The sequence below is a fragment of the Monodelphis domestica genome, chromosome 4, assembly GCF_027887165.1.
Source record: "Monodelphis domestica isolate mMonDom1 chromosome 4, mMonDom1.pri, whole genome shotgun sequence".
NCBI lineage: Eukaryota > Metazoa > Chordata > Mammalia > Didelphimorphia > Didelphidae > Monodelphis > Monodelphis domestica.
In genome coordinates, this window is record NC_077230.1 from 357,345,260 (window position 1) to 357,488,881 (window position 143,622).

General features: G+C 42.1%; 5 protein-coding genes across 15 annotated transcripts; 3 read left to right on the top strand and 2 right to left on the bottom strand.

Moving 5' to 3' along the window:
- The first annotated feature begins 38,930 nt into the window (after positions 1-38,930).
- On the top strand, positions 38,931-45,982 carry C4H11orf42 (chromosome 4 C11orf42 homolog). Of its 6 annotated transcripts, XM_056795101.1 has the most exons (4): positions 38,931-39,195; positions 39,382-39,541; positions 40,495-41,356; positions 41,911-42,137. In XM_056795101.1, exons 2-4 carry the CDS (start codon positions 39,449-39,451, stop codon positions 42,039-42,041), a joined length of 1,086 nt encoding a protein of 361 aa, XP_056651079.1. In that variant the 5' UTR covers positions 38,931-39,195; positions 39,382-39,448; the 3' UTR covers positions 42,042-42,137. The 6 variants fall into 6 exon arrangements, with proteins under 6 accessions (XP_056651079.1, XP_056651080.1, XP_056651081.1 ...); XM_056795102.1 differs by having other exon boundaries at positions 38,931-39,541; XM_056795103.1 differs by lacking the exons at positions 38,931-39,195; positions 39,382-39,541; positions 41,911-42,137 and adding exons at positions 40,036-40,387; positions 45,847-45,982.
- On the bottom strand, positions 42,368-63,955 carry FHIP1B (FHF complex subunit HOOK interacting protein 1B). Of its 4 annotated transcripts, none has more exons than XM_016422476.2 (12): positions 63,822-63,955; positions 58,349-58,633; positions 57,682-57,960; positions 56,929-57,087; positions 56,581-56,667; positions 56,141-56,308; positions 51,570-51,649; positions 51,063-51,226; positions 49,835-50,656; positions 45,841-46,019; positions 45,308-45,470; positions 42,368-42,921 (listed from the first exon to the last, which is right to left on the bottom strand). In XM_016422476.2, exons 2-12 carry the CDS (start codon positions 58,580-58,582, stop codon positions 42,551-42,553), a joined length of 2,706 nt encoding a protein of 901 aa, XP_016277962.2. In that variant the 5' UTR covers positions 58,583-58,633; positions 63,822-63,955; the 3' UTR covers positions 42,368-42,550. The 4 variants fall into 4 exon arrangements, with proteins under 4 accessions (XP_016277962.2, XP_001380233.3, XP_016277960.2 ...); XM_001380196.4 differs by having other exon boundaries at positions 57,322-57,960; XM_016422474.2 differs by lacking the exon at positions 63,822-63,955 and adding an exon at positions 63,567-63,668 and having other exon boundaries at positions 57,322-57,960.
- Positions 63,882-88,090, top strand: CNGA4 (cyclic nucleotide gated channel subunit alpha 4). 2 transcript variants are annotated; one of them, XM_007492732.3, is made up of 7 exons: positions 63,882-63,981; positions 67,650-67,726; positions 67,969-68,070; positions 68,257-68,363; positions 68,981-69,626; positions 72,890-73,239; positions 74,190-88,090. In XM_007492732.3, exons 2-7 carry the CDS (start codon positions 67,665-67,667, stop codon positions 74,600-74,602), a joined length of 1,680 nt encoding a protein of 559 aa, XP_007492794.1. In that variant the 5' UTR covers positions 63,882-63,981; positions 67,650-67,664; the 3' UTR covers positions 74,603-88,090. The 2 variants fall into 2 exon arrangements, with proteins under 2 accessions (XP_007492794.1, XP_001380239.2); XM_001380202.5 differs by lacking the exon at positions 63,882-63,981 and adding an exon at positions 64,054-64,821.
- A 114-nt stretch (positions 88,091-88,204) lies between these two features.
- CCKBR (cholecystokinin B receptor) lies at positions 88,205-107,913 on the top strand. The gene is made up of 5 exons (XM_007492735.3): positions 88,205-88,953; positions 99,392-99,643; positions 99,850-100,099; positions 100,699-100,886; positions 101,259-107,913. The coding sequence occupies exons 1-5, from the start codon at positions 88,803-88,805 to the stop codon at positions 101,822-101,824; spliced, it is 1,407 nt and encodes a 468-aa protein (XP_007492797.2). The 5' UTR covers positions 88,205-88,802; the 3' UTR covers positions 101,825-107,913.
- Positions 107,914-127,910: 19,997 nt separating this feature from the next.
- CAVIN3 (caveolae associated protein 3) lies at positions 127,911-131,149 on the bottom strand. 2 transcript variants are annotated; one of them, XM_056795106.1, is made up of 3 exons: positions 130,521-131,149; positions 129,631-130,134; positions 127,911-128,600 (listed from the first exon to the last, which is right to left on the bottom strand). In XM_056795106.1, exons 1-3 carry the CDS (start codon positions 130,548-130,550, stop codon positions 128,181-128,183), a joined length of 954 nt encoding a protein of 317 aa, XP_056651084.1. In that variant the 5' UTR covers positions 130,551-131,149; the 3' UTR covers positions 127,911-128,180. The 2 variants fall into 2 exon arrangements, with proteins under 2 accessions (XP_056651084.1, XP_001380247.3); XM_001380210.5 differs by lacking the exon at positions 130,521-131,149 and having other exon boundaries at positions 129,631-130,475.
- Between the last annotated feature and the right edge of the window lie 12,473 nt (positions 131,150-143,622).

The following is a 143,622-nucleotide window of genomic DNA, read 5'->3' on the forward strand; positions in this document are numbered from 1 at the left end:
CTGATATGGGGTTGTTTAGGTAATCTATTTCTTCTTCTGTTAGTCTAAGCAATTTATATTTTTGTAAGTAATCATCCATATCACCTACATTGCCATATTTGTTGCCATATAATTGGGCATAATAGTTTTTAATGATTGCCTTAATTTCCTCTTCTTTAGAGGTAAGGTTTCCCTTTTCATCTTGGATACTGTCAATTTGGTTTTCTTCTTTCCTTTTTTTAATTAGACTGACCAGTACTTTGTCTGTTTTATTTGTTTTTTCAAAGTACCAACTTCTAGTCTTATTTCTTAAATCAATAGTTCTTTGACTTTCAATTTTATTAATTTCTCCTTTTATTAGTTTAGGATCTCTAATTTAGTCTTCATCTGAGGATTTTTAATTTGTTCACTTTCTAGTTTTTTTTTTAATTTGCATGCCCAATTCATTGACCTCTGCTCTCCCTAATTTGTTAATATATGAACTCAAGAATATAAATTTCCCCCTGAGTACTGCTTTGGCTGAATACCATAGATTTTGAAAGGGTGTCTCATCATTGTCATTTTCTTCAATGAAATTGTTAATTGTTTCTATGATTTGTTCTTTGACTAACTGGTTTTGGAGAATTGCATTGTTTAATTTCCAATTAATGTTTTATTTACCTCTCCATGTACCCTTACTAATTATTATTTTCATTGCATTGTGATATGAGAAGGTTGCATTTATTATTTCTGCTCTGTTGTACTTTTTTGCAATGTTTTTATGCCCTAATACATGGTCAATCTTTGTGAATGTACCATGTGCTGCTGAAAAGAAGGTGTATTCTTTTTGTCCCTGTTTATTTTTCTCCACATATCTACTAACTCTAATTTTTCTAAGATTTCATTCACTTCTCTTACCTCTTTCTTATTTGTTTTTTTGGGGGGGTAGGGGGGTTGATTTATCTAGTTCTGATAGAGGAAGGTTCAGGTCTCCCACTGGTATAGTTTTTCTATCTATTTCATCCTTGAGCTCCACTAGTTTCTCCTTTAGAAATTTGGATGCTATGCCACTTGGTGCATACATGTTGAGTACTGATATTTCCTCATTGTCTATGCTGCCTTTTATCAGGATGTAATTACCTTCCCTATCTCTTTTAACTAGATTTATTTTTACTTTGGCTTTGTCAGATATGATGATTGAAACTCCTGCCTTCTTTTTATCAGTTGATGCCCAATAGATTTGGCTCCATCCTCTTACTTTCACCCTATGTGTATCTACCTTCCTCATGTGTGTTTCTTGTAGACAGCATATGGTAGGGTTTGGGATTCTACTCCATTCTGCTATTCACTTGTGTTTTATGGGTGAGTTCATTCCATTCACATTCAGAGTTATGATTACCAGTAGTGTATTTCTCAGCATTTTGATTTCTACTCCTAGTCCTGCCTTTTCTTCTTTCACTAGTTCCTTCTACACCAGTGTTTGTTTTTAATCAGTCCCCCTAATTCCCTCCCTTATTTTACTTCCCTTTCTACCCCCTCCCTTCTTATCCCCCCCTTATTTTCTTTGCAGTCTTTTTAAAACTACCCCTCCACCCTTTCCCTCCTTTATACCTCTTCCCTCCCCACCAGTCCATTTGTTACCCTTCTACTCCCCTATAAGGCACAAATCTATTCTCTGCCCCAATGGATTGGATTGTTCTCCCCTCTTTGAGTCAATTTCAATGCACATAAGAGTTGAGTATTTCCTGTCTCCAATTTCTTTACCCTTCCTGTGTATTGATGTTCTCCCCCCTCCTGCCATGAACTACTTTGTGACATATAAATTTACCCCCTTTTGTTTCTTTTCCCATTTCTTTTAGTATTAACCTCTTTTTTAGCTCTAGTTGTACATATATATGTATATATATATATATATATATATATATACACACACATGTATATGTATTTATCCATGCATATATCTATATACCTATTTATGTCTTGTCCTTTCATCCTATACAGTTTGTCTCTCTTCCCTCTAAGTGTAATTCTTCTAGCTGCCCAAGTGATAACAACAGTTTTTACAAGTTACCAATGACCTCTTTTCTTATAGGGATACATATCATTTTAACTCATTGAGTCTCTTTAAAAAAGTGTTTTTTTTGTTTTGTTTTGTTTTTCTTTTTCCCTCTTTTTTAATTACCTTTTGATGGTTCTCTTGAGTTCTGTGCTTGGACATCAAATTTTCTGTTCAGGTCTGGTCTTTTCTTTACAAATTCTTAGAATTCTTCTATTTTGTTGAATAACCATACTTTTCCCTATAAGAATACAGTCAGTTTTGCTGGGAGTTGATTCTTGGTTGTAGACCTAGTTCCCTTGCTTTCCAGAATATCATATTCCATGCCTTTTGGGCCTTCAGTGTGGATGCAGGCAGATCCTGTGTTGTCCTCACTGTGGTTCCATGGTATCTAAATGACTTTTTTCTTGGCAGCTTGTAATATTTTTTCTTTGGTCTGATAGTTCTTGAAGTTGGCTATAACATTCCTGGGTGTTGTCAGTTGGGGATCAAGTCCAGGAGGTGATCTGTTGATTCTTTCAATCTCTACTTTTCCCTCTTGTTCTAGAATATCAGGGCAGTTTTCTTGAATAATTTCCTGTAGTATTATGTCTAGGCCTTTTCTTTTGTCATGGTCTTCTGGTAGAACAATGATTCTTAAATTGTCTCTCCTCAAACGATTTTCTAAATCTTCTGTTTTATGAATGATATGCTTCATATTTTCCTCAATTTTTTCATTCTTTGATTTTGTTTTATAGTGTCCTTCTGCATTGTGAGGTCACTTAATTCTAGTTGTTGTATTCTGGTTCTTAAAGACTAGATTTCATCCCTGGCTTTTTGGTCATCTTTCTCCTTCTGGTCTGATTTTCTTTGGAGGTCATCTTTCATCTTCTTTGCCTCCCCTTTCATCTCCTTTGCCTCATTTTCAAGCTGGTTGATTTTGGCTTTCAAGACACTATTTTCTGTTTCCAAATGACTTATCTTAGTTTCAAATTTCTTTTCCCAATTATCTTCAGCCTCTCTTAATTGTGTTTTGAATTGCATTTTGAGTTCTTCCAAAGCCTGTATCCAATTCACTGGGATTTCTGATTTTTCCTTTGCTTATCCCTCCCCCTATGTTTCATTTGCTCTTTGCTCATTTCCTGTACAGAAGCTGTCTGTTGTAATTTCTTCTTTTTCTGTTGTTTGCTCATATTTACCCCCTTCTTAGCTCCCCGTATTTGTCTGTGCTCTTGCTCCTCTCATTGTTTTGGTTTTGGGGGTTTCTGTCAGTCTCCCCTAGTGGAGCTTTGACAGAAGGTCTCTCCCTGCAGTCTGTGGAGGAGGGGTGTTGTAGTTTGAACTTCCCTGTCCTTTGGAGGCTTTTATTGGATTAAATTAAAGTCCAGAAGTCTGTGAGGGAGGGTTGTTGGAGTTTGGGCTTCCCTGACCTCTGAAGACTTTTGATGGGATTAAGTTCAACTGGGTTGGACTGGATGTGCCTTAAGGCCAAAACCTCCTGGAAGGCTAGAGCAATATGAAAGGTCTTCATAGCTCTGTCCCGGCTGCCAGCTCTGCTCTCCCTCTCTAGCTCCTTTCCTGCCACCTTTGTTTGATACTCTAAGCCTGGCACAGCCCTGCCCACAAGGTACACCCTCCAGAGCAGTACCTTCAGAGCAGTACCTTTGCCCACCCAGAGGTTCCTGCTGCCACTGGAGGCTTAGCACTCTAGATGGGGGGGGGGGGTCCTGGGACCTTCCTTCTGCCTTCCCCTTAAACCCAAGTGTTCTCAGATTCTGGCTTTTGGGAGGCGTACCTTTTGGGTTTGAGTCCAGCAGAAGGTTTCCTTGGCTCTGTCTTGTTAGGTTTGATTTTCAGTCTCCTAGGAGCAGTCAGTTTATGATTGGTAAGGAAGGGTTTTCAGAGGTCTGAACTTCTGCTGCTTCTAAGCAACCATCTTGACTCCACCCCCCAAAAGATGATTATTTTTAAAAATATAGATTTCTAATTTTGACAGAAGAGGAAATTGAAAACTTAAACAATCCCATCTCAGAAAAAGAAATTGAATAATCCATCAATGAATTACCTAAGAAAAATAGTCCCCAGCACCAAATGGATTCACAAGTGAACGTTACCAAACATTTAAAGAACAACTAATTCCAATACTATATAAACTAGTAGCAGAAAATGGATGAAGAAGGAATTCTACCAAGTTCCTTTTGTGACAAAATACAATATCCATTCCTATTAAAAACAATAGAGCACATTGGAATAAAGGGAGATTTCCTTAAAATGATAAATAGCGCCTTTCTAAAATCTTTAACAAGAATTACCTATAATAGAGATAAGCTAGAAGCCTTCACAATAAAACCAAGAATGAAGCAAAGTTGGCTATTATCATCACTACAACTTAATATTGTACTAGTGTTACAACTAAAATTATCTTAAGAGGCCAATTTTGGGGTAATATCAGCTTATTGATTATGCCCATGTATTGGTTAGGACAAAATCATAACTGATAAAGTAATACAGATCTATGATCCTCTCAAATGACCACAGACCTCAAACCTAAGTGAGGCAGTTCAATAAATAGACTTTTAAAAGCTCATTATTAAGTTTGTCTCTTGAACATCCCAAGACATCTCTAATTGGCAAACAGCTAATTAAAAGGTGGTCTATCAAACCATCCACCCCTTCCCACCCCCAAATGATAGGGAACCCATCCACAGAAAAAGAATCCTTGTCTTCTTTATTTATCATCTACATTCTGTTAAAAGGGAAGGCATGCTTTGGGATTTCTAAGGACAAAGAAAATGCAGAAAACAGTAGGTTAGATGGAATTTCTAAAGCAGATCCCAGATACAAGAATATATAATAGTTCTCCCTAACATATAGAAACTGAGGTCTTTCTACTCCAGAGCACTGATATAAGAGTTTATATAGTATATGAAAAATAAATTCTCATACTAGAAATGCTAGCTATAGCAATAAGAGAAGGAAAAAATGAGGAAACAAAGTGATCAAGCTTTGTGGAAGATATGACAGCATATTTGGAGAATCCTAGAAGATCACCCAAAAAATAATCAAAACAATCAACTCTAGCAAAGTTACAGGATATAAAATAATCCCATATAAACCATCAGGACTTCTATATACTACCAAGAAAGTTGAACAACAAGACATAGAAAAAGAAATACCATTAAATAACCATAGACTGTATAAAATACCTGGGGGTTTACCTGCCAAGACAAACCTGGGAGCTATATGAACACAATTATAAAACACTTTTCACACAAATAAAAGCAGATCTAAACAACTGGGGAAATGTATAATTGCACATGGGTAGGCCAAGCCAATAAAATAAAAATGACAATTCTTCCTCAATTAATTTACCTGTGCAGTACCATACCAGTCAAACTACCCAAAAATTTATTTCACAGAATTAGAAAAAATAACAACAAAATTCATGTGGAAGAACAAAGGGTCAAGAATATCAAAGAAATTAATGAAAAAAATTTGAAGGACAATGGCCTTCCTGTACCAGATATCAAAACTATATTATAAACTGTTAATCATCAAAATAATCTGGCTCTGAAATAGAGCATTGGATCAATAGAACAAATTACTCAACACACAGTAATAAATGTCCATAGTATCCTAGTGTTTGAAAGGGGAAGAACTCATTATTTGACAAAAACTTCTGAGAAAACTAGAAAACAATATGACAGAAACTAGGAATAGACCAATAACTTATACCATATACCAATATAAAATCAAAATGGATATATGATTTAGAAATAAAAGGTGATACCATAAGAAAATTAGGGGAACATGGAATAATTTACCTGTTAGACTTATGAAAACATGAGATGCAAAACATATGTTTAATTACATTAAATTTAAAAGGGTTTGCAGAGACAAAATCAATGCTACCAAGATTAGGAAGGGAAACATCAAGCCTGGTGGGAGGGTGGGAATTACAGCAAATATCTCTGATAAAGACTTCATTTCTCAAATATAGAGAACTGAATCTAATTTATAAGAAAACAAGTCATTCTCCAATTGATAAATGTCCAAAGGACATAAAAAGGCAGTTTTCAGATGAAGAAATTAAAATTTTCTAGCCATATTAAAAAAATGCTCCAAATCACTATTGATTAGAGAAATGCACATTAAAACAGTTCTGAGGTACACCTCACAACTATCAGATTGGCTAAGATGACAAAAAAGGGAAAATGATAAATGTTGAAAGGGATGGTAATGTGGGAAAGTAGAACATGAATACAACCATTCTGAAGAACAATTTGGAGCCATGTCCAAAGGGCCATAAAACTGTGCATACCCATTACTAGGTCCATATTCCAAAAATATCAAAGAAAGGGGAAAGCAACCTATGTGTAAAAAATGTATTAGGTCTTTTTGTGGTGGCAAAGAATTGGAAACTGAGGAGATGACTATCAATTGGGGAATGGCAGAAAATGATTATAATGGAATATTATTGTGCCATAAGAAATGACAAACAGTATGATTTCAGGAAAATCTGGAAAGACTTATATGAACTGATGCAAAGTGAAGTGAGCAGAACCAGAAGAGCATTGTACATGGTAACATCAATATTGTATGACAATCAACTGTGGATGACTTAACTATTATCAACAATGCAAGAATCTAAGACAACATCAAGACACTCATTATGAAAAAGGCTATGCATCAGCATAGAAGGGACTGATGAAGTCTGAATGTTGATTGAAACATTTCATTTTCTACTTTATTTCCTTTATGAATTTTTTCCTGAATGTGTGATATGTATCTTCTTTCACAACATTGTGAATATGGAAATATTTATTGCATTACAATACACATATAACATATTGCTTGCTGCCTTGAGGTGGGAAAGGAGAGAGAAAGAAAATTACAAAATGGCAAGAAATGAATGTTAAAAATTGTTTCTGTGTGCAATCAGGAAAAATATACAATTTTTTAAAAAGAATTTTGAAAGGATTCAAATTAGTTCTAACTGGTGCTAATATTTCTGTGAGTGTTTAAGGGTCTAGATGTATCACAGCCATAATATCTTCTTTTCTGCTGATATTAATATCTTCCTTAGGAAATTTAAATTTCACCTAAATGTACTGCAGATTACGAATAGGTTTTTATCACTCAAGCCCAAACCCTGTCATAGTCTTTAAAGTTATTTTACCCAAATATTTGTCATAAAATTTTTGGAAACTAATGGAAACTTAAAAACCACTGCATTGCAGCCCACATTCTCAGTCTTTACCATCACCTCTGCATATGGTCCTATGTGTATAGGTGGAACAGACCCATTAGGAATGAATGAAGAGAACAATATGATTATCCTTGAGGGTCAAAATCATCTCTCTTCCCTGGTCCAACTCCAGTTTCCTGAAGTTAAATCATTAGATTTTCATTTCGTCATGACTAAGGTTGCATTCCCTTTTCTAGAAACTCCAACATAAGTGGGGACATTTAATCCACAATTATAGCAAACTGTAGATCTGTTATTCTGATGATTACCTGATGGAGGTGAGCTTATATCAAGCTTTCCACTCCTCCATTCCCTTGATCCTCTCCAGGGAGAAGAAGATTTTGCATTGCTAGATCTCTCACCTAATCATTTTAAGTTCTAAATTCGTGCAGCTCAACACTGATTATGCCACTGTCTGTATTTACCTCTGTAGCCCAAATCTGATAAGACCCAGAGCCTGCTGCGGCTAAGCTCTGTGAATTATTTTGATTCTGGGAGCTCAGGAGTACTGTTCTCAGACAACTCAGACATGGTTGACAGTCCTTTCTGTGTCTTCATAAATCTGATCACATCGGATGCAGAAGGATCTTGTACCAAGTCCTGGAACAATGTCTGCAATTTAATTTTTTCTTCCTTCTCTGGACTGACAGTGCCCATCAGTATCATTCTCTCCACCCTGAAGAATTCAAAAAGCTTTTCTCCTTTGCCCTGAATAGTATTAGAGGCAACATTAGCATAGAGCCTTCTGATCCACCCCTTTCAAACATCTCAGTTAAAGTTTGTCTACATTCATGCCAGGTAACATCAACTTTGCCTCTGAGTTATTCCCTGTTGTTGTAGCTCTCCCTTAGACTCTCTGTCATTCTATCACTTTGTCTGGCTCAGAAACCTTCCAACGTCCCCAGCTCCCTCTTGCCTATCCAACCAGTCTCCCAGATTTGTTCTCCTGGGGACATGGCTAATGTCTAAAGAAAATGTCTATTTTAGTCCTATGGTATCTGTTTACTATGATCTCAGGCTTACTCATAGATGAACTGGAATTCCTGAATTTAATTGTGACATTCAGTCCCTCTGTAAGACTGCCTCCTTTTATTAGCATGACTCTCACTTCTTAAAGCAATTCCCCAATCTCGGAGGGTGAACTAGTGTGGAATTCCCAGAAATAACTCAATTCCTCAGGCGTATGTCCATGTTCAAAATTCTCAGGCAAGACTAAAAAACTTGCTGATTTATCTCACCTGTCTTACCATCAACAAGCAGCTTTAACAGTATACCCTTCTAACCTTTCACTTTTCTGCCCAGTATGCTGAAAACATCTCATTGTTAGTAAGGTCTGGGTCTATTTCTTTTTTTTTTAAACCCTTACCTTCCATCTTGGAGTCAATACTGTATATTGGCTCCAAGGCAGAAGAGTGGTAAGGGCTAGGCAATGGGGGTCAAGTGACTTGCCCAGGGTCACACAGCTGGGAAGTGTCTGAGGCCAGATTTGAACCTCGGACTTCCAGTCTCTAGACCTAGCTCTCAATCCACTGAGCTACCCAGCTGCCCCCTGGGTCTATTTCTAATATTCGGAAGCCTTGATACTTTTTTTGACAGCAAAAGCAAGAAAGTTAATTCAGTTACCTTAGCTACTATATTTTCTACAGATTATTTCACATGGGCCCACCTTAATGTACAACTCAATGCAATTAAGAAAAATATGGTCTTGTAGCAATAATGGTCTATTGGATTAACATAATAATTAGATTAATAATAAGTAATTAATGTTGCTTAATGTGATAGTGAAAAAATGTTCCCTTGTCTTTTTGTGTCCCCTTCTGAACACATTTCTGTTCTCTTCTGTGTTGTTGCTCAGTCATTTTTGATCATGTCTGAATCTTCCTTATTCCATTTAGGATTGTCTTGGCAGAGATACTGGAATGGTTTGTTGTTTCCTTCTCTAGTTCATTTTGCAGATGAGGAAACTGAGACAGTTATATAACTTGCAAAGTGTCACACAGTTAGTAATTTTTTGAAGTTAGATTTCAGCTAAGGAAGATGAGTCTTCCTCACTTCAGGTCCTGCAGCTCTCATTCTGTTTGTACCACTGTTTTCTTCTAAGGATTTTTGTCTTTTTCTTTCTTCCTCCCTTCTTTCTTTCCTTCTTTCTTTCTTTTCCTTTTCTTTCTTTTCTTTGTCCTTTCTTTTTCTTACTACCTTTTCCTTTCCTTTCCTTCTTCTTCCTTCTTTCTCTTCCTTTTATTTCTTTTCTTTTTCCTTTATTTCTTTTTTCCTTCCTTTTTTCTTACTACCTTTTCCCTTCCTTCTTTCTTTTCCTTTTGTTTCTTTTCTCCTTTCTTTTCTTTTTCTTTCTTTCCTTTTTTCTTATGTTTTTCTTACTATCTTTTCCCTTCCTTCTTCCTTCCTTCTTTCTTTTCCTTTTATTTCTTTTCTCCTTCCTTTCTTTTCTTTTTCCTTCTTTTTTTCTTACTACCTTTTCCTTTCCTTCTTCCTTCCTTCTTACAATCCTATAAAGCTCAGGAGGGACCAGTCAGCTATCCATCTCCATTCTCACTGTTCTGGTCTCCCTAAAAGGACTAGTCATCTCAAGACCCAGGCAGATCCCACAGACCAAAGTCATGGATTCTCCAGGACTGAAACTAAACCTTCATCCACATCTGGAGTCTCAATCCAACATCTCTCCTCTGGTTTTCTTTTTAGTTCTTCTAACCTCAGCCTCCAGCCACAATTAGGGATGATAAAGCAGCCCCTGCCATCCACACTGCCTTCCCCTACCCAGATTCCTTCTTATTGATGAGCACCTTAGGACTGGGCATCACGAACACCGTGTTCTCTCCCTCTTCTATTCACTTTGCATTATTTTTGGAGATACATTTTCATGGCTCAGAGCTCCTGAAGCTTAGTTTAGTGCAATATACAAATCAGCCAACAGATGGCACCCTACTTGAGCTAACAGCCACCTCAATCAGTCTAGTATATTAGCAAGGGAAACCTACTTTCTACTGGTCTGGTATTCCTCTTGGTACAGAGGAGAGTACTCGATATTGCAAATGCATTGGGCAGCTTTTCTCTCACATCTACCATGGTACTGATTCCTTCATCATTTGACTCAAAAGTGACCTTTCTGTTAACCCTTCACTGGTCCCATTCCACTGAGTCTGGTAGAATTAATTATTAATTAAATTAATTAATTAGCTGGGCAGCTAGGTAGTGCTGTCTGGCACCAAGACTTGAGTTCCAAACCAGCCTCAGATTAACCCAAGTCGCTTAACCCTGTTTACCTCAATTTCCTCCTCTGTACAATGAGCTGGAAAAAAGAAATAGTAGGAGGCAGTTGGGTGGCAGTGGGAAAGCCAGTACTAGAGATGGGAGGTCCTAGGTTCCAATCTGGCCTCAGACACTTCCCAGCTGTGTGACCCTGGGCAAGTCACTTGACCCCCATTGCCTAGCCCTTACCACTCTTCTGCCTTAGAACCAATACACAGTATTGATTCTAAGACAAAAGGTAAGGGTTAAAAAAAAAAAAGATATAGCAAACCATTCCAGAATTTTTGCCAAGAAAACCCAAAATAGGGTCACAAAAAGTCAGACATAACTGAAACAATTTAATAAAAGTAATATACTTAATAGAATATTGATCAAAACATTAAAATATGAAACCCACTGTTTATATTTGACCCAATCCTCACCCACCATCTTCCCTTATCTCAGATCATTTCTCACTAAATTCAGGAATTCAGATATATTGTACTACTTAAGTATGTAATTAAGTGCAAAAGAAATATCTAAACCCTCTCCACCAAGCCCATAATGAAATGGAAATGCCTAAAGGGGAGTTGGAAGAGGTAAAATTTAAGGTCAGGAGAGAGTGTAGGATTGGATAAATAGATCTCAGTCATCTGTATCAAGATGATAATTAAGGCCATAGGAGTTAATGAGATCACCTAGTAAAATAGCATAGAGGGATAAGAGAAGACAGCCTCAGACAGAGCCTACAAGCACCCTCAGGGTTAATAAATGCAATGTGGATGAAGATCTAGCAAAAGAGACAAAAATAATTGTCAGACAGATAAGAGGAAAATTAGGTCAGAAAGGTATCCTAAAAACCTAGAGTGAAGAGAATATTAAGAAAAAGAAGGTGATCCATAGTGTCAAAGGCTCCAGAGAGATTAAGAAGGAAGAGGATTGAACAAAGGCCAGATGAAGGCTGAAACATAATCATTTTTCTAATCCAAGATCTTCAGAGATCTCTCTCTCTCTCTCTCTCTCTCTCTCTTTTCCTAGACTATAGAAAATCCATGGAAATTTTTAAGAAGAAAAGAAGAAAAAAAATCTACTTGTCTATGTATGTACATGTTAAATCCCCACTCTTGGGTTACGTCAGTTCCTTGAGGTAAAAAAAAAAATATATGTTTTGTTTTCATCTTTATATTTCTGACACCTAACAGAATGCTTTATAGATGTAATGCCTCCTCATAGCTCATATGATGGAACTGTCCTGACTTTTGTTGTTCAGTTGTTTTCAGTCATCTCTGACTCTTCTTGACCCCATTTGTGCTTTTCTTGGCAGAGATATTGGAGTGGTTTGTCACTTCCTTCTTCAGCTTTTTTTATAGATGAGGAAACTGAGGCAAACAGAGATTAAATGCCCGAGATCACACAGCTAATAAGTGTTATAATTATATTTTATAATTATAATTTTTCTTTTTTATTTATATTATATACATGTATATAATATACTATTTAATAATATAATTATAATAATACTGATGATGATAAATCTGAAGCTGGATTTGAATTTAGGAAGATGAGTCTTCCTGACTCCAATTCCAGCACTCTATCCACTCTACCACCTAATTTCCCCCTCCTCATTGTAGTAGTAGTAGTCTCTCGGTAACCGAGGATGACAACTGTCTTTGTGCACTTTCATCTGTGATGTAGATGAGTGTGCACAAAGACACTTGTGCTTGAAGGAGATTTAAGTGGAAGAGTCGATGCACAGAGACAGTCCCACTCTCTTGGCGTTGGAAGCCTGGGTCCAGTGGCACGAAAAATCATTACACCTGGAGACTTCCTCAGCTGCATTGGATGGCCATGTTGTCCTTTGTGCTCCAACACGCCCTAAGCACTCCACAGTGCTTTGCTGCGTCGCCCTCTCAGCCGTTGAACCTTCTTATTGGTTTCTTCCATCTGTTCAGCCGAAGCAGTCTTCACATGCTGGGTGAGCAAAGCCCTGGTTCACCAGGGGTTGACGACCCGATGGCTACCCTCACAAGGTTTAGCCGGCCTATCGAAGCTGTTGCCCGGGGTGTGGCCGCTGCCACATGCTAGCAGCTACTGGGAGCCACAAGTGAGAGCTGGGTGTCAGGTGGGGGTCAGAGGCTGGAGAGCTGCCCTAAGAGGGCACAACAAGCCCTCCATACGGGAGATACTACCCCTCCCTGAACACCCCATACACCCCCTCCTCATTGTAGTAGATTATTTAATTCTCCATGTCTGTTGGCAATAGCAATCAGAAAAAGAAAGATCCTGATCTGGGTGGTTTCCATCTTCAAGAAAGAAGACACAAGATTTGTGCACACTTAAATTTTGGTACTTGTAGGCCCTGGAACTGGACCCTCTCAATTCAAAGCTAGTGGGCAGAATGATATTTAACCACTTGCATCCAAATTTAACCCAATTCAAATCTACAACCACTTGTAGATCTACTATATGCAAGGTTCTGTGCATGATCACTGGAATACAAAGAAATAACTGAATAGTTCCTATCTTTATTTGCTTTCTTTTTTTAAACCTTTACCTTCTTAGAATTGATATTGTAGAACAAATGGAAAAACATTAACTGCTCATGGATAGGACGAGCCAATATAATAAAAATGACCATCCTACCCAAACTTATTTATCTATTTAGTGCCATACCGATTGAACTACCAAAATACTTCTTCACTGATTTAGAAAAAACCATAACAAAGTTCATTTGGAAGAACAAAAGATCAAGGATATCCAGGGAAATAATGAAAAAAAACACATATGATGGGGGCCTTGCAGTCCCTGACCTTAAACTATATTACAAAGCAGCAGTCATCAAAACAATTTGGTACTGGCTAAGAGACAGAAAGGGAGATCAGTGTAATAGACTGGGGGAAAGCGACCTCAGCAAGACAGTATACGATAAACCCAAAGATTCCAGCTTTTGGGACAAAAATCCACTATTCGATAAAAACTGCTGGGAAAATTGGAAGACAGTGTGGGAGAGACTAGGAATAGATCAACACCTCACACCGTACACCAAGATAAATTCAAAATGGGTGAGTGACTTAAACATAAAGAAGGAAACCATAAGTAAATTGGGTAAACACAGAATAGTATACATGTCAGACCTTTGGGAGGGGAAAGGCTTTAAAACCAAGCAAGATATAGAAAGAATCACAAAATGTAAAATAAATAATTTTGACTACATCAAACTAAAAAGCTTTTGTACAAACAAAACCAATATAACTAAAATCAGAAGGAAAACAACAAATTGGGAAAAAATCTTCATAGAAACCTCTGACAAAGGTTTAATTACTCATATTTATAATGAGCTAAATCAATTGTACAAAAAATCAAGCCATTCTCCAATTGATAAATGGGCAAGGGAAATGGATAGGCAGTTCTCAGATAAAGAAATCAAAACTATTAACAAGCACATGAAGAAGTGCTCCACATCTCTTATAATCAGAGATATGCAAATCAAAACAACTCTGAGGTATCACCTCACACCTAGCAGATTGGCTAACATGACAGCAAAGGAAAGTAATGAATGCTGGAGGGGATGTGGCAAAGTAGGGACATTAATTCATTGCTGGTGGAGTTGTGAATTGATCCAACCATTCTGGAGGGCAATTTGGAACTATGCCCAAAGGGCGACAAAAGAATATCTACCCTTTGACCCAGCCATAGCACTGCTGGGTCTGTACCCCAAAGAGATAATGGACACAAAGACTTGTACAAGAATATTCATAGCTGCGCTCTTTGTGGTGGCCCAAAACTGGAAAACGAGGGGATGCCCATCAATTGGGGAATGGCTGAACAAACTGTGGTATATGTTGGTGATGGAATACTATTGTGCTAAAAGGAATAATAAAGTGGAGAAGTTCCATGGAGACTGGAACAACCTCCAGGAAGTGATGCAGAGCGAGAGGAGCAGAACCAGGAGAACATTGTACACAGAGACTAATACACTGTGGTATAATCGAACGTAATGGACTTCTCTGTTAGTGGCGGTGTAATGTCCCTGAACAACTTGCAGGGATCCAGGAGAAAAAAACACCATTCATAAGCAAAGGATAAACTATGGGAGTGGAAACACCGAGAAAAAGCAACTGCCTGAATACAGAGGTTGAGGGGACATGACAGAGGATAGACTTTAAATGAACACTCTAATGCAAATACTATCAACAAAGCAATGGGTTCAAATCAAGAAAACATCTAATGCCCAGTGGACTTACATGTCGGCTATGGGGGGTGGGGGGGAGGAAAAGAAAATGATCTATGTCTTTAACGAATAATGCTTGGAAATGATCAAATAAAATATATAAAAAAAAAAACAAATAAAAGGAATAATAAAGTGGAGGAGTTCCATGGAGACTGGAACAACCTCCAGGAAGTGATGCAGAGCGAGAGGAGCAGAACCAGGAGAACATTGTACACAGAGACTAATACACTGTGGTATAATCGAACGTAATGGACTTCTCCATTAGTGACGGTGCAATGTCCCTGAACAACTTGCAGGGATCCAGGAGAAAAAAACACCATTCATAAGCAAAGGATAAACTATGGGAGTGGAAACACCGAGAAAAAGCAACTGCCTGAATACAGAGGTTGAGGGGACATGACAGAGGATAGACTCTAAATGAACACTCTAATGCAAATACTATCAACAAAGCAATGGGTTCAAATCAAGAAAACATCTAATGCCCAGTGGACTTACGCGTCGGCTATGGGGGGTGGGGGGGGAGGAAAAGAAAATGATCTATGTCTTTAACGAATAATGCTTGGAAATGATCAAATAAAATATATTAAAAAAAATAAAAATTTAAAAATTTAAAAAAAATTTAAAAAAAAAGAATTGATATTGTATAATTAAATTTTGCCCCCCAGGACTCTAAATCCCAACTTCTCATATTTCTTCTCACATTACATGCTAAAGAAGTTCTGTGGAGCTCCGCCCTCACTCTTTTCCCCTGATTGGGGCTGGGAAAGCTAGCTTTATGCCAGGCAGAAGAATCTACACACTTGGGTTTAATTTTTATTAGATAATTAGGTTTGAACTTCTAGTTCTTTTAGTTTATTTTCTTTCTACTTCAAGTGATTATTAATAAACTTCATAGAATATAATACTTGGAGTCATTGGATATTAATTTAAATCTTACAATACTAAATCTCATTTCCAAGGTAGAGGAAGGTTAAGGGCTAGGCAGTTGGGGTTAAGTGACTTGCCCAGGGTCACACAGCTAGGAAGTATCTGAGACCACATTTGAACACATAGCCTCCAGTCTCCAAGCCTGGCTGTCTATCCACTGAACCACCTGGCTAACCCACTTATTTATTTCCTAATGGAAATTTAAGGGGGGGCGGGGAACAATACAGGACCATTTATGTGTTACTTTAGGATTTGCAAAGCACTTTATGTATACTATGTCATTTGAACAACTTTCTGAGAGATAAGTATTAGAGGCATTATTATCCCTATTTTACAAGTAAAGAAACTGAGGACCAGAGAAATTAAATCATTTGTCATTGGTCATACAGTAGGTAATTGATAGAATGAGGATTTGAACCAAGATCTAGTCTGACTCCAGGGCACTGTCCACTAAACCATACTGCCTCTCACAATCCCTCCCAACGATGACTTTAAATGTTGGCACAGAGCACTCAACAATTTACAAAAGTCTCCTCACAAAAACCCTTTTTATAAGCGACGTTTTAGGGAATCGCTAAAATAGGCTCATGGTCTGATGAGGCAGATTCACAAGGTCCCAAGTTTGGAATAATTCTGTCCTTGGAAGTGTGGTTATGAGATATACGAAAGACTTGTCAGGAAGACCCAGTTAGAGAATGTGGAATGCTTTTGCCAGGTCCTTCTCCAGCTCATTTTACAGAAGAGGAAACTGAGGCAAACAAAGGTAAGCGACTTGCCCACGGTCAGCTAGCTAATTAAGTGTCTAATAAAGTTAAGATCTAATAAGGGAGGAGGCAGGGAGGAATTCCAGCCCTCATTTAAGAAAGGTCACCCTCTCCTGTGTAACTCACAGAGTTGTCCCATGCCTTCATGCCTCAAAAGGATACAAGAAGTTGCAAGTATGGGATCAACCACAGATTTTTATGAGAAATGAAATTAAATCAATCAGATGCAGTCTTTAACAAAATAAAATGCAATACACAGAAAGGGATCTAGCTACAACTGCACTATTCCATCTAAGTGGGCTAAGGGAAAGCCCACTACTTCCTTCTTATCTGACTTCTCTCCTCTCTCCCTTAAAAGATCTTTAAAACTCACATGTAGGAAAGACCAGGTAGTTAGATGGCACAGCAGGTAGAGTGCTGAGCCTAGAGTCAGGAAGACCCGATTTTAAATCTGGCCTCAGACATTTAACTAGCTGTTTGACTCTGGGCAAGTCACTTAACTTTGTTTGCCTCAGTTTCCTCATCTGTAAAATGAGCTAGAGAAAGAAATGGCAAAACCACTCCACAGTCTCTACCAAGAAAATCCCAAATGAGGTCATGAAGAATCAGATAGTCTGAAACAACCAAGCAGCAACAAAAGGGAAGAGATGCTTCCCTCTAGTCCTGATCTTGCCAGCTTCCTCCTTTCTCATACTGGGAAGAAATACAACTCTCAAGGTTTTAATTACTTGGGTCCCCTTCAAGGCTAGACCAAGTCTTGCCAGAAGAGCTGTTACATGAAAGTAGCAAGTGTTAACTTTTTTACATAGGAGTAAACTGAGGTGAAAACTAATGAAGTAAGCTGTAAAACATAAATAGCAAGTCTGAGCAAATGACTCAGACCCAAATCTCCCAGCTGCAAGTCCTGTGCATCTAAATTAACCCAGCTTTATTCAATATCCATTCAACAGCTTTTTATTAATGGACAATGAATAAATGAAGGGGAACATGATAGCTGTCTTCAAGTTTTTGAAAGGCTGCCATGATGGAAGAATCAGCCTTGTTCTGCTTACTCCCACAGGATAGAGATAAGGCAAAGGCTGGTCAGACCCTCAAGGTCAGCTAAATGGCATCCAGGGGACTGGAAAAAAAAAGAGATAACTAATTACTAAGCCATTCTCATCTTTTAAAGATCATAGAAAATGGAAAAAGAGCTTTAGAACAGAAAAGGGAGAGGAGAGGAGAGGGAAGAAGGGAAGGGAAGGGAAGTGAAGAGGAGAGAAGAGAAGAGGAGAGGGAAGAAGGGAAGGGAAGGGGAGGGGAGGAAAGAAGAGAAGGGGAGGGGAGGGAAGAAGGGAAAGGAAGGGGAGAGAAGAGGAGAGAAGAGGTTACAATGAAAGGCTATACATATATTGACATAAATTTTAGCAATCCTTAATCTTAAAAAGTCTATAATGATTGCCTCTAATATTCTTATGACAATGATGTGAAATAGAATGCCATGTAGATATACAGATTTGTAACTGGTTGAATGATAGAAATGATATAAGAAAAATTGTTTAAGAAGCAACATGGAAGAAGATCTCTTGTGGACTACCACAGGAATTTGTTCTTGCTCTGTGTTGTTTAATAGTTTAATCAATATAATAAAATGTTAAATAAACAATGACAATAATAGCTAGCATTTGTATAGCACTTTAAGATTTGGAAAGTACTTTACAAATTTTTATCTCATTTTATCCTCACAACAGCCCTGGGAGGAGGATGCTATTATTAGCTCCATTTAGCAGATGAAAAAACTGAGGCACACAGACGTTAAACGGCTTGAGCAAGGTAATTTTGTGTCTGAGGGCAGATTTGAACTGGGTCTTCCTGATTTCAAAGACTTGAATAAAGGCATGGAGAGCATGAGAATGGGTTTTCAGGTGGCACAACATTGAGAATAGCTCATCATTGAATGCCAAATTCAGATTCTAAAGGGATTCAACAGGCTAGAAAGTTGGACCAAATTTGATAAGATTAAACTTGATAGAGTCTAATGTCATCTTATACTTGATGCAGAAATTTACCTTAACAAGCACATGCTGGAGAGGCATGGCTAGCTGGTGGCTCATCTGAAAAACAATGGGCTATTTTAAAGGATTGCAAATTCATTGCAAACATACTTTAAAAGGGCAGCCAGAAAAGTGAATGTGAAGTAAAGGCTGCACTGAGAGAAGCACAGAGTCTAGGAAGAGAGTGGAAATAGGCGCACTGAATTTTACCCTGCTCAGACTGCATCTAGAGGGCTTGGGACCCGCCTCCATCTGTCATTTTAGGAAGGACATTGATAAAGCATGCTGAAGAGGGTCACCAGGCTGGAGAACAGTCTCAAATTAATGCTGTAAAATGCCACTAGGTGGTGCAATCCATAAAGTGCTGGACTTTGAGACAAGGAAATCAGTGCATCCAGCTTCAGACACTTATCAGCTGTGCCGCTCTAGACAAGTCATTTAACCTCTTTGAGCCCAAGTTTCCCCATCTGTAAAATGGGGATTGGTAATAATATCTACCTCCAGTAAAATAACATATGTAAAGCGCTTTGCAAACCTTAGTAGCTAACAGTTAGCTCTTGATCAACTGAAGGAAAGGCCAGTGAGAGCCAGGACTAAAGACCAGAGGCCCCGGATTCAAATCTAGCCTCTGAAACTTCCCAGATGTATGACCCTGGGCAAGTCATTGCCTAGCCCTTACCACTCTTTTGCCTTAGAACCAAGACACCATATTGATTTTAAGACAAAAGGTGAGACAGAGACAGAGACAGAGACAGAGACAGAGACAGAGACAGAGACAGAGACAGACAGATAGGCAGACAGAAACTAGAACTATTTAGCCTGGAGAAGAAAAGACTTAAGAGGAATGACTATCTTCAAGTATTTGAAGGGCAAAGGTGTAGCAAAGAGATTAGTTAGACTTTTTCTGCTTGGCCCTGAAAAGAAACACTAGAAACAATGGGCAGAAAGTACAGAGAGTCAGATTTAAGCTCAATGCAAGGGGAAACTAAGCTGATGGGTGGCTCGGTGGATATATAGTACAGCTTGGGGTCAAGAAGACCAGAGTTCAATTCTAACCTCAGATACTTACTAGCTGTGTGATTCTGGGCAAGTCGCTTTTCCCAATTTGCCTCAATTTCCTCATCTGTAAAACGAACTGGGGAAGGAAATGGCAAACCACTCTGGGACCCAAGAAAATACCTAACAATAGGATTACAATGAGTTGGACATAACTGAAAAATGACTGAACAAAAAAGAGAAATACCTAACAAAAAAAAAGGTTATCTAGAAGTGAAATAGGCCAACTCACAAAGAAGATTCTCCCATATTAGAGGTCTTCAAGCACAAACTAGAAGACAACTTGTTAAATATTTTGTAGTAGGATTTCTTGTTCAGGTACAAGCAGGACTATAAGACCTTTGAAGTCCTTTCCAGTTCTAAGGTTCTGTGAATCCTTGATACTATGTAAAATGTCCTGTACTAGGCACTGGGATTCAAGGGAATATGAAAATAACTAAGACAAGAAAGATCCTAACCCTTGAACTTAGAACTCCATCCGATTAACTAAGAATCAAAGACTTCCGGTCAAGATGGCGGCTTAGAGAAAGCTAAAGTTCAGATCTCCGGAAAACCCTTCCTGACCGATCTCAAACTATAAGCTCCTAAGGCGCTGAAATTCAAACCGAGAAACAGCACAGACCCTGGTAATCCTCCTCCTGGACCTGGACCTGGATCAAAAGGTATGGCCCCCCTCAAAAGCCAGAACCCAAGATCACTTGGACCTAAGGGGTAGGAGCACAGAGTCCAAGGCTCCAGGAAGCCGCAGCCCCGCCCCCCTCAGAGAGCAGGGTCTTCTGAAACAACAGCAACCCTCAGGGCGGGCAAGACAGCCCCACCAGCTGGATCCTGCTATCCAAGTCTCAGTGAAAGTCACTGCCCTCGGAGCTCCGGCCCCTTACCCAGCACAGAACAGGGTCGTCTGAAACAACAGCAACCCTCAGGGCCAACAAGACAGCCTCACAGCCAGCTATTCTGAAGGCAACTTCCGGAAAGCAACCCGACCCAGTGGAGGGGGCACCTTAGCAGCAGGGAAACAGAGAGAACCGGGGGAGAGTGTGGCCCCCTGGTCCGACCCTTCCATTCCAGTTCCAGTGAAAGTCATTGCCTTAAGGCATACTCAATTAACCCAGGGAAAGCTCATAGAACTGACAATCTGCCCAGGACTAAAGCCTCTGAACACCAGACAGAGATAAGAAAAGCTAATCCTCCCCATTCAGAGATGGCAAACTCCACAGAAGCACAGAAGCCCCAATATCCCAAGAAAAATAAGAAGAAAGGGGCGACTTTGGACACATTCTATGGAGCCAAAATACAAAATACAGAGGAGATAGAATACGATACACAAGAAAATGCTCCGAAACTTTCCAAAGGAAAGGGAAACTCTCCACAAACCCATGAAGAATTTGAATCAGAAATGACCAAAAAGATGGAAGCCTTCTGGGAGGAAAAGTGGGAAATAATTCAAAAGAAATTCACGCATCTACAAAACCGGTGTGACCAAACTGAAAAGGAAAACCAGGCTTTAAAGGCCAGAATCAGGCAGCTGGAAGACAACGATCATGTAAAAGAGCAAGAATTAATAAAGCAAAGCCAATATACCAAGAAATTAGAAGAGAACATAAAATATCTCACCAACAAGGTGACAGATCTGGAAAATAGAGGGAGAAGAGATAATTTAAGAATAATTGGACTTCCAGAAAAGCCAGAAATAAACACCAAACTCGACATCATGATACAAGATATAATCAAAGAAAATTGCCCAGAGATTCTAGAACAAGGGGGTAATACAGCCACTGACAGAGTTCACAGAACACCTTCTACACTAAACCCCCAAAAGACAACTCCCAGGAATGTAATTGCCAAATTCCAAAGCTCTCAAACAAAAGAAAAAATCCTACAGGAAGCCAGAAAAAGACACTTAGATATAAAGGAATGCCAATTAGGGTCACACAAGACCTTGCAAGTTCTACTCTGAATGATCATAAGGCATGGAACATGATCTTCAGAAAGGCAAGAGAGCTGGGTCTTCAACCAAGAATCAGCTACCCAGCAAAACTGACTATATACTTCCAAGGGAAAGTATGGGCATTCAACAAAATAGAAGATTTCCAACTTTTTGCAAAGAAAAGACCAGAGCTCTGTGGAAAGTTTGATACCGAAAAACAAAGAGCAAGGAATACCTGAAAAGGTAAATATCAAGGAAAGGGGGAAAATGTTATCTTCTTCCTTTATTCAAACTCTCTTCTATAAGGACTACATTTATATCAATCTATGTATACTAACATGTGGGGGAAAAGTAATGTATAAATAGGGGGTAAAGAAAGACCAAATAGAATAATCTTTCTCACACAAAGATTCACATGGGAAGGGGAGGGGAAGAAAACTCCTATAAGAAGGAGAGGAAGAGAGGGTTTTTTACTTAAACCTTACTCTCAGGGAAATCAACTCTGAGAGGGAAAAACATCCAGATCCATTGGGATCTTGAATTCTATCTTACCCAACAAGGGTAGGGAGAAGGGAAAACCAAGGGGGGGGGGAGGGAAAACAAAAAGGGAGGGAAAGAGGGGGGAGGGGGAGGGAACAAAAAGGGAGGGACTAAAAAGGGAAACATCAAGGGAGGGGACAAGGGGGATTGATTCAAAGTAAATCACTGGACTAAAAGGTAGAGCCGAAGAAGAAAAGGTTAGAATTAGGGAAGGATATCAAAATGCCAGGGAGTCCACAAATGACAATCATAACTTTGAACGTGAATGGGATGAACTCACCCATAAAACGTAGACGAATAGCAGAATGGATTAGAATCCAAAACCCTACCATATGTTGTCTTCAAGAAACACACATGAGGCGGGTTGACACCCACAAGGTCAGAATTAAAGGATGGAGTAAGACCTTCTGGGCCTCAACTGACAGAAAGAAGGCAGGAGTGGTAATCATGATATCTGATAAAGACAAAGCAAAAATAGACCTGATCAAAAGGGATAGGGAAGGCAATTATATTTTGTTAAAAGGGACTTTAGACAATGAGGAAATATCATTAATCAACATGTATGCACCAAATAATATAGCACCCAAATTTCTAATGGAGAAACTAGGAGAATTGAAGGAAGAAATAGTAAAACCATATTAGTGGGAGACTTAAACCAACCATTATCAAATTTAGATAAATCAAAGCAAAAAATAAATAAGAAAGAGGTAAAAGAAGTGAATGAAATCTTAGAAAAATTAGAATTAATAGACATATGGAGAAAAATAAATAGGGATAAAAAGGAACACACCTTCTTCTCAGCACCACATGGCACATTCACAAAAATTGACCATACATTAGGTCACAGAAACATAGCACACAAATGCAGAAAAGCAGAAATAATGAATGCAGCCTTCTCAGATCACAAGGCAATAAAAATAATGATTAGTAATGGCACATGGAAAACCAAATCTAAAACCAATTGAAAATTAAACAATATGATACTCCAAAATCGTTTAGTTAAAGAAGAAATCATAGAAACAATTAATAATTTCATCGAGGAAAATGACAATGGCGAGACATCCTTTCAAACCTTTTGGGATGCAGCCAAAGTGGTAATCAGAGGTAAATTCATATCCCTGAATGCTTATATTAACAAACAAGGGAGAGCAGAGATCAATCAATTGGAAATGCAAATGAAAAAACTCAAAAGCGATCAAATTAATACCCCCCAGCAGAAAACCAAACTAGAAATCCTAAAAATTAAGGGAGAAATTAATAAAATCGAAAGTGATAGAACTATTGATTTAATAAATAAGACAAGAAGCTGGTACTTTGAAAAAACAAACAAAATAGACAAAGTACTGGTCAATCTAATTAAAAAAAGGAAGGAAGAAAAGCAAATTAACAGCATTAAAGATGAAAAGGGGGACAGCACCTCCGATGAAGAGGAAATTAAGGCAATCATTAGAAATTACTTTGCCCAATTATATGGCAATAAATACACCAATTTAGGGGATATGGATGAATATATACAAAAATACAAACTGCCCAGACTAACAGTAGAGGAAATAGAATTCTTAAATAATCCCATATCAGAAAATGAAATACAACAAGCCATCAAAGAACTTCCTAAGAAAAAATCCCCAGGGCCTAATGGATTCACCAGTGAATTCTATCAAACATTCAGAGAACAGTTAATCCCAATACTATACAAACTATTTGACATAATAAGCAAAGAGGGAGTTCTACCAAACTCCTTTTACGACACAAACATGGTACTGATTCCGATTAACTAAGAATCGGTGTGTGAAATATATTAGATGGGATACTAAGGAAGATTCAAACTATTAAATATGTCAGATCCTGCTCTCATAGAATTTACACGCTAGAAGGGAGGTATAAAACATACACAAATGTAATATGAAAGGAATCATGGTATGTGATTTAGAAAGATGCAAACCAGATGTTTCTCCAAGGGAGAAAATTTGGTTTGGTTCCTCCAAGGGAATGTCTTGACTAAGATGATCAGAAAAATCTTCATGGAAAAGATGGTGATTAAACTGGGCTTTCAAAAATGAAGGATAAACAACAGCATTATTATTTAAAGTTTGAACAGTGTGAGCTCAAATAGTTTATAAGGAACTCTTTATTTTTCAGATTACCTGGAGGTACCATTTTTAATCATTGTTTTCTGACATTTTGTGATTCATATTTTCTCCTTCCCCCTTTCCTCTTCCCTGAGATGGCTGGCAATATGATATAAGATATACATATACTATCATACAATATATGTTTCCATGTTTGTCATGTTGTGAGAATAAATATTCCTTATATTAGAAAAAACTCACAAAGGAAATGGAGTGAGAAATGTAAACTGAATTTTAACAAAGGGGTTGGAATGGGGGGAGTGGAGAGAATTCATTGAATCCCAGGGAAGAGTAGGAGCAAAGACAAGAATGGGAGAGTGTTGGATATGTACGGGCACAGCAAGCAATCCAATTTGGTTGCAACCTAAAAGGGATTAATGTAAGTCTAGACAGATGACATGAGATTTTGAAGAGCCTTGAGTATCAGACTAAGGAGACAAAACTATATGCAAAAGGAAATCTAGCTAGTGTGTAAAGTCTGGAGTGCAAAAGAAAGGAGGTGAAGGTGGGAAGATTTTTTAGGATGCTATTTCAATAGTCTAAGCAAGTGAGAGTGAACATTTAAAACAGGGTAGAGATATTAAGGGTAGAGAAATTTGGGCAGCCAGGTGGCACAGTGTTCAGAGCATCAGACCTAGAGCCAGGAAGATCTGAGTTCAAATGTGGCCTCAGACACATCCTAGCTGGGTCACTTAATCCCAGTCACTTAGCATCTCTCTCTCTTCTGCCATAGAATAAAAAATAACAGAAGGTAAGGGTTTGTTTGGGTTTTTTAATTAGGGTCACAAAGAGTCAAACAGGACTAAAACAACTCAACACTACCACCAATGTTTCTGAAATGGGAGACTATATTCACTGGTTGTAACCCATACAAAATAACAAAGTGAGATTTTTTTTTGGAGGGGGGAGGGTGGATAAACAAAGCTCTGCTTTACTTTGGCACCACTAGACCTGTGTTTTATCTATGAATAGTATTTGCCTATTATCTCAAGGTAGAAGGGTGCTATATCTGGGCATAACACCAGGTGGTGATTCAGGCAAAAACTGCCCTAACACAACAAAGCTGAGCGTTTTTTGCCTGAATCAACTGAACCAAAGTAATCATCTGATAAAATGCTGTATAGAGTTAAGCCCTTATATCCCTGTGTAGTTCCCAAATTTTGAGTTACACACCCTCATTCCTAGAGCCTATGGGGAAATCTGAGATATCTAAAGCTATGAAGAGATCCTTGAACAATAACACTGTTGTTGTTGTTTTGTAGTTTTCAGTAATGTGTGACTCTTCAGAACCCCTTTTGGGGTTTTCTTGACAAAAATAACTGGAACCATTTGCCATTTCCTTCTCTGGCTCATTTTGCAAATGAGGAAACTGAGGCAAATAGGGTTAAGTGACTTGCCCAGGTCTGAGGCCAGATTTGAACTCAGGAAGCATCCTTACTTTACAGCAAGGCAGCTCAGGGAATAGAGTGACAGGTCTGATGGTAAGACAAGGAATGAACAACAATTCATCATTTACTATAAGTCTCAATCTCTATCCTGTTGAGATACTAATCTTCCCAGTTTCCCATGACTCAAAAGGATGAATAATCATCGGCATGAGGACTAAGTAGATGCTTTGCTGTTGTTGAATCATTTCAGATTCTTCATGGCCCCATGTGGGTTGGTTTGTTTGGTTTTTGGCAAAGGTCATAGAGTGGTTTGCCATTTCCATCTCCAGCTCATTTTTTAGTTGAGGGAACTGAGGCAAAAAGGATGTTCAAAAAGGACTTGTTCAAGGTCACACAACTAAGAATGTATGAGGTCCAATTTGAGCTCAGGACCTCCTGACTCTAGAGCCAGAGCTCTAGCTACTTTTGATGAGGCAGAAAACAAAATCAATAATGTTGGTTTTAAAACTCTGAGCAGCCAATCCAAATTGAGAGAAAGAACTATGGGACTAGAAACGCAAAAGCAGAACATATGATATGACTTATCACTTGTATATGTGGAGATGTGCTTTGGGTCTAAGCTCTATAGCAAAAATGAATAACATGGAAATAGGTATCAAGTGATATTGCACAACCCAGTTTGCTTGTCGGCTCTGGGAGGGGGGAGAGAAGAGGGGAGGAAAAGAAAATGAATCATGTAAACATGGAAAAATATTTTAAAATATAAAATAACTTTTTTAAATAAATAAAAAGAAGTTTTTTTTTAAAAATATACCTCTGAGCAATCTAAGATTCCTAGGAAAACTGAAATTTCAGATTGCCCAACTCTGTTAGGTAAAGATTGTGCACGGGTAGAGGCACCCAAAGACTAGATTAATAGGGATTTGCTCCTAACAAGGATTTTAATCTCAGAAAAAAAAAGCTACAGAGAAGTCTTTGTCTTGACTCACCAAGTTTTCCCCAAATTCTGGCTCAACTTATCTCTTGAAGTCCTTCAGGAGTTCAATGTAGGATACTATCATCAGCTGCTCTGCTTAGTTTTGACTCTATATCACCATTATACCCCCTCCCACTACCATAAACTGATCACTAGGAAATTCATCATCATCATCACTTCAGCTTTGGTCCTCATACCTCATCAGAACCCTCAGATGCTTCCACCCCTCTGACTGGAAGGCTAGAAGGCAAAGCAAAAACTCCTCCAAGAGCCTCACTTTAGAGGGCTCAGAAGTCCCTTCATTGCTACCATCTGCTCTGATGGCTTTGCCCACCACCATCATTATTACACCCTTCCCATCCCATGAGGTACCTTCTGTTGCCCACTCTCCACCCCACACTTTTCAGCATTCAGCTTCCTTTTATGTATTGTTCCTCCATGAGATTGTGAATTCCCTTGAAGATAACTCTCTTTCTTTTTCTTAGCACAGTATCTGAGAGGTAGGTACTTCATAAATGTTTATTGTATATGTAAAACTAAATAAACCACTGCTGGATATGGCCTCAACTTGTCAACAAAGGATAGGAACCCAGAATGTTTCCCGATCATTCTCCTCTGATTTCTTCTGCCATTTTACTTCTAAAGCAGGGATATAGTCTGTTTTTTAATGCCCTCTCTTCAATGAGAATATAGAATACTTTAAGCAACTAGTTTTGCTTAAAATGACCAAGATAATTAAAAAACCCTTCCACAGGAATGTGATTATAAATATTAAACAACTGACTCCCCTCCTATAAAAATGGCACCTGCACACTTTTAAATTTATTCCACATTGTTAACATTTTATCCAAAACGTAAGACTAGATGATTAATTTTTAAAAATCAAAAACCAAGCCTTCTTCTGCATTATTTCTAAAGTATAAATGCTCATGACAAAAATTTAACAATTATTCACATAAAATGGTGTAAGCTGGCTCCAGCACACCCCTGTGGCTTCCCACTTTTCTTTGGTACCTCCAGATGACAGAAAAAGGCAGAGGGAGTGGGGAAGCCAAACGGAGGTTACATTCACTAGACTCTGGATATTTTGAAATGGAAATATGATGATGGAAGTTAGTGTTAGAGTCAAATGTTGACTTACAAAGTCAACATTACCAAGCCTTTTGTTGCCAGAAAGAGACTAAAGATATGCACCTGAAGGGATGAGAGTCTCCAGCTGTGTTCAGCTGCTGATTCTACCCCATTTAGGAAATATCAGAAAATGTTCTCATCAGGAGTATTTTTGAAAGGAAAGGTGTTGGCAGGAGAAACTAGTCTGGGTGTGATGAAGGAAAGAGCATGGAATGAAAGCTAACATTGTAATGAGTAATTGAGTAGGTGCAGGAATGCTAGCTCCAAGGGGAGATGGTTTAGAATGTATAATGAGTGTCAAGTAGCCTGAGTGTGCTGGTTTAATGGAATAGGAACAATAGAGCCTGCAACCAGATGAGAGAGTGAGTGGATATGTTGAATACACTCTGAGACCATGAGAGAGAAACTGAAGGAGAATAAATATACCAAAAATGCCCAATGAAGACTTAGAGGCTTAAAAAGAGGTTGATATTTTTATGCATTGAAATGAATTTCTTTAAATGTAAATAGATAAGCAATGACAGCTGTTGGTATTGATTTTTTAAGTTAAATACCTAATCAAATATTTACTTCTTTAAAACTTGGATTCTTCAATCTAGAGAAATCTATTTGAGTGGGAATTTTATAGCAGTAAATTGTTCTGCGTTATATATACTAATATATGACCACAGAAGGCAGAGTGGAGGAGGAAAAGAGAAGTCACTTAACTCCTACTTGCCTTGGTTTCCTCATTTGCACAATTAAGACAGTAATAGCACTTCACTTCCCAGAGTTGTTTTAAGAATCAAATGAGATGATATTTGTTAAGAGTTTTGCCAACTTTAAAGCACTCTTCAATAAATTAATCCACCCTCTGAATGGGTATCAAGTTAATATTCCTGACAAATCATTCTCCTTACCTGGAGTGCAAAGCCGACCCCTCTGCCCAAATTCCCTAAGGTACCACCATGTCCTTCTAGCCACCCAGGTTCCTAACCTTAGAAACATCTCAACTGTATATTCTCCTTCATGCAATAGCTCCAATTAACTGCCAAATCTCACCACCTGCACCTCCATGATGTCTCTAATATTCCTACTCGGCCACTACTCTAGACTATTGCAGTCGCCTCCTATTGATCCTCCTGCCTCTAGTCTCCTTCCTCACTAATCCACCCTCTGCATGGGTATCAAATTAATATTTCTGACCAAATCATTCTCCTGCCCAAGAAGTATCAACTACTCCTAATGACTTCTAACACACACACACACACACACACACACACACACACACACACACACACAAGACCAAATTCTTCCATTTGGCCTTTAAAGCCCTTCATGATATTTGTCAAACCCAACTTTCCAGACTCATTTCACATCACTCTCCCCCATACTTCAACTTTCAATCCAACTTGGCTGACTTACTGTTCTCCATACAAAACATTCCATTCCCGCCCCTGTAACTGTGTAAAGGCTGCCCCCCATGGCTGGAATGTTCTCCCTCTCTTCAAGGTTCAGTTCATGTCCTATGACATCCTATAGGAAGAATTCCTGATGCTCCAAATTGTTGTTCTCTCTCCTGCCTCCTCAAAATTTTATCTACATATATTATCTATCCACACATGTACTGTAAATGTATATGGACACATATATACACTAAGAAGACCAAAATGGCATCACTGGTAGTGTTTTTTGACTCATACATAAAATGGATCTAAGTGAGGCAGAGTTGCACGGAGTGGTCAGCTTCAGTCTCCCTTCCAGAGTCATCCAAGTCCAGTGGCAAAAGTCAAGACAATTGGTGATGGCTCAGGATGCAGCAGAAGACCTTGGCTTCTTCAATGTCTAACCAAGCTCTAAGCTCTCCAAAGCACCTGCTTCCACCACCTTCGTGACTGTGTACCCCATACACCCTGCATAAAGATGTGTTGTAAATATGTATGGACACATACATGTCTGAGATCCTATATGTGTTATCTCCCCTAACATATTTAATGGGATTTCTGCAGCTTAAAGTTTTAGAGAACTGCCTTGGGAAATGAGGTTAAATGACTTACCCAAGGTCACTCACCCATTATGTAGCAAAGCCTAGGTTTAAACCCAGTTTGTCCTGACTTAGAAGCCAGTTCTCTATCCACACCCCATGTTCCCTGTCTCCGAATGATTATAGGTCTTGTGTTCTATTGGTGATCCATCCCTAACCCTAGCATTATACCCCATTTGATCTTGACCTAATTCTATTCTTTGGAGCAAAAAAATTTTAAAAGGCAGGGGAAAAAATAGTTCTGCAAACCATTCAACAAGTTGGCCATCAATTCTCAGATACAAAATGCTCATTGCTAATATATCCACCAGGTGGTGATATTTCTTCAATTGCAGGCAGAAAGGAACCAAGCCGATTATGCAGTTCCTAGGGCTGATGGAGTTCATTAAAGGTCACGCTATCCTTCACACACACACACAAAAACAAACAATAGCAGACAGTCCCTCCCCCTCACCTCTTCCTGTCCTGAGATCCCACAGGAACAGAAACACCTTGACTTACCCTTCTCAAAAGTCCAACTCATGGGCAGCTGGGTGGCTCAGTGGATTGTGAACCAGGCCTAGAGAGAGGAGGTTCTAGGTTCAAATATGGCCTCAGATACTTCCAGCTGTGTAACCCTGGGCAAGTCACTTAACCCCTATTTTCTAGCGCTTACTGCTCTTTTGCCTTGGGACCATTACTCAGTATTGATTCTAAAATAGAAGGTAAGGGTTTTAAAAAAAAATCCAACTCAATAAGCATTTACTAAATTCCAGCCTTATGGAAGGGACTGTGTTTGACAACAAAGACATCAATTAAATAGCTCCTATCCTCAAGGAGTTTACATTCTAGGCCAGTGATGGTGAACATTTTAGAGATGGAGTGCCAAGCCCATCCCACCCCATCCCATCCTGCAGACTGAGGGTCATACCGCTGCCCCTCCTTGCCCCACCAGGGAGGGAGGAAGTGCTCCCATTGGCTGCTGGGAGAAAGGGTAGGTGAAGTGAAGAATGTCCTCAGTAAATGTAGAGAGGGAATGGGGAGTAGCCCAAGTGCTCTGCTCCCCTCCAGCTATGCCACCTGTGAGCCACCCACCTAAACCCTGTGTGATCCCATTGGCTGTTGGGCAGAGGGATAGGGGATGTGAAGAAAAACAGGCACAGTGGAGAGGGGGAGGGAAGCAGCTCCACCCAAATCCCTCTGCCTTTCTAGTAATGAACTTGGGGAGAGGTGGCCACATGCCCACAGAGAGTTCTCTGTGTGCCATCTTTGGCACACATTCAATAGGTTTGCCATTACTGTTTTAGGGGGTCAGGAGACTTACATTCTGGGTTTTTTTTCCATATAATCTGCATCCTTCCTGCTTCAAGTTCCATGTGAACCATCAAACAACTCACAAAGCAGTGTTCACAGTAATGGAGGTGTGATAAACAAAAGCTAATTATATCCAACTCTATGTGTGCCCTAATTGTGCCAGTATGGCCTAACTTGGGATATGGTAAGCAATCATTGCTATGATGATTGGCACCTGGCAGGCAATCTCATGCCATTGGAAAATATAAGATTTCAATCCCAGAACTGAAGAGTAAAGGGGACATTTGATGCCCTAAGGCTGGAGAAGAAGACTGCCCTCAATTCCAACACCACCTGGGTCAATCAGCCTCTCTTTGGGAACAAAAGAAGGATTCTTCATATGCAGACAGTCTAACCTTTCTAAACCACCATTTTCATTATCTCTCCTTTTAAGAACCTCTGATGGCTCCAAAGGGCCCACAGAACAAAGTCACAAAATCAAAGACTCAGAATTCAATGAGTCTTCAGAGATCATCTAAACTAATTTGTACATGAATAAGAATACTCTTCATAATATACCTGGAAAATGGTCATCCAGTCTCTTATTAAAGGACTCTAATAAAGGAGAGTTCTATTGCTCCTAAGGGAGCAGATTCTAATTTTGATAGTTCCAGTCCTTAGGGTTTTTCTTCCTAATATAAAACTAAAATCTGCTCCTCAGCTACTTCTACCCACTGTTCCTACTTCTGCTCTCTGAAACCAACAGCAACAAGCAAGCAAGCATTTATTAATCGTCATAGCTAATATTTATATTTTCCCTATTACTCTTACTATAGAAAGCACCACCATATCCCCAGTCCCCCAGACTCGTGCCCTAAGAGTCATTCTAGATTCTTCTTCCTTCCATACTCTTTTCTTTCTTCTTCTTCTTCTTCTTCTTCTTCTTCTTCTTCTTCTTCTTCTTCTTCTTCTTCTTCTTCTTCTTCTTCTTCTTCTTCTTCTTCTTCTTCTTCTTCTTCTTCTTCTTCTTCTTCTTCTTCTTCTTCTTCTTCTTCTTCTTTTCTTTCTTCTTTCTTTCTTCTTTCTTCTTTCTTCTTTCTTCTTTCTTCTTTCTTCTTTCTTCTTCTTTCTTCTTTCTTCTTTCTTCTTTCTTTCCCTCTCTCTTATACACACACACACACACACACACACACACTCACACACACCCCATATCTAATTTCTTGCCAAGGTCTGCTTCCTGCCTGGATTATTTCAGTGGCCTAAAGGTGGTTCCACCTGCATCAATTCTCTCCCCACTCCAAGTCACCCTCCCTTTAGCCATTAATTATTTTCCTAAAGCACAGGTCTGATCATGTCACTCTCTCTAACCCTTACCCTTAATAAGCTCCAGTGGCTTCCTTTTGCTTCAAAAGCAAATACAAAAGGCTCTGTTTGGTATTCAGAGCCCTTCATAACCTACCCCCCTCCTATCTTTCCAGGTTTCTTACACTTTATGATATGTATACTTTGAACCAGTGTCACTGGCCTCATGGCTATCCCATGAATAAGACACTTAATCTCTGGATTCTAGTTATTTTCCCAGGCTGTCCCCCATGCCTGGAATACTTTCTCTTTTCTGCTCTAACTAGTGACCTCCCTGGCTTCCTTTAATTCACAACTAACATCCCATCTTCTACAGGGAGCCTTCTCCAACCCCTCTCCATTTCAGTGCCTTCCCACTTTTAATGATTTTCTATTCATCTTGTATCTAGCCTGTTTTATATGTTTGTTTGCATGTTGTCTCCCTCATTTGGATTGTTAGTTCCTTTAAAGCAGGGCTATCTTTTTCCTCTTTGTGTCCCTAATGCTTAACACAGTGCCTGGCACACAGTAGGCATTTAATAGTGCTTCTTATGTGCTAAGTATTGTAAGGAATTAAATTTAGGAGTTTAACTAAAATATAAGAATTCTAAATTAATGTGGTTGTCAATTAAAAAATATTATAGCTCAAGTCAAAATGACTTTTAATAGTTTTTATTTACAAAGAGGTGGAAAGAGTAAAAGTAGAGAAATATAAGAAGAGGGTAGAGAAAATGTCTTAAAATATCACACTAAATGTTGCTTTGGTGTCTGGCTCAGCCTCAGCAGGGCTCATTAACCCTCAGCCAGAGGACCCAGTGATATCTTATACAAAGATTCCAGCAACTCAGCCATCTCCAGGAGAAGGAGATCTCTCCAGAACTAATCTCTCCAGAAGCTAGTAAGGGAAGGCCAGCTACTTACTCACCCAAGACAAAATCCAAAGGGGAAGATCCAGGAACAATTCAAGAAGCCAAGGTCCCAAGTCAAAGCCGAGGTCCAAGTCCCAAGAAACCTTCAAGAGGCAAGTCACCAGCCATAACTCCAAGCGAAAGAGTCAAGCCAAAGACCCCTTAGACAGGAAGTTCAGGACTTTTTATAGTCCTTTTTCCATGTCACTTCCTGTCCCTTCCTCCACTTCACAGGGGCCAATCACAGCCCATCACTGTCCAGGGTGGGCAGTGTCTATGGGATCCACCTCTAATCCTCTGAGGGTGTAAATTCTTATCAAAGGATTCATAAGTTTCTGATTGTGTTAAAAGGGCGGAACTCTCCAAGATAATTTGTGAATTTCCTTACTTAGTGTTAAGTAGGGGTGTTTAAGTTTTGGGTTGATTAATTAAAAATAAACAAAGAGAATAAAGAATTTCCTTTCACCACCACCACCCCCTCAGTGATTTTTGGGGAGACTAGTCTCCCCAAAGAATCATTTAGCATAACCAGCTTATACCTCTAAAGATCTTCTAGCTAAAGGTACATACAATATTGTACTTTTCTAAGAGGAAATTACAAGTTAGAGACATTAGGGAAATAGGAGAGAGAGAGAGAGATTGAGAGAGAGAGAGAGAGAGAGAGAGAGAGAGAGAGAGAGAGAGAGAGAGAGAGAGAGAGAGCAGTGTTTGCTAGGCACATTGACAAAAAGTCAATTAGGTGGCAGTCCCCTTTGGCATAAGAATTTATATTCAGAATAAGTATGTTCAACCCCCTTCAGTTCAATCAGTTACTTCCCAAAGTTCATTCTGGATCTTCTGAAGCAGTGGAAGTTTCTTTATGGCACTTTCTCTGAACAGTTCGTTTTCTTGATTCAAAGAGTTATCAAGCTTCTTTTCCTGAAATTTTTCTCAAAAAAAAATTGTCATGGATTTTATGAAAATTATACAGCATCTTAAAATATTATCTCACAACAATCTTGATAATAAGAAGTCAACAACACTGGGAGATAGGAGATAGAGCACTCTTATCCCCATTTCACAAATGAGGAAACTGAGGCAGACAGAAGTTAGATGACTTGCCCAGGGTCACACAGCTAAGTGTCTAATGTTATATTTGAACTCAGATTTTTCAGACTCCAGGCCAACAGTCTATACACTGAAATATCCATTGTCCCTGTGCTCCAGAAACTCCTAAGCATATCAAGTCGAATGCTTCTTCCACATGACACATCTTCAAGTGCTTGAAGATGGTTATCAAGTCCTCCCTAATTTTTCTTTTCTCTAGACTAAACTTGCTCCATTCCTTCCTCCAATCCACAAATGGCATGATTTCAAGGCCCCTCTCCATAAAGGTTATACTGGTCTATTGGAAAATATAAAACACACAAATTTTCAATGTCTTCCCTAAAACGTTGGCCCCAGAACAAAATATTCCAGATATGGTCTGACCAGGGTAGAGGACAACAAAATGACCTTCTTTTGTCCTGATTATGATGCCTCTCAGTGTAGCTTGTGATTGCATTAGCTTTTGGGGGCCACCATCTTTTCTTTGTGACTCATTTAAAAGTGTTCACTCTCCTCCCTGCTTCTCCCACATCCAACCCAGGGGATAGATTTGGAGCCTTATGGTTGGAGATCCACAATTGGGGTATCTCAGGTTATGAGGAAGAAATCTGTACTGTTGGCATAAGCCTGGAAGACTTGGGGTCCCACACATACACAAAATCCTCAACTTCTTAGTCTAGGGAGGGGCCTCTGGTACTTCCATACCACATGCTCCCCTTCCCCAAACTCATGGGCCTCTGGGAGACAGGTGTGAGTATCAATTCACTAGGTCCAGCTTCCCCAAGAATCAGGCCAGCTACTTCCTCACCAAGGTCACCATGTCCTCATCTAATTTTGACTATCAAATTTCTAAATTCCCTCCCAGAAAGCTTCATTCCGTGCTCTCCAGCCTAAAAATCCCAAATAGTAAAAATTTCAATCCTAGGTAAAAGTGCCCTCCTCAAATTTCTCCCAACATTTTGCATTCATCTCACTCTTCCTTGTATCAATAGTTCTTTCTGTACTTGTCCTTTAGATTGACAGCACTTTGAGAATGGTGGCTCCATCTTTGTATCCCTGGCAAGAGAACAAGTCTTGGAACATAACAGGAACAAACAAATAGTCTGCTCTTGAATTATCACAGGCATCTACTATATCATGAGCTCTATGAAGACAATGAAGGCAATGCTATCAACTAGACTTTGCATCACCTCCAAGATATAGAACTATATACTATATACTAGAGGTGTTTGATAGATTCATATTGATATTGAAAGTAGCTCTCCTTTCTGTCATGCTTTTTCTGTAGTTCTTTAAAGTGGACAAAGTACTTTTATGAATAACAGTTTCAAAGGCCCAACAAGAACAGGCGAATGGAACCCCTTCTCTCCTAACCCCAATTATCCAGTTCCCAACAGGCATTGGAAATCTTCTCTCATCTAGAAAATGAACCCTCTATCCCTTCCCTTCTTTAAGGTAACACAGAAGGTTGATATATTCTAACCTTTGGACCCATTATTCTTTTCTCACTCGTCATTGATCAGGAATAATCTATCTTGCCATGGCTTCCTCAATGTCCATAAGGACTCATCACCTGCCCTCCTGACTCCTGAACTTTTGCATTACCCCTGAAGTGGAACCTTCCCTCATATGTGATATCTCCCCTAATTCTAATAGGAGATCCCTTGAAAGCAAGGACTGCTATCTCAATTTCCTATTCAAATTCCCCAAACTTGGCACAGTCAGTCACCTGGTAGGTATTTAAGAAATGCTTTTGCATTCCATTTCACTTTCAGACTGTTAACAAGCATTTTTAAAGTACCTACTAGGTGCAAGACATTGTACTAAGGGTTGGGAATTCAAAGAAAGGCAGAAGACAGCCCCTGTTCTCAAAGAACTCACAGTCTAATGGGGGGGAGGGAATGACATGCAAGTTGACTATGAATATACAAGATATAAAAAAGATAAATTAGGAGTAGTCTCAGGGGGAAAGCACTAAAATTAAGGAGGACTGGGGAAGATTTCCTCTAGGAAGTGGAACCTAAACTAAGGTTTAAAGGTAGGCAAGGAAAATGGGAACTTTAGATGAGGAGGGAGATGGGAAACAGTTCCAGACATGGGGGACAGTCGATGAAATGCCCAGAATTGGGAGGTGGGGAATAACAAAGAGGTCATTTGTCAATGGATCACCTAGGTTGTTAGCCTGGATGATTGGGAAAATGATGGTACCCTCAACAGAGAATTGAAAAAGGACCATTAGATTTGGCAACTAACAGATAATTAGTAACTTTGGAAAGAGCAGTTTCAATTGAATGAAACTGATACCTGTATAATTAGAATTTGCTCCACAGAAACTCTCTCCCAGTGTTCCATGTTCCTTCTCACATTAGGTGATAACATAGGGAGGATATAAGTTTTGTGGAGCTCTGCCCTTGCTCTCTTTTCCCCTGATCTTGGCTGGGAAAGTGGGCTCTATGCCAGGCAGGAGAATCTATACACATGGGTTTACTTTTTGTTAGGTATTTGGGTTTGAACTTCTATTTCTTTTAGTTTATTTTCTTTCTACTTCAAGTGATTATTAATAAACTTTATGGAATATAATACTTGGAGTTATTGGATATTAATTTAAATTTTACATAACAAAACTATAAAGAACTGAGAGAGGAAAGGAAGTGGAGGCATCAATTATAGGAGTTTAGCTTCTCAAGGACTTTAGCCTCAAAAGGGAGGTGTGATATAGAACAATAACAGGGATAAATGGATAAAATGAGAGTCTCTTTGAAGGGGAGACAGGGGCATGTTTGTAGGCAATTGGGAAGCCAGCACTATATAGGGAAGAGATAGAAGATAAGTAAGAGTGTGGAGAGCATCGGATGGAATGGGATCACTTGGGTATGTAGAGGGATTTGCCTTGTGAAAGATCAGGGCTGCCTTACTTTGTGAGGATGATGGAGGAGACAGAAAGGGAAGACAACTGTGTAATGTGAAATGAAGGGGAAAGGAAAAGAGCCATCACCAAATGCCTTTAATTTTTTCAGTGAAATATGGGGCAGATGGAAAGAGGGTTGTAGAGGTTTGAAGAGATTTAAATTTTGGGGAAAACTGGTGAAATAGTAAGTCAATCAGAAAGATATAAAAGTATGGCCTAGCTGCAGTGCGGGTTCAGTTGAGATGACAGGATATAAATTTTAGTGCTTGGAGCAGCACATGAGAGGAGCAAGGGAAGCAGATGGTGGGAATAATCCAAGGCTGAGGCTGAATAGAACATGGTGTAATTGGATAAGGGAACAAAGGACTCAATAAAACAATGTGGAACTGAACTGGTGGCCATGAAGTCAAGATAGTGAAGAGAGTATCTTGAACATGAAAGTGCTGCATTTGTTGTGAGCGATGGCAAGATCAACTCTCTGAGGAGCTGAGGTAGGAGAGAGAATAGGTCATGGAAAATGAGCATGTTAAGGGACTGGGAGGTTCAGACATTTAAGGAAATATTTATATGTTCAAATATATCCATCATATAAATATATAACATGTTGACATTCTAATATGAGGGCAAGAGTTAGGAAAGAGCAAAAACCTAAGCTAGCCACTGAATCCAATGAAGAAAAAAGGGGAATATGCGGGAAATAGACAATCACTACTAGGACCTAGGATCTTAACTGGCAGGTAAATAAAGATGGTTTGAATGAATCCCAAAGGAGAGGCTACTAAGGGATAGTAATAAAGAGAAAGCTAGGAAATGGTCATTGGGAGTAAGGAGTATTCCAACTCTCCCACTTCAACCAGTGAATGGGGGAGAAGAAGAGAAGGAGAAAGGAGTGAAAGTGAAATACGACCTGAAAAGAGTGATGAGGTAAAAGGGAACCTCCTTTCAATGAGAGCCTGAAAGAGAGAGAAGGCAGAGCAGGAAAAGAGGGTTAAGAGTGTTTCCTCTAGAGCAAGCATTCCAAAAGGCCCAGTGAAAGGAATGGATAGCTTTAGAGTGGGAATTGGGGAGAGAAGGGTTAGGGAAATGGAAATAAGGGAGCAGGCAGTGGGGGACAGGGAGTTCAGAATGTGGAGAGTATGTGTTGATCCAAACTTATTAAATCATTGAATAATAAATTCAGGCAGGTTATCAAAATCTCTAGTTTAGCCTCAGGGTCTATGCCTCTCAGGGTGTTAGCTCAAGTATGGGGACCAGTAGACTGGCAGATGGTGTTTCTCCTTCCCCTGGAGGCCAGGCAAAGAAGGAAGCCGGATTAAATGCCATCTCTCTGCCACTTCTGTCAGGAAGAGGCCAGCTGATGAAACCAATGTTTGATGGAATGTCTCTGCCTTCCTTGAAGCCCTCACAACATCCCTTGGAAGGAGGTGCAGGTATTATTTGTTCCCCCTTTTACAGATGAGGAAACCAGAGCTCAGAGACTTTTAAGTCATTTTCTAAAGATTAAGTGGAAGTTAGGTTTGATAGTATATGAAGTATCTGACTTCGAAGACTTCCATTTAAATCCTACCTCAAGACACACTAACTCTATAACTCTGGATAAGTCACTTAACCAACATCTGCCCCAGTTTCCCCATCTGTAAAATAGGAATAGTGATACCACCCAGCTCCCAAGATCATTTTGAGGCTCAAATGAGTTAATACATTTATGATGCTTTCTAACTTTTAAGTATTATGTAAATACTAGCTATCATCATCACAGATCACACAGCTAATAAGTGTAAGATGTAAGAGTTGAACCCAGGTCTCCTTTCCTTTACGGAAGGGCTTTCTTAACCTCTGGGTTGGAAGAGATGTCAGAGGCCATTGATTCTAGCCAGAACTAGAATGTCCTGTAAAATATGCCCCCAAGGGGTCAGTCAATAGACATATCCATCCACTCTCCTCTGGAAGACCACCGATGAGGAGGAATTCATTTGCTCCAGACAACTCATTCCGCTCAAGATAGTGGGAAGTTTTGTGGTTTGTTTTTCCCGACTGTGGAACTGCCATCTGCCTTCGTGCCCTTGAAGTAGGGACTGTTTGCTTTTTGCCTCTGTTCTCCACCTCTCCCCCATCCTCAGCCCCTGAGCCTAGCATAATGCTAATCCCTCTTCCATTCGACAATTCGTAAATACTTGAAGAAAGGAGGGAGCACCTGATCCGAGCTAGGGCCAGTGCTGAGCGCTTTGTAAAGAACTCATTTGGTCCTTTGCAGACAGCTATCTTTAGCCATCCTCAGTGTTCTGCAGAGGGAGCAAAGGAACCTCGCACAGGCTGGAGGCATGCTCCCCAGCCGCAAAGAAATCCGGACAGTGGCCTTTTCCTGCCCGACCGATCGAGGGGCGGGGTCAGCAAAACAAGTTATCAAGACCCAGGTAAAAAGCAGGGAGGGGCCGGCCAGCACCACTTCAAACTGCAGTTACCTTGCCAACACTGGCGCGAGCCTGGCACACGTTCTCTCTTCCCGGTTACCATGGACACAACACCCCCTTCTCCAGCCCCATTCGGTTTCCCGCCCCCGCCACCGTGACTCTCGGGGCCTGAGGCTCTGGTTTCCATGGCAACCCAGGAGCCCAAGTCTGGGGCTTTATTCACTTACCGGGTCACCCCAGGACACAGTGCGGCTCCATCCCCCAATTCTTTCCACGTACCTAACGCGTCTGACCCTCCCGGACACTTTTGGGCCTGGGCAGTTTCTTGTTTCTTCACTGAAACAAGAGACTGGGTCCACCCATCCTTTCCCAGAGAGCCGAATCCACTATAGGTTCTCCAGGACCTCCAGGACCTCCCTCTCCGGAGACAAGGAGATGGACACGGTCGCCCTCCCCGTTGGTGACATATAGCATCATGGGGTAAACTGAGGCTGGGCTTGAGAAGAGGATCTCTCATATAACAGGGGAGAGGGAGCTCAAAAGCTGGGTGGAGAGAGTTCCTAAACTGACCCAGGAATCTTGCTTCTCAGAGAACCCCAAAGTTAGACTTAAAGCCAAGAAGTACTTCCCTTCCCCCAGGGCTCCAGACCCAGAACCCATGAGTCCTATCTCCAAGACCCGGTGCCTGGCAACAGCTCTATGACCTCAGGTCCAGGGCCTAGAGCAGGAGCTTGCAGGCCCAACTTCCCTGCCCTCTCGGGGCTGCCCTCACTGACCATGGCAGCCAGCACCCCCCAGCCTCTGTCACTCTTTGAGGCTGACTCCACCTGGGCCCTCATCAAAGACAAGGTGGGAGAACTGAGCAAGCGAATGGGGCTGGATCTTAAAGAGCCTTGGGAGGGACAGGTTGTCGGATGATGTCCACCAACTTTGACCCTTGCCCAACTGCCCCACAGGTCATCGAGGAGCGCTTTGGACCCAATGTGGTAGCTGTTCCCTTCCTGGCAGATGCAGCATGCTATGACCTCCTCGGAGTGCTGGTGAAGCAAAAGTCAAAGCCACCTCCGTGGCTCATCCGTGCCCGCCTAGGCCTAACCTTTCCCCTTGGGCTTGGTCTCCCACGCCGGGGTCAGAGGGCTCTGCTCCCCGTGGGACCACTGCCAGGGCTGCTGGAGCGGACGAGTCCTGAAGGTGCCTTTGCCCACTGCACGAGGGAGTACTCACCCAAGGGCAGGGCTGAGGTAGGCTATGAGGAAACAAGACTGGTAGATGGGCAGCCCTGCCGCATTAGCCTGCAGCTTGGGGGCTTGCGCAAACGTGTGGCCTTTCTGCTGCTCCCACCCGGCCAAGTGGGTCTCCAGCCAGCCCTGCCCTGGCTCCGAGGCACCCACAGCATTTATGTCATCTACCAAGTCTTCTCCTGCTCCTGGCTGCAGCTGGCACTCGCACCCACAGCCTGTGAACCCCGCCAGCTGCGCCTTCAGCACCCCTTGCCAGTAGCATTTTCTTGCCTCAAGTTTGCACTGCAGCCCAAGGGCATGCTGGGCCCACAGAGGCCACTGACTGGGGACAAACTGCCTCGGGAAGCCAGCTGGGCCCGGCCGGGTCCCGAGTCCACAGTGAACTCAGTGCTGACCCCACCCCTGGTCTCAACCCTTTCCAATACCCTACTTGATAGCGACAGCCCACCCTCCCAACAGCCACCCACACCGCCCAGCCAGGGGGCCCCAGAAGGACGGACGAGCAGGTTCTCCTATAAGGGTCGAAACCCCTTCCGAAGGAGACCAAACATGCTGTCAGGTACCGGGAAAAGAAAAGGTACCCAAGGAGTCAGTCAGGAGACCTTAGGGGACTGCTGGGGCACGGGGACTGGGCTGGGGCATGGGGCCTGGGCAGCAGGGTTAGCCAGGACACAGCTGGGCAGGAGAGACTGGGACTGAGTTAAAGGCTCTCAAGCCCTTGGAGACAGAATGAAGCTGGAGGGGTCAGGGTGTGAATGGAGCCCTGGCCTTGGAGAATGGAGTCTGTGGAGGCCTGAAGGACAGGGCTGATGTGTGAGGCCTAGGATGGGAGGGAGAGAGCTTTGGGGGGGAACAATGATAGCAGGGGGAGGGGCAGAGGAGCTTTAAGTACAGAATCTAAACCAATGGACAGGACCATAATGTGGGGTTTGAAGGCAGGAGGGCCGGGAAAGGAACAAGGGAATAATCGTGATTAAGCAACTACTCCATGCCAGGCACTGTGCTAAGCACTTTACAAGCATCCTCTCATTTGAACAGGGAGATAGGTTGGGGAAAAGGACCCAGCAGATGGGTTCTGAGGGATCACAGATCAGGTGAGCTATGACAGTATTTCCCCCCCACCCCCAACAGAGATCTGGCTCTTCAGCCCCCGAAACCCCTCATCAGGGACCCAGGGCGGGGGCCCAGGGGACCCGGACCGGCACTCCATGTCCCTGCCTCTGCTGCAGGGCCTGTCAGCGGAATTCGACAGTGATGACTAAGGGGGAGGGGGAGGCAGGAGGAAAGGGGCTCAGCCCCAAGGCTTGGTGCAAGGAGACTAGTCCCCAATAAACACCAGCTGCTACTCCCCCAAACCACCCCAGACCAACACTGCTTTTTCCTTCTGGGAGGTGAATGGGTAGGCCAAAGCCCCAGGAAGCCCAAGGTCTAACTCCCATTGTTCCTTAAAGGCCTGAATCTCAGGCAAGGGGCCCAGGGAAGAAATGAGGCCATTATAAGGCTGCCCAATCCCAAGCAAGCCCTCAAGTCTATACAACCCCGCCCACCCACTGATGAGCCTTAAGAAGCACAAAGGAAGCATTTGGGCTGCTTAGACATTTCCCTTTTATACATATTGCAACAAGTTCTCCATAAAACATTCATCTCGAATAAATTAAAAAGTTATCTTTCTGCCTCCTTGGCATCTAAAAACAGAGCCCACTTTATATATCCAGCCCCCTTCCCTGGGCTCCTGATTGTCCAGTGGGCAAGGGGGATGAAGAAGGAAGGACTAGGGGTCAGGGCTGGGCCTGGCAGGGGTCCTGGGCCCTTCTTCAAAGGCCTCCAGCAGAAAGGGTGAGGTGACTGCATGGGCCTGGGAAATGGCCGCCAGCTCCTTGAGGAACTCAGGGAAGACCACTGCACAATAGACAGCATTCTTGATGCGCAAAGCCTCCCCCTGACGCTCAGCAGGGCTACTCCGGAGAGGCAATGGGGAGGTTCCCAGAGCTGAATGGGGCCCCAAACCCACACCAAGGCCCAAGGCTGGGCCAGGACCTTCACGGCCCAGTTGTGGAACTACTTGGGCTGTCTGACGTGATCGAGTTGGACTGTGTGCATGACGAAGGAGCAGCTCTCCCAAGGATGGCTTCCGGGCCTTCACTAAAAAGCAGGAAAAATAGAAAGGGGATCATGGAGGGGCTGAGGCTGAGCTGGAGGTCACAGGCCACACATACATTCAGGGAAAGCCAGATTTATGACACATCCAAAAACTGGTTTTCATCCCTTCTATAAGAATAGACCCAGGATTGGAGGAAAAAAGGAATATGGGGGAAATGGCCAAGATAAAAGGGCTTTCCTAGAACTAAGCCCATTCCCCACTTTTCTCTATTATAACTCTAGTAGACTAACCTCCAACAATCCTTATCCCAATCTTTCACAAGTACAATTGCCCTCAAAGCCAAGGGATAAGAGTAGTTAGACAAAGAGCTCTTTGCCCTCCATTAATCCTCCAGTCTGTTCCACTATAAGCACTTAAATTTTCTGCAAGTCACTATCCTGATATCCTAAACATATTCACCTCAACTTTAAGTCCTATCTGCCAAATCAATACCCATTCCTGGCCCTAAATCAAACCTGTAATCTACTTTCTCTAATCAATACATAGACTAGTGATAATGTTTCTCCTCATCCTTAAACACCTTTTTAAAATCCTTACCTTCTATCTTAGAATCCTAGCATACTCTCAAATTATCTATCCTAAGAGTGATGAGCTAAGTAATTCGGATTAAGTGGCTTGCCCAGGGGCACATAGCTAGGAAGTGTCTGAGGATAAATTTGAACTCAGGTTCTCCTGACTCCAGGCCTGGCTTTCTACCCACTGTGCTACCTAGCTGCCCTTAAATATTTCTTTCTTGCCCCAATGCTTTCATCCTATCTGCAAAGACACCCTCCATGATCTTCCTATTGCCTCCTCCAGGATGCTGCTCCCTCAAAAACTATCATATACCACATAAAGTTTCACAAACATCTTTAAAACTTGGGGCCAGGGAGTTGGCTATTAAGTCCTGTCACTTCTCTATATCTCCTCCTAGCATGGTACAGTATAAAGACTACTTGATAGAGGTCCTAGGTTCAAATCCTGACTGGCACAACCTATGTATCCCTAGTCAAATCACTTAACCTCTCTGGTCTCATTTCCTCATCTTTAAAAAAAGGGGGGGAGGGAGATTGGATTAGATGACCTCTATAGGTTCTTCTAACTCTGCATCCTTGCTCTTATGCTTCTCTCTCATTTCTGAAACTCTAGTAGAAATTCTCATATTGTACCTAAACTATGCCTATAGCTTCTTCATCTGCCTCCTTCCCATCTCTTCCCCTCTAATCTAGCCTACACTCATGGCCACCAGAATAGTCTTTCCCAAGCACCGCTTGAACATGTCTATCACCAGTCTGCTTCTCAAAAATCTTTAATGGCTCTTCATAAACTATAGTCCCAACCAACCCTCCCCCCCCCCCCAGTTATTTCTAGCTACCTACTACTCCTTTACAGGAATTCTCTATGTCCCCGCTTCATTCCCACTTTCCCAAAATCTCCATTTCCATCTACTTTGTCTCCTGTCTCCAGAAAGCACCCCAGGTTTTCTGACTCCAGACCTCTGACAAAGTTGTTTCCTCTACTGAGAATACCCTGCCTTTACGTATCTCCAAATCCTACCCCATCTAGCTCTAATCTCATCTCTGTCCTCCAGATCCAGAAGAGACCTCTCCCTCCTCTAAAATCAAATATACTTATCACGAAATGATCAGATACTTCATGGTATTTTTATCTGTGTGAATATTAGCTCCATGAGAGCAGTGACTATTTTCTAAATCTATATATCCTGAAAGCTTCACATTCAACAGGACTTAACATTGAAATGACTGATATGACCATGGCCTCACTTAACCTCGGGTGCTTCAATATCCTCATCTTTAAAATGGGGATATTAATAACTATCTCTCAGGGTTGTTGTATGGATCATATGAGGTAAGTGTAAAGCACTTAGCACAATTTCTGGCACATAGTAGGTGCTATATAAATGTTAGCTATCATTATCATTACTATTATTATTAAAAGGTTGTCTTCAACATAAGGACTAGAGGTACTCACCAAAGGAGGTGGAAGTCCTAGGAATATGAAGAACTAGCCCAGTGGGTCTCTAGAATTAGAGATTCTAGGGCTTCATTGAGAGACTTGGTGGAATTAGAGGAACAGGGTATCAACGAAGGGCTCAGAGAAATTAAGAATTCAAAGGGCAGAGGGCCGATGTATGGTCCTCTTTATACTTTAGGAGGTATGGACTAGGTTTTTGAGGGCATTATCAAAGTAAGAGGGATTAGGGAGTTAGGGTAGATGCTTCACCCAGTATGTCAGAGAAAACAGTTTGGACCAAGACAAGTGAAAAGACTAAGGGTAGAAGGTCTGAAATCTCCCAGAAGAGATCAGAGAGATTGAGTCAGAGGTCTTACAAAGGAATATAGAAGGATTGAGGAGAAAGGACCTCACCAAGGGTATCTGGGCGTCGTGGGGTAGATCCAGCCCCAGGACCCTCAGCCCAGTCCAGCTTGCCTCGGGCAATGAGGTACTTCTTGGCTTTGGAGAGTAATGCTGGGAAGTCCTCCTGGGAGGCTGCAAAGCTCTCAATCTTATTCTTCACCGAGCCCAGCACCTGTGGAACAGAACTTAATAATTTTTGCATATGCCTGGATGCTCCTAGATCCCAAAGGCCAGGCTCATTGCATTCCTCTATTCCTTCTCCATACCCTACAACTGAGACCAGGTCTTTACTCTTATCCTTATTTTTCTTCTGTTGACATGATCCATACAAATATTCATCCATTGTACATAAACAGCCCTCTCCTAAAATCATTCCATTCCATCACTCAAGATTTCACTCATACACATAGCTAAGGAAATGAAATAATCAGCAAAGTTAAGTACCCAATAGCACACAGCCAGTTAAATGACAGTCAAGACTTGACTCAAGTCATTATACCTCACTACCTCCATTCCCAAAGAGAATAATTCTCATTTCTTACCTGAAGTAGAGACTTGACACTGGGCTGGAAGACCATGTTGGTGTTGAGCAGGAAAGAACGAAGCAAAGGCTGAGGATAACAGGCCAACTGAGCCACAAGTCCCGTCAGTAAGAAGTTGACATAAAGCGAGTTCTGCAGCATATTCTCCAGTTTGGCAAAGAGCACGGCCATGAAGGGGCCTGGGAACATGGTACACAAGACTTACACATACCTCTCAAAATGAGATGGCTCATATTTCTAACATATGAGACAGAATACACAGAAGCCTCACAGAACTCAGAATTTACATATCTCTCCTTTCCCTTAATAATATGCTCATTTCTATAAAAGTTTACTAAAAGAACTGTGTATTCCTAAGGGGAATAACTGTTTACTATTACTGGAATATTAAAAGTTCTTTTTAAGGATATCTTAAGAGATGTAAAGTAGAATAGGAAGTAAACTTGTTCTATTACGCTCCTCAGAATAAAATGAGGAGCAATAGGTAGAAGTAGAGAGGCAGATTTCCACTCAGTATAAGGAAAAACTCCCTAATAACTAAAGCTGTCCAGAAGTAAAATGGGTAGTTTACAGAGAAGTTTGGAAACAAACACATAGACATATGCCACAAACCCCTTTGGCTAGATACTACTCTTTAAGCTTACTCATTAGGACCCTACTCAAAACTAGAAGTCATTCCAGAATAGTGGAAAAAGCACTCTATTTGTAGTCTAGGAATCTGGGCGAGAATCTTGTTAAGAATTTGGGTGATCTGGGTTCAGGAACTTAAATTCTTTCTTAGCCTCAAATTGTATCTTCTATAAAATGAGGTAGCTGGACTAGGCTATGAGCTCCTTGAGAAATAGGAATGCTTTAGTCATTTTATTTGTATTCTCAAAGCCTAGCAATATCTGGCAAACAGTAAGCACTTAGTATTTGCCAACAAAGCAATTTATCTGTAAGGTCTCTACAAACTCTAAATTTTATTATCCCTTCCAATGGATTCTGTGATAGGAAGGATCATAGAATTAGGGTTGGAAATGATCTTACAGGTCATCTAGTCCAATACCCTTTTATAGATGAGGAAATTGTGTCAAGAGATGCCAACGATTTAACTAAGATCATACAATAAGTGACAGAACTGGACACATACCCAGGTCTTTTGACACCCAATTCAAGTCTTTTTTCCACTGCATCACATATGAAAGCAAAGACATTAGCCACAAGGAACTGCAACAGGCTCTATAACTAGGATTAAGGACATCTTGGGGTAAGAGTCCAGAGTTCTTTAACTCAGCAATTCTGAGCTCTGTGAGTTTTTGCTGCATTTTAGTCTTTCCTGAAGTACTAGTGAAATAATTTTGAAAAACCATGCCTCTGATCCTGGGGGGGAAGCAGATTTCTAGGCCAAGACCAAGCAAATCCAAAGGAACTGAAAAATTCTGGCAGTCCAAGCATCCAAGTGGCAAAAAGAAATAGAGGGAAAGAGGCCTCCACCCAAACATCTATGGGGATCTGGCCAGCAAAGGTTGAGTGAAACAGTAAAGAGGAAAAGAAACTCAGGTGGGATAGATTTTGGCTAGCCAGTCCTGACTTAGCACCCAAATTTTCACAGGGAGAAACCTTATTTAGCTTCAGGTATGTCAATCAGCTTTCTGAATGGAGAACAGTCAGAAGTCACAGGAAGGGCCCAGTTAAGTCCTCAATTCAGCTCAAGGTGTTAATCACAACATAAAATAGAAAACAGGGTCAGCGAACAATGGAAAGTTGAAGGTAGTCAAAAGGCCAAATAAAGAAAGCTCTTGATTTCAGAACAGAAAAAAAGAAAGGAAATTAAAGCAATTACTTCCTTTAGCAAATGAAGTAATATTATATTAGAATTCAAAAAACCCAAATTCAAGTTCTGGCTCTGCCACTTTCTAGCTCTGTGGTCTTGGGGACTAGGCCTCACTAGGCATCAAGTAAGTTTCCTTATTTATAAAAAGGAGGTAGGAAAGAGAAGCCACAGAATAAGAGTTAGAAAAGACCTGAGAGGTCATGCCTCTATCTTGGATCACCTCTAAGCACCCTTTCAATCCAAGCATTATGTGAGTCTATGCTACAGACCACCAAATGGATAACAAGAAGGCTAAGGTGATGAGAACAGGATGCTATCCAACCAAGAAACTGGACCAAGCTGCCAACACAACTTGTTATACTAGATAAGGAACCAGCAGTGAGGTTGGACTACTATGTGTGATTATATCAGACCTATCCAGACAGAAGAAACAGGATATGCTAAAAAAAAAATAATACCTAGATTCTCAAACCAAAGGGACAGCAGAAGAGAACATTTCCTGAAGCCAAGAATCAGAAAAATTTGAGAGACAATTTCAAAGTAAGATCAGGGTAGACTAAAGCCAAGAGAAGAAAGTACAAGGTCAAGGTCACAGGTAGAAAAGTATTTTTGTTCTTCCTCCTGAGGACTACCAAGAAGGCATAGTGGAAGCTGCAGAATAAATAAGTAGTCCTGATGCCAAAGGACAAGGAATAGTTAAGAAGGTGGTTTGAGCCACTTCTGTCTAGAACTAAGAATCCAAGACCAACCATAATTCAAATAATAAGGAAAGAGAGAATCCAGTGGAAACCAGAATTGTAGCTAAAGCAGAACAGAGAAGGAAGTGAAAAACCTAAAAAGGATCACAGGCTTTAAACCCAGAATTAACAATAGGTATGATTCACTCTAGCAGACAAAAGCAATCCTTAGCTGAGGTAGTCTTTTTCATGATATATCTTTTGGGGTTCTTCCCCCCGACCCCCCCCTTCTTCAGTCCACTAGCAGGAAACATTTAGAAAAAGCTCAGACTTGGGGTGGGGGAGGGAGTGATTAGTCTGTTGATGGCTATGGAATGCTATAGTGGCTGGGGTGCCCCCTGGTGGAGCTTCCTGATGGTGGCAGCTAAACAGAAGGGCAGGCTGGCAGACTTTTTGCTTTGACCCCAGAGAAAAAAGTTAAAACCTGAAGTTGAAGGACCCAAAGACTGTTTTGGCAGCAGGGATATGGAATTCTAGCTTTACTCTAACATACGTCATATACATGCCTACCACATGTATACTGGGGTACACACACAAGACATGGAACATAAGATTCCTATAGATGCCAGGACATAAAGATGCCTTACATAAAGGAAACAGCATCCACATGACTTCTAAATAGGCCAAGATCACAATGCAGTGAAAGATCATCAGTAAACCTGAAATAACACAGAATACTGTAGATTCACCAGGACTTAGAGAGAGAAATTCTGGGAGGAGGCCAGATACAGACAGGTCTAGATCAATTAAGTCCAGAACATACCATTTGCAATAGGGAAACTCATGAATGGAGAGTGGCCCTGAGAACACACAAGACCTAATGTGACATGAATGCAAAATGTAGGCCAAGAAGACATACTTAGCACAGCATAAGAAAGCATAAGAAATTAGTGAGAACAAACATACCTGAACTGACAAACATGGAAAGAACATGAGCCAAGGTGAACAAAGAAGAGACATGAGACAAGAAACACATGATAAAATGAACCAGAATGAATAGAGCTCTGAACTATAAGTCAGGAAGATCTTGTTTTGAATCCCACCTTCAGCACTTGTTACCTGGGTGAGCCCAAGCAGCAAATTCCTTAACTTCTCAGTTTCAGTTCCATCATCAATAAAGTAGGGCTAAGAATAGCAACTATTTTCTAGGGTTATTATGAAGAACAAACAAAACAATGTATGTAAGGTACTTGGTACACTTTAAATTGCTAGATAAATGTGAGGTCTTAGATTACTAAGGTCTGAATACAGATGAGATATGGACCAGAAATTTCATCCAACCCAGTACAAATATAAGCCAAAATGCAAAGGCCAAGGAACTCCTCGATTCAGGATAAGCATGGGAGAAACAGGCAATAACAGTAAAAGCACACATGAGAGATGGCCCAAAGGGACGAAACACAGTAAATATGGGGAAAAACATCAGGATGAAGGAACTCACCTGTGAAGGGTTGGCTGGGCAGCTGGCTGGGAATCCGAAGGGGGCTGCTGAGGAGGGGGCCAAGGGGCTCAGGTGGGCAGCTAAAGCTCTCGTAGACTGCCTCCTCCTCTTCAGGAGGCAATGGGGATTCATGACAGGAATCTGGCCCAGCTCCCCCATTACTCAATGCCACCTCCAGCTCCCTTAGCTCCCTCCCAAAGCCCTCCAGCCCAACCAACCCTCCAATCCCCCCTTTTTGTTCCCCAACTCCCCCTCGAGGCCCTCGACGCACTTTCTTGGCCCCCTCAGGCCAAGGCCCTAGTGCTCCATTGACCTGGAGGGAGGTCAACAGGCCAGAGCCCTCTTCTTCCCCCAAAGACAATATCCGTGCCTCTGCATGGCCCCCACCCCCCAGCTCTTCTTCCTCCCCTTCTGCCCCATCCTCCCCATCCTCTTCCTCTGGCTGCAAGCTCCGCTTCTTAGTCCGAGGGCCAGTGGGGACAGAGCTGGGGTCCACAGGGCTAGGGTCAGCAGGGGGCTGCTCCCCATCATAGGGGGCAGACCATGAGCGGCAGGCATGAACACAATGGTCCACACAGCGCCGAGCCTCTCGAAGGTATTCTAGGTAGTTGTCTTCCAGCTCTCCTGGCTCCTCCACTGGCCCAGGCCGGTGGCCAGGGCTAGAGGCTGGTGATGGGACCAGGCTGGGAGAACGAGGAGCTGGGCTAGAGGGCTCAGTGCCACCCAGGCTCTGCTGCCGAAGGAAAAGAGCAAGGCGAGATGGTGTGGAGGGCCGGGGTACTGTCACCACTGAAGAGGAATCTAAATTGGGGCTGCCAGGGCCTGTGGACACAAATAGAGGAAATAAGGAAAATGAGAAATCAGAGAAACCATTGCAGAATGGGGGAAAAGATCATAAGAGAGGTCAGGATAAAGCAGGGAAGAAAGAGTCAGAATGAGGGAATATGGGAGACAAAAAGACAGATGAGGATCACAGAACCCATGAGGATAAGTAAATATTCTTCCAACTCCTTTCAGCTTTCAAATCACATCCTAGCTCAGTCCCTCCATTCCCTGGGTACCAAAATGAAAGAGGATGGAGAAGCTGATGGAATGGGATTAGGAGCTGGGATAGGAGGGGGGACTCTATGTAGAGATAGCCAAAATCCTTTCCACCCTAGACTTTCTATGTGGGGGATTAGAGATACTCCTAGAAAACCAGTCCATATTTGCCAGTGGCAATCCCCACCTCGAGCCCAGGAAGCCTGCTCCAGGTGAGGTGGACTAGGAGCACGATGCCGGCAGCATCGAGGGATCAAGGACAGGAACTTGTCAGCTGCCCGCCCATACAGGTCCAGGTCACGTACAGCTCGCTTCTGGCTCAACATGACATGGTTACAGGGGACCAGATACCTGAGGGGAAGTGGGAAACAGTAGCAAGGGATCATATACTTGAGGGACAAGCAATCTTGAGACACAGAAAATGAGGATCAGGGAGTTTGAAGGGTTAGGGCCCAGGGAATCAGAAATATAGGGATCAGGGAAGGCAGAGAGGGAGCTATGGATGGGGTGGAGGAGGCAGGGGGGAGGCGCAGCAGCAGTTGATGTCAAGAAGAGAGCCATGTTGGAGTCCTCCCTCAAAACCCTCTCACACCTAGCTAGGGAAAATGCATAGCTGAGCCCATCAGGTCTCCCAAACAGTGCCCTCCCTTCACCAAGCCCACTAGGGAGTACACTGTGCTCCCACTCACAGTACCTAAGCACCAGCTGCAGCACCACATCCTCACAGTTGAGGTTCAGAAGGGTCCTGAAGAGGCTCAGAGAGACCATGCAGAGCTGAGGGAGAAGGAAGGGATCACTTACCTAAGGGACCCTCTCCCCCCAACCATTCCCCAGCTTAGGACAACAGTAGAGAGCAAGGAGGAAAAGGTCATGAAGCATACAGTTCCTCTTCCCTGCTGCCCTCTACTCCCTTTCAGCAGAGAACACATTGACATGGGAAAGGCACAATCACCTACAATTCTCCCTCCCATGAGCTAAAAATAACAATTCGCATTTCTTAGGATTTACAAAAGCTTTGTCCCCCAAGAGTCTCCTGACACTAGAAAGTATTAGCTTCCTTATTTTATGGATGAAGTTAACTAGCCAAGGTCACACAGCTTATAAATAAATGCTGGAGCCAAGATTTGAATCCAGGTAATCTAACCATAAGTCTAGTAATCTTTCAAAGAATAATTTGCCCCACATTCAGTAGGGAACAAAGAAACAGACACACAGAGACAACAGATCTGGGATGCAAAAGGGAGTAAGGACCACATTTCAATGGTGAAAGATCTATTCTTTCCTCACAAGGGGTAGTCTGCATATTGGTTTGAAGTGTTGTTTTGGTCATGATATAACAAATGGGATGTTTGCAAAAATGTTCCATTTCACTCGTGTCCTCTCTAGTCCCTCTACCTCAATACAGGTCTTCATTATCATTCATCTGGATTACTTGAACAGCAAATTAACAGGTCTTCCTACACCAATACATCTTTCACAAACTGCCAGAGTAATTTTTCTACTCACATCTTTCCTCAAAAATCATTAGTGGCTCCCTGCTACCTTCTGAGCAAAGTAAAAATGACTATCTTGCCAGCACCCAAGGCTCTTTGTATACTCTAGCACCCTTCTGACCTTTTCTCATCTAGTCCCCTCCAGTCACTGGAATCTCAAGTATAAAATAGACCACTCTCTAACCTCCTCTGAGTGCCTTCATTCAACTGTTCCCTATCCCTGGAATCTCCTCCCTTCCCTCTTATTCTGGTGAATTCCAACAGTTCTTTAAAACCCAATCCAAACTTCCTCCACAAAGCCTTCCTTTATCCTCCATTTGTAATGACCTTCCTCAAACACCCCTCCCCCAAAGCACTTCCTCAGTAACATTGCATAGTCTAATTATCTGTTAGGAGGGAAGCACTAAAATGCAGCAAAAATCATGGAACTTCAGGGTTAGTTGTGGGACCTATGTTCAAATCTAGGCTTTGCCATTTATTACTTAAGTGACCCTGAGCAAATCATTAACCTCTTAATTTCCTTTATTTCCTCACCTATGAGAAGGCTGGGCTGGATGCCATCTAAGGTTCTTTCCAGCTATAGATCTTGATCCTTATTTAAATTGTGAAGAACCTGGCCACCAAACACAGTTGGCACATAGTTTGTCTGTAGAGTGTTAGATAGAATCCCTCAGTATCTGCAAAGATTATTCTAAAACAATGAAACTAAGTGTATCAAACTCCTCAAAGACAATGTAACAAGTATCTGTGGGTGAAGAGATTAGGTCACCAGGAAGGTTTGCCCTAGGAAGTGGGAGGAGCTTCAGACAAGGAGAGATTCTGAGTCATCTGGCTTGCTCTCCTGAAGGGTTGCTAAACCTTTTGTGCCATAGGTCCCTCTGGCAATCTGGTAAACCAAAAGGATCCTTCCTCACAGTAACGTATATGCATTTTAGTTCACAATAGAAGGAAATGCTTAATTTCCATTTGAGGTAGCACTTATCCATGGACCCCTTTGGGGGGGAAGGGGAGACCATAGGTTAAGAATTCCCCTTTCTAGAGATATCAGAGAAAGTGCAAAGGGGAGAAGAAAAGTAGGCAAGGAAGAAGAGCAAAACCTAGGAAGCTCTTAGATTCTGAGTAGGAGGAGGGAAGAGAGGACAAGAATATAGACTGTACCAGGTAGGATAATTGTATGTACAGATGTCCTTATGAAGCACTGACTCAGGGATAGAGGAAGACATAGTTCCTTCACAGATGAGCATAAGGTTCAGGACTGCCTGCTATTTTCTTTACTCCTAAAGAACCATTCCCCTCCTCATTCAATAAGATCTGTGGAGGCAAAAGAGCCTTTGTAGCTGTAGCAACCAATTTCTCTATGGCTTCCAGGGTTCCTAGATTTTCTCTTCCTAGGTATAGATACAGAATCTCATAGTTCAATGAGACCACCAAGGCACCTGTACAGGAATCCCCTCTACAAGAGACCCAATAAGTTGTCATCCAGCCTTCATTTAAGACCTCTTGAAGCAGGTCATTCCACTTGAGGAAAATTTTATTTGTTTGGTATAAGGCAAAACTTTCCAAATGAAACCTCCCTCAAAATGAAACAACTTCCCCTCATTGTTCTTACAAAGAGAAGTCTGCTCTTCCTTCCACATGATAGCCCATCACATAAAAGAAAGGTGCCATGTCATCCCTAAATCTTTGCTTTTCCAGGCAATTCCCAATTCCTTCCACCAACCCTCATATGTTAGGAAACTAAGGTCCTTCACCAACCCTGTTGTCTTCCTCTAGCCAGTGATGGCGAACCTTTCAGAGACAAAGTGCCTGGCCCTGCCCTCACCTCCAGAGACCACATGCCATGCCCTTCTTCCCCACCAAGTGCCAGGCATGCCCTGACCGCCCCCCCCAAACCTCACACAGGGGAGGAAGAAAGCACTCCCATTGGGCTGCTGGGCAGAGGGATGGGTGAAGTGAGGAATATCCTTAGTGAGTATAGAGGGGGTGGGGAGTGGCCCAAGTGTTCTACTCCGCTCTAGCTTTGTCACTTATGAGCCTCCTACCTTAACCCTCTGTGTGCTCCCATTGAGTTGCTGGGAGGAACGGGAAATGAAAAAAATGTTGTCAGGCATGGTGGGGGGGGAAGGGAGCAGCTCTGCCTGAGCCCCTTTGCCTTTCTATTAACTGCCATCCCTTCCTTTGCCCCCCACCCCCATGGGGCACAGCTGTTACCCATGGAGAATGCTCTATGTGCTATCTTTGGCACCTGTGCCATAGGTTCACCATCGCTGCTCTAGACACTCTCCAGTTTCAATTCCTTTCTTAAAATGTGGTGTTTGGAACTAAACTTGATTTGTTGTTGTTCTTCTTAGCTCAACAGCAGATGTTAGAGATTTTCCAAAGTGTGAAGTAGCAGAAAGAATATTAGCTTAGGAAGCAGAAGGCCTGGGTTCAAATTTCAGCTTCAGGGGTACTACTTCTATGACCCAAGGCAAGCCACTTGATTAGCCTCGGTCCAGGTTTCCTTATTTGTAAAAATGAGATAGCTGGATTAGAAGAACTCTATAAATCCTTCTAGCTCTAAGGAAAAGAAATTAAAGCAGAAAAAACTGTGAACACATTTCATCAAGTAATAGATCTTAGAGAGAGAATTCTAAGATGCTCATGGAGTGACCAGCTTTCTAGGCCAATAACTTTCATGCTAGAATCATCCTAGCAAAGTTTAGAAAGGCTAATCACCAAATTGACGAAAGTATGAAATTTTTGGCCACAGACATTAATAAAAGCTTATCTATTATGGTGAAGAAGGACTGTGATCTGTATTTATGGAAGGAGTATCCAACACTAACAAAATCATAGATGAAACATTGATAATTCTTTTTTAAAAACCATTATGTCTGCTCCAAGGAAGGAAGTAAAGTGGTATTAAGCCTGCTCTTGAGAAACTTCCTCCACAGGACGTTTGTTGCATGCTTGTCCCCAACATCTAAACTCTTAATTCAGGTGACCTAAGAAGAGGAAGGCCTTGTGTCCATAGCCAAGCAAAGTGAGTATAACAGTATCTTGCAACCCGACAGGTTAAAGAGAATCTTTTAGCAATAAGAAAAGCAGAATTCAACTGTATCCCTATCAGTTATGGAATATGGTTCCTTAGAGAAAAGAAAATATTAATCCCAGGGTCTAGCTGAGTGTTAACCCCCTCCTTCCTAGTGTCACTGCTTTGCAATCCTATCTCCCCTGCTAAATTTATGACACCTGTTAAGGGCAGGACTAGTAATTTAACTAACTTTGTAACCAGAACAAAAGCCTATTAACACAGAGATGTTTGTTATGGCCATGGAAAACTAAAGGGGTGGACCAATAGCTATCCCCTGGACAATAAGGCCACCTAAATGGAACCTAAATGAGTTAACTATCAGCTTATGACAAAAGGAAAGAAAACCTGAATTCATCTAAGTCATTGCCATTAGAAGTGGCTATTAAGCATGTATATGACAAATGAGGGCAAAAGAACCAGTAGCTACTCTGGAGATTATAGGGTCTTATCAGGATAAGAAAAAAAGTATAGAGAATAGCTATCTCCTGAGGACAGTAACCAGCAGAGGCATTTGGAAAATCAATGCAGGCTTAAAGCCAAAGTGAAAATCTAAGGCCCAAAAAGGACAGGAACTTAGTTAACAGATGAGATGATGCAGGGTGGGTCAAAGGATAGTAGTAAGGAATGGAAGCAGACAAAAATCAAGAAGCACCCTGACCTATGGGCAGTAGCCATGACCAAGGACAGGGGTTGTACCCGTGAGTTACTGCTGATTCGTGAGACGAGGGTGTCAAGGATGGTGTGAGCATCATGCCGGTGGAGCAGCAGGAAGCGCAGGAAGGTTCGGAGTAGGGCAGGTTCGGAGACGCTGCGAAGGAATAGCTCCAGGTACGCTGTGCTGGCAATCATCTCCTCCACAGAACTCTGGGTTTGGGGTGGGGGGAGGGGAGGGGATGGGAATCAAGACCCCCCCCCCCTACACACACATATCCCAAGGTGAGGACTATTCCCCAGAGTGAGTACTAGGGGAAGATGGGAGGAGAGTGTGTGTACTGGGGGAGGGAGGAGAGAAGGGAGGTGGGAAGAAGATAGTCTTTCACCACCACCATCCCCAGGACCAGGGGAGTCTGGATAAGACTTAAAGACATACCCAACCCCACTCCCAAGCAGTCCCCACCTCCTGTCCTGCTCCACACCTTGTGCAAGGCAGGGCCCATGACAGGCACCAGGAACCCATTGTGAATGTAATCGACCAGCTGCTTCTGAACCAGTGGGTGAGCCACCTGTAGGGAATTGATGGTGAGGGAGGAAGCATCCTGGTCCCCAGCCCCCAGATGAGTAAAAGGGATTATAAGAGATATCCCCCACCCTCCAAACACACTCTCACTCTCTCACATTCACTCTCCCCCCCCTTCTTTCTCCCTCTCCACATTTACACACATAGTTCTCTGATAAATCCTCTTCCACTTGGATAACTGAGATATAAAACTTCAGGCAAGTTTCCCACTGTCCCTTATCCCCCTGTTGCTCTTAATTTTCCTTACCTGGATGACAGCATTGCAGAACTCCAGGGAGCTCATAAAGAGTGCAAGAGCTGGCACACCCAGCCAGTCTTCCCGCCTCAGGCAGTGCCAGTCATCCCCCCGAACCTCTATCTTTCGGGGTAAAGATGAGTACAGAGCGCTCAGTCCTGTGGCCAACACCTGGGGCCATAGCAAATGAAGGGATGACTTAGGTTACCAGATCATTAATACTGTTCCAGCCTTCCCCCACCTAGGTGACTAGTTCCCTGGGAAATGTCTAGGGTAGAAGATGGAGGAAGGGAAAGGAAGAACAGGACCCTGGGGCTCATCCTTGCTTTTTCTACTACCCCTGGGGTTGGGCTCTCACATATTAAATCCCACCCTTAGCCCACTGTTTGGGAAGAAGGGTCTGACCGGGCAGAAGTAGGAGTGGTCAGCGATGTACCGGCCCACAGTGGGGCTGCCAGCCGACAGTGCCATAAGTAGCAGCAGAGCATCTCGAGCCTGCTGACCCAGTGTCCCTTCACGGTGCACAAAAGGGACAAGGCGGGAGAAAAGCAGCAGGCGGGGTGCTGCTCCTGGCTCTGGAGGAGGCTGTAAGAAGAGCTCAAGTAGTGCTGGCTCTCGAGCCACACACACACACAACTGGCTGAGCAGGAGCACGAGGCCAGCATCCAGTGCAGGACCAGTGGGAGGACCACAAGCTTCCAGCAAGGTTAGCAAGGCCTCTCGAACTGGCTGGTGATGTAGCAGTGGCTGGCGGGCCTCACTCACCAGCATTTCAAACAGCTTCAGCTGCTCAGCCCGCCTTTCCTCAGCACCTACCCCATCCCCAGGCCCATCCCACTGCAACTGCCAGGCCAGCACCCTTGCTAGCAGATCCTCATGAAGGGCAAATTCCAGAAGGGGGCCTGGGGCTGTGGGAGCTGAGGGGGTTACACGGTCCTCCACCAGCAGTGTCAACATCTGATACATGTGATTGTGCACAGCACTGAGATCATCTGACCCTCCAGGGGCTGCTTGTGGGGCCCTCCGCTCCAGGATCCTGACTACCTGCAATTCAAGGAAAAGCCAGTTGAACTCTGGGTGTAGGGCCTCGATTACCTTCTCAAGAACTCATTCTGCAGAACTCACCTCACAATACCCTTTTCACCTACACAGGAGCAGGCACAATCTTGGAATCGAAAAACAGCCTCCTTTTTTGCCCATCCCTCCCACAAATACACACTCATGACTTCTTTGGTTCCCTAATTCCCACATTTAAGGAAGGATTTACCAAAGAAGAGCACAATATAGGTAGTAGGAGTGGTTCAAGGAGAAAAACTAGGGAAAAGTTGATAAGGGGTGCTAACTAAGAAACGTCAGGACTGGAAGGGAATCACTGAGCAAGAACAAGCTAAAAGGACTTTACACAGAAGCAAGTGAGAAAATGAGGTCCTACCTGAGACCAATGGTTCTTGAAGACCATCAGGCAAGTCTCTGGATCAGCAGTAACAGGAGTTTGTAGACTAGTAGTTCGAGGAGCACGGTGTCCAGGACCCCGAGGGGCCAGTTTGCTCAGCCAACTCATCTTCTCCATGGAGTGGAAGGTTGGGCTGGCCAGAGCCCCAGGGATCACCCTCCTGGGGTTTGCCAACTGAGGGCTCCCTCCACTTGTGGCTCCCACTTGCTTCATCCAGTTTGGAGAGATCTACAATCCTCCATGGTAGCAGGGACATACATCAGGCTGGAAGGGATAAAATTAAAGTAAAAAACTGAACCAAGTGTATAGTATAGACAGTCAAAGTTAAGAATCTGAGACAAAGCTAAGAAAATCTGAAAGTCCAATGGCAAATGGTAGCTGGGAAGTTACCAAAACCCCAAGTCACCATCCCAGTGATGCAGAGTATAGAGTAATTACTTGTCTTACTGATTCTCGTTATATCTGCTTCCTGAATGGAACACATACAAACCAAACACATACAAATACTCTCTCTTTAGGAATAGATAACATACAGAAGAGGCTCAGGATAGCTAACAAGAGAAAATGTGCATCCCTCCTCTTGACATAAGCTGAAGAGAAGTCATATTAGGGCTTCTAAACATACATACATACACACACATACAATGTCACTTGAAAGTCACCATCAGATGCACACAACAGCCACCCACACTGTCCAGAATTACAGAGTATAAGGAGGAATGAGGGGTATGGAGAGGCCTGTATTGGTGGCAAGATGAATTCAGAAAGATGCCAGCCATCCTGGCAAAACAGCCTCTCCTAAAAGCCTCCATCACCCCCGCCCCCATCTCCATTCCTCCTCCCTGGGGAACTCCACAGCAACCAGGAGCTAGGAGTAGGTTCTATGTAGTCTGCTTGGTAAACAAGCCTCTCCTGCTCTTCCTGGAGAAGAGTTTGGAGAAAAAAAGCCTTCTAAGTTATCTTTATCTAAGCTAATACAGGTTCTGCTAAATGTCCAATGGATAGTCACAACTCATTATCTAATATCTACTAAGCATCCTACTCTCCAGTTAATATATAGGGAATAAGGGCTTAGAGGAAGGCAGCAATGCCTGTGCCAAGGTGGAACAAGGCCTGAAATTCCTGACCTCTTTCCCCATCCCACAGTCCAAGCACATGATGGCAGTGCCCCCTCCCACATATACTAGACTAGTTCAATGCCAGAGAAAAATCAAGCAGAAACATGCCCTCTGAGAAAGGGCTTAGAGGTAGAAGAAAGAGCCAGTACCACTGGGCCCAAAAAGCCAGGAAAGGAGATGCCCACTGACCTGAAACCAGGTGCTCAGTCAGGAAGTGCCAATAAAAGTCACATGGGCACCAAGTAGCCAATATGCCAACCTGCCCACTGAATTCTACCCCTTAGCATTGGGACAAGAGGGAGTGGCCCAGTCTTAGCATCAACCTTTGCTCTGGGTGTAGGCCTCACCCCACCTAGATGACAGGTCTTCAAAAGCACTAATCCTGACTCCTTCCTGAGTATCAAGGGAAGTTCATCTACCTGCAAATGCCTGTGAATTTGACGCACCCTCCCCCCATACCAAATAAAATTGCCCATGGCAGAAATGAGATGAAGTGTTCTCTGTTAGAGAAGAGCAAGGACGGGAATCAATTTACCTAGAAGAGTCCCTTGAATGATCTTACATAGAAAAATCCACAAACATCATGTCTTACACATAGCAACACCTACTCTATTCATAATTCATACACCATAACCCCAACCCTCTTATGACTACATATAACTTTCCCCATGCAAGCAACACAATCCCTATCCCAGTTTCCTCCCATTCCCTATTACTCCAAATATTAACTAAGTCAGATTATATCACAACTTCAAGGAATCTGAGTTGGAAGGATCTTAGAAATCATTTATTACAATTAAAACATGACAAGGAATCTCCTTTATAGCACCCATGACACATGGGCTTAATGATGGAAAATACATGAGATACTAAGACAATTTCAAGAATCACAGAATCTCCTGAGATTTCAAAAGCTACCTAAGTCCAACCTGGTAAAGTACTCTGCTTACAACACCCCAAATATGTGGTCTTCTACCTAGGTGGCACAATTGATACAGCTTAAAATCAAAGAGACTTAAAATCTGGCCTCAGACACTTACTGTGTAGCCCTGGAGAAGTCAACTAACCCCTATCTGCCTCGGTTTCTTTATATAGCCCTTATTTGTCAGGATCAAATAAGAGATCTGTGTTCATCAAAATACCTGGCACATAATAGGTGCTTAATAATGTTTATTGATTGACTCTTCTGTACTTAATGCAAGTGATTTTTATACCTAAATGCAGAAATTAATATTTGCCCCTATAAACTTAAATCTTACTTAGTTTGGGTAAGTATTCTAGTAAAACAAAAACAATCAAAAAATTGGATGAGAATAAGGGAAAAGAAAGAGCCAAAGATGTTTCTGAGATCTTGAAATTAGATGTCTAGGAGAAAGGCAGTATTCCTTCAGGAAGGGATTTGGTCTGAGATACAACAAACTATAGCTAAAAAATGGATTGTCCATTTCAATTATCCAATTACACTGGTGGACACAAACAAAAATAAAATCTCAAATGAGCCTGTATAAGATCTTCCTTTCCTTTACCACTTAAAAATTGAAATTGAACACTGTCTCACTTATCTCACTCTGTGCAATTCCTTTTTATCCTGTGTGTTCTAGTCTTTCCTGGGTAAAGTACAAACTCCATAGCCAGATATCTATAGTTTTCTATAATCTGATTTCATCCCAAGTATTTAATCTTACTTCCCGAATGATTCCCTTACATACAACTTTTATTCTAGTCTCACTGTCCCCCAAATATACTATACCCTTCCTTCTTCAGAACCTATGTTTACTCCATTCACTCATTTTATAGCATGTTCCTTTTTCCTCTTGACCTCTCCAAATCCCAGATCAATTCCTATCTTACCCCAGAAGCTATACCTCCTCAGCAGAGACCTCACTCATCTCTTACTTTCTGAACCACTAAAGCCCTACAGTCTATCCCATTCATTTAGTGAATATATACTGCCTAAAATGGTTCTTTGTATAGGTGTAATAGTTGCTCTAGTTGAACTTTATGTTCCCTTAGGCAATCCATTCTACTTCTGGACAGTTCTAATTATTGAGAAAGTTTTCTTTAATAGAGTTAAGATCTTCCTCTCCTTCCACTTCTACTCACTGTTTCCAAGTTCTGTCCTTAGGGGCCAAAAAGAATAAGTCTAATAAATCTCTTTTGTCCTGTTCACTAGCATTCTGCATACTAAGCTTCCAGCTTTCACATTGTATGGGTTTGTGAAGGAATTCCCCTCTGAGGTCTCAACTCTACTTTGATCCCATTCTTCTCCATGCTCAATTCCCTCCCTCACCAAACTCCCTCATGATCTTCTCTGATAATCCATGTCTACCACATTCTTCAAGTCCTGGCTCAAAATTCACTTTTTTCATGGACTTTGAGTCAAAAGACCTCACAGAGGTAATCTAGTCTAAACTGTCCCTAAAGCAGTAATCCAGTCATTAAGGTGGGCATCTATCTGGGCATATCTGGGCACTTCAGGGGCATCTTCCAAGATACCTCCTCCAAGGAATCTTCCCTGAATGTTCTTAGAATAATTATCTAATGTATTTGTTCCTTATATTTGGTATATTATATCTAGCTTCTCCATATGTTGTTTTTCTAATTGATTTGGGAGTGAAGAGTACCTGGGTTAGAATACAGCATCTGCGATTTGCTACCTGTGGTGTGGCCTTATGTAAATTACTTCACTTCTCTGGCATCTATTTCCTCCTCTATGGGGGAGGAGGGGTACAGCTTGAACTAAAGGATCCTCTAGGGCCCTTCCAAACTCTTGATTTCTATGAATATCTTTTTTCTTTAAGCTAGATCATTATTGAGACCTCTAAAAATAACAATTACCAATATGGCAAAAATTTAACTGAACCACAATTGATGACTACATATATATACCCACACACAGAAAGACCTGATACAACTACTTAACTTGGTCAGTCCCACTGAGTCTCCCCATAAACCTACAAACTTACAACTTGACCCCACCTTCAACAAGACATTATCATCATTCTGTACTCTCCTCACTATCAGAAGAAAATTAAATAGCCTTTCTACCTCCCTCTTTCACCCATGTTGAATATACCATGTCCCCATATTGTCTCAGTAGCAAAAGGCTCCTTTCTTATACTTCCGGTGGGGATTCTCTGGGAGAATTATTATTTACTAATGTCTGTCATATACTTATACATCTGATGTTTTCTTAGAGAATAATGAAATACAAGAACTTAGGTAATAAGTAATATACACAGAGTAAGGCTAATGTGGAAAACTGCTAACAAGTACTAATCATTCATACATGTCCTAGAGTCTTAACAGCCACTACCAACCCCAAATCCACAAGCTCAGGGAACAGCTTACAGCTCCAAATGAACAAAAGTTCCTGAAAGCAGGGGAGGATGGGAAAGTATTGTGAAGAAAGGAACAATTCTGAAAGAAAAGAAAAAACAGGAGTTGGGTTCTAGGTAAACCTGGAAAAAGGCCAGAAGGGTTTGCTTCAGTGATATGATGAACAAGTCACTCATGAAGTCCACTCCTAGACAGAAGCAAGGAGGTTTATTTAGCTGCAAAGATGTACTGGTCTCTATGGTCATATTAGAGACACCTGAATATAAACTTTACATCTGTTTAACATGATAAATTTAGTGCTGTGACGACTGCTTTGTTATTTTACCCTATTTTCCTAAAGAGTAAGAAAAGATCTTTTAAACCTAATCTGGAACCAGGGAAAAGAAAAGAGATGTATGGGCCAGGAAGGAACTAAAAAGATTTCACAGTACATATAATGTGGATGATTTTAGGGTTCTTGAAATAAGGGTCTCATATATGGTAATTGCATAATATAAGAAAGTAAACCAATAAAACACCCCCCTGCCAGGTGATTTGAATCTGGTCAATATTTTTCTGCCCAGGATCACTTTTCTTCATATTCTATATAACATTTCTATGACACCCTTCGTCACTGTTGAAAACACCAAGGTCCACTCAGTGGTTATGTATACCCTGTCTATATCATTATCACCTGTCATGTATGTCCGTCACATTCGCCCCACCTGTCATGTGTTCCCAGGCCCCAAATAGTCCCCCACCTGTCACGTGCTCCTCACAACTGTCTCACCAAGATGCAGAGGTGTGTGTGTGTGTGTGCGTGTGTGCCTGTGCCTGTGCATGTGTGCAGAAGCTCTCCCTCTGGGCCTCACACACAGACCCCCACCCCCCACCCTCCCGGAATCCAACACACTCAGTCCCCTACTCCAGGAGGGCTTTACACACTCAAGCCCCCTCACAAGGCCTCCCCCTCCCAAGCCGTCACCAGGCGCCCCATCTCACGGGCTGGACCTCACCGCTCCACTCTCGCGCTGCCGCTGACCCCGTGCGGGCTCCGTAGCAGCCACCGCCGCCGCCCGCGCTCTCAGGCCGCCGCCATAGCTGCCCTGGTCGCCTCCGCCCGCGCCCCGCCCCTCGGGGCGGAGGAAGGCCGCCCCCCGACGTCACCTCGCTCAGGTACCGCCTTGCGTCGCACGCTCTCGACAACATCAGGCGCAACTAGTCTTCCCATTGGCCGTACCCCGAGCTCGAGCGAGCTCCCCGGGAGACGACGGGCGTCCCCTGGCAACGACCAACGCGTCAGGGCGAGATGTGCACGGGTGGCAGTGGCCGACCTAAGGGGGGAGGAAGGAGAGGGTTCTGTTTGGGGAGAGAATTAAGATCTGACGAGAGAAACATCCGAAACCCACTTCCGGCCCAACCTCCTCGGGCTCATTTTTCAGCCTGAATATTAAGAAGAGAGGCGGGGCCTAGAAGACTGGGCCAAATGGCCCAAGGGACCTGGGAAAGGAATGGGGTGGACCTGCTTGAGGGCAGAACCTGTGAGATGATGGGCGAGGAAAGGGGAGGAACCTGGCAGGGCGGGGCCTTCTGCACCAGGACCAAAAAGAGGCGGAACCTGAGGAAAGGGAAAGGCTGACTGAGGGCGGAAAGTAAATGGGTGGAGCCCATGGGGGGCCCTAACATAGCTGAGTCGGGGATTGGGCAATGGGAGGGGCTTTCTCTTTGGTGTTTCCTTCTCCCCTACCCCACTCCAGCTTCGGGACTGGGGAGGGTGGGACCTCCTTTCTGCCTGAGATGAAGGGGCAGGACAGGGAGGCTGGGTGAGATGGAGCAGTGGGCGGAGCCCAAAGTACAGGTGAGGGAGGGGCATAGCAGTACCTGAGACCTCAACGCTAGTGATGTTACATCTGGGATTTTAGCCTCTAGGGCTCTAGCTAGGCTTGGGCTCAGGCGTCTCTGTAGCTAAGAAGACACGCCGGAATCAGACACGGATCACCTGAAGAGCCGCGCCCAGTGAGAACCCGGGGGGGCCTTCCCCCACCCCCTATCCCTGTAGCTAGGAGCCAGAGAATCCTCCTCCTTCCCCCCCCCCATAACCATTCCCAGAATTCTGTCCACTTGTTCCCCTTGGAATCTTTCTCCTACCACCAGCCCCCAGAATCATCCTCTCTATTTCAGACTTACAGAATCTTCCATCTTTAACAATCCTCAGAATATTTCCCGCTCCCATCATCTTCCCCCTCTACCAACCCCAGAAATCCTAGAATCTTCCATCCTTCACAGTTCTCTGACATCTTCCCCCAATCCTCTACTCACACCCCTTGCAATCTTTCTCCTACTTCCAACCCACAGAATCATTCCCCCCCCCCGATTTCAGACACCCAGAATCTTCCTTCACAATCCCCAATATCTCACCCTACCATCATCTCTGAGCCTGCAGAAATCCCAGTCTCCCATCCTTCACAATTCCCCAGCATCTTTCCCCCCCATCCCAAAATATTCCCCAGAAATTGAAAGAATCTTTATCCCAGGTTCCTCTTGATCCCCCTATCTTTTTTCTTCCCCCACCTCCTTGACCCACAAAATTCCTCCCCAGCTCTATGTCCCACCATATTCCTCCCTCCACAGACAGAAAAAAATTCTCCACACAACCATCTACATCCCCCTCATATTGTCCATCTAGCTAGTCTTCCCACTCCCAGAAACTTACTCTCCCAATAACCCCCTAGAATCTTCCTCTTCCCCATAGAATACCCCAGACTTCTTCCCCAAGGACCACCCCCTCAATTTCTTACTCAAAGACTCCATCTTTTCCTGTTCAGAATTTTTTCTTCACATCATCCCCCTCCCCTCAGAATCAATTCAACAAGCATTTGGGTTGGAAATGTAGAATCAAAAATGAGAAATTTTTAAAATTATGTTCTAGGCACTGTGATAAGCACTATCTCATTTGATCTTCACAACAATCTGGGAGATAGATGCTATTATTATCCCCATTTTATAGTATAGAAGACAAGCAGGACAGATTAAGCAATTTGCCTTGAAATATACCACTAGGATGTGACTTAAGGCTGAATTTGAGCTCAGGTCTTCTTCTGGCCTTGCCCTCAAAGAGCTAACATTCTTCTGGGAGCATTTTTTTTTACATCCATTATCTTTTTGAGCTTTACAATAAGTAAGGTGAGGCAGATGCTCCACCATTTACACCCTAGGTAACTGAAGCTAAGAGACTCTGCTTCAGCATGCTATCTGCTATACTTCTATGCTTCCTAGTACAGGTAAACTTCTCCATATCTTCCCTTCCAAAAATCCTCCTACTTAGTCCTTCCTCTCTTCTTTCTCACAAACCTGTCCAGATTTTCTTTCCCTCCTGCCCCCCCAAAACACTCAGATTCCCCCTCCAACCCCAATCCTTCCTCCATGTAACCCTCCTACAAGATCACAGAATTTAGAATTGGAAGGTACTTTTATCATTTAACTCAGTGTTGTCAAACTCAAATAGAAACAGATTCTTACTGATTGTATATTGACTTGGAAAGTCACAAATTAACATCACCTGTGTTGTATTTTTTACTTATTTTGTTAGACATTTCCCAATTATATTTTTATCTGGTTCATACTGCATTCAGGAAGTTTGTAGACCATGACTGACACTTCTAATCTAGTCTAGCTCCTTCATTTTACAGGTGGGGAAATTGAGGACCAGAGAGACTAAGAGGTTTGTCTAAGATTACACAGGTAGTAACAGAGTTGCTGTTTAATCTTAACCTCCTCAATCCAAATCCACGTTCTCTCTGCTGTGCCACCCTGACAGATATTGGAACTCCCACACCTCAGAATCTTCCTCTTCTTCCTCAGATCCATCCCAGAATCCTAATACATAACATCACCTGAATCTTTCTTCCCTTCATATATCTTCCTTTCCCCCTTCTTTTGCCTCTCCCAAGAATCTTTTTTTCCCCTTAGAACCTACTCAGAATTCTCTTCCCTTATAGATCTTCCTCCAGGATCAACTTTATTTACCCTCCCCCACATAGACTGCCTAGAATTATTCCTTATGTAGAAATCCCCAAAATCATCCAGCTCCTCTATAATCCTGCCACCTGAGAATCTTCACCCCTCACCAGAACAACCTACAAGATACTGTGTCTCCTCTCACCTTCCCTAGAAGCTTAAAGAGAGTTTCTTTTCTCCACACAAGCCCCGGGGATTTATCTCCTCCTCACTCCTTATACCACCATCATAAAATACCTAGAATCTTTTTCCCACAGGACCTCCACATCTAAGAATTATTTTCTCTCAGATACACCTCAAAATCTTTCCTCCTACATTGTTTCCCTAGAATCTCTACTTTCACTAATTCCCTACCATTTTTCGTCCTATCCCCTCTATTTTTCTGTCCCCTAGTATTTTCTTCCCTCCTTCCTCAAACCTCACCATTTCCTTCCCAAAGGTTCCCCAAAATCTTCCTCATTAATCCTTCCCCTACATATCCCACCTCAAAATGTTCCTATCTCATCAACCTTTCAAGAATCCTTCCTCTTCACTAGCTGTTTTCACATCTTCTCCCTCAGTGATTTCACCCTCATCTTCTTCAATTCCACAGATCCTCATTAGAATGTTCCTCCACTACCTGCAGAATCCTCTCCCATAAAATTTACTTTCCCCTCAGTATCCTCCATCTCATGGCCTCCTAGAATCTTTAGCTTACTTATCCCTGTCAAAATATCTATTTCCATGGACCCCCACAGAATTACCCTTATCTGCTATCTTATAAAATCATTCTCTTCCCATAGACCTGGTAGAATCTTTCTCATCCCAGAATCATCCTCTCCCCATAGGCCTAGACCAACACCATGAGTCAAGACTCCAAAGTGAACACCAAAGAGTCCTCTCCTCAAGCACCTTCCAAACCCAGGTGAGAGGGGAGGAGACTGTAAGAGATATGTGTTGGGAGAGGTAGGTGAGAAATACTGATGATAAAAAAGGGATTAGGAGAGTAATGGTAAGGAGGAGACTCAGAGCCCAAATACTTGGGAGATGAGAGGAGGGGAGAGGGTTTATTTCCACTAAGAACACTGAGCCCTTGATCACCTAAACTTCTCTTCCTGGGGGCCTTCCTCAGTGTTCATACTCTAAAATTCTCTCTACCCCCTCTAGGAGGAAAGTGCCTGTCCTGGATCCATCAGGGGACCAGTATTATTGGTGGCTCAACACCATGGTATTCCCAGTCATGTATAACCTCATAATCCTTGTCTGCAGGTGAGAGAGGAAAAGGGTACAGAATGGCACTTGGAAAGGTCTGAGGATGTGGAGAAAGGAAAAAGGGGGTTTTATTGTGCTGCTTTGGGGAGACTGGGAGGAATAAAGGGGTTCTCACTACTAGGGCTCTAGGTCAAAACTAGCAAAGCCAGGTCCCTCTCTAAATATTCTCTCCTTTATCCCCAGAGCCTGCTTCCCAGACCTCCAACATAGCTACTTGGTGGCCTGGCTGGTCTTGGACTATATAAGTGACTTGCTTTACTTAGTGGACATCTTCGTGCGCTTCCACACTGGTCAGTGATATCTCAGCCTAAACTCCCCAAATGCCTTAGAAAGTCCTTGTTCTTTTCCCCCAACCTTTTGATTCCTGTTGATCCCTCTAATCAACCTATGATTCAACTCAACAAATATTTATCAAGCACCTACTGTGTGTAAGGCATTGTGTTAAATACTAGGGATACAAAGCCAGGCTGAACCTCAAAGACTATACATTCTATTGGAGGGAAGTGGGTGAGGGAGAGGGATGTTGAAGTTGTCAATAAACCTTATACACAGATAATTAAATATAAGACAATTTATACAGGGAGAGAGGGCTAACAATCAGGTGGATTGGGGAAGGCTTCTAGTACAAGGTAGTTCCTCACCTGATTTATATGGGAAGGTTATATGCTAAGAGGCAGAACTATAGAGGGAGTAATACATTCTAGGCATAAGTGATAACCTCTGCAAAAGCATGGAGATGGGATCAAATGTTAAATACTGTGAAAAGCTAAAAATGCACAGATGACTTTTCCCATTAACCCCCAATGATGCCTGCTAACCTCTCTATCAACCTTGAAAACTTATACAGGGCCCACCTTGTCCCATCTCCAATCCTGGGGCTAACCCTGCACTCCCTTTCTAACTTCAGGGTTCCTGGAGCAGGGCATCTTGGTACTGGACAAGGGCCAGATCTCACGGCGCTATGTGCGGACATCAAGCTTCTTGTTGGATATACTGTCCCTGGTGCCCACAGACTTGGCATACTTGCGCCTGGGCCCACATACACCTACACTGAGGCTCAATCGTTTCCTCCGAGTCCCACGCCTTTTTGAAGCCTTTGACCGAACAGAGACCCGTACAGCATATCCAAATGCCTTCCGAATTGCCAAACTTATGCTCTATATCTTTGTTGTCATCCACTGGAATAGCTGCCTATATTTTGCATTGTCACGGTACCTGGGCTTTGGGCGAGATGCCTGGGTATATCCTGACCCAGCACAGCCAGGCTTTGACCGACTCCGTCGCCAGTACCTCTACAGTTTCTACTTCTCTACACTCATCCTCACCACTGTAGGTGATACTCCACTGCCAGCCCGTGAGGAAGAGTATCTTTTTATGGTGGGTGATTTCTTGCTGGCTGTCATGGGTTTTGCCACGATAATGGGTAGCATGAGCTCAGTCATCTATAATATGAACACAGCTGATGCAGCCTTCTATCCTGATCATGCACTTGTCAAGAAATACATGAAGCTACAGCATGTCAATCGAAGACTGGAGCGTCGTGTCATTGACTGGTGAGTTTCCAATTGCTGAGAAAGTGGGAGTGTTGGGGCAGGAGGAAGAACTTGACCATAAGAATTCAATAAATTGTCTAATGAGGAATATTCCTGCTAGGGCATATTAATTGGGGAAGAAGAGGGGTTTGCAAAATGTAATGTGTTTTTTACTGGTGAGAAGTCCGTCATAGAAAGAAAAGCACTAGAGGAGCATCAGTGGCAAGGAGGCAGGACTCAGGGATGTGAAGCAAAGGATATATCATTGACTTTTGGAGACATTGCAGCAGGAGTATGGAGGTGCAAGAGAGAAAATGGGAAAGGACAGGAAAGAAAAGCAAATGCAGGGCAAGGAAGATAATGGAGGAATTCCCCAAGAAACTGGGAGAGGAGATATCAACCTTGATAAACACTGCTCAGAGAAAAAGAGGTATTGTCATGTAGTGGAAAAATGACTAGATTTAGAATTAGAGGTGCCGGTTTTGAATCTCAATCCTGCTAGTATTTCTGAGACCTCAGAAATAATGATAACCTTGAGTAAGGAACTGAACCATTCTTCGTCTCAATTTCCCCATCTGCAAAAAGAAGTTGGACTCTTAAGTCCCTTCAAACCCTAATCCTATAATTCTATGATGTTATTGAGGAGATTCTTATTTAGGAATGGTCTTTTAACTTTGAATTTGGGGGGTTCTGTGAGCCAATCAGTCTATCAACAAAGTTTTTAAACCTGTATTGTTTTTTAGGCAATGTGCTAAACACTAGATATAAAGACAAAAAATACTAATCCTTGTCCTTTAAGAACTCACATTCTAGTAAGGGAAATGACATGTAAATAATCAGATATATATGCAATATAAACAGAATAAATGGAGGAGATATTAGTGGCTGGGAGGTCAAGGAATGATCTCTTGCAAAGGGTGGTATTTGAGCCCCGTCTGAAAGGAAGTCAGGGAAACTAAGAACTAGTAGTGAGGAGACAGAGCCTTCCAGGCTTTAGGGGATAGCCCTTGCATAGTCATGGAGCTAGAAGATGGAATTTCTTTTTCAGGGAGCTACAGGTAGCAGGATGTTTGAATTCATGGAAGGAAGGAAGGTATTAAAAGGATGGAAATGTAGAATGGGATTAAGTTATAAAGAGCTTTAAATGCTCTTTATAAAGAGATTAACCAGAGGTGATTTTTCTAAAGCATTTATTTAATTTTTTCCCCTGCCCCCACTCCCCTACTCAAGTAGCTCTCTTGGTTCCCTTTTATCTCTAGGACTGATTCTACAAATAGAATATACAAGCTAGAGCTGGAAGGATATATAGAAATTCTATACATCCCATTAACACTTAAGCTCTTTGAGGGTCAGAACAGTTTTCACTTTTTCCTTATATTCTCAGTCCATAGCACAGTGCTTAGCACAAGTAAATGCCTAATTAATGCTTGTAGCCCAAAAACAAAAGTGATTTGCCAAAGTTCCTACAGTTAAGTTAGTAAAGTCATAATTGGAACAGAAAGTTTTTAACTCCAAATCCATAACCCCTTCCACCACACTGAACTTGCCCTGCACATAGTCCTGGGACTATTAAATTTCCAGATTTTTGCCATGATGAGTGAAGCTCTACTTTGCAGCTTACCTGAGCGTTTCCTGATTGAAGGCCAGGTTCAGCTTAGCTCTTATAAGACACTAGAAGAAGCTGTGTATAGATTAATAATAATAATAGCTAGTGTTGATATAGTTCTTTAGAGTCTTCAAAGTGGTCTGCATAAATTATCTCAATGAGCTGAGAAAAATGAATTACCTGTTGGCATGCACAAACAGTAAAGATACAGGAAGAGGATTGGGACATATTTGTTTATTTATTTTAGAATATTTTTCCATGGTTACATGATTCATGTTCTTTTCCTCCCTTCCTCCCATAGCCAACAAGCAGTTCCACTGGGTTTTACATGTATCATTGATCAAGATCTATTTCTATAGTATTACTACTTGCAATAGAGTGATCATTTAGAGTCTACATCCCCAATCATATCCCCACTGAACTATGTGATCGAGGAGATGTTTTTCTTCTGTGTTTCCATTCCCACCATTCTTTCTCTGGATGTGGATAGCATTCTTTCTCATAAGTCCCTCAGAATTGCTCATATCATTGCATTGCTACTAGTAGAGAGGTCCATTACATTTGATTATACCACAATGTATCCATCTCTGTGTACAGTGTTCTCCTGGTTCTGCTTCTTTCTCTCTACATAAATTCCCAGAGGTCATTCCAGTTCATTATTGGAATTATATGGAATTCCTCCAGTTCATTATTCCTTTGCCACAATTTGTTCAGTCATTCCCCAATTGAAGGGCATCCCCTCATTTTCCAGTTTTTTGCCACCACAAAGAGCACAACCATAGATATTTTTGTACACGTATTTTTCCTTATTATCTCTTTGGGGTATAAACCCAGCAGTGGTATGGCTGGATCAAAAGGCAGGCAGTCATTTAAAGCCCTTTCGGCATAATTCCAAATTGCCTTCCAGAATGGTTGGATCAATTCACAATTCAAACAGCAATGTATTAGTGTTGATTGGGACATATTTAACTGAAAAAGAGAAAACTTAGGGAACAGGTGACTAATATTTTCAAGAATCTGAAGAGCAGCTGTAAGATAGAAGAATCAACTGTATTCTGCTTGGCAGAGTTAGAAGCAATGAACAGAAGCTGCAGAGAAGCAGATTTCAGTTCCAGGTTAAAAAAAAAAAAACACTTTCTATAAGTTAGAGCCACCTCAAAGGGGAACTGATTCTTTGAGAGACAGTTCCTGTTTTTGCAGGACTTCAAGATAAGGTTAGGTTACACTACTCCATCTGTGATCCTGTAAAAGGGATTCTGATAGAGGTATCAGTCAGACTAGATAAGGTCAGACTATTAGCTTCCAAGGTCTGAGATTCTGTGACTCTTTTATTTTTTTAACTCTTATTTTTCTGGCCTAGTAACTTACTTTCTAAGACAGAAGGATACGAGTTAGGCAAATGGGGTTATGTGATTTGCCCAGGGTCATATATAGCTTGGAAGTGTCTGAGATCAGATTTGAACCCAGAACCTCCCAACACCAGGCCTGGCACTCTGTCTCCTGTGCCACCAAGCTGCCCTGATTCTGTGATTCTTTTGAAGGAGGCAGGATCTTATCTGGTCCTCATAAAGGAACATGTAATGTTGGGTCAGGCAGAGCATCTGAGTTTGAGCAGACAACAGGTGTGGGTCATGTGGCATTTGCCCCAGGCCCACCACCACCTCTGCTACTACTTTAGGTACCAACACCTACAGATTAACAAGAAAATGACAAATGAAGTGGCAATTCTGCAGCACCTGCCTGAACGTCTGCGGGCTGAAGTTGCAGTATCAGTGCACTTACCCACCCTCAGCCGTGTGCAGATTTTCCAGAACTGTGAGGCCAGCCTCCTGGAGGAGCTCGTGCTAAAGCTACAACCCCAGACCTATTCACCAGGAGAATATGTGTGCCGTAAGGGAGATATTGGCCGTGAAATGTACATCATCCGGGAAGGCCAGTTGGCTGTGGTAGCTGATGATGGTATTACCCAATATGCAGTGCTGGGTGCTGGGCTTTACTTTGGGGAGATCAGCATCATAAATATCAAAGGTAAGGGAATGGGGGTTGGCTCAAACTATAACCTAGGAAAGGAACACTTGGTTCCATGTAGGGGTAAGAATGCTCTAGGTCAGCATTGGCAAAGGTTTTTCAAGTTCACATGCCCAGAGGGAAACTTTAAGCTGTTTGTGAGCCTCCTGCATTACCCAAGAGAACAGAGGAGTAAGTGCTTGCTTTGAGTGGCTGGCCAGAGGAGTGGGGCATGCAAAAAATATCCTCTGGTGCTGGAAAGAGGGGGAATAGAGCAATTCCCCTATGCCAGGGAGGCACATGTTCCTGTACTTCACAAACATTTCTCTAGGTCCTGAGATTAGAGGGACTCCTGGGAAAGAGGTTCCTGACTCAAAGGCCTAGGGCAATGTTGGTGAAGCCATGGCATGTCTGCCCTGGAGTGCCAGAGAGGGCTGCTCCATTCCCCCTCTCCACCACACCTGAGGACAATGTTCACATGTTCTGCCCCTCTGTCCAGCTGCCCAATGCAAGCACTTCCTTCCTCCACTGTCTGGAATAACGTGGGGGGTTCACAAGCAACATGAAGATGTAGTTTGGGCAATCGATCTCTAAAAGGTTCACCAACACTGACCTAGGCTATGTTGAGTGGGAGTGCAGGGATTGGTGAAGAGTCCTAAGGAAATGACTCCTGATTCAGTACCTGAAAAGAGAGGGTACCTAGAGGTGGCCTTTGGAGAGAAGGCATAAGAGAAGGGTCTGTTCTCCAAGTATTATAGTCAATAAAACAACGTGTTGAAGATTCTTTCTTGGGGAACAGGACCAGATAAAAAGGTTTTAACTGGTGTGGGGGAGGCTGAACCTGGAGGGAGAGACTATAGGAATGGAGGAGTCTTAGTTGTGGGAAAGGACTTTACCTCCCATATACCCACTCACAATTCATCCTTTGGGTCATTCTGTACAACTGTGTCCTACTTGCCATTCCACCATAGGGAATATGTCTGGTAATCGTCGGACTGCAAACATCAAGAGTCTGGGCTATTCAGACCTGTTCTGCCTAAGTAAGGAAGACCTACGAGAAGTGCTGAGTGAGTACCCACAAGCACAGGCTGTCATGGAGGAGAAGGGCCGAGAGATCCTGCTTAAGATGAACAAGCTGGATGTGAATGCGGAGGCAGCTGAGATAGCATTGCAGGAGGCTGTGGACAACCGCCTACGTGTTCTTGATCAGCAGCTGGATGAGCTGCAGACCAAATTTGCCCGCCTTTTGGCTGAACTAGAGTCTAGTGCCCTCAAGTTAGCATATCGCATTGAGCGACTAGAGTGGCAGACTCGTGAGTGGCCTGACCCTGAGGAGACTGAAGTAGGGGTTGAAGATAATGGGGAGGTAGGGGAGGCCTCTTAGGCTCAAGATCTCACACATATACAAACATACATATTCTCCCTTGACTTAAGCTTTAGGATAGCCTGTGACCCTCATCTGTGGATGACACAAACCTCAGAGGAGCCCCAGAAATATAAGAAACTCTTATCTATAAACACCCTCAGCATCTCAAAAACCAGATGACACAGGCAGTGAGAGTGGGAACCTAGTTACTCCCCTTTGTCCAAAAGAGGAAAGAGATGAAAAAACTCATACTCAACCACCCTATGCACTGCCACAAACTTAGTTTCCGGGACATAGTCATTAGTACATAGTAAGCCACTAACAATTCAGATAGAAGCACCAGTGTGTGTGCTAACTCATGAAAACACATTGAAGTTCTCACACACATTCATACCAGTCTCCTCAGTCTCTTGCAGAAAGAGTCACAGTCACATTTCCCCTGAAAACATGTGCATAGTCACATTATATATTTATATACTTCCCCCCCCCCCCAATGACAAAGTATTTAGAGCAGAATAGTAAAATAAATAACAAAGGAAAGGAAAATAGGGAACATTCTTGGCCTCCTCCATAGATGAGTGACTTCTACCATGCAGGAGAAAACATTTCTTTGAAAAGGCCATGTGTACCCTTCTAAGTCTCACATATATTTCTCTGTCACACAACTCCAGCATTTCTCAATCTGAGACCTTCATCACTAGACTTCTAGGAAACCCCACCCTCCCATAAAGATAACAGAAATTACATTGCATGTATAATGGCTATCTATATTGTACTCTAATAAAATATTGGGAATCTTAGAAATCATTTTAATCCAGTCCCTTCCTAAGGAGACTGAAGCCCAAAGAAGTGAAGCCATTTGCCTGAGGTCATAAATACAACTTAGGAGTAAACAAAGTCTTTTAACTTCAAATTCAGTGATCCATCACCATGTTAACTCACAGGATCTCAGGTTTGGAAGAGAATGCAGCTTGTCCAACCCATACCTGACCTATAACATGAAAATAAAATTACTTATCAACATGCATTTAGTTAGTGCAAATAGAGTACTGCACTAAGGAACTGGGAGAGAAACAAAGCCTCCATCTCAAAGAGCTCAACTTCATTATCCAGCAAAAAGAACAGAAACCAAAAAAGAGCAATGGAGTATATTATATGAGAAGTGTGGGGTTTTGTTTTTTTGGTTTGTTTGTGTTTGGGTTTTTTTTTAACCATACCTATGGTTTTTATTTGATGGAAGAAACTCCTACTACCAATGCAGAATAGTCAGTTACTCCTCTATAGTCTTAGAGTTGTCTGAAGCACTGAGAGTAAGAGATTTTGCCCAGGGTCTCACAGGGAGCATTAAGCAGAAACTTGGCATAATCTACATCTTCCTGACTCCTTGGCCAGCTCTCATTCTCTAAGTCCAGTGATTGAGAGTATTGGTTATGTCCATTAGAGATTTACAAAATTAAATAGTGATGGGAAGCCTATTATAGTTAAAAATCTCTAAGGATAAAGTTGAAGTTGTTGAATGTCATTATCAACTGAGGGAAAAGGGGGTAGACTTTGTGAAGGTGCTAGCTTCTATATCGGTCTTTAAATGATAGGTTAAATAGGCAAAGAGAGAGAATATTCCAGATATAGAAAACAGCCTCAGTAAAGGTATAGAGGTTTGAGAGGATAGCATATATTTGGGTAGAAGAGAATTCTCTGGTGTATCAAAAAAAAAAGATAAAAAGGGGAAGTTTTGTACCCCAAGGGAAGCTTGGACTTTTGATATGGAAAGGGGGAAAGAGAGGAGAACCCCCCTCTCAAAGTGGGGTTCAGGGGAGACAGCAGATGTAACGGGTTAGCTCAGAGAGAGGAGAGGGGGTTTGAAGATTTTCCCCCTTCTGCCTTCCCTCCTTAGCTAAAGCTGCACTCCCCAATTTGCTCTTGTCCCTTTTGTCCTCCCTCTACTACTCTAGACCAAAGGTCTCCCCTTGATCCGTTCACTCACACTCAGCTTGGGGAACAGATAACTTTTAATGTTAACTCAATCGGGTAATACAAAAGGAATAAGGGGCAGGGAAGAATGGGAAAAGGAAAGTGGGAAAAGGGGTCCCTGTCTCTGTCTAAACCCTTTCCCCTTCCTCCTCAAGATTGGGGGGAACTCAGGGCTTGACAGCCTGAGCCCCTGGAGAGAAAGTCAGGTTGACTCACCCCTGGGCAACAGTAGCTGAGGTAAAGTCTGCTCAGGTTTTACTTCAGAAAGTCCCTTCAATTGGGAAGTGTTGAGGGGAAGGATTTTCAGTCACCAGTAGGAAAAGTGAATAACCCTCAGGAGAAAGTCTTTTTCCTCACCTTCTCTCTTCAACTTCTAAAGACCAAGAGAGCCCCTCACTGTTCTCCAAGCCAGAGTCTCTTCCTCCTCCGGAATTCTACTCTTGGGGCCCCTCCCCCATCGGGGTGAACAATTTCACATATTCTTCAGCCTGGCACTTTTTCTCTAGTGCCAGCCTCTGTCACACTGGTTTGACTATAGTATCAAGGGGATGAGGCCAGAAATGCAGTGGAGCATCAGACTATAGAGGTTCCAAATGCAAGCAGTGGCCCAGGACTAGAGCCCTGAGTTCACAGGGGCCAGGATAAATCCAGTGGACTTTTCATAATCCTTCTTTTTTGCTTCAATCCCCACTTAGAGATTCCTGTGGGAATAACAAGATTTGCTTCATTTCTAGATATCTATGGAAAAGAAAAATATCTCAGCTACCATTCAAGTACTTGGTGTAACAAAACATAAGTTTTATTTAACCTGATTTTTTAAATGCTCATACCTGAGCCTACAATCAAAACAATTCTTTTTCTGTCTCTAGTAAGTCCATGCTTCTCCTCAGGATGCTTCTACCCTGGATGCATTACTTCCTTCAAAAAAAATTTAAAGGAAATTACTGGCCATTATTAGAGAGTTGATCCCTTTCCATGGACCTTCAAAGTCTATAGAAATCATAACAAAAAAAAACCAGACCTGAGTTTGTTCTTCCATGTTGAAATTCTCTCCCTTGCTGCTTCTTGGCTCTGGACCCTGTTTATACCCGGAAATCCTCCCCTAAATCCAGGAAACTTATTCCAGGAATTCCTTCCTTTGGTTCCAGAGAGCCTTCTGTCAAAGACCACTACCTGAGGCCCCATAGTTCCCAGCAGCTTTTGGCTCCCTGGTAGAACCACTAACTGTGCAAATTTCCTTCCAAGAAAAGACCACTTATGTTCTGCTTCTGTCTGTCTAACCTCCCAATTATGATTTTCTTCCCTGTTAGCTTTCCAACCTGCCTTTTAAAATGCCAGCTCTACAAGTGTAGACTAGGTAATTGAATTGGCTATGAATCAACCAGCTAAAGACAAGGTAAGAAATTTATGTCATATCAGAGAAATTTCCTTATCTAGAAAATTTAAAACCTTATTAAGGTGACTTCATTAATTCCAATGGAGCAAAAGAAAACTTTTATACTTTACATGGCAAATTTCACACCTGAACTCAGGATAGTGTGGGAGAATAAACTTTATTCAGGAGGCAATAGGAACCCACTGAAGATTTTTGAGCAGAGGTGTGACATGACTAGATAAGATCATTATTTTGGCAATAGTATTAAGAATGGATTGGAGTAGAGAACAGGAGACTTGAAGATTTGTATCTACTGCAATAGTTCAGATGGGTGATAATGAAGTCCTGAATTTATATGTTTGCAATGGAAAAAGAGGGGTGTTTTTAAGGTGAATTAGGCAGGAACTGGTAACTGACTGATTAAATATGAATAGTGAAGGAGTGGAAAAAGTCAAAGACAACTGCAAAATTCTAAACATAGATCTGGTTAAGTCAGAAAAAGAATAGATTTAGAAAGACGAAGTTCAATTTAGGACCTGTTATTTTCAAGTGGTAGTGAGGTATAAGTAGTACATAAAAGAGATCAGAACCAAAAATGAAGGTAGATTGAAGGAACTATCTGCAGAGAGAGTGATGGTAGTTGAGGGCATAGAGATAAATGAAAGAGAGAACTGAATTGAATGCTAATGATAGGTCTTTGGAAAATTTTTACATTGACAGGTAGAAAAAATGAGACAAAAGGATTATTTAGAGAAGTAGGATCTTTAAGAAAGTGAAGTATATCTCAAAAGCTAAGGTTATTGTACCTCTGGAGAAGATAGCCAATAGTACCAAAATCCAGAGAAAAAGTCAGAGTATTAAAAATGGGAAAGAAAAAGCCACTGGATTTGGCAAACTGGATGTTATTGGTAACATTAGAGGAAGCAATTTCAGTAGAGTAGAGAGGGCAGAGAGTGGGTAGTCAGAAAGTAGAAGCATGTCAGGTATAGGCAACTTTCAAGTTTAGCAGCGAAAGGAAGGAGAGAGGTGACAGAGAAGCTGGATGGACTGGAAAGATCAACAAAATGCTCTCCAAAAACATATTAGCATTAGTTATGCCCGAGTAGTTCTTTGTCGGCCAAGAAGAAGCCAGGAGTTATAGGAGAAAAATTGACCTATGAAACAAGGTCCTAGAAGACATGGAAAGGTAGGAGACTAAGGAATCAAATAGCACAATGTCTAGCACATGGTATATACACTTACTGACTATTGATTACTACTATTATTCTTGTCATTACTATTACTTTTATTATAACAGGAAGAACAACTGGCAAATTATATACAGTACAGTTCTAGATTTGCAAAGTGCTCTACATAGTCTCACTAACTCTGTGAGGTAAGAGCCACATGGATTATCATCATTTTATCAAGAAACTGACATTAAAAGAAGTTATGTTACTTGTCTAAGGTTACACAACTAGTGAGTGTCAAAGATAAGACTCAAACCCAGATCAGCCTGACTATAAGTCAGTGCTCTTCCTGTAACTGGACGTATTGAAGAACAGAGGAGAAAAGGCTAAGGAAACTCTAGGTATTTGGAGGCTAGGTCTCTCTTAATTGGAGGGGTGATCTGATAGGATTGTTGGTAAGAAGATAAAGCACTTAAATTGTACCAGGCACAGTGCTAAGCCCTGGGAAAACAATTATAATAAGCAAGCAGGTCAGTACCTGCCTTCAAGAAGCTTACTTAGAATGAGGAATATAACACAGCAAGGGGAACTGACAGAGGGGAGGGGTGTACCAGCCTTGACATAGTGTGGAGTTAGCTGGAAGTTGGCTTGGTTCCTGACAAAATAGGCCAATAACTCACTTATCAGAGTCCTGCAGCAAGGGATATGCTGGAGCAGGCTCTGACCTTTCCAGTTAAATTTTCATTGTGAGCTGGAAATCTACAAACTCCAAATCAGGGCTTAATTTACTGTTATATTGTCTAGATTTCAGAAAGTGATGGATAAAATGTTAATAATATAGATTAAACTTAAAAGTATGTCCTGCATACTTTTTCCTGAAAGCTATTTGTTAAATATTTTACCAGCACACCGCTACCTGGTTAGAATTCAGAGTTAGCAGTGAGAGGAATATGAGAATGATGGCCAGGTTGGAGGCAATATGGTGTAGAGATGACTAAGGTGGGGAAAACGTAGAAATGTTGCTCTGAGGAATGATATAAGAAGTCAGAATTTGAATAGAAGGTTATTCAAACAGCAGTAAGGGCCCAGCTACAATTATGTGCCTTGAATCTATAGTTAATAAAATCATCTTGATTTCAACATTTTTTCCAATCATGCTCAGCAGCTTTAAAACACAATTGGAGAAATCAAATGGTGGGAACCACCAAAGAGTAAGTAGGTCAAGAGGGAGAAGGAAGAGACAGAAGGGGAAGGGATGCCATATGCCAGAACTTATTGACTATATATCAATTACTGTACTATATATTTTACAAATATCCCATTTGATCTTCACAACAACCCCATGATACATACAGGTGCCTTTATTATCCCCATTTTACAACTAAGGAAACTAAAGCAGATGGAGGGATGGAAGATCAGAGAGCAGAGGATTCAAAAAATTCTCTAGTAGTACAAGTGGCAAACTATGGCATTAAAGTTAGGGATAAAGACAAACAAAGTCTGAAGAAGAAAGATAGAATAGAGGTGACATAACAGACAAAGGTCACAATATAATGGAGAAGGATTGGTTTAGTGAAATGAACACACAGAAGAGGGAAAAGAGGAGAGATCAGAGATTAGAATTTCCAAGTTCTGAACCTTAAACTGAGGTGTGAAACTCTCAAATAAGTATACCCTCTCCCTGAGCACCTCTGGGAACAGGGGACCTTTCAAGACAATGTATTCCATTCTTGTACAGCTTTAATTGATCAAAAGTTTTTCTTTATTTTAAGTCAAATCTTACCACCTTTTAACTACCATCCATTGCTTCTCATCAAGAGTTGTAACATCTAATTAGGGAGAAAAATGACAAAGTTACTCTGTACTATATGGACTCAGGTTTATAGTCTTTGCTACTTGTTATCAGCCTTAGGATCCCCAGGAAAACAACATCACCTTATTAGTTGTGGCAGAGAGATTTTTAGTTCCATTTTTGTCTTTGTAGCCTCAGCTCTGAAAGGCAACAGGCATAGTAGATAGAAGTAGATGAAGTCAAAAAGACCTAGGTTCAAATGTTGCCTCTAACATTATGTCCTGATTATGGTCCTGAGCAAATCATTTAACATCTCAGTATTCTAGGGCCAAAAGTTTAGAATCTAAGACAATAAATTGCAGAGAAAATGCCAATTTGAATTCATAGAGGGAGTTACACCTCCTCCTTCTCCCAGGAGTACCCTGTACCAATGAAATCATAGGTCCAATTCCTGTCTGCAGTTTGGATAGAGCACTAGGCCTAGAGTCAGGAAGACCTGAGTTTAAATCTTTTTTCAGATAGTTACTAGCTGTGTAACTGGGGAAATCACTTAAAATCAATTTTCCTCAACTGAAAAAAAAATTTTTAAGGTTTTAAAAAAATTTCTTTTCAGTCACATGTAGAAACAATTTTTGAAATTTCAGAATTCAGGTTTTCTCCTTCTCTTCCTCCCTCTCCCCAAGGCAGTGAATAGTCTGATATAGGTTATACTCATCCTTTTGTGTAATACACATTTCCATATTACTCATGCCCTGATAGACAACACACATCACACATAACAATAGAAATCTCATAAAGGAAACATAGTGGAAGATGGTATTCTTTGATCTGTACTCCAACTCGAACAGTGTCTTTTTTGGCTGTGGAAATCTTGGAGACTTGCTTTGCTGATAACAGTTTAGTCCCTCACAGTTGATCATTGTATAATATTTCTATTACTATATATATTGTTCTCCTGGTTCTTCTCACTTCGTTTTGTATCAGTTTGTGTCAGTTTTTTCTAGGTTTTTCTGAACTCAACCTGTTCATCATTTCTTATGGCAAATAGCATTTCAGGAAAATTGGGATATTAATAGTGCCTACCTCCTAGGGTTTTTGTGATAATCAAATGAGATATTTGTAAGGTATCTAAAACAGTGCTTAGCATATAGTAGGCTTATTTCCTCCCTGTCTTGTGGTTTGCCATATCAGGGCTTCATATGTACTTTCTTTTTTTATTTTTAAAAATATTTTTCCATGGTTACATGATTTATTTTCTCTTTCTCTCCTCTTCCCTCCCCCCTCCCAGAGCCAACAAGCAATACCACTGGGTTATACAAATGTTATCACTTGATACCTATTTCCACATTACTCATTTTTGCCATAGAGCAATATTTTGAAACCAAAACCCCAAAGTATGTGCACTTATAAACAAGTGATAAGTCATATATTTTTCTTCTGCATTTCCACTCCCACAGTTCATCCTCTCGATGTGAATAGCATTCTTTCTCATAAATCCCTCAGGATTGTCCTGGATCATTGCATTACTACTAGTAGCAAAGTCCATTACATTTGATCTTTCCACAATGTTTCACTTTCTGTGTACAGTGTTCTCCTGGTTCTGCTCATTTCACTCTACATCAGTTCATGGAGGTTCTTCCAGTTCATATAGAAATCCTCCAGTTCATCATTCCTTAAAGCACAATAGTATTCTATCACCATTATACCCCAATTGTTCAGCCATTCCCCAATCGAGCCCCCCCCCATTTTCCAATTTTTTACCACCACAAAGAGTGTGGCTATGAATATTTTTGTACTCATAGGTACTTTCAAACTTAAGATATACTACAAAACTAATGACTTCAGCCAAAGCCTAAGAGGATCATTTGGTAAAAATCAGTCTTAGAGATCACAAAAAATGAGAGAAGCCTTAGAAGCAGGTGAGTAATTTTACGACCTTTGGAAAGTCATATAGCAGGATATGTCATGATTCTAATAGACATTGGGAATCAGGGAGGCCAAATCTGGTTCCAACTTACCTTTCCAGCTACATTTCATATTACTTTCCTCCTTTCTGAACATATTTCATACTACTCTCCTCCATAACTCTATGCTCCATCCAAATGAAATATTTGTAAAGTACTTAGCATAGTGCCTGCTACATAGCAGGCACTTAATAAATGTTTGTTCACTTCCTCAAACTAGACTGCTTCCTGTTCCCCAAACTTAGCATTTTATAGGAAGGTTCAAAGAATAGGAGGTTTGTTTCTGGGTACACACACACACACACACACATATATGAAGTGAAAGGCAATACCTCGCTACAGTGCAGCTCTACCTAAGATTTTTGTCCTTGTCTTTTCTCCCGCCTCTCCCCTTTCATTTATATGGGAAATGTAAAGTATATTGCATCATTGGGGAAAATAGTGCCTGAGACCTACCTAGCTCTTGTGAAATCTCTTGGCAAGGTCCTACCACATAAAAATGGCATTTAAAGACATGATATCTTTAAAAAGAGTCAAGCAGGAGATATAATTTCTAACTCAGGAATAAATCAGATAGTTTTTTTGGGACAATGGATTGCATTCCAGCTCAAGATACAGAATTTTTGAGAACCTATGGATACAACTTAGCTGTCCAGTTGTTCTGTGCAAGAGCTTGGGCTGTTGTGGAAGAGATAGAAATTGGGAAAGCATGCAAAAAGAAAAGAGCAGCTGAGAATGATGACCTATCATTCAAATGAGAGTATTCTGATTTGGAATCTGACCAGAAGAAGCAGTTGGAGGCAAACCAACTGATGTCTAAAACTTTTCTGGCTTGAAAGAGGGAAGAAGGCTGTTCTCTCTTGACTTGGAGACTGAAGTCTGAAGGTCTTTTGGCTTTGAAGACAGAAGAAAGAAGGACAAGGTCCAGCTCTCTTTCTCTGATTTGACAAAGATGACTGTAGATTCTGTAGAATATATAAGCAACACAACCATGTTCATACTCCAGATGCCCATTTCAAAAAGAAATCATTCTCTGGCAAATTCTGACACATCTACATCATTTCCATGGCTGCAATACAGACTATGACCTACCTTAAAAACATTTACAGATGTGTGATTCCTAAACATAAAGCACAAATCATAGTAGTGGATACAAACTTGGAGACTAGTTAAGAACATGTTTGAAGAATTCCTGAAGGCAAAAGGGTTAGATCAGATAAAGGATAAGGAAAATGGTCAGGCAGATAAAGCACCTAAGGAAAAAGAAAGACCAAGAAAGCAAAATCCAGTGCACAGAGCAATGACAGTGACAAGGACACTAAGGCAAATAGTGAAGCTGAGAAAATCTTTCCACTCAAAAACATTTCCAAGATTTCTAACTCAGCTGGTGTATTGCATTCAAAGGTTCATAGGCAATTTACTACCCAGGAATTAGATTCCCTGAAGAAAAGGTTCCCAAAGTTCATTGACAAGCCCTATAAAACTCATAAGGAGCTGGGAGCTGAAACATGCTTTCCAAATTTTTGAACCCAGTTTTCAGGATGTGGAATTTCTTTTGACAGAACTTTTTAGCCCTCATGAGCATCGTCAGTTTATTGATAAGACTAGGTCAGAAACTGCCCTGACAAGTTAGCCTCCAGAGGAGCAAAGAGAGGATTTTGATTTCTCTAATCTCATCAGCATGACCTAAGGAAATGCAGGGAGGACTTGCTGAAAGCCATAAAAATGTGTTGCTCAAAACCAAATGCTTGGGGAAAATTTGACAGATTGGTGTAAAACAAAGGAGAACATCCAGCTTCCTTTATTGATCACCAGTCTGAGATGGCTGAAGCTATAATAGGCATAGAAACAAACAGAAGAGTCTGCATCTCACATAAGGAGACAATTTTTGAAAAGATGCACACCACATTAAAAAATTTTTTTTCAAACATTTTCCTAGGGGGCAGCTGGGTGGCTCAGTGGATTGAAAGTCAGGCCTAGAGATGGGAGGTCCTAGGTTCAAATTTGACCTCAGACACTTCCCAGCTGTGTGACCCTGGGCAAGTCACTTGACCCCCATTGCCTAGCCCTTACCACTCTTCTGCCTTGGAGCCAATACACAGTATTGACTCCAAGATAGAAGGTAAGGGTTTAAAAAAAAAATAAAACATTTTCCTAAATATACCTTGAGCTTGATTGAATTAAGAGATGCTGCAACATATATATTTGACAGTCACCCAGATCAAAGTAAACAGTTGACAGATTTACAGCAAAAGTTGGAAGAATCACAGAAATTTTTAAGAGATAAGGAGATTGAAAAAATTTAGAAGTTGAATACTGTTAGAACATACCCAAAAACTATAAGCCAAGAAATGTGCAGAGAGAGACTAGGCAATGTTTTTTCTGCCATAAGATAGGACACCTGATCAAAGACTGTTTTCTAAAAACGAAGTATGAATATAAATATACTTTCCTTCTGCAGATAGCTATACAAGCTCAGATTCTAAATGTTGATGGTTCCTTCTTTTGGAAGAGGCTTCCAAGGTTTGTTTGGTTATTTTTCCTCTCATCTATATATTACATATATATATTACATACATACATATATGAAAAACCTTGAGTCTCTCATTTAAACAGAAGTTTAATCATCTGGGTTATAAGCAAAAAGAGATATAGTAGAGTCTACTTTCTCTCTGAAGGGAAGGAAGTAGTACAGTCATACCTAGCAGTAACTGCGTGTCCAATGAAGTGCCACTAAGCAGAGACATACAAGACCTCTTTGGAAAGGAGGCTCTGTAGAATCAGTTTGAGGACATCACTAGAAGACACTATCAATATTAAAGCATCAGAAAAGTTGCCTTTCCACAAGTGTTTCCTGTCCATATATGTGTCCTAGATATGTCCACTCTTACACCAATAGTATGTATTTGTGAGAGTATGTTCTAGGTTTATGAGAGAAATATTCTATTATTATTTATCTTCCTATTTCATTAAATTCCTTTGCTTTGAATTGTGTTTTCTCTGGCTGACTAGTAAAAGTAAATATATTGTTAGGGGGCTCTATCAGCTATGGTTTTTGTGTGAATTTAGACAGAATCCCTTGAACTTAAAGTACCTTTCTGGAATAATTCATATGCAAGTAAAGTTTGCCTATAGGTGCTATAATTTAATCATATCTGTACATGAGTATATAGATTAATGTATATGTTAATATACATCATTGTGTATATGTATATATGTACATATCTATACATTTAGAGTTGTACCTGATACCTAGAATGCCCCTCTTATTTCAGCTTATTTCATCTTTTGAAGTTTAGGTGCCTCTTAGTGAAGTATTCCTTGATCTGGGTCCATCATTCCTCATATCACATTATTCAGTATTTATTTATCTCTATACATGCTAGAGCTACCTCTTAGAATGTAAGCTCATTAAGAGAGAATACTATTTTCGCTATTGAACCCTCTAGTGCCCAAGGCACTCTGCTTTAGGTAGATTCACAACAAATGTTATTGCCTCTCATGCTATGCCTATTGATTTAGGGGTTCTCTCATTTCTTGTCCCTAAACTCTAAATTCCAAACTCCTTTCCTCAATTTCTGTCTCTCTCCTCTATCTTTATGCCTTCCCTCATCCTTCCCCTTCTCAGTCTTTACCAATCTCTCCCATGTCCCATCTTTTCATCTCTATTCCTTCCTAGTCCCTTGAGCTCTGTCCCATATTCCCAGTCCCTCGATCTGTCTTCCTCCAATTTCATTTTCCCTCCCCCTTCTCAATGGGAAAATACAGGCTGGTTATCAGTGTTACCACCTGGGACTCCTTAGCTAGAGTAAATAGGGCTTTAGGCCCTAGGATCTGAGAGTCAGCAGGGCTGAGTGAGGTAGCAGTGTCAGGAGACTGTCTAGGACAAGGGGGGAGGTGGGGCACCCTTCCTGCACAGCACATGCTGTCCCAGTCTTATCCCAGCTCTTTCTATATCTCTCTTCGCTTCCTGCTTTCCCTGCTGCAGTATACCTGAGTCACAAGTTTCCTTCTCCTGGATTGGGATTCCCTAAAACTGTCCCATTCTCCCATCCCTTCCCTCCCTTCCTCCTATCCTGCTTATTCCTGCAGTCCTATCAATCCTCAGCCTTTGGAAGCTATTAATCATGGAGGAAGGGACACTAATGGGCTTTTTTCCCTGGGAGGTGGGGGTAGAGTGAGGAGGAAAAGGACACCATATCCCTGGAGCCAAGAAGATGACAGATGAGGCTGGGGTTGGGGGGAGGGGGAAACGAGTGTGGGTTGAGATGCCCTCACAGGTAGGGCTGGAGGCCAAGGACCTGACAAGCATCCCCATCCCTTTGGCACCCTCTCCTATTTTCATCAATGCAGCTCTTCTCTCAGTCCCTAGGATCCGTTTCCATTCTTACTCTAAGGAGCCTAAACAAGTCCAGGGTCCTGTGATGCTAGAGGAGGTAAATGTGGGTGCTGGGGGTAACCTACCCTCTCCATTTCATCTGTCATCTCTGCCAACCCACTTTGGCCTCATCTTTATCCTTCCCTCCTTTGCTCTACCCTCCTCCCCGTGGGAAGCCTGAGCTGGTTATCTACATCTCCACCTGCTCCCAAGAGCAAACAGAGGGAGTGGAGTGGTGGTAGTGGCAGTGCTGGCGCTACCAGGTGCCAGAGGGAAATGGTGGGGACTCCTCTTTTACAGGTCTTTGGCCCCTGGGAAACCCCTACTAGTCAAAGTCCTTGCTAAGGTCAGAGTCCCGACCACATCTCAGCTCCTTGAAATCTGTCCCCTGACAAGGATATTTGAGAGTAATTGTCAAGGACTATTGGAGCTGGAATGTCATTGTGACCTGGTGTAGCACTGGGGCCTTGCCTGTGGCTATGGTCTCTGAGACCAGATGCTACACTGGGGCCAGAAATATGACTGGCCATGACATTGAGGTCAAGGTACCACTGAGTCGGGAAGTGTCACTGAAGAAGTTGTCATTGAGTCAGAGTGCCTTTGGAGAAAGCTATTGTGGGGATTTGGGATGTCACTGTGTCCCTGGTGCTACTGGGGACGGCCAGGAGTTATAGGAGGGGTGTGTTCCGACAGGGGATTCGGAGTGAAAGGCTGTGAGCCCCCAGCCCCGCCCCCAGTCCGCACCTTACACCTGCCCCAAATGGAAAACTCACTGATGTCCCGCTCTACATGTTGGTTCCCGTAGGACAATACTGTAACATTGCTATATTACAGTACAATTAAAACGTCGGATCTTGTCTCCTACCACCTCTTCGTTGCCGCCGCCGGCCCCCCCCCCCTCCCCAATCCGCAGCAGCAGCAGCCGCAGCCCTGTGCCTGACTCCCTCCGGAGATTGGGGCCCGAGAAACAGTAAAAAAGCACCCTCCCACCCCCATCCCCTTACTCCCACCCCCAGGCCGAGCGGCCGTGCTGCAGAGAGGGGGGCGGGACCCCAGCTCAGCTTAGCTCTGGAGGAGAGGGGCGGGGCTCCCCAGGCCACCCCAGCCCAAGCAGTGGCAGATCCCGCGGCGGAGAGAACGAGGCTGGGAGTCCCCTGGAAAGGAGGAGGGAGATTTTAGGGGTTTGGGGGAGCGGAGGCGGAAAGACACAGGGTACAGGAGGACACGGGGAGAAGCCCGAGGGAAAAGATTTGCAGGGAGTCAAGGAGAGACCCAGGATTAGAGAAACGGAGAAAGAGGCACGCGCAGAGCCTGGGTGAGAGACAAGAAAGGGAAGGACAGAGGGACTGAGGGACAGACGGAGGGAGTGAGGGAGAGAGGTCCGCGTGGGAGCGCAGGGTGCCGGCCGGAGACAGAGGGCGGAGCGGACACACTAGAGAGGCCGGTTCGGGGGCACAGAAACGGCGGGCGCGGGAGCAGGTGGAACCGGTGAGAAGCGGCCCCCCGAAGCTCCGAGGCAGCGGGGGAGGGGGGGTGGTCTTGTCCCAGGCTCGCCTCTACCTCGAGACCATGGAGCTGCTGGAACAGAATCGGAGCTCGCTGGAGCTAGCGTCCCAGTGCGGCCCGGGTCCCCTGGCCCCTAACAGCAGTGCTGATGGCAGTGCCAATAGTAGCTGCGAATCTCCCCGAGGAGGCTCTGGAGCCAGCAGGACACCCCGAGGTAAGTATTCCCCTTCTATCAATGTCCTTTGCTCCACTTCTCTCCCGTTCGTCTGCCTCCTCCGCCTAGGTTCCTGTCCTTTTGGAGTCCAAACCCTATTGCCTGTCTCTCCCTTCCCCAACTTCTTCTACCTGTCCCTTCCCCTTGGTGCCCCAAGAACAAGGGGGCAGAATAGAAAGTCTAAGACCCTGAGGGTGGGTGAGGGGAGGAGCAGGGGTAAGTGTGGCAAGCCTGGCAAAGAGAATTCGGGGACTATTTGTGCACAAAAGGGATAAGATGGTTCCATGATAAGGGGACTAACCCCATAAGGAAAACTCTTGATCTGCAAAGACTTAGAAACCTTCTGTGTTTAGGGCCCAAATGGAGTATATATTAAATCTAATATTGAACCTAAGAAGCTGCCAGAGCTATGGAGGCGCTGGAGGCCAGGAGGATGGAACACTTCTGTTCATTGAACTCCAAATGGTTCCAACTCTCCCTCAGAGACCTGGGACCCTCTCTCTGGGGTTTTCCTCAAAACATTTCTCCTACTGGAGTCTCTCTAAACTGACCCCCACTCCCCGTCCATGTCCTGTTCTCTCCCTTCCCCCAGCAGTATGCCTCCACAAAAAGCAGGTATGTTGCCCACTCCATCCCCATTCCAAGACGGCTAATTCTTTTCACATACACTCCTGTTACTCCTTGCTCAGTTCCCTCAAATTCCTCATTCAAAATTTCTTCCTCCTCCTTATCTCTCCTGGCTTCCTGGCCTTCCTTCTCACCACCATCCTATATCTATCTCCCCACAGAGCATTGTGACATCCCTGCCACACCCCTTCATTCACCTTAGGTTACTGGACTTTCTGCCACCAGCCGATCCTTGCCCCTACCCTTCAGTGCCCCCTTCCACCTTCCACAGACCCCTTGGCCTCTTGGCTATCCCTAGTGCCTTTCATCTTCAGTCAATGGCCTTTACTGCCTGGAAGACCTGAGTCACCTTTTCAGAGGTGCCTTCTTCCCAGTATGACTCCACTGTTCCCATGCTTCATTTGGGAATCCTTAGGGGCATACATAAATTGAGTAATTTGTACTTGATTTTTGTTTTCTTATCTCCATGTCTAGAATTTATACATTCCCAGGACAAATGTCTCCTTCACTGAATGGATGTTTGCATGAATGAATGAATGAATGGTAAAAACTTTGAAAGTCATAAAAGTGTTACATATGTCCTATGATACAAACAGAAACAATGAATCGGTTATCCAGAGAGATGAAGATAGAAGAAAAATATAGAGATACAGAGGCAGACTAGGAGCTTTCAATTTTTTTGGTCCAAGAATCACTTTGGCCAGAGATCTTCAGAGGATCCCCTTTGCTTCCATGACATGCCTCTGCTAATGCCCAACCAGCACAATATGGTGGACTTGGAATTAAAGGAAGCCTGATTGGAATCCTGTCTGTGACACTATCCAATAAGTGATCTTTTTCAAGTGATTCAGCTACTCTAGGCCTCAATTTTCTCATCTATATAATAAGGGAATTTTCTCATCTATATAATAAGGGAATTGAACTAGAGGAACTGGAAAATCCCTTATAGTGCTGAATATATATATAGCCGAAAATGAGGAAAACAGTATCTGAAGTTCCCACTTCACAGGACTGTCATACAGATTAAATGGCACTTTGTCAACCTTAAAGGTGATGCCAATAATAGATAGTACCCTGAACTAGAGAATAGAAGGCCCGTCTTAGAGTTAGAAAAACCTGGGTTCAAATTGCTTCTGACAAAGACTAGTTCTGTGATGAGGGTCAAATAAGTCACATGACTTCTTAATAGTCCAGGCAATTCTCACAACTGTGACTTAGAGACCAGGGAGTTTCCACATTTAAAATATCTCAAATTTTAAAAAAATACCCCAAGAGAAGAGAAACAGTGCTTAGAAGACCTTATGAAAGGATGTCTGATTTTTTATGCAATATCAGAAGTCATTTAGTCATTCCCTCTTGAGTACTGATAGGGCCACATGTGAAATAATAAAGACAATATATGTGTGAGAAAGATAGGATGGTATGAGAGAGGGAAAAACAGGAGTGTACTTATTCATAAGAAAGAGACAGGGGCTGTGTGTGTAGGAGAGAGAAGAGTGTGCTTGTGGGGGCATAAGAGAGAAGTGTGTATGAGAAAGAAAGAGGAAACTAAGGGAGAATGTGTGTATGAGAGTATTTGGGAGGGTTTTCGAGGTGTAGAACTCTGTGTGTGTGTGTGTGTGTGTGAGAGAGAGAGAGAGAGGGAGGGAAGGAGGAAGGGAGATGGACTGGGAAGGGGGAGGGAGACAGAGAGGAAGAAGGACAGAGTGGGGAGAGAATGGGAGGGGGAAAGAGAGGGATGGAGAGAGACAGACAGACAGAGAGACACAGAGAGAAGAGAGAAGACAGAGAGAGAGTTGGGACTGATCTGGGGATCATTGTTGTAATGGGGGTTCTGAAACAGAGGAGTATGTGTATGAAAAAGAGAGGAAAGGAAGATGACTAATCTGGGGGAATGTGAGTGTTTATATATATATATATATATATATATATGAGCACGTGCAGAGGAAGGGGGGTAGTCAAAGGGATAGAGGAGTGGGCATTTCTGTGAGGGTGTGTGTGAGTGAAAGGGGCAAAGGGACCCTGGAAGATGGAGTGGGGTTAGGGCAAGAGAGAATAGAAAGAACTGGGAGAGTGACATAGGTGACAGGAAGGCAGGCCGACGTAGAAATAAGGCCCAAATGTAAGCCAATAGCTTGACTCAGCTAATGGAAAAGGGGGAGATTCCCTTCTCTGTGCCTATACTCAGTTCAACCTGGAATTCAGACTTGCTTTGGCCATCGGCCCTGATAAACAGAGTTGGGGCTGGGGAGGGTGGGAAGAAGAGGCATAGCTTTTCTCTTCCCAGGCCAAGCCCTGCCTTGGAGTCCCTGCTTCTTCCAGTGAGTCCAAGGATGTCCTAGTGGGGAATTAAACTGCAGGTCACCCACTGGAACTGGTGCCTTGATCGGCCTATTCTCCCTCCCTTCTACCCTTCCACTTTGTCATTCTACTTTCCCTAATCCTGTTCTCCTCTCCTGAGGAAAGTTCTTCCCATCTCCGTCCCCTTATTCACCCCTTTGGCTGCTGGAGAAAACTGTTCTGACATTGCAGCTGCATCATTTTGCTGCCAAGATCTTAGCAACACAGATCCAAATCCAGGAGGGACCTTGGACATCACTTAGTCCATCTATAGCCCCATTTTGTGGATAGGGAGATGAAGTTCTATCTAGGATAAATGACATGCTCAAGGTCACACAAGAAATAAGCATTTAGAGCCATGATTAAAAACCCTTTACTACTGCATTGTCACTAACTTACTATATGACCTTGGGTAAGTCACCATGCCTTCTGAACTTTTGTTTTCCCATTTGTACAATGAGGGAAGTTCCAGAGAAGTCAGATAAAAAAAAAAAGGAATTATACATTTGTGGCTTGAAACATATCATTCCAAAAATTATAATTCACATTTACATACTTTCCAAGTTTTACAAAGTATTTTCTCAAAACAAGAATGTAAATAAGGCAAATATGATTACTGCCATTTTAAAAATGAGTATGAATTCCTTGAAAAACAGGAATTGTTTCACTTCATATTATGTGTGTTGTTAATACTCAGCCTAGTACATATCCTGTAGTAATAAGCACTTTAAAAATTCTTAATAAGAGGCAGTTGGGTGGCTCAGTGGATAGAGAGCCTGGCCTAGAGATGGGAAATCCTGGGTTCAAACCTAAAGCCTCAGACACTTCCTAGCTGTGTGACCCTGGGCAAGTCACTTAACCCCCATTGCCTAACCTTTACTGCTCTTCTGCCTTGGAACCAATACATAGTATTGATTCTAGAACAGAAGGTAAAGGCTTAAAAAAAATCTAATTAATGGAATGATTTTGACAAGGATTGAAGAACCAGGAAGGTTCCAAGAAAAGTTTCAGTTTAAGATCCTTCCCTCCCCCCCCCCAAGCCCAATGGTTTATCATCTATGCTACACTGGCTGTTAGCATATTGATAGGACCCAATTATGCTTGTCTAAGGAACAGGAGAAGATTTAGAGGAAAACACAGAAAAGTAAACCTATTTTCATAATGAAAAGTTACCTCATACAGTGCTTTCAGAGTGGCACTGAAGTGCAAAGGAAGAAGCTCTAGACTTCAGGTTGCTTAGCAAGAAAGAACTAAGACTCTAGAATCTCAGGGCCTGAATTCAGATCCTGCCTCTTCCACTCAGATTCTGTATGAATGAATAAGTCAGTTAATTTTGCTCAGCCTGTTTTTTCCCCTGTGAAATGAGATAGTTGGTCTAGATGACATTTGAGATCTTTTCTAGCTCTTCATCTATGACCTATAGATACTTTCAGCCCTGATACTTACTGGACAACCTCAGTTTTCTCATCTTTGATATGATGATAATCACATAATCTCAGAGTTGGAAGGGATTTCAAAGATTCAACCTACAAGAAAGTAATTCTTCTATGATATCCCTAATGAAAGATCAAAAAACCAACTGTTCCACTTGAAGACCTCCAGTGAAAGAGAACTCATTACCTCCCAAAGCATCCTATTCTGCTTTTGAAAAGCTCTAACAGAAAAATTTTCCCTACATCAAATTGAATTTTACTTCTCAGCAGATTCCACCCACTGATCATATAATGCTAATCTCTGGAGCTAACCATAACAAGTTTAATTTCTCTTCCAAGTGACAGCTCTTCAAGCTCTTAGCTATCATATCTCCCCTTTTTTCTCTTTTCCAAACTAAACATCCCCAGTTCTTTCAACCAATTGTTTAATCCCTTGGGCTCCAATCGCCCAACTATTCTGGACACACTCGAACTCAGTGGCATCAACCTCAGAAATGACAGAGGGCCACTAAACTATACCTAAGAATCCTCATGAGTACATATTGACTTAGAAAACCACATATAAACATTACGTTTCATTATATTTTTATGTATTTCATTATATATTTCCCAATTACATTTTCATTCAATTCAGACCACTCTATGTTTGGTACTTCTGTTCTAACATTAAATATTCTCCCTAAAATCTGGCACACAAAACTAAGTATGATACTCTAGATATGGTCTGTCCATGCAGAACTATGATTTAACTATTACGTCTGTGAATTCACATTAGATTTTTTTGGCTGCCATATCCTTCTGTTGACTGATATTGACCTTAAAATACACTAAAAGTTCTAGCATCACTTTCAGACAAGCCACTATTTTAGTGGTGCCTTGTCCAATTATGTACTTATTAAGTTGACTTTTTGAATCCAAAAATAGGGCATTATATCTGTTCCTATCAGACTTCCTCTTGTTAGATTTGGTTATCATTCTAACCTACTCAGATCTTTTTAGATCATCACTCTGTCATTCAATATGTTGGCTTTTCCTCCAAGATTTGTGTGATTTGTAAATCTGATAATCATTTATAACTTTTGTCTGTGTTTTATTGATAAAAATGTTGAATCGAACAAAGACTAATCAAGAAACCTGAGTTCAAATCCAGCCTCAGATATTTATGAGTTATTACACTGGACTCAACTGTAAAATGGGGATAATAATAGTACCTGCCTTCCGAAGTTTATGCGAGAATCAAATGAGATAAAATTTATAAAGCACTTGGCATACTCCCTGCCACATAGTCACTTAAAATATTTATTTTTAGCCTAATCACCTTACTCTAACTTGACACAAATCCATAAATAATTACTTTGAGGGGTGGAGCAATAGTTAAGGGGCTCAGTGGTTCAGTGGATAGAGCATCAGACCTTGAGATGGGAAGTCCTGGATTTAATTCTGGCATCAGAGACTTCCTAGCTGTGTGACCCTGGGCAAGTCACTTAACCCTAATTGCCTAGCCCTTACCACTCTTCTGCCCTGGAACTAATACTTAGTATTAATTCTAAGGCAGACAGTAAGATATTTTTTAAACAAGTAAATAAAAATACTTACTTTTCAACAAATTCCTGACTCTACCCTAATCATATTGTCATTTAACCCACATCTCCATCTTGTTCAGAAACTTTGTCAAATGCTTTGTTTAAATCTAGATATATTGTGCTTACAAGTCTCCGAATATTCCTAGTGACCCTATCAAAAAAGAAAATGCTGTTTAGTGTGGCGTGACTTGTTCTTGATTGGTCTTTCTTCTTTCTCTGGATGCTTTGAATTCTGTTCTTCCATTATCCCATGTGCATGTCAGGTAGTAACCAGCCTTCCTTTCCTCTATCACAAATTCTAAGGTGGAATGGCTGCTTGCTCCAAAGAGTCCTGTCATTCCAGCTTCAAGCAATTATTTCCTCCTTATCAGGCAGAATTTGGCTCAAAATAATGGTATTCCTAGTCACTTCCTCAACTAGTTGTAGAATGATTTTTCCCATTAAGGCAAAGCAAGGATTTATCAACCATTCTGCCACGGTAGAGAAAGGGCTCCAACAAATATTCGAGTAATTAAAGTTTTCCTATCATTACAAATATATGCTGCCATCCCAGGTTTGTGACTTATTTTCCAAACATTTTCTCTGTTTCCTCCTCCTGTCCAGGTTGTCTGTAGAATGTTCACAACAACGTGGTTTGGTGTTTTCATTAATTCACATCTAAATGTTCTCCTTTCTTCATTCTTTCCAATTCCTGGATTTAGTCATCTGAGTGTATGCTCTTAATGTATAATCCCGTTTTACCACCTCTGATTAATTCTGTTCATTTGGAATCATGGAACCTTGCCATAGCTATAGTCCAGCCAACAACCCTATCCTAATCAGCTCTTAATGACAGTGATCAGGTCAGGTTTGCTTCCTTGTATTAGGCTCTCTCATTCACCCTCAGTTTATTTCCAACACTTTGTGAATTTGTGTAGAGACATCTGAGGTCATGAGTTTTATTGTTGATCTTTTCCTTGGATATCATCTTCTTTGAATTACTTATCCTCTCTATAAATATGCTTTTTCCTATGTTGAACCTACTACTCTCTGTGGTGTGTTGTTTGGTAGATGTGTGTGTGTGTGTGTGTGTGTGTGTGTGTGTGTGTGTGTGTGTGTGTGTGTGTGTGTACATACGGTTTTCTCCCTGTCTTCTCAATTTAAAGCCATCTTGATTAGATTTACAAGACTCCAGGCAAATATATTTCAAGCAGTCCTCATTAGGTGTACTTTATCTTTGGCCAAGAGCCCATCATTCCTATATTTTCAGCCGTAGTCCATAAATCTAAATCTACCAGAGTGTTTTGAAGAAAATGGTTTGTAGACCTTAAAATGCTAAAGAAATGGGACCTATTATTATTTTGACATATAATTTAATATTCATATTTTAGAGGGAATATACCACAAATATTTACATTTTCTTATTGTACCCCATTCACTTTTCATGAAACCAATGGGATCCTAAGGATCCTATTCTGGAAATACTGGGTGAGATATTCTCCAAGGCAGGGATTCTCAACCTGGTGTCCAAGATCCCCAAAAGATCTACAGATAGATTTCAGGGGGTCTGAGAACTTGAAACTTTTGGCATTTTGATATAATTGATTTCCTTTGTTATTATATGTATTTTGTTTTACATAGTCAAAAACGTAATTCTGAGAAAGGATCCATAGACTTCAGTAGAATGCCAGAGGGGAACATGACACAAAAAGTTCAAGAATCTCCTCTAAGCCCTCTGCCAAGTCTGACATTTTACTTCAATAAACATTTATTAAATACCTACTTTGTGCTTATTGCTTTGGAATAAAAAAAGAGAGACTAAACAGCTTCTGCCCTCAAGGAACTTAAAATCAAATCTCCCTCCCCATCCCACCCCATCTCTGACTCTAGAAAATCTTGTCTTCACTTACCAACCCCTCTCTCTGACCTTACCATAGTCTCAACTCTCCACAGTGGCAATCTGGCTACCCTGTTTGCTCTTTAGCTTTTCTGATAAAGACAATCAAACTTGAAAAAAATGTTGTGTTACCACTCCTAGAGTATATATAACTTCTGCTTCTGGATCTGCTGAACTGTCCTCCTGAATCCTTTCTTGGCTTAGTCCAGGTAAGGATCTGTCTACGTCATCTCTCATCCTTTTCTCATCCTCACAAATTTCTTAATCCCCAGAGCATCCTCCACATGTGTTTTGTGAGTTTGAGTGTAGGAGTTGGGGAATGAGGGAAAGGGTCCTATCCCTGTCCATATTTTATTTCCAGCATACAGACTTGGCTTCATTGTCTTGACTTCTTAATGCTCCTAAACCTCTCTACAGCATGTCACTGGAGAGCATCCCTAATTGGGTTTCCTGTCATGTTTTAGCTTCCTAACTCCAAGATTTCCTGAGTCTCCCCACTGCAATAAACTTCCCTTCATCTCTCTTGGTTCTTCTTCCTCTGCATTCCATTAAATGTAATTTATCCTTGAGGTTCTATATTCAGTCCTCTCTTTTCCCTTCCCCAGAATCTCATCAATGCAAGTATCTTTCCAATATCTTCTTAGGTATCCTCTCTTGTCATCCCCATTTACTGAATGTTCTCTTCCCTTCACAGTTTTCTTCTTTGCTACCTTCATTTCTCCTCCCACTCTCCTTACTATTCTCACCCTCACTCTCAACCTTGTCCTCAAACCTCATTATTCCCCCATCTACTTTCACTTTCCTCCCATCCTCCTCTCCCTCCTCATTCTTCCAGTCCCTCCTACCTTCACACCAATTTTCCCTTCTTTTTTCCAGACATTTCTTCTCTACTAAGGCTTTCCTCTCTCCCTTGCCATACCTTTGGGTAGAAACAGTCAGCTAGCATTTATAAAGTACCTATTATGTGCCAGGTACTCTGCTGAGTGCTGGAGCAATACTGACCACACTGCAGAATGCTACATAGAACTGAGATGCCCTGAATTTTCATCCATTTTCCCACCCTGAGAAGGAATTAAGGACTAGGTGGCTCCTAGATAGAGTGTCAGGCCTGAAGTTGAGAGGCCTTGGATTCAAATCTGACCTGACCTCAGACCCTTCCTAAGCTGTGTGACCCTGAGCAAGTCACAAAACCCTAAATTCCTAGCCCTTGCTGCTTTTCTGCCTTGGAACCAATACTTAGTATTAATTCTAAGAAGGAGGAAGAGGAGGAATGGGGAAGTAGGGACAAATTTAAGTGGAGGAGTATGGTGTGGATATATGATGAATAAAGGAGGTAAGGGGTAGGTAGATGCTGCCCAAAAATTCTTGTAGTAATGTAATATTACCCCTGAGTCACCTACTTCTCTGCATTCTTAGCTCCCTTTAAGCCATCACAAACCAGTCTCACTAAACATCCTGGCTGGGTAACATTATAATTTGTAGATAATTTTTTAAAGCCCTTACTTTCTGTCTTAAAATCAATACTAAGTATCTGTTCCAAGGCAGAAGGGAAGTAAGAGCTAGACATTTAGGTTTAAATGACTTGCCTAATATCCCTCAGATAGGAAGTGTCTAAGACCAAATTTGAACACAGGACCTCTCATGACTAGACCTGGCTCTCCCACTGAGCTACCTGTGTGCAGAATCTGTGTAGGTAAGAGACTATAAAGTTCTTTGTGGCAAGGTGACAGTTTAAATGTCATCTTTAGTGCCTCTGAGAAATAGCTATATTCTTAGTTCTAGTTAGTTCTTCACACCCTAAACCCCAACAGGCTTTCCTCCAGCTATTAACTACCTATTTGCAACTCATAAGGTGTGATAATTTGGCTTCTCACCTATACTCTTTAGCTCTGAAAGGGAGAGCCATAATTCCCTGCACATTTCTTCCCAAAAGGAGAATGCTTTTTTAGCTCTGTCTCCCTCTCCTGGAAGACATGGTTTCTGAACATTATTTTCTAGCTTGAAGTTCTACAAATGGCAAATTTAAGAGAGAAAAAGCCACCTCAGGGTCACTGTTCCTTGCCAGTGAGAAAAGTTTCTTTCATGATTAGTGTTCTGATTCTCTCAAATAAGGCCTCACCTCTGAAACATCAATGGAGTGCACTGGATAGAGTGCTAGAGTTGGAATCTGGAGAGACCAGAGTTCAAATCCTGCTTCACTTATCTAGCTGTGCCATTTTAAGCAATTCATTTAACTTGTTAAATTTCTATTTCCTCAGCTGTAAAATGAGGATAATGATAGCATCTACCCCTCAGAGCAGCTGTAAAGATCAATTGAACTGGCTTATGTAAAGTCCTTTATAAACTTTAAAGGTTTATTATTATTAGTGTCTAATTGCCACCCTTCCACCCCTCACATTCCCCCCCCCCCCCATTCTTTAATTCTCAGTTGAACAGAATAGGATTTCAGTAGATGTATATGGGGATTCCTTCCAAATGAAGAAGATCAGGAAAGGCTCCTGGGCTGGGGTTATTTCATAAAGGGCTCTCAAGCCACCAGATCTTGACCACCCTCCCTTGCCGTCTCTCCTGGGTCCCAGAGATGGAGCTGGCAGTGAGGGTGACCCTGTATGCCATAATTTTCCTGCTGAGCGTGGGAGGAAACCTGCTGATCATCACAGTGCTGGGACTGAGCCGTCGGCTCCGCACAGTCACCAATGCCTTCCTGCTCTCCCTGGCTGTCAGTGACCTGCTCCTGGCTGTGGCCTGTATGCCCTTCACCCTCCTGCCCAACCTCATGGGCACCTTCATCTTTGGCACTGTGGTCTGCAAGGCTGTTGCCTACCTCATGGGTAAGCATTGAGCCTGGCCTGCATCACCTGTCCTGGGGACGGGAGAGAGGGATGTGGGAACTTGGAGGTCCTCAGGGTTGGGTAGGTTGTAAAGATCCCCCAGGATCTGGGGTTGGAGGTGCAGGAAGTGTTTGGGGTCATATGAAGTTCTCCTTGAGGTTACTTGTCATGGTGGTCATTTCTCTCCCACCCCCCTTTTCCTCCAGGAGTGTCTGTGAGTGTGTCCACCCTCAGTCTGGTGGCCATCGCCTTAGAACGCTACAGCGCCATCTGCCGGCCTCTGCAGGCACGCGTGTGGCAAACACGTTCCCACGCAGCGCGTGTCATTGTCGCCACGTGGCTTCTGTCTGGGCTGCTCATGCTACCCTATCCTGTGTACTCCGTTGTACGGCCCGTGAGCCCCCGTGCACTGCAATGTACACACAGCTGGCCCAGCATGCGAGCGCGCCAGGCTTGGTAAGCCTCAAACCTCGGAAAACGGCCTTCCCCATAGGAATATGTCTCCACCGGTTCCCATAGTGCCCTTCCTCCCTGGGCATCCGAGTGTACACCCACGGCCCAGAGGATCCCCTCCCAGGTCCCTACTCCATATCGCGGCATACCCTGCTCCGTCTGAGACTCCAACATTGGCCTCATTGCCTGCCCTGGTAGAACCGAGCTCCCTACCACAGGCAGTCCTTGATGCTCTTCCAGTTCTCACCTTGCGATCCCTCCCCGTAATGTATGAGTCTGGGATTGTCGTGGGGTTCTAAGTGGCAAGTTTCAGACCTCAGAGGGTGGGCCTCGCCGCAGGTGTGGGGTCAGAGATGCTCAGCAACCCAGGCGTTTTCCTAAGTTGTCCCTCACTCCCTGCGTGTGAGTCCCAGGTGCCGGAGGCGCAGGTCCCGGAGCTGCTACGTAATTGGTTAAGGCTGAGGGAGAGCGGGCCGAGGGTGCGAAGGTAGACAGGTGTCCCTGCACGCTTTGATTGGCGACGCCGAGAGGGAGGGGCTCAGACGAGGTCGGCGCTCTGTGATAGGATGTTGGGACTGACCTGGCCCCGCCCCCTTCCACAGGTCGGTGTTGCTCCTACTGTTCCTCTTCTTTGTCCCTGGCGTTGTCATGGCGGTAGCTTATGGTCTCATCTCCCGCGAGCTCTACCTGGGGATCCGCTTCGAGAGTCAGAGCCAGAGCCACGGGCATGGGCAGCAAGGCCACAACGGCGACCACAAACATAGCGGATTACCCTGCGGGCCAAGCCCAGGTCAGCAGGAGGTGGGCGGGAGGGGCATGGAAACTATCAAAGGTAGATTTGGGGCAAAGTCAACCTCTGACAGCACAGATGTAGAGCTGGAAGGGATTGTAGAGGCCATCAACGTCGTTTTACAGGGGGAGACTGAAGCCCAGAAGGGCAAGTCCCCCCAGAAACCCAGGGGAGTAAGTTTCAAAACCGGCTTCTCTCCAGGCCTGGGTCCTCTGCTTCCCAACACAACACCAAATGACTCAAAGAAGAGCAGAGTCAGAGGGCAGTTAAATATCAGAGGCTCCAAGGTTCTCAGAGCCGGACACCAGGTGGCTAGGTGGGGTTTGGGATCCATATATCAACCCTAATTTCGTTCCTTCCTTTCCTGCATAGCACTTTCCAATGGGCCCCGAGCCCAGGCCTCTGCAGGCCAGGAGGGTGATGGCTGCTATGTGAATCTGCTCTCAGAACAATCTGGAATGGAACTCTCAGCACTGACACCCACTGCCTCTAAAAAGGAAACCCGAGGCCCCGGACCTGGGGTGAGCTCACGGCCCGCTCAGGCCCAGGCTCAGCTGCAGGCCAAGAAGCGGGTGGTTCGGATGCTGCTGGTGATCGTGGGACTGTTCTTCTTGTGCTGGCTGCCCTTGTACAGTGCCAACACGTGGCGTGCCTTTGACATGGAAGGTGCCCATCGTGCCCTCTCAGGAGCCCCTATCTCTTTCATTCACCTACTCAGCTATGCTTCCGCCTGTGTCAATCCACTGGTCTACTGCTTCATGCATCGTCGTTTCCGTCAGGCCTGCATGGCCACTTGTGCTAGGTGCCGACCCCATCCACCCCGTGCCCGAGTTGCCCGAGCAGGACCTCGGCTAGGGGATGACCATGAACTTGATCATCCCACTACCTCTCTGTCTCGTCTAAGTTATACAACTGTCAGCACACTGGGTCCTGGCTGAGGGCATCCTGAGACATGAGATCAACCCAGAAAAACATTGACTCTCCTGCCTTGGGGGAAAGGGTACCTTCTGCCTTGGAGAAGATGGGTATCCCACTATAGGGAGCCTGAGCCTCCTTACTCCCACCCCAGGATGGCATGGGTACCACTTCCCTAGGGACTATAGGAAGTCCTAATCTGGCATTGAACCCAAACTGTAAAAGCCCTGTTGAGCCCACAGGACTAACAGTCTTGACATGGATACACTCCTAGAAATCACCTACCCCAAGACTAGAAAGGCCTCCTTGGACAAGAGGTAGCCACACCCACTGGGACATAGTCCTACCTGGGAAGGTTCTAAGGTAGCATAAGTGACCCTTGACCTACCAGAAACTCTTCTGGACTTCACTTGCCCCTGCACTGAAGCCCACAGGCAGCACTGACCCTGGGTGCACAGGGCAGACCCAGTACCCAACCTGGGAAAGCGTCCCCAGTCTGCACTGATCCTCCTGACCCTGAATTAAGGTCTTCTATCTGTTAGACCACAAGCCCCTAACACCAGCTTTCTTTTACTGCAGAGCCTGGGAAAATGCATAAGACACATTCATGTCAAGGAAGCTACAGGAAAAAAATTAGCCCCTGACCCCAACCCCAATGTCCTTTGTGAGGTTAAAAGCTACAGGAAGGCTCATGCCTTGATTGTGAGGAAAACTCTGGCCCCTAGTGGATAGGGACTCAGGAGGATAGGATCCCCCTCAAGACCCCTTTCCTGCCCCTATCGCTATAATTCCAAACACCTCTTCTTATGCACTCTAGCATACCTGTTTCATCTTCCTCTATACAGCCCAGTCACTATACATAGCCCTCAACATGAAAACTCTTCAAGCACTTGAAGACAGTAAGCCTATGTCCACCTTTCTTCCCTCAAACCCCTTATAGGCTAAACATCCCCAGTTCTTCAATACTAATTAATGAGCCATCATTTTTGTGGCACTTTAAGGTTGACAAAATGCATCTGTTATCTTTATTTGTTTCTTCAACTAGTCCTTGAATGGTATGGTCACCAGTCCTCTCATCTCCCTGATTGCCCTCTTCTGGATATTACCCAATTGACCAGTACCCTTAAAAACAATGTGCCTAGCACTCATACCCCAGATGTGGTCTGAGAGAAGGAGAGTCCAACAGTAGGACTGTAATCTCCCGGGCTTTGGATTCTTGTCATTAAGAAGATGTTAGCTTTTTTGGCTGCCTCTCACAAACATGACTAGCATTTCTCTTTTCCAAGTAAATCATTGTTATTGCTTAAAACCTTCCATGGCTTAAGGAAAGGGAGCTGGTAGCAGCAATTTGAGCTGCCAGGAGACTAGGCTGCTAGGATAAAATTTAATCTAGGGCCAAGGTTGTATCTTCCTAGTGGAGTTCATGGTATGCCAGGACAGGCTTACCTGGGACCCAAAGTCATTCTTCCCCTGATGTCTTTAAGAAGGTATCTTTAGCTCTACATCCTAGGAACTAGAAGTAAAGAGCAGGCAGCAGCGGGTCCATATACTAAAGCAGAAGTAAATCAGATTGGAAAGATATACTTTAATCAGACTGTTGAATACCAGTCAGAGAGGTCTGACTATATCACAATTAGTAGGTATGTGCTGCAGGTCTTGGACTCAGAATGAATTTAAAAACTTTTCTCTGTTTACTATGTACCAATTTCCTGCTCTCAGAGACAAACTGACTTGCCTGAGACCACACAGTTCATTGCTGTTAGAAACTGAAATCTGACTTCAAATCTAGGCTTTTGGTCTTGGGAGAGGGGATAGGTAGAGCTTAGAGTGAGGGAGAGAGGAAGTGTAGCACAAATTCCAAGGCTAATCAGTGTTCTAACTGTTGAAAATGAGGAAATTTTTACTAAAGGAATCTACATTAGCAGGGAGAAGGAAGAGAATGCTGGTTTCTGGGAGCCAGTCTCAGGGAGGTAACAGTGCAGGGAAAGGACCTTGAATTTGGGAGATTGGGGATCTGATTTAGATTCTAGCTTAGGCACCAACTCCTTATATAACCTTGAGCAGATATCTTCCTCTCTGTACCTCAGCTTCTTTGTCTCTGAAATGAGGGGGTTGTATTAGATGCTCACCAGCTAAGGCTTTAGAGTTTTAACAACCTATTGTTGTATTATGAATCATGCCCATGGGTGGCATTCTCTTGGGAGGCAAGCGGGAAGAGGAAGAATGATCAAGGGGAGGCAGAATAGATAGAGGGGGAAGGATAAGAGGAAAGAATAATGAGGGAAAGAGTGTAGATATGGATAAGCAAAGTGAATGAGAGAGGGTAGGATAAAGAAATGAGTGAATAAGAAAGGGAATGAAGGACAATGAGGACTGGTGAGGTAGGAAGATTGAGGAAGGGGTAAGGATAAAGTAGAAGGCAATGAGGCTGGGAAGACTAGAAAGATCAAGAAGAGGTAGAAGAGGTAGAAATGTGAGACCATGTGAAGGATGGAAGAAACAAGAAAAGAAAAGTCCTAGTCTTTGAACTAAGGGACTTTGGAGGCCATTGAGTCCAAACCCTTCTTTTATAGATGAGGAAACAAGCCAGAAAGGGTATGCGATTTGCCCCAGATTACCCAGGTAGTAATTGTCTTAGGTAGATTTTGAACCCAGGTCTTCTTGTCTACAAGTCCAATAGTATAACCACTATGCCTTGCTAGGTAGAGAGAGGAGGTGAAGGCAGCAAGCAAGAAAAATGGGAAGGAAAGAGAATTGAAAGTGATCTCAGAGTAAGTAGGTAGATAAAGAAAACTCTATCTCCATCCGTTGGAACCACCAAGGCTCTGGGTCAGGCCCCTGCTATAGGGATGAGAAGGTTCCCAGAAGATGCAGATCTAGTCTCCAGTAAATGCCTTGGATTCGTTTCTTCTGAGCTATGAGAAGGAAGGTAGTTATTGTTTCATTACACATAAGGACCTTCCAGATGCTGTTGAGATGGTGGTACTTTGGGATAGTGGAAGCAATAACATTGTCACTTACTAGAACAAAAGATGTTATAGTTGAAAGAATTCTTAGAAAAGTTAACTTCTTCATTTTACAGCTCAGGAAATTGAGGCTCAGAAGATGGAATTGACTTGTTCAAGAGAGTAAGGATCAGAGGTGGGATCTGAACCCTCTCATGATTTCACTTTCAATGCCCATTCCACTATTTCTTTCTACCTATCAGGTACATGATTAAATATCTAATAAGATACAGTTGACAGCACCTCTGGGACTCCTTTTAGAGCTGAATCTAGAGCATCAGTTAAGAAAAGTGATTGTTCTAAGGTCACAAAACTAGTAGTACAGAGCCTTGACTGTAAGTTGGAAGGGAGAAAGAGGACTCAAAGTCATTTATGTGAGCTGGTTTTTGCCAGAGATGGCCCAAATCAAAAAAGGTTTCTGCCTAGGATTTAACCAAGTGGATTCTCTTTTGTAGGTGGCAGGGGAGTTGGGTGCATGGACTTCACATAATTGTCCTCAGACTCCAATATTTCTTTCATTCTCTATAGATATCTGATAAGCAGAGTGCACTTTATCCAGTGGTCCAGCTCATCCTGATTGTATACAATGTCAGGCAACAGCATCTACCGAGTATTCTTCATGAAGAATTTTATGCTAGGTACACAAGTGCAAGTGTTTTATAGCATCTGTGATGGGTTGTTTCCACAATTACCTTCCTGGCTGGTTGCCTGTGGACTGTTCAGGCATTAGGTTACCATCAGAAAGGTCTGTTACTTAGACTCTAATAGGGTCTATATCAATATTGGGATAAGTAGGTAGGTAGGTAGGTAGATAGATAGATAGATAGATAGATAGATAGATAGGAAAGAAGGAAACAACATTTATTAAGTACCTACTCGGTGTCAGGCACTGTCCTAAGTACTTTACAGATATATCATTTGGTCTTTGCAACACTGAGAGGTAAGTGCTATCATCCCTATTTTATAATTGAGGAAACTGAGGCAAACATATTAAATGGCTTGCCCAGGATCACACAGAGTCTGAGGCCAAGTTTATACTCAGGTCTTCCAGGCTCCAAGCCCCAAAGCTCTATCCACTGAACCACCAGCTTCCTTGGGAGATTCAGAGAGGGGAGAGCAAGGAGAAAAAGAGACAGAGACAGAGACAGAGACAGAGAATTTGTTAAAAACTTACTTTGGACTGACCAGACTTGGACAAATTCCTACATCCCTAGTGTGCAAAAACTTAGCATCCCTGATTTAGCCCTGGAAAGGAATAGCATAGATGTCATCTAGACCAACCCTCCTCATTTTACAGATGAGGAAATTTGCCCAGAATCACACAGCTACTAAGTATCAGAGGCAGAAAATGCAATGTGTATATATGGTATAGAAGGAAGAGGTGAATGGTGGGGATGGGGAGAGGACAGGGAAAAAAGGATGGGCAAAGGATTCATGGTGGATCTAAACATTTCATGTTTCAAGGACAGTGAACAGAATGAAATAGGATCATAGAGTCAGTGTTAGAACTGAAAGGGACCTCAGAAGTCTTCTAGAGCTGAGAGCCTACCCTAATCCCTGGCTGGCAGCATTAAAACTTTTATTCTCAAGGCCTGGCTTCATGCCCACTGACAAGGAACTCCTGTTCTTGATTCTGTCATTTTGTCTGTCCTTTCTCCAGGCCAAGGACATTACTTTAATGGAAGATAGCTGCCCAAGCAGAAATATTTTGATGAGACCAAATGGTGTGTGTTCATAGCATCATCACCTACCATGCATGTTTGGCGCCATTCTATCTAGCTTTAAGAATCATGTGTCCAGGCCAGGGTCACTTATTTGTCCCACTATTTGTGGAGAAACCACTGGCATGGACTTTCTCCAGTTTAGCATAGTGTCTGGCACATAGCAAGCAAATAATCAATGCTTGTTGACTCCCTTCAGCTGGAACACAACTCACATTGTCATTAATACTTCTACCAAGAAGACAAATGGCAGCAGCTACTGAAAGCACTCAGAGAATTTTTCTGGCTCTGACAAAAGGACAAGAGTCTGATTCTCCCTTTTCCCCTTTTGGCCCTGCCAGCTAGGCATTGGCAGTGACAATGGGAGAACACTGTCAGGGTACCAAAAAAGGACTGATGGCACCACATCCATCACATGGATAGACAAGTCTCTTCTGCAGAACATTGTTTTCCTCTGTAGCAGTGTTTTATTCTTCCTCTGTATTTACTTTGTATATATCTTGTGTTTACTTATTTGTGTGTGTGTGTGTGTGTGTGTGTGTGTTGTATCCCTTCCCCCCCCTCCACCCCTGCCCCAATATAGCATGTAAGTTCTTCAAGCTGGGGGCTTGTGTTTCTATCGTTGTCTTTCCAGAGCCTAACACAGTGCCTTTCACATAGTAGGTACTCAATAAATGCCAATTGAATCGAATTTCTTCTCTGCCTTCCACACTTCATGGTCAAGTGAAAAGAGCATTTTATTTCATGTCACCAGACCTGAATTCAAATCCTGCCTCTGACATTTCATACCACTGTGACCTTGGGCAAATCACTTGACTTGTCAGCCTCAGTTCTGCCTTATCTATAAAAAGATGGTGTTAGATGAGATAGTCCCTCCCTCCCTGTTGAATATGAATTCTTTATGGGCAACAATTATGTTTTTGCCTTTCTTTGTAAGCCCAGTGCCTCACACCCAGTAAGCACTTAATAATATTTTGTTCACGGACTGGCTGGCAGACTGTAAGGATTTTTCCAGCTTTAGATTTATGATCTTCTGTTTCCCACCTCCCTTCCCAACTCTCATCCTGTCCCCAGGATCAAATTGTTTCAGATAGAGTCTCTTCACTTTGATAATAGTCAACATTCTCATCCCTTTTTTATTGAATTTTTAGATATTTATCTTGATTTTCTACATGGTATTTTCCCCTTTGGTGTCATATTTCTAAGCAGCTCATAACCGGATAATTACAAAAATGCATTTTGTGACTGCATCAGTTGAATCAGAGTTTGGGTTATACTATTCCCTTTAAAGATAGATGAGTTTTCATTATATTAAAGTTTGTAAACATGAGATCCTTCAGTGCCTTGCATGTAGTAAACGCTCAATAAAATATTTGTTGTCTTAAATTATTGGTATGCAGAAGTGTTGGCTGAGCCTGTCTTTGGTATGAGAAATTGGGGGTGGGGGAGTGACAGGAAGAAAGCAACAACCATTTATTAAGGGCCTACTATCTGCCAGGCAAGTGCTCTAAGTGCTTTTCAGATACAATTGCATTTGATCCTCCCAACAACCCTAAGAGGCAGATGCTGTTATCTCCATTTTACAGTAAAGGATACAGAGGTTATGTGACTTTCCCAAGGTCATGTAACTAGTAAGTTTGTGAGATCAGATTCGAACTCAAGCCTTCTTAACTCCAGGATAAGTACTCTATCTGTTATGTTGCCTAGCTGCCTCATATGGGAATTAACATCTTTTCATTCCATCCATAAGCAACAAACATTTTCCTTAACTATGCACAATGGTTTAATTAACAAAGGATAGATGCTCAAGTGGATGGATGATTTCTTCCAAGTTGGAAGTTCCCTTCATTAAAGTATACTCGTACCCAAGCCTAAGCATCATATGCAACTTTGGACTATAGCCTATTATGAAGAACCTCAAAGGGAGCCATCCAGCATGCTGGCAGTAAACATTAATATTCTTCATTCTAAGGAAAAATATCTTACTTTAAAGAAATGACAACTTTAGAAATGCAACCATTAAACGTTTCTTTTTTCCCAAAAAAAAATTTCCTTCCATATTGGAATCAATGCTGTATATTCGTTCCAAGGTATAAAAGTGGCAAGAACTAGGCAATGAGGGTTAAGTGACTTGCCCAGGGTCACACAACTAACAAGTATTTGAGGCCATATTTAAATCCAGGACCTCCTGTCTCTAGCCTGGCCCTCAATTCACTGGGCCACTCAGCTGCCTACAAATTAAAGAGTTCTTACTTTGTTCTGCCTTTCTGCTGATGTCTGAGCATTCCTTCCCTCCTATGGACATTTTCCAGTGTTAAATTTTTCAGTCTGACACATTTGCAACTGCCAATGGAGATGCTTAAGATCTCTATGTAAGATTAGGACTTGATAGTTAAATCAAGTTTTACCTTAGGGAAGGGCTCTACTTCCTAGGATTCTTTACTTGGGATATATTAACATGATGATGATGATGATGATGATGATGATGATGACTACGACGACGATGACAACGACAACGACGACGACAATGATGATGATGATGATGATGATGATGATGTCAGTATAATTTTTTGGTAATTCTATATACTTTATTTTATGCATTTTAAAACAGTATTCTGGAAAGGAGATCTAGAGGCTTCACCAGCTTTCCAAAATGATCCATGACATGCAAAGGTTAAGAATGCCCCAAACCATTCTAAACTGGCTGATAATATTCTATTCCTAACAGTCTTCTCCAGCACTCACCCTCCCCCAACACACGAGTTACAATTATCTTACTGAAATGTAAAGACAACTGTTGTCATGTCTCCCCCCAGCCACTTTTGCCATATGAGTAGCAATAGCAGAAGGAGAGGAATGTGTGGTAATGGCAATAGCCTCCACTTCTCCAGTCTCCTCCCTACTTTACTGATTGGGCAGTATGTTAGGTGGTTTGGAGATTGAAAGAAGGTACTAAAGTAGTATTTCTCTCTCTTTGTACTCAACCATAGTGAGAGCTAAAGTAGCCTTCATCCTAGTCTTAGTTCTCACTGTGTTGAACCTTAATCATTGCCTTTGGGTGACCTTAGGTCACTTTACGTCTTTGGAGTACAATCTCCTTATCTGTAAAATGAGGAGGTTGTACTAGATGACCTCTAAGGTTCTTTTCAATTCTAGAACTCTAATCTTCTGATTTTGGAGGTGGAGCCTCCATAATTGTATGACACCAGTTGAAGTGAGACCATGGTAGAAGTCTATAAGAGAAGACAAAAGCTATTTGGAGGAAATCCAGTTTTCCTTTCTCCTTTCATATGCTTATATAATCAGCATCCTTCAGTGAGGAGTATAGATAATTTGATTTATGGATTTATTGGCAGTTGGACTCTTAATAGGTCCAACTTACCATGACCAGTGCTCAACTACCATTGTCTCTTAGGATCAAATACCAAAAAAGAGCCAGAGAAGGAATTAAAGAATCAAAGTTAAGAACATCTGAGAGAACAACTCAATTACCTGCTAACTCTGCTTTTATTATCACTTGTGCTCATCAATGTATATATGGGAATATCCTGAAGAATGTCTAATAAGTATTTTTGAGAAGGGACTTCTTGTTCCTATAGATCACTTTTTTGGTAATAAAATTTTAAAGTTTGGAAAAAATACATAGTTTCCAAAATTTATATTGGAATAGAGTTAAAAAAAAGTCACACATGCCAGAAGATCCTTCCACCAATGAAGAGTCACATCTTCTTTATGACTTAATAGATAAATCTGAGGAAATAGGCTCTGACACAGAAAATTTAGGTGGTTTGCCTTTGGTCACACAGCTAGTAAGTATGGGACAAAGTAGATTAACCCAAGACTTCCTAACTCTTTAATCAAGGGCAATTTATTATGGTAAACCTCAACCATGTTCCTTGTTCTCAGGATTTCTCATGCTGTTCCTCATTCCAGAACAGATTCTCTAGGTGAACTCTGTTCATCTCTGATCCAGTTATTTTAATTAAGCTTCTGATTTTGTTCTTGATCAGGATCATTTCTTAACTTATAAGTTTTCATTTGGGGCCCAAACTTATTTGAACTCTCTTTCTCGATGAGTACCAGCCACCAACATACTTAATGAATTGCTGCTCTTCAGTATGATGATAGAATTCTCTCCCCTTATCTATTTTTAGCTAATCAAATTAAGAACTTAAAGCACCCCTAGTTAGTACCCCACTTAACCATTAGGTAAGAGAGCCCACAATTCACTTACTAGTTCACTCCCCTAAAGGCCACAATCACTGCCCCACCTTGGGCACTGCTAGGCAAATTGAAAGACTGCAAGTGGTTTCTCTGAAGAGAGGGAGAAACAGGAAATGACATGGAAAAAGGGGTATAAAAAGAGACCAAAATGATCTGGGACAACATTCCTTTCTTGGCATTTGGAAAGACTGGTTCCATAGATTCCTTCCTCTGCTTGTGGAGAGACTCTTTCCTTGGATTCTGCCTTGGCTTGCTGGAGACTACTGGACTTTCACTTGGAGATCAGGACTTGAGGAAGCCCTTGCCAGGGACTAAGTTGGACTTCACCAGAGCAGCACTTAGGGCTGGTAGGCTTGTCAAGGCTCTGTCTCTCTCCTACTTTTCCCACTTTCACTTTTTCTACCTCTTTGTAAATAAAAACTGCTTACAGTCATTTTGACTAAAGGGATAATATCTTATAATTGGTGACCACAATACCACTTTAATAGCTCTCATATTGAGTCAAAAACCAATTATATTCCTTACATCAGGAAAGCAATTTGGAACTATACCTGAGAAGTCACTCAACTATGCTTATTCTTTGACCCAGTGATACCACTCACTACTAGGCCTACCCCCAGAGATCAAAGAAAGAGCAAAAGATCTATATTTGGAAAAAAGACTTAAAGCAGCTAGTTTTGTAGTGGCAGAGAACTCAAAAGTAAGGAGGTACCAACTTATTGGGGAAATAGCTGAACAACTGATATTAAAGAAATGTAATCACCAGGCCTAGAGACGGGAGGTCCTAGGTTCAAATCTGACCTCAGACACTTCCTAGCTGTGTGACCCTGGGCAAGTCACTTGACCCCCATTGCCTAACCCTTACCACTCTTCTGCCTTGGAGCCAATACACAGTATTGACTCCAAGATGGAAGGTAAGGTTTTTTAAAAAAATGTAATGAAATAATATTATAAGAAAGAACAAAAGGGATATTTTAGAAACACCTGGATAAGCTTATATGAACTGAGGCAGAATGAAGGAAGAAGAACCAGGGAAATAATTTAAACAATAAAACAGTGTCAAGACACAATTCTGAATGAGAATTCCAATCAACACAATGAGCAATCAGGATTCCAGAAAATGGATGATAAAAGTTGATGGACTCAGTTTGCAGAATGAGACCCATAATTTTTAAACTTGACCAAGGTGAGAATTTGTTTTGTTGGACTAGGTATTGTGAAGATTAAATTTAACTCTCCCCCATGGAAATAGGTTCTGATCAAGGACACATGTAATACCCAGTGGAATTGCACATGGGCTATGGGAAGGGGGGGAGGGGAGGGAGGAATAGAATATGATTTTTGTAACCAAGGAATAATGTTTGAAATTGACCAAATAAATTTTTTTAATTTAACTCTTCCCCTGATTATAACAAGGAAATTAATTAACTCTCCCCTGATTATGAAGATTTAAATTATAACCCCTGACTATTTTTAGAACACCCTACTTAAAGTTGTTAAATTTGGTCCAAATTCAAAACAAATGGAAGGGAAGTCTAAATCTCTGATTGGTCAAATGAAAAAATACAAATTCCCTTCTCACAGTATATTTTTTATAAGTTTTGATTTTATTTTTTTTCTTTACAAGAGGTGGTGGCTAGGAGGAAGAAAATATGGATTGAGAGGTCAGGGTTATGGGTCTAGTCTATCACCATAGGCTGATTCAAAGCTAATTATCTTATTCAAGACTAGTTTATGGTGGCAGGTTCATGAACATCATGCTCAATCAGCCTTAGGTTGTTGGGTTTTTTTTTTTAAGTTTGGAATATAACAATTACTCACTTCAATACAGAACTTTAAGTTCAAAAAGTGCTTTCCTCAAAATGATCCTGTGAGGCGAATAGATATTATTACCACCACCACACTCCATTTTACAATTAAAGAATCTGAGACTTAGGGAGATCAGATGACTTTTCCAGAGTCTTACAGCTAGTAATAGAGCTGGGACTCCAACCCAGGTCTTCCATCTCTTAGACTAATATTCTAATAACCATTATGACCCATTGGCTTTCCCCACCCCCACTCTCCAAAATAGAATCTCCATTATTAGGAAAAATAAAAGGATTATTTTGCCTAGAAAAGAAACAGTGGGAGAGGAGCCCATAGGTTCCCATGAGGGAGCTCTTTCAGACTTTTTCCACAGATGCTAATTCTCTCAGTGGTTTCATCCTTTAGAAAAAAGGATAGCAATCATGGACTAATCAGTAGGATCATCTTGCAGCATTTGACTGTTGGTTCTTCCCTGTAATTCAAGCCATATAATACTGCTCACATTTATTCCATTCTTTCTGTTTTCACTGTTCTAGCCAGGAGAAAATTCAGCCAAACACAGCTGATGACATTTTATATGTAAATTCTAAGTGGGGTTTGATGCTCTACCCTACAATTTGGTTTAGTACAACAACTTTTCCACAAATTTTAGTCAGAAAAGCCAAATGGGCTTTCTATAAATAATATAATTTCTGAGTTAAACAGGAAGGTTGGGTCAGGGAGAAAATCAGTAGTTTCAGTTAAAATGAAGGGATGAGATCAGACCATGACTAGAGGTAGGAAGAACAACAGATAAAGGGTAGAAGTTTAACAAAGGAAGAGTACAAATGGCATAAAAATTCAAAGTCCTCTGTTCAATGATTTGATGGCCAATAATAGACTTCCTCCTATCTATAAGTGGTCTCAATCCCTGAAAACTAGGCTTCAATATTTGGCCAGAAGAAATGGTATTAACCTTTTTCCCTCTCCAAAGCTTCAAGACTGAAACTCAAGTCAATTCAATTATTTAATTCAAATCAATAAATGTTTCTAATGTGTCAACAGTGAAGAACTGTTTAAATATAGAAATAGGTGTGTACTACAATAATTTCATGTTGTAATTTCTCCAGAGTCAATTACTTGCCATAACAAGGCCTTAGATAATGGTTGACTTACTTGCCAAGACAAGAGATATGGTGGCCAAGAGCAATTTTGTTTGGAAAATAAACTTGTTCACAGAACTTTATGGTGAAAGATAATGGAAAATTATGAGTAGCATTATCTCATAAAACAGAAGCAGTAGAGGATAAAATGAGGTTAAAGAAAGCTTGACAAAAGACCCAAATAAACAAAATTATCCTGAGGGCAGATAAAAAATGAAAATGGAAGGAGAGCCACAAAAGAAAAATGGAAAAGATCTGCACAGATGTTTATAACAAGCTTCTTTTTTTTGCTACTAAGAACAGTAGACTTCAAACACTTTAACTCTAACATCATAGTCACAGATATGCATATAAAGGAGGTAGAAATGACACTAAAATTAACCAAGAGGGCAAAAGCAACTAGATTAGATCAAGAGCCTATTCTTTGTGTAAGAGAAGCAATAAAATTGTGAAGGTATTGAGGAATTAATTCACAAGGTGTCAGAAGTAGGGGAAGATACTAAAGAGGTAAAGAAAGATCTTGGATGTTATTTATACCAAAAAAAAAGGTAACTAAAAGAACATCAGCAAATACTGGCTTATGTGTCCTTTGCACAAAATTTTAATGATCATCTACATCAAAGGAATTCTCAATAAGTATATTAGTAGGGAATGGTAAGGCTTTCACCAGCAAAATCCTACAGTGAACCACAACTTTACCATTATATGATTGAGTGATAGGTAGGAAAAGATTCCACAGTGCTTTTTTGTTTATTGATTTTTTTTAAGCATTTGATTTGGTTCACAAAATGCCACCCTGAAGACTTTTTTCCTGGAGGAGATTTAACATAGTAGAGTAAATTGAAGGAGTAAAGTCCTCCAGATCTTCCCATTCATAGATGTGCTGGAACATTACAGAGCCAGCCAGAAGAAATATGCAAAAACTCAAAACTATTTATCCTAATCTAAAAACCAAATGGATAAAAAATTACTATTGTACAGATTATAATACACAGTTAAAAGGACAACTGATAGACGCTACTACATTTGTGACTAGTCTAAACACAGTGACTCGCCTGTCACTAAGGGTGTATGTGTGTGTGTAGGAAGGGCGGTTATAAAAATCTTTGCAACTTGTTCATTTTATTTATTTGGACAGATAATATGAATAGATAATGAATTAGGCAGGCCCAGAACAAAGGCATGTATTTTTGATAAACAATATTCTCTTGGTATTGTCAAGTGGCTATCAATCATGAAAAATTTTAAATGACTCACATGGAGGGCAATAGAGGAGCATAGAGGTAGGTGTGAATTGGCTGAAAAATACCAAAAATGAGGAACTTTGAAGGACTGGGGAAATGGTTTCATTAGGAAAATTCATGAGCAAAAAAATATGGATGGTTGCGTAGAAGAGGGAACAACTGGTCAGCTGCTAAGGTGCTCCACTAGGATCCTTTCAAAAGAAATTGGAGAAAAATCTCTAGTACTATAGATTACTATCTCTAGGTAATATGTGAAGAGCTTAGACAGGATGACTATACATGGATGGGTTCTGTAAAGATTAAAATTAATATCTGAGTACTCCTAGCTGCAATGTTAGACAGAGTATGCATGTTGAGTAAGTCCTCATACCATTTGTGGGTTTGATTATGGGGAAATCACTGGGCTAAATGCTAGGGACAGGAACAGGGACTGATGGAACTGTGATGGAACTCCCAGAATGAAGAAACATCTCTCAATGCAGGGCAGCATCTTCTCTCCAACTTACAGTCATGGAGAGTTAACTAACAAATTAAATTAAACGATTTGCCTAGGCTCATGCAGCCAGTATGTGTCCAAGGGGTCAAAGAAGGGTGTGAACCCAGATCTTCCTAACTTTGAGGATAGCTCTTAATAACAATAATTAATAGTAATAGTTGAGAACAATTTGTTCCAACAGCCACAAAAGCAGCAAATACAGGTGGTGTGGAGCACTTCAAGTTTGCTTAGACATTGAAGACTCCAAGACCATCCACTGCATCCTGGGCCATCACCAGTCATCTTGACTTTTGTTTTCCCACTGCACTTTGATAACTCTGGAAGGGAGAGTGAGGCTGACAATTTTGTTCAAATCATTCACAAGTCAAGACATCACCTCGTGGTGCCTCTTGGTCCTCTTAGAAAACGAAGGATAGACAAAAACAACGTACAGTTTGCAAAGCGTTTCACATATTATCTCACTTGTGCCAAAGCATAGAAACTGGAGGCATTGCCAGTTCAGCAAACAGTTAATAGACTAGCATGTTGGAATTCAAAGTTTGTGAAGGGAAGAAATATGAAATAAGTCTGGAAAGAGAGATTGGAGTCAGACTGTAGAGGACTTTAAATCCCAAAATGTCATTGATTTTTTTTTTTAGCAAAGATTTAACACGGGCAGATCCTGCTCATTAGGACATTTATTTTGGCAACTGTGTGGAGGATGAGTTAGAGAGGAGAAACCGTGAAGATAATATCAATTAAGAAACTGAACTCATTATCTTTACCCTTAAAGCCCCCTCCTTTCCAAACTTCCCTATTACTGCCAAAAGCACCTCTCTCCTCCCAGTCCTTTTCTCCACCTCTCACCTACTATATCCAATCTGTGAACTCACCACCTTTTCTCCCCTGATACCACCCCTGCCCTGGCACAGTCCTTCTTTACTTCACATCTAAATTGCTGATGGTTTTCCCTGCATTCTCTCCCCACTATAAATCATCCTCCAGATTCAGCCATCAAAGAGATTTTCTTAACATGCAGGTCCAACCATTTCACCTTCATATACCTACTCCACTGGTTCCTTATCACCTCCAGGATCAAATGCAAAAATTTTTAAAAATCATCTTTTTGCCATTGAAAGTCCTTGAAGGAATCTGGCCTCAGCCACTTCCCAGCTATGTGACCCTGGGCAAGTCACTTAACCCCCATTGCCTAGCCCTTACCACTCTTCTGCTTTGGAACCAATACACAGTATTGATTCCAAAATGGAAGAGAAAGAAAGAAAGAAAGAAAGAAAGAAAGAAAGAAAGAAAGAAAGAAAGAAAGAAAGAAAGAAAGAAAGAAAGAAAGAAAGAAAGAAAGAAAGAAAGAAAGAAAGAAAGAAAGAAAGAAAGAAAGAAAGAAAGAAAGAAAGAAAGAAAGAAAGAAAGAAAGAAAGAAAGAAAGAAAGAAAGAAAGAAAGAAAGAAAGAAAGAAAGAAAGAAAGAAAGAAAGAAAGAAAGTCCTCGAGGGCAGGAGGTCTTTGTTCAAATGTGACCTTCAATACTTCTTAATTGTGTGACCCTGGATGAGTTGATTAACTCCAAATGCCTAGCCTTTATCTCTCTTCTGCCTTAGAATTCATACTTGGTATTGATTCTAAGACAGAAGGTAAGGGTTTGTTGTTTTTTTAAAGAAAAAAACCTATAACCTAGCACACAAACCCTCTTTCCAATCTTCTCACACATTATGGCCCCAAGCCCCCTATATTCTTCCATCCAGCTACACCAGCCTCCTTGCATTTCATAAACAAGACACCCCATCTCCCCGCTCCAGTTGTTTTCTCTGGCTGCCCCTCTCTCCTTATCTCTGCCTCTTGGCTTCTCTGACTTCAATATCCAATGAAGATCCCACCTTCTACAGGGAAGCCTTCTTAATTCTAGTGCCCTCCCTATATTAATTATTTCCTATTTATCCTGTACGTAGCTTGTCTGTATATTTGTTTGCTTGTTGTCTCCCCCAGTGGATCATGAACTCCAATGAGGCAGGTCTCTTTGTGTCCCCAGTTTAGCACAGAGCTGAGAACAGAACAGACTTAATAACTGGTTAGTGGCTGACTCTGGCCTCCCTATCCAGATCTTCCTTCCAGTGTGCACCTTCCATCGATGCTTTCAGTGCTTCTCCCTAGGGAAAGAGACAAAGGGTCTAATGGACTGATGCTGGCTGTCATCCAGGTGAGAGGTGATGGGAGCCTAAACTAGAAGGGTAGATAGAGGAATAGAGAGAAGGGGATGGATACAAGGGATGTAGTGGAGACAGTATTGATAGAACTTGGCAGAAAAGACAATGTTTGGAATATCTATTTCTGGGAACATAATAAAAAATCAATCAGGGAAGCATGCAAAGCCTTGTACCAGAGGGAAGAACAAATTGAGAATAAATTCTGTGTATGTGCAGCTGAGGATGTCAGCACAATGCTTTTTTATTTCATTAACCCTTACTTTCTGTCTTGGTAGCAAGACAGAAGAGCCAGGGCTAGGCAAACAGGATTAAGTAACTTGTCCAGGGTCACACAGCAAGGAAGTGTCTGAGTCTAGATTTAAACCCAGGCCTGGTGCTCTACCCATTGTGCCATCTCAATGCCTCCTGAAAGCACAATTCTGTAAAATTCTTGAGGGGTTTCTGACAACACAAAAGTAGGAACAGAGAGGGCAGATATTAAGAATAACCTGGAATTCTGGGTAGGCAGTGATAAGATAAGGGGGGGAAAGATTCAAAAGCTGAAAAAAATCTAGTATCTGATCTGGGATCTCTGGATCTGAGTTTTGGCTAACTCTGCTATTTGCTACCTATGTGACCTTAAGCAAGAGACCATCTCCCTGGGCCTGGGTTAACTCAATAATAAAATGAATACATTTAACAAAATAAATTCTGAAGTTCCTGACAGTTTTAAATTCCAGGATCCTAAGGATATGGAGGGGAAAAAAGTAAAGCCAAATCCTGATGATGAACTGGGGAAAAAAAGGCAAGAATGGAGAGAATGGAAGTTGCAGTGACAACGATTAGGCTTAGGAGAAATTCAGCAGTGGGATAAATGAAGCTTTTGGGCAGAGACAGTAATTTTATTTTTGTTTTTTATATAGATTTAAATTTTTTTAAGGTTTGGGTAATGTTTTATTTTTTCCTTCTTAGATGTAAAAACTAATTTTGGTGTTCATTTTCTAACATTTTAAGATCCACATTCTCTCCATCCTTCCCTCCCTTCATCCCCAGAGAGTCATTTTAGAGGTAGTCAATTTATGTATGATGATGAGATATAAGGTATAACCATCCATATGAGTAGCTAAGATGGCCCAGGAGTTAAGGAGGTTGAGTCTAGAGGGTTCAAGGAGAAATTAGTGTGTATTGTGAAGACCCTAAGGAGAAGGTCAGGAATTGCAGTGGAACAAAGCACTATGAATCAGCTATGAACTAACTCACTGAGAAAGGAACAAGTAGGTAATTTAAAGCCACAAGGATCCAAATGGCTGCTAAAAGTGATAGAATGAATTTCAAGGGAGGGATTGCTGAGTGATGGCTGTAAAAGGAATATCCGGAAAGTGGTCATGAGGAGGGTATCTTCTCTTCTCTTTCTCTATATTCAGTGGGTTGGAGAGCCCAGTGGAAGGATCATTGAGTATCAGAGAGGGTGGCAAAAGAAGGAACCAGGTTTCTAAAAAAAGTGAAGGGAAGAATTTGTAAAATGAAGGGTGGCTTGTTAATGATATAACAGAGATCTGGAGGATTCAACAAAAAGGCAGAGTCTAAACAGATATAAACTGGACAAGAGTAAAATGGGAATGAAATATCCCTGGGTGATTATAGGGGAAGGGAGTTTTCATGTCAACTGATAGAGATTCTGTTGGCTAACCATCAGTCTAGTTGAGACATCTCTGGTCTTATAATGTTAGATAATATAGGAATTTGTTTTTATATGATGTATTAATTCCTATATAATGGGGGGAATTCCTGTGTCTGCAATATGGGTCAGAAATACCATCTAGTCTGCTGCTTTTTGCTTTTTCTTTGTTCTTGGGAATTCTAAAAAATGCCTTCCTTTTTGACAGAATTTGGTTAATGAATGAAGGCGACTAGGGTCCTTTTCCTGTGGACATGACCTGCCCACCTTTGGGGATTGGAAAGGGTGGATAGGATAGATTGATGGACCACCTCTTAATTAGCTATCACCAATTAAAGATGTCTTGGGATGGTCAAGGGAGGGGCTGAATAATGAACTCCTAAATATCTATTTATTTGACTGCCTAATGCAGCTCAGGTCTTCTCTGGTCCCAGAGAGAGCCATGGAGACCCATAACACTTTATCAGTTACGATGCTGGCCTAACCAATAAACCTGATATCATCAGTAATTCTTACCCCCAAATCAGTCTCTCAAGATAATTTTAATTGTAACAACAGTTGTATTTGCCCTTTCCATCCCCCTAGATCAGAGTTTAAGAATCTAGAGGGAATAATGAGGTCAGAATGGGTGCTGGAGTTGATAAATATTCGAGTCTGAGGCACCTTTGGGCATGACTAGATCCATACTCAGAGCAAGGTCTCTCCTGACTCATTCCAGGATGGAGAGAGGGATTTCATCCTCTCAGAAAGTAAGCCAACCATGGAACGTGACCTTAATTTCCACTGAGATTGGTACCCAGGGCCTTGGACCTTCATGCAAAGGACTGAGTGAATGGAGAGCTGAAGCACTGGTGTTTCCTCATAAGATTCCATGAAGCAAGATAGAATAATAACAACAGGAAGGCACAGTAACTCAGTGCAGAGTGAACTTTGAGTGGTAGGATCTGAGTTTGAATTTCAGCTCTGCCACTAAGAAGCTGGGCATGTCACTTAACCACTCTGAGCACCTACCCACCTGGAGGAATGAGAGCAACCTTCTCCTTTCTCCCAAGACCATCCATTCCTTTTCCTAGAGAAGAGGCTTCTTCTTAACATACCTCACACCACCCATGATCCACAAAGGCAGGGGTTCTTAATTTGGGACCCACAAACTTTTCTTTTAGTATTTTGGATAATTATGTTTTAATATAAGTGAGTTTCTTTGTAGTTCTATGCCTTTTGTTGTATGCATTTAAAAATGTTATTGTGAGAAGAGGTCAGTAGGCTCCCCCAGCCTGCCAGAGGGGTGTATAATATAAATAGGGTGAAGAAGCCCTGCATTAAAGGTTCATTTGCCATGGCCTTATAAATAAAAATGATAACTACTTACTGGCTGCAATGGTCCACAAAAGATATATGAACCATTTTCACTCCATCTCTCCTTTGGTTCTCCTTTCTTCTTGGAAATCCCAAAGAATGTCTTCCTTTTTGACAGAATTTGGTTAATGAATGACGACTAGAGTCCTTTTTTTTTTTAGAGGACGTGTGACTTCTAGTGGCAGGTAGCAGATGCATCACTGAGCTCCAATACTGGCATCTCAAAGCATATGAAGCAGCGTGGGTCAGCAACTAACCAAATTCCATCAAAATAGAAGACATTCATTGGGATTCCCAAGGACAAAGAAAATGCAAAAAGCAGCAGACTAGATGGTATTTCTGATCCAGATCCCAGATCCAGGAATTCTCCCCAATATTTGGGAATTAATAGAGTATATGACTAAGAGTCCAGAGAGACAGAAGTTTTGACTCCTGTCTTGGGCAGCTGAGTGGTGCAGGGGTTTGGGTGCTGGGTTCAAATCCAGTCTCAGATACTTTCTAGTTATAGAACTCTGGGCAAGACATTTCTCCTTTCTCTGTTGAGGGCTTCTTCAATTGTACAATGGAGACAATAATAGTACCTACCTCACAGGATGGTGGAAAGGGTCAAATGAGAAAATATTTGTAGTTCCCCCAGGGTATAAGAGAGACTTAAATGTTTGTTTCTTTACTTCTTTCACTAGCTCTGTGTGATCATAAGCTATTCTCTAAACCTCAGTTTCCCCATCTGTAAAACGGGAATAATTGTGCATACCTACAGTACCTACTTTACAAATTTGTTGTAAAGACTGAATAAGGTCCTGAATGTTAAGAGCTCAATTGCCTTACTGAGTTTCTTAATTTAATGAGTTAACTTAATGAGTTATTTAAGATTTTTAATTAAAATTCTAATGCGAGCCAATATCCTCAGAGTTTCCTCACAGTTCCCAGATTCTTACATAGAAAAGTTTGATCTCCATTTGGTATTAGCCATGTGGGAACATCCATGACTCATGTAAGGTAGCACAGATATCATATGTGCGTTAGAGCAAGCCTACAAATATCACAGAAGTGCTCATCACCATGCCTACGCATATAATATGGTATAGGGAGTGTTGGATTCTTCTGCCCTTCCCTTCTTTTCTATTTCTTTTTTGGGAGACTTGTTTTGGGGAGAAGCAGTTGTTTGAAGCAGGTGTTTGGGGGTGGTGTGATCTTCCCCCAGTCCCACTCTGGGTAGACTCCAGAAAGAAGAATCTGAGAAAAGCTCTGAATGAGAATGGAAGAAATGAGCTTTGGGAAAGAATGTTCAGAAATAAGGATAAATTATTATGATGATGATGATTTAATCACAATAACTAGCATTTCTGTAGTGATTATTATGTGCCAGGCACTGTGCTAAGCCCTTATAAATATTATTTGATTTGATCCTCACCATCCCCAAGAAGATAGACACTATTATTATCTTCATTAATCTCCTCTAGAAGTTAAATGACCTATCCAAGGTCACATAGCTAGTGAACATTTGAGGTCATATTTGAACTCAGGTCTTTCTGACACTCTATCCAGTACTCTAACCATTTCACCACTGAGATGCTTCTCAGCAAAAAGCAAGCTAAGAAGATCTGAAACCTTTGATGTGGTATTAATAGTCTAAGGGGCAGCTGAGTGGTACAATGGGGTTGAGCACTAGGGAATCAGGAAGACTCATCTCCCTGAATTCAAATCTGACTTTGGACATTTACTAACTGTGTGGCACTGGGTAAGCCACTTAAATTTGTTTGCTTCAGTTCCTCATCTATAAAATGATCAGGAGAAGGAAATGACAAACCACTCTAGTTTCTGTGCCAAGAAAATCCCAAATGGGGTTACAAAGTCAAACAGAACTAAATAAACAACTAACAGTATAAAAAGGAAGAGAAAATCTTGAGCCTAGAATCCAAAGTGTTTCTTAGGTGGATAGATGTTCCTAAAATGCAGGAGATGCACCGTGTTCAGAAGTCTAGAGATACTCTGTGAATTATACTTTTGACTTAAGCTATTGATTAGTAGTAATTCATAAACTTAAGATTCTTAATAATTTGTCTAGAATTTGGAACCTAAACTCTTTCATGGAACAAGGAGAGGCAGCCTTGGAAAACTGGTGTTTGAGAAAACTTTTGGATTAATGGTAAACCAGGAAAATCTTTTTATCTACCCAGTTATGCTTTCTGGGATGGTTTTGAGGTAGGGTAAGCTCATAAGCTGCATGCACACCCTTCCTAAAATAGAACCCAACCCTCAGGATAAAGCTCATCTCTAAACCCTACAATTTTATGTTAAAAGTCTGTCTTATACCCAGCTCCACCCTGTAAACACACACACACACACACACACACACACACAAAGGATGGGGGATTCTTAACTTGGAGCCTTGGGAGATTGTGAAATTGGAACTTTTAATATTTCAATAACTATATTCCAAAATCATTGATTTTAAAAATATTTTAACTATAATTATAATTAGTGTCCTTCTTAGTCCTCTACATTTTATTTTATGCATTTATTCTTTAATTATTTTCCAGTTATATGTAGAAATAATTTTTGACATTTGATTTCTGATATTTTAGGATTCAGATTTTCTCCCTTCCTCCTGCTACCCTCCCTTTTTAGGTGGCAAATAGTCTGATTAGGTTAGATTAGTGCTTTCATGCAATACATATTTCCATATTGTTCATTCTGTGACAGAAGACACATATCTATTTTATGCATTTCAAAGCATTATTCTGAGAAGCAGTCCATAAGCTTCACCAGACTGCCCAAGTGGTCCAGAACACCAAAAAAATTGAGTTCTGCTGTGGAAAGCAGAGCCAACACATTTATAAGGAACTAAGTCAAATGTACAAGAAATCAAACTACTCTCCAATTGAAAAGTGGTCAAGGGACATTAATAGGTAGTTTTCAGATGAAGAAATCAAAACTATCAATAATCACATGAAAAAGTGTTCTAAATCCCTCCTGATTAGAGAAATGCAAATCAAACAACACTGAGGCACCACTTCACACCTAGCAGATAGGCCAATATGACAGTAAAGGAAAATAATAAATGCTGGAGGGAATGTGGCAAAATTGGGACACTAATACACTGTTGGTGGAGCTGTGAATTGATCCAACCATTCTGGAAGGCAATTTGGAACTATGCCCAAAGGGCTTTAAAAAAATGTATACCCTTTGATTCAGCAATACCACTACTAGGTTTATACCCTAAAGAGATAATAATGAAAGATGTTTGTACAAAAAAAATTTACAACTGCGTTCTCTGTGGTGGCCAAAAATTGGAAAATGAAGGGGTGTCCCTCGATTGGGGAAAGGCTGAACAAATTGTGGTATCTAAAGGTGATAGAATACTACTGTACTGTAAGGAATGATGAACTGGAGGATTTCTATATGAACTGGAAGAACCTCAATGAACTGATGCAGAGTGAAACGAACAGAACCAAGAAGAACCCACAGAAAGTGAAACATTTTGGCACAATTGAGTGAAATGAACTTCTCTACTAGCAGCAATCCAGGACAATCCTGAGGGATCTATGAGAAAGAACGCTATCCACATTGAGAGAAAGAATTGTGGGAGTAGTAACAGAAGAAAAACAATGACATCATTTGTTCATATGGATATATAATTGGGGGTTTTGGTTTTAAAGGCTTGCTCTATTACAAAAATGAATAATATGGAAATAGGTATAAGTGATAACATTTGTATAACCCAGTGAAAGTGCTTATTGGATCCTGGAGGGGGGAGAAAAGAGGGAAGGAGAAGAAAATGAAATATGTAAACATGGGAAAATATTTTAAAAAGAAAAAGAAAGAAAAAGAAGCTAGAGCCCAAGCCTAAGAGCAACTCCAACACAAAAGGAGCTCCATTATATCAGAATAATTCTTTACCAAAAAAGGCTAAAGGACAGAGACTAAGTGTTTAAGCACTGGAAACCACCGAAATCAGGGTTATTTCCTTTTTTCCCCATACAGAAAGGAAAGTTCTGCTGAGTAGACTGAATTGGAGTAATGTATGCTGGCAATAAATGTGTTTTTGCTGTGACAACTATGCCTTCCATTTGCAGATCTTTCTTTCTGAGATCTTGGGATACAATCAACTCAGGGCTCTGAAACTTGATGGTAACAGTTCTTACTGAAGAATGTTTTAGGCTGACTTTTGAGGAACACTCAAGTTAAGGAGACCCCTTGGGTTCAAACTCTCTGTTTCCTTCTCTTTGGAGTATGGAAAAGATTATAGGTCATAGATTTAGAACTAAAATGGAGCTAAGGGGCCATCTAATCCAGCTCCATTTTATAGATGGAAAAAGTGAGGCCCAGAGAGGATCAAAGACTTGCCCAAGGTCACAGAGAATAATAAAAAACAGAACCAATATTTGAACTCAGTTCTGTTTCCCCAAAACAAGGCCCTAACCCTCCTGTGCACCCCTCCTCCATCCACTATCTCTATAGTTCTATTGATCCAGAAGTTTTCTTTATTTTGAGCTAAAAATCTACCCATTTGTGAATTCAACCCTCTCCCCCATTTCTGCCTTCTGAGGCCAAAAAAAAAAAAGCTTAATTCCTATTTCATGACATCCTTTCAAATGTATGAAGACAGGTTTCTTGTCTTCTCCCCATCCCCAATCTTTTCTCCAGTCTGAGCATCCCTATCTCTTCACTCTTAGAAGCTTTCTTCACCCCAGGACTTCACACCTTGAAAGTACTGTCCACCCCTGTGGCCTCTTTCTCTGATTGGCTTGTTCCTCCCAGAACTTAAGGAAGAAGCCCAGGCAAGCAGTGCCTTCATTCTTCTCCAAGCTGTAAGGCTCTCTGGAACATTCTTTACAGTGCCTCTCTCCTCTCCTTTCCCTGCCTCCATCCCCACATCTTCGTCTAGTAGAATGTTAAATTCTGAGCGCAGATTTTTTTTTTTGTTTGTATTTATATTCCTAGTGCTCAATACACCACCTAGCACATAATAAACAACTAATAATCCTTATTGACTTCTCTCAGCCACTCATTGGATGGAATGGTGTCCCATCTCCTCACTGTCCTGGGCATTGCAGCTTGTCAATTCTTTCCTAAAATGTAGTGGCCAGAACTGAGCAGAATATTCCAGATATGGTCTGCCCAGAGGAAAGCCTAGCAATAGAGTATCCTTCATCCATCCCACAAGGAAGTAGCCGAGCTGGGATTTAAGCTTGCATCTTCTGGTCCTAGATCCAACATGTTTCCACCATGCCATCCTACTTTTCTCCTACTTGCTCTATTACCAGATAAGGCAATTGAGTTATAGCAGATGAGTTCTCTGATAGAAAACTCGAGATTTTTTTTTTCCCTGATCCATAGCATGTATGGGTTTGAGCCCACTGGTGCAGCTGACTTCTAAGTGTTCTATTCATCATTTGGAATTTTGTGGCTTTGTAAGGGTAGGTTTCTCAGGTGGGTCTAGAAGATAAAAGATTTCAGTTGATTTAGAATAGTTTGAAAACAAAATCTGTCTATTAAACCTTCAGTTGTGATTAGGAATCTTATGGATGTTATTTGATCTTTCTCAAGGTCTATTAGTTTTCATGAGTGCAAAGAGGTCTTTGGGGATTGGAGATCTAATGGGAGATAATTAGAGATGGGAAAAATACTATGATCAGTAGCACTCTCACACTCTGCCTCCATACCCAATTTTATGGAAAAGCTACCAGAAGTAGAGCCATGTCAGAATCACAAATCCTAGGTATTCTGACCTTAGGTTCTCTCATTTAAAATTACCTGAGGATCCCCTAAACTCTTCATCGGAATCCAGAAATCTCGCCATCATTACAGGTTTGAGACTTTTTTTAAAACCCTTACTTTCCATCTTAGAATCAATATTGTATATTGGTTTCTAAGGCAGAAAAGTAGTAAGGGCTAGGCAATGGGGGTTAAGTAACTTGCCTTGGGTCACCCAGTTAGGAAGTATTTGAGGTCAAATTTGAACTCAGGGCCTCACCATCTCCAGGTCTGTCTTTCAATCCACCAAGCCACCCAGCTACCTTGTTGAAACTTGTTTTCTAAAGACAGCTCAGTGCATTGGCAAGCACGAAAGGAGATATCTTCAAATCTAGAAACTGGCTTTCATCTCCTATCCTGCCATAATTCTGGTCTCATCAAACTGCTTTGTCCCCTCAAATCATTCCCATCATCTTTCCCTGTGGTTCCATATAGGCTTTTTTTTCCTGTTCCCTGTTCTCCAGGGACACCTTCTACTCTTTCCTTTTGCACAGCAACAAACTAACCCATTTTAAGGATCCAATAAATGTGGGACACCAAGATGAGTAGGTAATCAGAAGAGATCAGACTTCTTTTGGACGATGTATCTCTTTCAGGTTGAAAGTCTCTGCTTATTTCTAGTCTTTGTTCCTGCAATTTCCTGTGCTTAGAACACCCACTCTTCCCTTCTTAACTTGTTGAATTACTATACAATCCCAATTCAAATGCCATCTCCTTCATGAAGTCATCTCTGATTCCCCCATCTGTTAATGACCTACTGCTTTGGACCTCACATGATGTTCTCTAATCCATTTACCATGTAATATCCTGTACTATAATTATGTGTTTGTCTTACCTCCTCTCTAGAATAAAAATTCTATAAGGGGTTATTTTTTTGCATCTCTCTAGTGCCTAGCCTAATCAGTTAATAGATGCTTATTAAATGATTTGTCAAATTTTCCATAACTTATTTTTCCTAGTTATCCTCATACTCATATATACTGAATCTTCTTGATTTTCCAGCTTTCCTCTTCTGTTCTGTTCCCAGATGGTATGTTGGTACCACAAATTACAACTTTTTTTCTTTAAAAATTTTCTATTATTTCCATTTTCCTTATGGTATTTTCCTGCATGGTATAATGGAAATATTCCTAGACTTGGGAGTCTGAGGACCTGAATTCAAGTCCCAGATCTGCCACCATCTGCCTATAAATCCCTGGGAAGTTGCTTAAAATCTCTTTAGGCCTATTTCCTCATCTGCAAATTGGGGGGACACACATCCCAGATGACTTTTTCAGTCCCTACTCCCTTAGTCAGGGTCCTATCCTATATCTTGCTTGGTTATTTCCCCTATGCTCCCCTTTCTTCTCATTATTGCAGAAATCATGATTTTACCCTGCTGGTTTGGAGTCCCTGATCAGGGACTTGAGAGAAAAACCTACATAAACCTTCAGGAGAGGATATCATAAACTGTTCTGATCTATTGCTCTATGAAGTATTACTTCTCAATTACATTAAATTTGTTAATGAAATTAGTTTTATTAATCTTGAGCACACTTGGGAGGGTGATGGTTTGATCTTTGAGTTTAGAATTCAGTGGCTAAGGACCAGGTGGTTACTCTGGAGTAGAAGCATGAGTTTGGGAGTAGGGAAGGAACTGAGGTGAGCTATAAAGACAGGCATCTTTCCTTGAGTATTGGTGCTCTAAGGGGAAGTGGGAGCTATTGCTTGGCAACTGATGGTGCCATTAAAGACAAAGGCACAGAGAAGCAGCAGGGAGGATGGAGCACTAGGCAGCACCCTCTACTTGAAGCATTGGAGATTCCCTGGCCTCAGGGCTCTCTGGGTCTTCCACAGGGATCCCTGGTGGCTCTAGCTCCAACCCTGGCTCTGCTTCAACCACTACACCTGCCTCAGGTTGATTTTCAATGCCCTGGCTAGGGCCCAGTCGGGGCGGCTTGGTGGGAGTGGGTGGAGGTGGGGCAGGGCCTTTGCTCTTTCGGGTGGACAGTGCCCTACGAAGGCTCTGCACCTTCTGTAGGCCAGTGCGCCGAAGCCTCTTAGCCCGGGATTCCACTGGCTCGTTGTCATCATCTGAGCTCTCCCTGGCTTCTAGCTCTTCCAGGGCCTCTGGTCCTAGTTCCTTGTCTTCTAGTCCTGTCGATTCTGGCTCCTTCTGAAAGGCTCTGGCTGGGATTTCTGCCTCCTCCTGAAAACGAAGAACAATAAACATTATCTCTCCGGTAAAAATGTTTTGCTATAGATTTAAGATGTCATTTCCAGAAGCAAGATTGTCCATCTGAGCTAACCACCAACTCAGTAATATCTTTGCCGCCCTCCCAAGTCCTACTCTGGCAGAGGAAATACTCTGGGCATAACCTGAGCTACCCCCTTGCTTCTACACCCTGAGAAATGAAGGGAATGCCTGTGGTGGGAGAGCTCCAGGAAAAGGTGAATGAAGCCAAGAGTAGGAATCTAGGCCTTGTGAATGAAGTTCACTTATTGCCTAGAAATCATTAAGCTCGTGGACCTGAGTCATTCTAGTATAATTGAGAGAGATAATCCTTCCCATCGCTTTCTCCTCCCACGGATGGGAGGCTTTTGTCCCACACATGGGCTGCAAAAGTGACTATCAGTGCCTATAGGGCAGGATCCTTAATCTCTGTGTAGCATGGATCCCTTTGCTTCAGGGGAAGCCCATGGACCTAGTCTCAGAATGTCTTTCAACCCATAAAATACCAAGGAAACCAAATAAAGATGTCATTTTTTTCCGCCTAGCAGGTTCACAGCCCTTCTTAAATCTATCCACGGACTGAGTCTGTAGACCCCAAGTGAAGAATCCTTTGTGTTGAAGGAAGAGCACTAAGCCAGTCTCCCCAACGCCAATGCCTTTGCCCAAGTTCCTTCCTCTTTGGGGGTCTATGTCCTCATCGGTAAAACAAGGGCGTTGGACTCCGAGATTCCCTAAAGTCACTTCCAGCTCTCAATCTGCGTCCGGTAAAGGCTATGCCAACGTGGAGTCACAGTAGGGGATCTGGGCAGGCAGTGGGGGCTGGAGCAGCTACATTGTCACAGCCTTGTGGGTGTGGCCCCGAGGGAATGACGTAAGCAAGGGTGAGGCTTGAAGCTGCCCATTAGGGGCCCCAAGGCTGGGCCAGGAATGTAGGGCGTGGTCTTAGGGGGCCTAGGGAGGTCCCGAGGGACCAGGTTTTGGGGCCCGATTGCGGTCCCTCACTAACCTTGAAGAGCTGGACGTGCAGCTGGCCGCGGGAGACCAGGAGTGCGTGGTTGGCCTCGAGCCGCTGCACCTGGAGCGCCCGGCGAATGGCGCGTTCGCGGGCGGCGTGCGCGTGCGTGCTGACGCGTTCGGCCTTGGCCAGCAGCTGGGACAGCGTGTTGCTGGTCTCGCCATGGCTACGGCTGAGGGCACCTAGGCCGCTCTGGATGCGGCGCACGGTACCCGTCAAGCCGCCTTGCCGCCGTGCCAGGCCTCCCTGGCGCTCCCGCACCGCCTCTAGCATGGTGGACAGCTTCTCTAGCAGCGTCACTACCGTCACCGCGTGCACCGGGCCGCGCTCCCCGGCTTCAGCCGCCGGCATACCCTCCCCCATGGCCCCGCGAACTGCCCGCTCCGGAGCCCACTCCGATCTAGTTCCGTTCTGTCTCTCCCTCCGCCTGTGCTCTGCCTGGGTTTGGAGGTCTCGTCTTGCCCGGGCTCCTCCCGCCGGGGGCGGGGAACGCAGCTGGAGGGCCGGGGTCTGTGACTCAGACGGGCGGGGCCGGGGTCTCCAGAGGCTGCCCCCCCTCCCTAGCCGCCACTCCCAGACTAACCCTTCTTCCCTCCCTCCTCCTGCGGGGCTCCTCCTGCAGAAGGGGCCGGGTAGCTCCCAGAGATGCCCCCTCCTCCAGCGGCCACGCCCTGGGCAGCAGCCTGCTCCCGCGCTCCTAACTTGGACACTGGACACCGGCATCTCCCTCTAACTTTGCCTGCCCAGGGAGCGAAGGGCTAGCCCTGGGAGACCAGACTTTCCGACTATAGCGATGTTTTGGGCCCAACCCCAAGGACCACCTTCGTAGTTGGAAGCTGGGGGGAAGGGAACTTATTTTTACACTTTTGCTCTTAACATACTTGATATTCCGACCAAATGGGATGGCTCATTAGCTGCTCCCTGCATCTCTGTGCCTTTTGTACTAGCTACCCGCATATCAGTCTTTCGGGAGACTATCCAATGGGGTGTCCCGCCTGGATAATCCGATTCCTCTTCCTCATCTCCCGCTTTTAGATTCCTTGGCACCCTGCAGGCCCAAGGGCGGTGGAATCCTCTGGCTCCCTGGAGAAGCAGATCAGTTAGGAGCTTCATAACTGTTTAGGGAGTGAAGCCCAGCCCATTCTGGGGCATTTTCCGACTAGCTCAAACTGTATTGGTGTTGCTGTAGAGCTGTTTCCCCACTGCTCCTAATGTTGGGTTGCTGTGTATTTGTCACTCAGACCCCCCTGTGTTTCCCATTTGGACCTCCTGAGAGTTCCCTGGTTAATGGGCTAATTTCTTCTCCCATTCTATTCGTTGTCATTTGTTACTTTCATGACATGTATTTGTGCCCCTGCTAAATCTTTCTTTTGAAGTCTCATCTGCTCTGAATGGAATTGGCTTTCCCAGATGCTTATCTTCAGCACAGTTGTAGCCAAAAGAATCATTTATGTCATGGAAACAAGCCAGTCTTGATGCTACAGCCTCACAGCTGTGTTGCCTAACTTTCTGATCTCTAGCACACCTTAAAAGGGCTACAAACTCCAAGCCTGTAACCAGGCAACCTCACTGAAGAAAATGGATGATTGTTAAATGGAGATGGGTCATCGATCAATACTTATTAAGTAACTGCTATGTCAGATACTGTGCTAAGCTCTGGGGTTACAAAAAGAGACAAAAGATAGTCACTGCTAAAAATCTAATAGGACTGACAACATGCAAACAAATATATAGAAAGCAAACTATATACAGGATAAACAAGTTAATTTAAGAAGGGTTGGGAAGGCTATCTGTAGAAAGTGAGATTTTAGTTGAGATTTGAAGCCAGAAGGTCAGTAGTCAGCAGAGAAGGGAGGAACATTCTGCCTCAAGGGACAAGAGGAAATGCCCTGGAGCAGAGAGATGAAGTCTCTTGTACATGGAACAGTGTTACTGAGTTGGATTTTCTGGGTCCCATTACGTCTCTTTGCCCAGGAGAACAGACTCTTTGAACTATAGTGATGTTTGGTCTCCAAAGACCACCTTCCCAATGCTGGGGGTGAAAGGGACTTATTTCTCTTCACTTCTCGCCAAATTGACTGGTTCATTAGTTGCTCCCTGTACTCAATATTCCTGTTCCCACCTTTGTGCTTCTAATCTTCCTTAAACCCTCAATGTTCTGTCCTTTGCCCTCTTCTTTCTACATGATTTTTCTGGAGTTTTATCAACTCTCTTGGCTTATATTACTGAATTTAGGTTCAAATCAAATATATTTCTAGTAGACTTCTCCCTAGAATTCTAACCTCTCATTTTGTGAAAACATAGAATCTCAGTTGAAAAAGAAAAGACATTTATTAAGCACTTGCTCTGTGCTAGACACTTTACAAGTATTGTTTCATTTAATCTTCACAACAATCCTTGGAGGTAGATGGCATTATTCCCATTTAACAGTTGAGGAAGTTGAAGCAGACAAAGATCACTATTTGCCCATTAATTTCCCAGTGAGGAAATCTTGAATGAGAGAATTTGAACTCATGTCTTCCTGACTCCAAAGCTAGCATTCTATCGACTATAGCACCTAGCCATCTCATTGGTTTTTTAGTCCAACCAATACCTGAGTAATAACCCTGCTTTCCAAAATCTCTGGTAAGTAGCCATCCAGTCTTTCAGAGATTTAAAGTGTTGGACAACTGAGGCAGCACTTTAGAACAATTGTTAGGTACAGAAGAAAAACTATTGATCACATGGTTCAAAGGGAAATGATTGGGATTTTGGTATTAAAAGATCATTCTATTGCAATATGAATAATATGGAAATAAGTTTTGAACAATGACACATGTATAACCCAGTGGAATTGCTTGTCAGCACAAGCAGGAAAGAGGTGTGGGAACAATCATGAATCACATAACTATGAAAAAAATATTCTAAATAATTAAATTAAAAAAAAAACCAATTGTTAGGAAGATTTCCCTTATATCTAACTAAAATATGCTCCTCTAACTTCAATCCATTGTTTCTTTCCTCTGGAGAAAAGTAAAACACTAATTTCTCCAATATAATTGAAGAATTAGGTTCAGGTTCTCCCCATTCCTAAAAATCTTCTTCACATTAAGCATCCTCAATTCCCTCAGTTGATATGTGGCTTTTGAGTCCAATCACCAGTTTGAGACCCCTCCTCTGAATCTATAAAAACTAATTTCTGCTTTCTAAAACAGCACTCAGAACTGAACACAATATTCCAAATATGAGCTAACCAGAGCTGAGTACAAAAGAGTCTATGTCTATCATTTCTCTCAGTCTTAATGCCGCTTCTATTTCTGGAGTCTCAGATTATAGAATAAATGTTTGTTGAGTTGAATTGAATTAACTTTATTGACTGTTGCACCACATTGTTGACTCCTTTGAGCTGCCTGTCCTCTAAAGCCCATATGTGTTTTTCACATGAATTGCTATCCAATCACACTTCCTCTAATACTTGTGCAGCTAATTTGTTTTTAATAACCCATGTCGAAACCTTATCATTATCTTTTAAATTACGTCTTATTGATTTTAGTCTTTCATTCTACCCTGTCAGAATCTTAAGGTCATCTATTTAGAACTGAAAAGGATGATGCAGGGGTTCTTAATCTTGTTTATGTGTGTGTGTGATGAACTTCTTTGGTTGTCTGGTGAAGCCTGTGGACCTCTTCTCCAAACAATGGTTTTAAGTGCATAAACTAAAAACACAGCATTACAAAGTGTAAGGAAGGTGCAAGAAAGAAAGATGGAATTTTACAAGAACTTGAGTGACTACAACATCGGTTGGAAAGCAAGGCATCCTGGGAGAGACGAGACCTGGAAGAGATCCATATGGATTCTTGGCTTTTGGAGCTGAGACCTCAACCTAGCAGGACATGATTTCCTTGCTGAGGACCTCACCAAGAGTCATAAGAAGACTTAGCTGTTCAATGTTCAAAGTTTCTTCTGTCTAATGATATCACTAGTCTGATACCTCAAGGAACATAACAAAAGAGCATCAGAACCCTCCAACGGAGGGACTCACTGTCAAGGAGAGCCCAGCTCCCCCCTTGCAACCCTCTTGCACCTGTTCTGCCATTTCCTAGGCTAAATATATAATAGATAGTTTGGGAGATTTTAGTTGGGTTCGGGATGGTGAAACTCAGGTGGGCTATACCTACCTGAGCAAAAGACCGTGGTTAGGAAATAAATTAGGGCCACGGAGTCCCTCTTTCCATCTCCCCTACCTGCTTTTATTCAAGTCATTAAACAGATTTACTATCAAGTGATTTAGTTTGAGAACCTTTGAAAAGGTATCTGAAGCCAACTTTAACGGGGAGCAATCAAAACCCTTCCCAGTTGAGGGAACCTGGGGTTACCCCCAGGTCTATTTGATAGGAGAGCTCTTCCTTCAACTCTTCATTACCCTTTCACATCAGGGAATCTCCCTATACCTGTGCAATACCTCTCAACAACCTTGCTCAGGGGAGGTGAGAAGAGAGCCAATTCACCTAGGTTCCTATCCCTTCCAGTCCTGCAACCTTCCCAACAAGCTCCCTTTTGAACTCCACTAAAGTGTCATCAAAACATAGTAAAAAAAAAATACCTTTATTACAAAAGGAAACCATTTATATTTAACCCCAATATATGTTTTAAGCCATCTTAGAATCAACACTGTGTATTGGTTCCAAGGCAGAAGAGAGGTAAGGGCTAGACAATGGGGGTTAAATGACTTGCTCAGAGTCATACAGCTAGGAAGTTTCTGAGGCCAAACTTGAACCCAGAACCTCCTGTCTCCAGGCCTGCCTCTCAATCCACTGAGCTACATAGCTTCCCCCTCCAAATATTTTTTTTAAACAAGTTCATAGGTCTTAGGTTAAGAACCCCTGATCTAATCTAAGAATATCGTATTATAGATGAGGAAACAGGCCCAGAGAGGCTTAGGAATTCACCAAAGATCACACAGGGAGTGTCAGCTGAGACTTAAAGCTAAATTCTAACTCCAAATCCAGCAGTTTTTCTAACTAACCTACATTTCTTCTTTTTGTGTCAGTTACATACCTCTTTGACCCCAACTTTATATGTGTATACATTAATGTACACATAAAGTATACCATCTATAGATTCTTCCAAGTCAATAAAAATGTTGAACAAGACAAGATTAATCACAACCCTGAAGAATTCTAGAAATTTCCCTCGATTATTAATCACCGTTCTTTGGGTCTGGTTCTTCAGCTGCTTCCAAAACTTTATAATTGTGCTATTATTTAGCCTTCATCTCAGTTTCCTTTCAGAAGGATGTCATGAGAAGCTTTGTCAGATGCCTTTCTAAAATCCGGTTATACTATACCTAATTATATTCTCCTCATCTACCAGACTAGTAACTCTGTCAAAAAAAAAAAGGAAATGAGATTAGTCTGGCATGAGCTGTTCTGGATGAACCCATGCTGGCTTTGGTGGTCACCATTTCCTTTTCTGAGGGTTTGTAAACTATTCCTTTAATAATGGATTCTAGAAATTTGCCAGAAAATGAAGTTGCTAGTTTATAGTTTAGGATTCTCCCTTTTTTGGCAAATCTGAATAAAGTTTGCCTATCTTTGTCCTGAGGCATCTTTTGTATTCTTTATAAACTATTCAAACATCACTGACAAAGGTTCAGCAAATTTAGTATCCTGGGTTTAGGGCTGACAGGGAGTTTAGAGATCATATAGTGAATAAACACTTTCCTTTTACAGATGAAGAAACTGAGCCCTTTTTTCAGTTTCCTGGGGTACAGTTTGTCTGAGCTTGTTGTCTTCATCCTTTGTATCCCAGCGCCTCCCCTAGTGTCTTTCAATAGTCAATCCTTAGTGCCATGATAGTTATTATCTTGGAAACTTGGTTTTCTTATATGTAGAATGAAAATAATATTTGTTCTAGGAGGTGAGGAATATGTTTTTGTAAACCTTAAGGCACTTCAATCCATCTGCCACACAGTTGCCAAAGGGACAAGATAGCTATGTCCCTCTACTGCTTAGAAACCTTATTGTTTATAGGATGCAATTAAAACCACTCAGTCTAATATCCAAAGCCCTTAACAATCCGATTACAACCTACTTTCCCAGGCTTATTTCACATTATGCCCTTTCATTTACTATATTTTCCAGGCAAGCTGTACTACTAGGTATGATTTCTCATCTCTGTGCATGCAATCATTACAATGTGTCCCCCATGTCTGGAATGAACTTAAAGTGTTTCTGCATCTCAGTATCTTTATCTTCAAGTCTCAGTTATATTGTCACCACCTTGATGTAGCCTTTCGTGTTTCTCTCAGCTGATCATGTTCTTTCCTTCCTCAAATACTCCTAGAACCCTTTGTACCTCTCTCTCTCTCTCTCTCTCTCTCTCTCTCTCTCTCTCTCTCTCTCTCTCACACACACACACACACACACACACAGTTTTCCCCATTACTTTCTGCCTTTTATTAAGCATTTGTATGCCCTGTAGTATGGTGTATTAAGCACTCAACATAATGCCAGCAAGACTCATCTCCCTGAGTTCATATCTGGCCCCAGGCCACTTACTAGCTGTATGACCTTGGGCAAGTCACTTAACCCTATTTGACTCAGTTTCCTTCTCTGTAAAATGAGCTGGAGAAGAAAATGGCAATCCAATCCAGTATCTTTGACAAGAAAATCCCAGATAAAGAGTCAGACATATCTGAAATGACTAAACAATAACAGGGGAGTCAGTAGTTGGAGTGAAGAAGAAGAGAATTCTAAGCATGAAGGATAGCTAGAGAAAATGCCCAGAGCTGAGGTGAAGTTCTTGTTTATGAAACAATAAGAAGGCATGTGTCACTGGATCAAAAAATACAAGTTGCAGAGAAAGGTGTAAGAGACTCCTGGGAAGGAAGGAGAAGGCTATGTTATGGCCTTTATGGACTTTGAATGCCCAAATACTTTGTATTTGGTCCTGGAGGCAACTGGTAGTTACTGAAGTTTATTGAGGGTGACATAGCTGAACCTGTGGTTTAGGAAAATCACTTTAGTGTCTATGAGTGGAGGATGGATTGTAACAGAGAGACACTTGAAGCAGATAGACCCACCAGCAGGATATGGCAATAGATCGGGCATAAGGTGACAAAAGCCTACCTTGTACATAGGACACACACCCTGGTCCATTATGATTGCTGTGGGATTTTAAAAGGCTTCCCAGAAGAATTGGACTAAAAAAGGTTTGGGGGGACTATCACATGTGATTAATAAATATTTGCTGAACTGAATAGAATATTGATGAGTTAGTGGGAAAAATCCTTCAGAGGTAGCATAGTATACTTTGAGTAATAGATTCCAGATTCAAATCAAGCCTATTTCTTTTTTCTTTTTAACCTTCATGTTCCATCTTAGAATTTACTGCATATTGGTTCTAAGACAGAAGAGCAATAAGGGCTAGGTAATGGAGGTTAAGTGACTTGCCCAGGATTACACAGCTAGGAAGTGTCTGAGGTCACACTTGAACCCAGGACCTCCCATCTCTAGGCCTGGTTTTCAATCCATTGAACCACTTAGCTGTCCCCTCTTACACTTCTAACTTTGAGGAACACTACTTGGTCACCAAAGGAGATGGGAATGTTACATCCATTCCTTTTTCTGTACTATTGCATGCCATTTGGACCAGGATCAATCCAAGAAGAGCCTGCCTCTAATGAAATTTAATTTGAATTCCTCACCCCAGGACTTCAGGGTGGATGATTTTATTTAGGCCTTGTATCTAGGGGAATTCAAATAGAGGGGAATAAAAAAGGGATTCAACAAACAATACGAATTAGATATGGGACAGATAATTTATTCCTACGCACAAGAAATGTTAAAGACTCACAAACGTGCATCACAACAAATTTAGCACAACTATTTCTATAATCTGCTGGGAGGACGGTACTAAACTTACCAGAACATATAGGCTTTTTACATCTTATCTTGGCTCTGAACTGTCACTCTACTCCAAATCCAAATCTTCCCTGATCTTGGGGCTCAACCATTCGGGTAGACAGCCTCTCTTGCATTTGCTACCACTAACTGCTTCAAAAGAGAGTAGAAAAGCAGGTAATGTACAATGTAGATCAGGTACAGGGCAGTTATTTCTTTTCCTTCCAAAAAAGAAAAACGCTTAAAACAAAAGGTTTCCAAGCTCGAATTGACAAAGACTTGAGCATGAAGCAATGACTTAGAAGATACCCTCGAGCTGAACCACACGCATGCGTTCAATGATTTTCCTGGGGTTCTGGAAGTGGAGGCACAAAGAGTCAGAGAGGAAATCCTTGACGTCTCCCTTCAGAGGCCAGGCACCTTCAGGGCTGACCCTGGTCTGCCAGCATTGGCTGCTAGCCAGGTGCCCCTTTAAGGAAAAAAAAAAAAAGCAAGAGCCCCAGCCCTTCTAAGACCAGAACAGTTTAGTTGGAAAATGTTAACTGTCTACACTAATTACGAGAGAATATATTTCAGCTTCACACTTTGGTCCTGCCCATTCTTTTACAGCTTTGCTGGACCTCATTTCGAGTAGAATAAACAGCGCAGGAATTCAGCTGTTCCTTTGACTGACTCACTTTTTCCTTTTGGAAGACACTAGGTGCCTTTTCTTTCCATCTGACCCCTCCCCCATCCTGTATGTTCTCATACCCTGCCCATTTTGTGGTGAAAACATTTGTTCCAGCAAAACCTAAGAGTGAGGCCAGCAACAGGGTGACTCAGACCATCCAGGAGGAACCTAAGAAAATACCCTTTCAATTTGCCCCGGAGCGGAAAGCCTGTCAGAATAGCCTCCCTCCTCCTTTCTTTCCTCTCCTCCTCCCCCAACTCCGGCTCGCCATCATTTAAGGTTTCTGTTGCTAGTAGTGACAACCTTTTCCTTGCTCCGCGTTCAGGGGACAGTCTTGATTTTATGCTGCAGTTACAAATAGTCTTATTTTCTCTCTCCCTCTTGGATTCACAGTTGGCACAAACTTACTTCAGTTCTTAAAGGAGCCCTGAAATTGTGCGCGTGGTTGGGCAATCCTCCAGTGATGCAGATGGCTACCCCTTTATAATTTAATAGCTAGTCTTTAAGAGTAGCTGTTGCTGAAAAATCAAATCACCTGGAAGACTAATCTTGGAATGACAAAGGTTCAAAACAGCACTTTGGCACAAAGCTATTGCTAAAAGTGAACTCCTTTGTGAATTTTTTTTTCTAGTAAACTAAGTACAGCAAAGATACAGGGGCTCAAATTTCAGAGGATCTGGATTCAGATCTCAACTATGATGGATACTACTTGCCTGGTGTTGGGCAAGTCACTTATCTCCCAGGGCCTCAGTTTCCTCACCTGTTAAATGATGGATTTGGACTTAGATGGCCACTGAGGTACTTTCCATTTCTAAATATATGGTCCTATGAACCTATGAGGCTGTCATTTGAAGACAGATTTCATCTCCTCTTTGGGTTTTTATGGCTTTATGTTCTCTTCATTCTCCTCCTACCTCTCTGAGTATTCCTACTCAGTCTCCTTTAGTATTACAAGCTTTTGAGAAATATTTTATAAGTTGTGTGAAAATTGGAATCAAGACAGGAGAGACTGGAAATAGAAAAGATTAGGTAAGAGGCTGTTGTGGGGCAGCTGGGTAGTTCACTGGATAGAGTGTCAGGTCTGGAGTTTGGAGGACCTGGATTCAAATCTGACCTCAGATGCTTCCTAGCTGTGTGACCCTAGGCAGGTCATTTAATCCCAATTGCCTAGCCCTTACCTCTCTTCTGCCTTAGAACCAATATAGATTTTTAAAAAAAATAAAACCCTTACCTTCCCTCTTGGAATCAATACTCCATATTGGCTCCAACGCAGAAGAGTGGTAAGGGCTAGACAATGGGGGTCAAGTGACTTGCCCAGGGTCACACAGCTGGGAAGTGTCTGAGGTCAGATTTGAACCCAAGCCTCCTGTCTCTAGGTCTGACTCTTAATCCACTGAGCTACCCAGCTGTGTCCCCCCCCCACACACACATAGATTTTAAGATAGAAGATAAGGGTTTTTTTTTAATGGCTGTTGCAAAAGTCTAGGCAACCCCACTACCATTTGGTGACTATATGAATTCTGTCATTAATTGTCAGTTGCCAGGTCACTCATGTCATTAGTAAGGGACCAGAGCACATGCCCTTTAGAAAAGGGCCAGATCACATGCCCAGTTCCATGGAAAGTTTCCCAATTCAGAAGATTAGGTAGAAGAGAGGAATGCCTTTAATTACCTATTTTAATATATAAAACATTGATATAAAATACTGATTTTTTTAGTATGCTTTTATTAAATTTTTGTTTGATCCATTGCCAAAGTGGGAACCTCAATCCAGAAAGGCCCTCTCCTTGCCTCATTTCATTTCTCCTTCTAACACATTCAGAGTTGGAGGAATGGGTTTGAGAAGTAAACAAAAACAGATGGCATTCATGAGGGGCCAATACAGACTAAGCACACTAACTTAGAGCAGCTAGACCTTGCACAGATGGAAGAAGGACTATGTATCAGATGACCTCAATGGCACAAAGCCAAACCTTCTCAGGAGAGAAGACTCAAGTAAAGGATTTGGGTTTGGCCTTGAACAAATTCTAGAGCACACAACCAGGGGCAATTGAGGGGACTCTGCCTCCCCCGAGAACTTTAGGAGTACGAGACATAACTACGCTTCTAAGAGCTGCTGTGTTGGCATGACAGGAGAGGCAGAGACTGAACTGGGTGGTGCCTTTGAACCCATGACATGAAGTAAAGAGGCAGCATCTCCCTCTGGAAGATTTTGAAGAAAAGAAGGAACCCACCCTTTTCAGTCCATGTAGGGGAAGAGACATTGCTCTCTAGAGGTAGAGCCTTAAAGTTTTTGGAGTCAGAATCACAATGCTTAGAACATGTTTGTAGGATGGTAGGATGAAGAATGAATGAATGAAAGTCATTTAGTAATCATTTACTATATACAACGCTATAAGGATACAAATAGAAAAGTGAAGACATCCCTTCATGTCTGGTACTTCATCTAATAGAGGACGATGATAGAGATCAGAGGTTTGAGTTGCAAATGAGATGGAAAATCCTTTGGTAGCGGATCCATTGATCAAAATAATTGTTTTAGAAATAAGAAGAACCTTAGAGAAAAATCTTGTCTGACCCTTTAATTTGACACCTAAGGAAACTGAAGCCTGAAGAGAGGAAGAGACTTGCCTAAGGTCACACAGTGAGTACATGATAGAATTGAAATTCAAATCCAGTGTTCTTTCCACCTGTGGTCTCTTGTATTCACTGCTGCTTAGTGAATATTTGTCTACCCTTAATGGTAAAGCACATAGGCCAGTGTCTTGCACAAAGTAAGTGTTATATAAAAATAAAATGAATATAAAATGGCTACGAAGAGTGATATCAGTGTTTGGCTCTGCTAGGGTCTGGACTGGGAGGAGGAAAATCAAAGCCTTTGGCACATTGGTATTTCGGCTGGGGATCAAGCCTGGAATGTCTCTGTATTGGAATCTGCATGGTGAGAGTCTCAGAGGTCGTGGGGGCCGAGTGCTTTTGGAAACGAAGGCTGAGCTCCTGAGGTGTGAGCAGGATGGAATCTTGGGTGTGATGTGGTCTGATGTTGCAGAACACAACTAGCTGGCTAGTTTAGAAAGTAAGTAGACCGGAACTCTAGCAGAGTCTTGGAAGTCACTGGGTCTGCGTAGGGATATCTTTGAGAAAACGAGACATGTTCCCAGAGCCCACGGGAGGGTTGAGATTTTACTTATTTATTTTTTTTCAACTCTTACCTCCGATCTTAGAATCAATACTGTATATTGGTTCCAAGGCAGAAGAATGGTAAGGGCTAGGAAATGGGGGTTAAATGACTTGCCCATCACACGGCTGGGAAGTGTCTGAAGTCATATTTGAACCCGGGACCTCCCATCTCTGGGTCTGTCTGTCAATCCACTGAGCTACCCAGCTGCCCCCAAGGGTTGAGATTTTAGAAATGACATGGTCTCAGATTTGGAGTATTTGGGGTAGTGTGTGGTTTGGGAAATGACAGAGCCTGGGCTACGTGACATTATCCCATTCTTCTGGCTCCTATATGCAGGTTGATGACAAGATACAGTGAGAGAGAATTTGGACTAAGGTGGATCTAAGTCTGTGTAGGGGTCTGGGGTGGCCTGGGTTGGGGGACAGAATGGTCATCATGACTAGCCAGCCTAGGACACTGCAGCAAGGATGGGCTTCAGGCTTTCCCATCTGGTTCCACCTCCCCCAGAGGCTCCAATGGGGGGAGGGAGTTTGGGGGGGTGGGCAGTGGGCAGGGGAGGGTGAGGAGGCCGATAATCCTGCCTCCCTTTGGTCTCTCTTTCAGCAGACTCACGTCACCTGGGGCCTCTACTTGGTCCAGCCCCTGGGACCCCCTGCCACCTGCCCACTGACTCGTAGAGGAAGGCACACTTTATGTTGGGCTGCACTGCCATCTGCTGTCAGCGATGGAGCATGATCCCATGATGGGGAATGGGGAGGAGGGCCAGAAGGGAAGTGATTGGGGGGGGGGGGGGGAGAGGGAGCCATAGACTAGACGCTTTGGTTGTTCTGAGATGATTTGATGGTTTGATCTGCAACCCCCAGCATGCTTTCCAATTACCTAACCCAAGCTGAGTGAGAGGTGAAACCTGAAACCATAGCCAGATTCCTCTCCTTTACTTCTAGCTCCTTCCAGCCATGGTTCCCCCAACTCAAAGCTCCCCCTGTCCAGGATTTCCTCACTCAAGTCTACGCATATATGGGCTCCCCTGACAGGATTCCCTTTGGCCAAGGGTCCTCTATGAGCTCCCCATTACCAATATCCCCCTGTTAGAATACTCACAGTCAGGGTCCCTCGCTCAAAGCTCCCTAAGTCCAGGCTCTCCTCCCCTAGACTCCCCAGAGCCAGGACCCCCACATTCTAAGTTCCTATGATGGGGATCTCCTCACTGATGGGTTATTGAAGAATCTAACCAGAGCCCCGTCATTCAGGAGCCTACTCCCAGTCAGGGCCCCCTCACTGAGGGTTCTCTATAACCAGAGCCCCTTTACCCACAGGTCCTCACAGCAAGGCTTGAGGAGGGCTTCTGTAACCTGAGTTCTCTCCATTCAAGGATTCTCACAGTTGGGACCCCTTCACTGAGGGTCCTCTCTAACCAGGGATCTAGAGCTCAGGGGTCCTCATAGCCAAGACCTCTTCAATGAGAATGAGACCTCTAGGACCAGTCCTTCCCTAGTCAGTCAGAACTTCCTAGGCTCAGGGTGCCCTCATTCTTGGGCCTTTCTTAGCCAGAGTCCTCTCAATCAGGGCTAAACAAAGCCAGGGGATCCTCAGCAATCCTTAAAACTAGGATATCCTCATCCCTGAGCTGACACACTCACTGTCCCCTCACTCCAGGGTTCCCCACAATCAGAGTTATCTTGCTTAGAACTCCCTGTGATCAAAGTCCTTTCATTCAAGGAAGGGGAAGGAGAAAGAGGGACAATAAGGAATCAAGCTTTTATTAAGTGCCTGCTATGTGTGATGTACTGTGCTAAGTATTTTAAAAATATCCCATTTAAGCATCAGGAGAGATGTGAAGGAGACGCTATTTTTATCCTCTTTTTTATGTTTGAGGAAATTAAGGTGGAGGAGATAAAGTGACTTGCACAAGATTACACAGTTAGAAAGTACCTGAAGCTGAATTTTAATTCGGTTCTTCCTGATTCTAAGCCCCAAACTTTATTCACTGTGCCATGGAGCTCTAGTATAGCTTGTGACTTGTCCCAGGGCTGCCCGTTTCCAGGATCTTTCTCTTCAGACTTTATGTCAGGAAACCTCCTCTTTTAGGACTCCTTACAACTAGACCCTTCTCATCTGCACGGATCATTTTCCAACTCGAAGGGTCTTTCATTCAAGACTGTTCATGACTCAAGTTACTGCAGAAATAACTATAGCCAGGGCCTCCTACATTCTAGAACTTCCCACATTGAGGGTCCCCTTGTTCAGGG

Bases quoted from the DNA above. Each gene is read 5' to 3' on its own strand.
- C4H11orf42 (XM_056795100.1), top strand. From the start codon at position 40,238: ATGACCTCAGGTCCAGGGCCTAGAGCAGGAGCTTGCAGGCCCAACTTC. The intron at 40,388-40,494 runs GTGGGAGAACTG...ACTGCCCCACAG, and splicing joins GGGCCCTCATCAAAGACAAG to GTCATCGAGGAGCGCTTTGG. The intron at 41,357-41,910 runs GTACCCAAGGAG...CACCCCCAACAG, and splicing joins AGGTACCGGGAAAAGAAAAG to AGATCTGGCTCTTCAGCCCC.
- FHIP1B (XM_001380196.4), bottom strand. From the start codon at position 58,582: ATGAAGCAAGTGGGAGCCACAAGTGGAGGGAGCCCTCAGTTGGCAAAC. The intron at 56,668-56,928 runs GTAAGGAAAATT...AATTCCCTACAG, and splicing joins TCTGCAATGCTGTCATCCAG to GTGGCTCACCCACTGGTTCA. The intron at 45,471-45,840 runs GTAAGAAATGAG...TCTGTTCCACAG, and splicing joins GTGTCAAGTCTCTACTTCAG to GTGCTGGGCTCGGTGAAGAA.
- CNGA4 (XM_007492732.3), top strand. From the start codon at position 67,665: ATGAGTCAAGACTCCAAAGTGAACACCAAAGAGTCCTCTCCTCAAGCA. The intron at 68,364-68,980 runs GTCAGTGATATC...TTCTAACTTCAG, and splicing joins CTTCGTGCGCTTCCACACTG to GGTTCCTGGAGCAGGGCATC. The intron at 69,627-72,889 runs GTGAGTTTCCAA...CTACTACTTTAG, and splicing joins GAGCGTCGTGTCATTGACTG to GTACCAACACCTACAGATTA.
- CCKBR (XM_007492735.3), top strand. From the start codon at position 88,803: ATGGAGCTGCTGGAACAGAATCGGAGCTCGCTGGAGCTAGCGTCCCAG. The intron at 88,954-99,391 runs GTAAGTATTCCC...CCTGGGTCCCAG, and splicing joins AGCCAGCAGGACACCCCGAG to AGATGGAGCTGGCAGTGAGG. The intron at 100,100-100,698 runs GTAAGCCTCAAA...CCCCTTCCACAG, and splicing joins ATGCGAGCGCGCCAGGCTTG to GTCGGTGTTGCTCCTACTGT.
- CAVIN3 (XM_001380210.5), bottom strand. From the start codon at position 130,362: ATGCCGGTGTCCAGTGTCCAAGTTAGGAGCGCGGGAGCAGGCTGCTGC. The intron at 128,601-129,630 runs GTTAGTGAGGGA...CTTCGTTTTCAG, and splicing joins TGCACGTCCAGCTCTTCAAG to GAGGAGGCAGAAATCCCAGC.